At 40.7% G+C, this 140979-nt stretch overlaps 15 protein-coding genes and 1 pseudogene across 29 annotated transcripts; 9 read left to right on the forward strand and 7 right to left on the reverse strand.

Moving 5' to 3' along the window:
• Positions 1-493: 493 nt before the first annotated feature.
• LOC115687778 (protein arginine N-methyltransferase 7) lies at positions 494-9220 on the reverse strand. The gene is made up of 14 exons (XM_056318595.1): positions 8688-9220; positions 7594-7828; positions 7129-7254; positions 6017-6181; positions 5811-5929; positions 5654-5724; positions 5197-5468; positions 3482-3718; positions 3082-3155; positions 2227-2320; positions 1993-2136; positions 1821-1895; positions 1083-1179; positions 494-894 (listed from the first exon to the last, which is right to left on the reverse strand). Exons 1-14 carry the CDS (start codon positions 9203-9205, stop codon positions 734-736), a joined length of 2388 nt encoding a protein of 795 aa, XP_056174570.1. The 5' UTR covers positions 9206-9220; the 3' UTR covers positions 494-733.
• Positions 9221-14530: 5310 nt separating this feature from the next.
• Positions 14531-16508, forward strand: LOC115687779 (probable aspartyl protease At4g16563). Its single transcript, XM_030613437.2, has one exon. The coding sequence runs from the start codon at positions 14764-14766 to the stop codon at positions 16204-16206; it is 1443 nt and encodes a 480-aa protein (XP_030469297.1). The 5' UTR covers positions 14531-14763; the 3' UTR covers positions 16207-16508.
• Positions 16509-20373: 3865 nt separating this feature from the next.
• Positions 20374-21773, forward strand: LOC115687783 (small heat shock protein, chloroplastic-like). Its single transcript, XM_030613446.2, has 2 exons — positions 20374-20668; positions 21102-21773. Exons 1-2 carry the CDS (start codon positions 20419-20421, stop codon positions 21521-21523), a joined length of 672 nt encoding a protein of 223 aa, XP_030469306.1. The 5' UTR covers positions 20374-20418; the 3' UTR covers positions 21524-21773.
• A 332-nt stretch (positions 21774-22105) lies between these two features.
• On the reverse strand, positions 22106-23976 carry LOC115687784 (uncharacterized). 2 transcript variants are annotated; one of them, XM_030613449.2, is made up of 3 exons: positions 23144-23976; positions 22776-22857; positions 22106-22384 (listed from the first exon to the last, which is right to left on the reverse strand). In XM_030613449.2, the coding sequence occupies exons 1-3, from the start codon at positions 23393-23395 to the stop codon at positions 22221-22223; spliced, it is 498 nt and encodes a 165-aa protein (XP_030469309.1). In that variant the 5' UTR covers positions 23396-23976; the 3' UTR covers positions 22106-22220. The 2 variants fall into 2 exon arrangements, with proteins under 2 accessions (XP_030469309.1, XP_056174337.1); XM_056318362.1 differs by having other exon boundaries at positions 22776-22847; positions 23140-23976.
• Positions 23977-24116: 140 nt separating this feature from the next.
• On the reverse strand, positions 24117-26465 carry LOC115687782 (uncharacterized). Its single transcript, XM_056318361.1, has 2 exons — positions 26213-26465; positions 24117-25241 (listed from the first exon to the last, which is right to left on the reverse strand). Exon 2 carries the CDS (start codon positions 25226-25228, stop codon positions 24530-24532), a length of 699 nt encoding a protein of 232 aa, XP_056174336.1. The 5' UTR covers positions 25229-25241; positions 26213-26465; the 3' UTR covers positions 24117-24529.
• A 1089-nt stretch (positions 26466-27554) lies between these two features.
• On the reverse strand, positions 27555-32493 carry LOC115687780 (uncharacterized). Of its 2 annotated transcripts, none has more exons than XM_030613439.2 (15): positions 32201-32493; positions 31792-31978; positions 31652-31703; positions 31533-31572; positions 31230-31280; positions 30832-30965; positions 30676-30741; positions 30438-30580; positions 30123-30165; positions 29957-30018; positions 29642-29746; positions 28988-29063; positions 28486-28598; positions 28178-28237; positions 27555-28092 (listed from the first exon to the last, which is right to left on the reverse strand). In XM_030613439.2, the coding sequence occupies exons 1-15, from the start codon at positions 32286-32288 to the stop codon at positions 27987-27989; spliced, it is 1326 nt and encodes a 441-aa protein (XP_030469299.1). In that variant the 5' UTR covers positions 32289-32493; the 3' UTR covers positions 27555-27986. The 2 variants fall into 2 exon arrangements, with proteins under 2 accessions (XP_030469299.1, XP_056174487.1); XM_056318512.1 differs by having other exon boundaries at positions 31786-31978.
• A 1654-nt stretch (positions 32494-34147) lies between these two features.
• On the forward strand, positions 34148-36862 carry LOC115687841 (uncharacterized). Its single transcript, XM_030613524.2, has one exon. It carries the CDS (start codon positions 34357-34359, stop codon positions 36634-36636), a length of 2280 nt encoding a protein of 759 aa, XP_030469384.2. The 5' UTR covers positions 34148-34356; the 3' UTR covers positions 36637-36862.
• A 1623-nt stretch (positions 36863-38485) lies between these two features.
• Positions 38486-41570, forward strand: LOC115687799 (autophagy-related protein 8f). Of its 5 annotated transcripts, none has more exons than XM_030613467.2 (6): positions 38486-38641; positions 39141-39188; positions 39308-39363; positions 40476-40528; positions 41057-41175; positions 41293-41570. In XM_030613467.2, the coding sequence occupies exons 2-6, from the start codon at positions 39152-39154 to the stop codon at positions 41388-41390; spliced, it is 363 nt and encodes a 120-aa protein (XP_030469327.2). In that variant the 5' UTR covers positions 38486-38641; positions 39141-39151; the 3' UTR covers positions 41391-41570. The 5 variants fall into 5 exon arrangements, with proteins under 5 accessions (XP_030469327.2, XP_056174341.1, XP_030469326.2 ...); XM_056318366.1 differs by having other exon boundaries at positions 38497-38641; positions 39144-39188; XM_030613466.2 differs by having other exon boundaries at positions 38518-38641; positions 39147-39188.
• Positions 41571-47798: 6228 nt separating this feature from the next.
• On the forward strand, positions 47799-49693 carry LOC115687796 (L-lactate dehydrogenase A-like). Its single transcript, XM_030613462.2, has 2 exons — positions 47799-48538; positions 48830-49693. Exons 1-2 carry the CDS (start codon positions 47927-47929, stop codon positions 49271-49273), a joined length of 1056 nt encoding a protein of 351 aa, XP_030469322.2. The 5' UTR covers positions 47799-47926; the 3' UTR covers positions 49274-49693.
• Positions 49694-51779: 2086 nt separating this feature from the next.
• Positions 51780-52781, forward strand: LOC115687797 (14 kDa proline-rich protein DC2.15-like). Its single transcript, XM_030613463.2, has one exon. It carries the CDS (start codon positions 52244-52246, stop codon positions 52637-52639), a length of 396 nt encoding a protein of 131 aa, XP_030469323.1. The 5' UTR covers positions 51780-52243; the 3' UTR covers positions 52640-52781.
• A 6466-nt stretch (positions 52782-59247) lies between these two features.
• LOC115687798 (14 kDa proline-rich protein DC2.15-like) lies at positions 59248-60132 on the forward strand. The gene has a single exon (XM_030613464.2). It carries the CDS (start codon positions 59485-59487, stop codon positions 59869-59871), a length of 387 nt encoding a protein of 128 aa, XP_030469324.1. The 5' UTR covers positions 59248-59484; the 3' UTR covers positions 59872-60132.
• An 8761-nt stretch (positions 60133-68893) lies between these two features.
• LOC115687828 (14 kDa proline-rich protein DC2.15-like) lies at positions 68894-69601 on the reverse strand. The gene has a single exon (XM_030613511.2). The coding sequence runs from the start codon at positions 69518-69520 to the stop codon at positions 69155-69157; it is 366 nt and encodes a 121-aa protein (XP_030469371.2). The 5' UTR covers positions 69521-69601; the 3' UTR covers positions 68894-69154.
• A 4585-nt stretch (positions 69602-74186) lies between these two features.
• LOC115687843 (14 kDa proline-rich protein DC2.15-like) lies at positions 74187-74776 on the forward strand (annotated as a pseudogene).
• Positions 74777-92143: 17367 nt separating this feature from the next.
• On the forward strand, positions 92144-96524 carry LOC115687824 (protein NRT1/ PTR FAMILY 6.3). The gene is made up of 5 exons (XM_030613505.2): positions 92144-92392; positions 92493-92670; positions 92757-92796; positions 92959-93536; positions 95409-96524. The coding sequence occupies exons 1-5, from the start codon at positions 92281-92283 to the stop codon at positions 96280-96282; spliced, it is 1782 nt and encodes a 593-aa protein (XP_030469365.1). The 5' UTR covers positions 92144-92280; the 3' UTR covers positions 96283-96524.
• Positions 96525-105666: 9142 nt separating this feature from the next.
• LOC115687814 (oxysterol-binding protein-related protein 2A) lies at positions 105667-115397 on the reverse strand. The gene is given in 12 exon segments (XM_056318364.1): positions 105667-106189; positions 106733-106920; positions 107997-108116; positions 108223-108444; positions 108667-108807; positions 108943-109110; positions 109840-109995; positions 110364-110809; positions 111903-111999; positions 112326-112685; positions 114714-115096; positions 115099-115397. Coding segments are annotated over 11 exon segments (2304 nt in total). The 5' UTR covers positions 115133-115397; the 3' UTR covers positions 105667-106189; positions 106733-106743.
• A 19734-nt stretch (positions 115398-135131) lies between these two features.
• Positions 135132-139877, reverse strand: LOC115687860 (probable lipid phosphate phosphatase beta). Of its 9 annotated transcripts, none has more exons than XR_008818067.1 (3): positions 139166-139877; positions 138641-138714; positions 137436-138297 (listed from the first exon to the last, which is right to left on the reverse strand). XR_008818067.1 is itself a non-coding variant. In XM_030613561.2 (2 exons), the coding sequence occupies exon 1, from the start codon at positions 139820-139822 to the stop codon at positions 139175-139177; it is 648 nt and encodes a 215-aa protein (XP_030469421.1). In that variant the 5' UTR covers positions 139823-139877; the 3' UTR covers positions 135132-135475; positions 139166-139174. The 9 variants fall into 9 exon arrangements, 3 of the variants coding, with proteins under 3 accessions (XP_030469421.1, XP_056174364.1, XP_030469417.1); XR_008818065.1 differs by having other exon boundaries at positions 137436-138569; XR_008818066.1 differs by adding an exon at positions 138462-138569 and having other exon boundaries at positions 138641-139877.
• Between the last annotated feature and the right edge of the window lie 1102 nt (positions 139878-140979).

Genomic DNA, 140979 nt, shown 5'->3' on the forward strand with positions numbered 1-140979 from the left:
CTAAAAAAAATAAAGAACAAATAAAAAAAGTTTGGAAATATTTAAACAATTCAAATAAAATAAAATATTATTAAAAATGTCAATGCCAACGCTGGTCGTGCCATATAAGATGACCGATGTCCGCGTTAAGGATTTCCGATCAAATTTCACTAAATTGATTCAATTGACAAAACGTAAAATGATTTAGACCTTAATTGACACGGTTAAAAGGTTTAAAACTGAATTGACACAAATGCAATAAATTTATGACTTTTTGCTAATTCAGCCGGATATCTCCCCGTGACACACCTTTGCCAGAGGAAAAATGCCGATTGCCCTTCATGGAAGACGCGGACCACAAAGCGGTGGAGGGTCTTCTGAAGTTCCGAGTTCATCGTGTGAAGTTATAGAACATGCGCTAATGGGATGCCACTAACCGATCGAGTGTTATCGTATCGCACATTGAATGACAACAGACCTTTAGTGTCCTGAAGGCTGAAACAAGAGCACCCGATTGGCTGGGGACCATATTAGTTGTCAGAATGGCTCGCTGTGGAAGCATTATATACACTCGAGCCACGGGATAAACAACCGAACAGAGCAAGGGCGCTCTGAAAAATCGCAGGACCAAAAGCCAAATCATTACCAGTTCGGCCGAAACGGGACCATAGATAGCGGAAAGACAAGAAAGTTCATCGTCGTCTGACGGTTGTCCATGTGCTGCTGAAAATTCTGGCGGCTAAAGATGAAGATGTTAGGAGGGAATATGATTGATTACAAGTTCGCCATTAGATGGGTTGAACGAGGTTCGGACAATCAAACAAGAAGTTTCGCCAGTATTGGTCGTCGCTCCATGGATCCCAGCTGCCACTGGCGTGGGAAGAAGCTTCACCCCTTGCTTCCAATATCTCTGGTCTGAAAATAGAAATGTTTACTTAGAAACCACTTCTAAACTTGTTTTTTTATACCATATTGGAGACCTTCGTCTCTACCTTAGTTTTAAAGCTTTGAGCCACCTAAGTTGTGGACGATAATATGTATGATGGGTAAATCATAAATGATACAGCTTCAAGCAAATTTACTGATATGTCAACAATCAATACCTGGGCCAGTGGAGACCACGATGGAGTTTTCAGCATCCATCACCCAGTCAATCCACAGCACCAATCCATGGCAAATTCCTCTCTCACTAAACTTGACCTGCAGGGAAAAAAATATCTCAGGTAATCAGATCCCTAGTACTGAAAATGAACTCATTTGCTAGGAGTGCGTGCAAACGTGTGGTCAGCATCTACAGCTAAGTCAACTGCTTTAATGGCTAAACAGCTTTCATGTATACAATGACTAGCTTCCAAGTACTACAATAGGCAGAGTCCACCCTTCAAAAGTTTGCATTCTCATTGTATTCGCACCAGTAGTCAAGCTTTATTCAAGTTCTACGTTTAAAGAGCCAGGCTCTTCCAAAAATCGGTTTGTGAGTTGAATTAACCGGTACATAAGACAATGCTTGTTGCCATTGCTATAAAGATGATAAAATATTATACTTGATGCATGAGTTCGGGAGATAGTTCATGGCCGCAGGGTTCATCTACATAGGTGGGCTTCTTGTCATGGAAAAAAGGCAATTTTTTTAATATGTAAAGCGGTTGTTGATACCTCAAGCAGACATGGGTGGTTGAGGAGCAAGTTGTTGACACCTAAATTTAGGTTTGGGGAGGTCGCGACACAAGTCATAAATGCAAATTCACAGGTAGAATGGAAGGAAGAAAAACTAGTTTATTACACAAGAAAACACCACCGAGTTCAGTTGGAGCAAAATAATTTCCCTATAGAACACAAACCTTGGCTTTTCCTTGACATGGACTTATAGGTCTTGAGAAATCAAATTCCATCACAGTAACTATCTGGCTGAGTTCCTGAATCAGAGTAGATGAATGATCAGCAATTAATAGACATTTGACTTTGAGCAAAGTATCCTTCTTCCCTAACCAAAAAACATCGACACTAGTTTACCTTAACCTCCCCACACTGCCAGACGAAAAAGGGAAGACAAGGACCTCCATCGACTGCATCACCACATGCTCCTAAAGTAGCATTTACCAGCGAATGATCAAAACCTTCGATCTTATCTAAAGAGCGACGGCTGTTCCATAAGTCCTACATAAAATGTCAAAAGGATCATCGCTATACAAGCCAATATAAAGACTCTAGCTATGTTTCGGAGATGTTCAAATATAAGCCACTTACCGGGAGAGACATAGCACAAACTTTCAACAGTCCTTTACAAGGCATTATAGAGGCGTCTTTGGAGAGTAGAGAGTCAAGTGCAGTCCGTTCATTCCTGAAAACCATTCAGAACTTAGAAACAAAGGCAAATTTGATATACACATACATTTTCTTCGTAACATAGGGCTTTATTGGAACATCGGACTAAGGATGACATTGCTTGTAGTTGGGGTTTCTAATGGTGGAAGAAAATGCTTTGCGCTTAAACAGTACAGAACAGATATTAAGACGACAGATAATACAAATGCTCACCAGAGGAATTCTTAGTATAGTGAACCTGAAGCAAATATTACAAATATGAGAGCTTCTCGCGAAAGGAAGAGCTGGGACAGATTGAAGGGCAAGGGAGAAAATGAAAAGGTTCATTGGTTGACCTGATTGACAAGAAAGCCGAATGCCAAAAGTTGCAAGTCTTGCTCGGGAAACATTCTTAAAAGTTTTTCACCATAAAAATCTCCAGAAAAGGGTGGTGAATCCTAATGAAAATTGTGCAACAATAAGGCAAATCCATGGTCATCTGATACTGCATTCAAATGGCTTGGGACATTACATGAGCAGTATAAAACAGTGTATCCCTGGTGACTGCAGGAACAGTCAAAAAATTGTTGTATACTGTTAATATAGAGAAAACAAATTCTGTGTAACTTCCATAATTTCTGGATTATCTACAGAGAGGAAGAAGCATGGCTCTTGACAATGTGATATCATGCCTTTGGAAGGTGAATGGGCTTAACATCTGAATTATTCAAGCAGGGGATAGTTCATGTTAATATAGAGAAGAAGATTCTACTTACGCAATGTGGTTTGAAAACTTACCAGAAGCGAAGGTTCTGCCAAGGAAGCATGCCATCACTTCCATAATAGAAAGGCTCTGCAATCAGCAGGTCCACCTGCAAACCATATAAGCCAAAAACACCAATTATTGTAGTTCAAGGCCAGCACCTAAAGGGAATTTGACCAAGTAAAACATAAATGAACGTAAAAGAAATGTCTCAATTGTCAGCCAAAGGACAAAGGAAACCATTGTTAAGCTTAGTGAGGCAACGCATTCATGCTCGAATAAAACATCACTACAAGTGTCTGGTTTCCCAGAAAAAGAACTAAAAGAAGAAAACACTACCTAAATGAGGTGCTATAGTGCACAGTCCATTCCATTATGGCAAAGCTTGAATTATCACGTTATAAAGTGGCATAAGATCTGAATAGAGGAAATTACCGCTTTCTTATGAGTATCATGCCCAGTCCAGTTTGCTGTTTTCTTTCTGACAAATTCTACATGATCCATTGAGAAACCATTAGCATCAGCAACAGCTTCTAAATAATGGATACCCTTATCTTGCAAGCCAGGAAACAAGGCCATTATGTGTGATGCTTTTGAAAGGCGAGCAACCAGAAGCGCTAGAAAGATGCTGTCATCAGCAATGACGCATAATGAGGGAGCTCTTCTCTGCAGCTGCAGGAAATCACGTACTTATAGTTATTACATGTACCAAGATTCTTGTTCATCATTAAAGCAATTACATATCTCAAGAATAAATCTAATTAAACAGCAAAGATATATTAGGTAATAGAGAGTGCTTGCGAACAGAATAGTCTACATATCATAAAGCAAAGTGGGAGTAAGTCAACTTATGAGAAAGAGGACTTCATAAGAGCGGTTGGGGAAAGGTTGGGCTTTTTCACCTCCAGCAACCAACTTCTGCCTCTAGCTTCGACCTTTTTATCCAACATACATGTCATAAGCGAGCAGCAGAAGCCAGAAGCAAGAGTTGCTCTCTCCCCACTCCCACTTCCTCTCCAAAGCTTAGGCTTGTACTTTTTTCCAGAGTGAAAATGAATGTACAGCGACTTTGACACTATAATTCCAAATATTACATGTATAAATTTCACAACTAGAGCTAAGAAACCCACAATAAAAAGTGTAAGTCACCCCAAACAAGGCTTAAAGAAAAAATAATGATTTCTCTAAGGCTGCGCATGGCAACCATTCTATGTCCGGGAACAGATTCTACTCAGAAATGATTCTTTTTTATTCTGTGCCTGGAAATAATTTCTAACCATTTGAAGGCGTTTGGTAACTGCCCAAAATTTTTATTCTTAGAATAGAAAAAGAACAGAAATGCGTTTGGTAACTACACAAAATTTCTTTTTATTAAATATATTTTGAATTTTTTAATATTTCTTTCTTTTTTTTTCTTTTTTTTTTCTTTCTTTCCCTTCTTTTCCTTGGCCTAGGCCGGTCGCCGGCGCCGGTGACCGGCTACAGGCTAGGGCTGGCAAGGGCGTCGCAGCCCTCGCCACCAGCCTCGCCGGTTGCGATGGCGAGGTCGGCCTCGCCTTGGCTAGGCGAGGTTCGACCTCGCCGTCGCCAACCCAGGTGACGATCTGAGCAAGGTCGAGCCTCGCCATCGCGGCCGCGAGCCGCCCTCGCCGGCCCTGGCCTGCGGCTGGTCGCTGGCGGCTTGTGGCCGGTCGCCGACGCCGTCGCCACCCAAGTCCGTCACCTGGGCGGCGATGGCAAGGTCAGCCTCGCCTTGGCTGGGCGAGGCCTCGCCGGCCTTGGCCTGCGGCCGGTCGCCGGCGGCTGGTGGCCAGCAGGTGGTGGGCGGTAGGCGGTAGGCCGAAGAACAACAACAAACCAAAAAAAAGAAGAAAATGAAGAAGAATCAAAAATGGAAAAATTGTTCCAGAATCAAGAAGCTTTTTTTTTTTGCTTCTTGACTCTGTTCCAAAATTGATTCTGGGAACAATTTTTTGCAAAATTGTGCCTGGGCACAAAAAATTTAACAAACGGATTTTTATTCCCAAGCGGATTCTGGAAACAAAAAAACAGAAATTTTTACTATTTGGTAAGTTGCCAAACAGGCCCTAAGCCCTGAAAGGAAGACCTGATCAAACAAAATACAAAAGAGCTCACAGCAGAAAACGTACAACAGTTTTAATGGCATTTAGCACAGAAAGTCGCCATTCAGCATCTCCATAAATTGCAATTCTTTCTGGGGATAGGGCGAGACAAAAATCTCCACCCTTAATGTTATGATCCCCTTCTGTGGATTTTGGCTGATGAGGTTCAAGTTGATAGGAAATGCTAGTTTCACCATGAGATGCACGTAAAGAAATCTCTTCATCTTTGGCTAATGGCACCCCCTTCCCTGGAATGAACCAAACACACTGTTTCCAATGGTCACACCAATTCCCAGCACCTAGCAAAGCATTGGGACCAGTTTTATTAGTTTAATGAGGACAAGGAAGAGAATTTAAATGAGAAGTCGGCCAATATTCTATGTCAACTTTTTTACAGGTAGCCCACATCACTCTCTTAGAGTAACATATTTTCTCGAAATCAACCTACCAGCAAGAGACCAAAATTCCGACCCACCCATATTACCTGACAAAGTAATCCATTTCGGAGCAGTGGAATAATGTATAGACCCTTTGTCATCTAGCTGAAGCATCCACCTTACATAAGCACCAAGAAATGTTACAGCAACGACCAGAGAAACATTATGAACCACAAGAAAAATTATCGTGATATTTGTAGTTACCAGGAAATCACAGCATTTACTTGACCACTACCGGTTGCTTTTACACGAACTGCAGTTTCACCATGACTCTCTGGCCGTTTCCCAAAGTTGAATTCAAAAATTCTGAAGGGTTCTGACAACTGGATGAATTTAGTGTTGAGTAGAAGTAAAATGACTCCATTTTCCAGAGGAAACGCAGGAAAGGACCAAGTTGCATGACCACTTACCAGTTTTATTTCTCGTTTTAGTGCATCACAGTGCATAGGATGTTGTTGAAGTTTAACACCTATTATCCTCTCCAACCCAGCAGGAACTAGATGAATGCCATCAGATATTTCTGCCTCTTTATTATACAGATCATGCAGCTTCCACAAATATGTACTTTCAACTAGCTGTTGATTGAAGACCCAAGAAGAAAATTATGATTACCAGTCTGACTTTTGCATTAACCATCAATCTTCTATAAATTTCTCAAAATCCAATTTTTGATAGCGTAACAACAGCAAAAAAGTGCAACATTGAAACACACAATATGCGACAGAAGACAGACAGCAAATTTAATTTGCATCATTAATCTCCAGGGACCATGTGTGGATTGTTCAGGGTGAATCTCCCCCGCTAATGCTCTTATTGTCACATGAATTAGTCGGAATACAAACAGTCTAGTTGTCTAGTTTAGTTTTCAATTCTGAGTCACCATTGCTGTAGCGACGTAATCACTCATCTGAAGATTTATTGAATAGGCACTGGTTGAACTAGCATATGTTCTATATCTTGAAAAGTAAGAATGGATAAGGAAATCCCTACAAAATGCTAAATATTCTATCAAATTATAGTCTTTAAAGTATAATGAAACATGATAAAAAGACAGACCAAGCACCTGGCCATACACGATTGTTCAGGATGAATCTTCCCACTAATGCTCTAACTGTCAAATGAATTAGCCGGAATACAAACAAACTTATTGTCTATTTTTTCTCTCTGTCCTACTCTAACTCTCCTCTCTCTCACACTGTTATTCTGCCTCTTTGCAGACCGTGGGAATCAAACCCCACACCTGAAATTAAACGTCCCCACCACCACCCAATTCCCTTACCACTGGGCCGCGTGCCCTATGGGTAACTAGTTGTCTAGTTTAGTTTTCAATTCTTAGTCACCACTGTTGTAGCGACATAATCACTCATCTGAAAATTAATTGAATAAGCACTGGTTGAACTGGCATATGTCCTATATCTTGAGGATTAAGAATGGGCAAGGAAATACCTACAAATGCTAAATATTCTATCAAATTATAGTCTATATAGTATAATGAAACATGATATAAAGACAGAGCAAGCACCTGGCCATACACGATTGCCTTGTATGGAACTGTTACTGGATTTTCCACTAAAAGCATGTCATGCGCATGCTGTAAGGTTGGTATTAACCCTTCACCCAGTAACTCTGAGTCAAGTATCTCACTAACCTGCATTTACAACATAATCATCCTTGATGAAAGGAAGAAACCACAACATAGGTGCATTTGGTTGCAATGACAAAGTCACAAGGAACTTGAAACTAATACTGCGCAAGATACACTAGTGTGACAGTCTTCATCTTTGTTGATGAGATGAGACCAAACTCGATTTTGAATGTGCTCCAGCATTTAGAATAGTGTATGTTTCTCCCATTCTTAATTACGTGCTCTGACGTCCATTTTTATATTCCCAACATGCAATATTTAACTTTGGCACAGGGTGAGGACGAACTTCATAAGTAAAATAGTTCACTGAAGCAAGCACAAGAGGGATGTTGTAAATCTCACCAGAACATCAGCACGTGATTCAATATCTACCCCAACTCTGATTTCATCAGAACGTTTGTAGAGGACAGTTATACCCCTTGCCATATCATTAGCATGCAAAACCTTCCGCATCAATTTCACCATGGGAAGGTAAGACTCACAAGCTGTTGCTAATCCATTATTACTATGGCATGTTGGTGAATCCCTCAAGCCCATAGCCCGAGCAGCCATCATTGATAACAAGCCAGTTCCTGCACTAGATACCGTGCCTCGCAAGTTTAGCAAACATTAAATACTGGCCTTATCCACCAAAAGAAAAGTGAAAAACTCACAACTCCCACAAGGTTCAATGCATCTTCATGAGAAAATTTGATATGTGCAGGAGGTGTAGGAAAGTTTAGTCCCATCTTTTGAGTTAGACTCACTTAAGTAAGAGAATGTAATTTTCACGGGCAAGCTATACCATCTCTCTCTCTCTCTCTCTCAACACCTAGGGAGATTCCCTATGTTTATGTTTAGCCCAAAAAAGAAAAGGGATTCTTCATTTTTCTTCTATGAGCCAGACACGAACTAATTCTTCTCTCTCTCTCTCTCTCTCTCTCTCTCTCTCTCTCATGCCTGGTTTTCACCACCTCCTTTTTGTCAACTCCATTACAAACCAAACTTCCTATCATTGATCTATCGTCCATCCCAATCCAATAGCTCTCACAAACACACCGCCGAAATGCCGTTGTCTCTAGAAAATGTTCCCTTGACCCGCAAATTAACAAGAAAGGGATTCCTTCTGTGCTATCTAGCTAATACGAGCATTGTAATTCTTCAGCCAAGTAGAGCCAATGGAGTAAACTCAAACTCCGTTATTTCATTTCTAAGATCAAAACGAGTCATTGAGCAATGAAATGATCCAAGCAACAATGCGTAGTCGACTAACAAAGCAACATTATTAAAAGAACACCACCACTCAACTCTAAAGACACAAATTACACATCTTCACATCGACCATTCAATCAACCGATAAAAAAACTCAGCTTGGACATTCCACTGACGGAAAGTTAACTGCTCTGACTAAACCAGACTCGACAGAGCAACAAAGCTCATCGTCACGCGAAAGTTACCCAATGTCGAGCACGCGGCAAGGCCCGGCGATGGCCTTGTCAATGGCTTCGCGGAAGGCCCTGTTCCGGCGAGAGTCGTTGAGCATGTCCAGGTACGACGTCCTGGCCAGGAGGCCCTCGTGGAGGCTCTCGGGAGCCGCCCCCCCCGCGTCCTCCTCGATGACGACCCACTCCGAGTCGCCGGTGAGCGGGTCGAGCCTCAGCTGGAAGACGCGCTGGGCCGAGCCGGAGCTCATGGCTCGAGCGAGCGCGAATCCTAAGCGAGGGAGGACCAAGCGAGCCGATGGGATCAGCCGGCGATCGGGGGTCGGGGACACCATTGCAGCGGGGACATCGTCGTCGGCGCTGCGAATTGTGCCGGCGGGCGATGGTTTTGCTGCTGCGAGGAAAATTCTCGGGAGACGAAAATGGCGGAAGGGTCTGAACGTCGGGCCGGGCTGCACCGGGCCCGTTGTCACCCGAGAAAGATGAGGGCCCGTCTCGTGGAAGTTCGCTTGCCAGGGCACTTGTACATACATAACCGGATTTCAGGATCGGCTCGGCTCGGTCCGGTTCGGTTCGGTTTCCGACGATATGATATCGGGCAAATCTAGCTACATAACGTCCCTAACTCAAACCGAACTGATATCTTTCTGGCCGCCCAACATTGGCACCACCATGCACGAGGCCACCGCAAGCATCTCTCTCTCTCCCTCCTTTGCGCTCCTCGTGACTGCTTGACGAGGAGCTTGCCCGACTTTCAGCTCTATTCATGGCCCAAAGCCGTGACTTTGTCAGTCGATCGGATGGAGCTCGCGCGATGTTGAGCTCTATCACAGGGAGCAGCTTGATGCCACTTCGAGATTCGCCGGTGATGGGGAGAGAGAGAGACGGTTGGAGATCGAAGGATAGGAGATGGGTCTTATTGTGTGGGTTAAAATCGTCTATGTGAGTCGAAGCGTGTGAATGACCTACCGTTTCACCGATATTGATAATGAAATGCCTTTTAGATTATGGATGGATAGATATAAAGGCTATGAGGAGTCATTTGTTCATTTTGGACATGGATGTAGACGGCAAGAAATTAAAGGTACAAACACTAGGAACAATTATTGCCACATGTAAATTGCAAAATAGAAAAAATTTGCATAAGAACGTTAAGTTCTGTTAATTGATTGGGGGCGCATACAAAGGGCAAATACTTCTGGCTATTTCGACGGTTACACAACTAGTTATTGAATTTAAATCCAAAAGTAGCTCCCTAATCCTATGTGTGGTTACGTAGATTTCAAACGACAGACACGATCTCCTATTGTTTAGTCATTTGGCATTTTTGTGCTCATGTCGATCCATTATTCTCGTCTTCAATCGATATGTTGGCAGTCGTTTGCTCATTAATTGCACTATCTCGACACTTTCAGACTCGGAACTGATGTGCACATTCAAATTCCAACCCGACCGGTAGCTTATCACCGCACAACTATGTTACCGGCGCTTATCAAAGCCCATTACAAGCCCGTCCGTATAGCCCATCGTCCCCATGAGGCCCAACCAGCTGGTGGACTCGGGTTGTTAAGGCCCATTGGAAGAAAGCCCATCGTTCAAATTGGCCTGTCTAAGCCCCCGCAAACCTTTGGAGATATCCTCTGTTCAAATGTGAAAACGCTTTGTTCCGATTGATGGTTGTGACTCGCTATTTTCGAACAAAACAAGACAAAAAACAACACTTAGCCAAAATCAGGGATGGTTCGTCGTCCATGGCTTTGTTGATAAACTTCTCTTAAGTCTTGATGAAGGCTCCCGTCGATAACTACTCATGGCGGGTGTTGTCGATGACTTCATTGGCAAGTTGTCGATTGCTAAGTTCGGCTTCGACCAAACTCTGCGGTCATTGACTCATTTCGCTAGGAGGTTATTTTTTTTTTTGGTGTTGACACCCACTAATTAAGAGTCGCGTAGCAACCAAATAAACTTGGATGTAAAAAATAATTTATTTATGACCGACAATTTCATTTTGAATAGAAAAAGAGCAGGGTAAACATGAGATGTGAGTGATCTCATCCCAATATTGGGCGTCGCCGAAATAATCTTTTCATCTTTTGAGAGCAAACAAAACGATTATTCCCCATTGATCTCTACCATGCTTTTGGATACAACAATTTTTTTATAAGAGGCACATCGGTTTGAGGTGTCACATTTTATGTACAAGAGTTTGGTGGTACCTATTTTCAATAATTGAATTGGGTGGCAAAATCATGAATGCTAATTGAAAGCATCCAAAGTCAAGTGGAACTACAACTTCAGACATGGTCCACATAAATCATCGACTCCCCTTGGACTCTTCTATTCTTGCCTTGATCTCCCCGAAATATGACTGATTTGTTCGAGCAAGGTTTTTCTCTCGGAAAACGAAATAGAGAGCGGAAAAAACAAACGTGAGAATGGAAAGCAATAGTGCTACCAAATCTATGTAATTTAATCAATTACGCAAAAAATAAGAAATACCGTAGTTAAAATAACGAAGAACGAAGATAAAAGCGGATACAAAACTCAGCACATCAAAAATAAAATTTTAGACGGGCTCTCAATAATGAGAACCGATCTTCTCCCGTGCATGCTCAATATGGGACATCAATTCGAACCCGTCTCCCAACTAATAAATTGCACACGTCAATTTATTCATGAAGTACCTTATTGTCACATCACCATAGACTCGATGTTGGACCAACCTTCCAACTAATAAGTCGCATAGGTTAAAATAATTCAGCTAAGCGTAGGTCACAACAATGCTGCTTAATTGGCTATATATATGTAGGTACTAGAGCTTAATTATATTATATCTTTCTTAGAAAGCAATAAGCAAGATCCTGGTCTAGAAAAAAAGGAAACAGACTGTACCCCACAGAATTAGGTAATATCACCTAAAAATAAAATGCAAACGAATTTGGTGGCAAAATTAATGACGTCCGAGCTAACATTAAAGTCCAGAAAGGGTTTGGTGTTCGGTTGACCAGAAAATAGTTCCTTGGACGAAAATGCAAAGACAAAATCCTCCTACTGGAAAAAGAGAAAATTATATGAATTATAATACTTAGCATTTGACATTTGGTGGAATTGGGTCGGTGGATATACCTTAAAAGAAAAATATATCTTATTGTAAAGTTGTTGATAAATATATATACACACACATTTATTTTTCTTGTTAATTATTGTCGTATCATTTCATTAAGCACGGGAGGGAGAGAGAGAGAGGGAGTCTCTTTCAACTTTCAAAGCATGCAATCATATGTGGTTGTAGGAAACGAATTTCGCAAACTTCTTTTAATTAATTAATCAAGTGAAGTAATCACGTATTTAAAGTAGAGGTTACGTATCTCGTCTCGTGATGCTTGAGTTGCTGTCGAGCTATTAAAATCAGCTTTTGACTTTTGATGTCTTGACAACTATCTCCAGAAGGAGAAGATAGTTTCCTCCGTAAGCTTTTTCTTTGAACTTTTATTTTGCCTTATGTTTGTATTCGCTTTTCTTGGTTTCTTAATCGCTGATAATGTCCATTAGGAAGGTCTTGTTTGTTTCACGAAAAATATGAGATTTCTGAAAAATATTTTTCGAGAAGTCATTTAATGGGAAAACGAACATATTATCCGGTGTTTGGGTAAAACCTGAAAAATATTTACCATTGTTTGATAAGGAAAATCTTCATTTTTCTATATAGACATACACTATTTGGTTGTTAATGGCTTGCATATGAGCAGCCAAAGAACCTAGCACTGGTACCAGGGTCTCAAATCATGATCCCCGACTCTCGGGCACGAGCATGGGCACTGATCTTAGATCCACCGAAATCGAGCCCTAGAACTCGGTGGCCATGCTCAATTCCTTGGCACCTCGGCCCCGGTCTATAGAGGCTGGGCCCAAGTCCCCAGCGCCCGTGCTTGGTCAATCGAGGTCGGACTCGGGACTCTGGGATCGATGCTCGCACCCTAGCCTATTGAGGTCGGACCTCAAACCTTGCGCTCAGACCCTGATCTCGATGGATCCGAGCTCAAAAGTCGAGGATCCGGGCATGGGTTTTGGGGTCTAGGGCCCAGCTTCGATGGACCTGAGCACGGGCATCGAGCACCCGGGCCTAACCTCAATGGGCCTAGGCATGGCGGCTAGGGTCTTGGGCGCAACCTAGATGGACTTAGGCCAAGGTGCCGGGATCTTGGGCCTAGGAGCCACGGTCCCGACTCTACTGCTATGGGCCTGGGAACTAGTATTAAGGTTTATGTGTCTAAGCGTCGATACCTAATTATATTTTGGAAAATGATTTCTGATTTTTTAAAGAGGAAATCATTTTCTTGAATTTAAGCTTTGATAGATAAATATTTTTCATTGACTAGGAAAACCTTTTTGGTTGACTCATTTTCCTAAGCGATGATCCAAACGCCAGGAAATGAGGAAAATATTTTCCGTGAAACAAACGGAGCTTTATCATGATTAATTGAGTTCATTTTTCCCCACTTGCCTCTTAATTTTACAGTGCAAAAGTGTTCCCCTTGGGCCATCATCTCGTGGTGATCATAATAGTCACGGTTGAAAGGGGAGGATATGCGATACAGGGTAAGGGTGAAAATCGAGTCACGCTACTGACGGGTAGCTCGGTTCCAGTTCGATGATCAATCGAAATCATCTCGTCTAATTTCGAGATCGAACTACTCGAGTATCTTTTTGAGTCAAGCTCGAACTTGCTAGTTCTCAGCTCAATAGGTTTGTGAGCTACGTGAGTCTGATATAGAATCTATTAGTATTTTGAAAATATCTAGTAGTTAAATTAGACATACTTGGGCTCCGATTGATCATTTCCTTTTAGAAACTGTAATTAGAAAACATTCTTTTAATTTTCGGTCTCTTCCCTTCCATTTAACATATTGCACGGCGATGGTCGATTGCTTCAACTTCTAAGGGCTCAATTTCCCAAAGTCATGTCTTGTTCAATGCACCCACATAATCAGATTACGTTCAAAGTCTCACTGGCTCTCCACAAAAAGATTATTATAAAAAAGCCGTTCATGTTCATGTTTATCTCGGAATGGATATGGATAAAAAGTGTTGTCGCTTTTGCTCGGTGTCTAAATCTTAAAAGATTAATAACAATAATAATAATAGTTTTAAAGTTTGCAGTTTCGCTCCCCCGAATGAAGCCTGAAATGAGAGGGTTCGAGTCGAACGGCTGTCCTGCCTCTGGGGGGAAAGTCAACGGTCCAGCTGTTGACCCCTGGAGGTTGCCGGGTCACACTTGGCGGTCTTCCCCTGTTTGACTTGGGGTGCCAGCTCAGTGCCAGTGGACCCCCCTATCCTATTCTATACAGAAAGCAACCCAAAAAACAAAACAAAAAAAACAAGAAAAACGAAAGTATCGAAAACATATCTCAATTCGCTCCGATAACAACTTGCGTCTCTTTTTCTGCGCATACCGTCCGCGCACATCTAAACAGAAACCCGGTTTGACAAGATCAAATTGTTTATCCCCCGAGTTCTTGGATAATTTTAGTTTTTAGTTGATTTTAAGTGTTTTCGGTGAGTTTGAGGATTTGATACGTGAATTGAGTAAAAAAGGGTAATTGATCCGAAAGTGCCGGTAAACTCGACTGATAACTTGGAATATGGGAGAACCGGGCCTCAAGCAATTAATCAGCTCCGTTTGATTTTAGCTCCTTACCTAAAGAGGGCCCCCCCCGGAGTTTATACCTAGAGACCTGTCTCGTCCTTGCCCATTAATCGTATATACCAAAACCATGCAAATATCAAAAGAATTTCTTGGCTCCTAAGCATCAGCATGCAACTTTTCTTCAATTCGTAAATTTGCGCTTTTCAATTTTGCAAACTTCCCTTCCTCAAATAAACCTTCTCCTTTTCCAAATACACCCGTCAATATCAAATCCGCCATAACCAGAAGCTTCCTCTCCTCCTCCCTTCCACTCCTTTTTCCCTTTCTTCCACTCCACTCTGTCTCTCCCACCATCTGCAACTATATATTCATCTGTCTTCCTCTCTCTCTCTCTACAATTCAATTCAAACCGGAGCGCTTGTCATTCAATTCCAAAGCTCATTCATGGCTTCGTCCCTGCTGGTTAGCGTAATCGCCTTCCTCTGCTTCGTCTCTGTTTCTCTGTCAGAGACCCTTTTACTGCCCTTAACCCACTCTCTCTCCCACGCCGGCTCTCAGTTCAACTCCACCCACCACCTCCTCCGCGCCACCTCCGCCCGCTCCGCCGCGCGCTTCCGCCGCCACCGCCGCCTCCCCCAGCAAGCCTCCCTCCCGCTCTCTCCGGGCAGCGACTACACCCTCTCCCTCACCGTCCATTCGCAGCCCGTCTCTCTCTACATGGACACCGGCAGCGACCTCGTCTGGGTCCCCTGCTCGCCCTTCACCTGCATCCTCTGCGACGGCAAGCCCAAGCCCACCCCCGTCGCCGTCAACTCCTCCTCCACCTCCGACGTCCCCTGCAAAGCCTCCGCATGCAGGGCCGTCCACTCTCCTCTCTCCTCCTCCTCCGACCTCTGCGCGATGGCTCGTTGTCCCCTCGAAGACATCGAAATCTCCGACTGCGCCGCCTTCTCCTGCCCACAGTTCTACTACGCCTACGGCGACGGCAGCCTCGTTGGCCGCCTAAAGAAAGGCGTCGTCACCATACCCACCTCGTCGCCGCCTCTCGTCCTCCAGAACTTCACCTTCGGCTGTGCCCACACCGCCCTTGCCGAGCCCGTCGGCGTCGCCGGCTTCGGCCGCGGCCCACTCTCGCTTCCGGCCCAGCTCGCCGCGTCGTCACCCCAGCTCGGCGCTCAGTTCTCGTATTGCCTCGTCTCGCACTCCTTCGACGCCGACCGAGTCCGCCGCCCGAGCCCGCTCATCCTCGGTCGCTACGATGTGAAGGAGAAGAGCTCGGAGGGAAAAGGCGGGAGCGACTTCGCGTACACGCCGATGCTGGACAGCCCGAACAGCCCGTACTTCTACTCCGTCGGGCTGGAGGGAATCTCCGTCGGGAAGAGGTTCATCCCGGCGCCGGAAAATCTGAGGAGGATCGACGGGAAGGGCGACGGAGGGGTGGTGGTGGACTCGGGGACGACGTTCACGATACTGCCGTCGGGGCTGTTCAGCTCGGTGGCGGCCGAATTCGACCGCCAGCTCGGGCGAGTCAACTCGCGGCGAGCGAGGGAGGTCGAGGACAGGACCGGGCTGAGCCTGTGTTACTACGTGGACGCCGGGGTCAGGGTGGCCGACGTGGCGTTCCGCTTCGGGGGCGGATCCGGTGTGGCGATGCCCAGGGGGAACTACTTCTACGAGTTCGTGGACGGCGGGGATAAGGGGAGGCGGGTGGGGTGCCTGATGATGATGGACGGCGGGGACGCGACGGAGATGGGGGGCGGGCCCGGGGCGACGCTGGGGAACTACCAGCAGCAGGGGTTTGAGGTGGTTTATGACCTGGAGGGGAGGCGCGTGGGGTTCGCCCGGAGACAGTGCGCGTCGATGTGGGACAGCCTCCGGCAGGGCTGACGTGCGCTTGGGGTTGAGTTGACTTCGTCCGTCTCGGCTCGAAGATCTTGGATCTTTTCTTCTTTCGAGCGTGAAGTGGACCCACGTGTGGTCCACGGTGGCAAATGGGTCAGAGAAGCGTGGTGGATGGTCAAACGTTTGAAAATGAGAGATGGGCTATTTTCTAAGCTCTTTCTATGTAAGTAAGTGTTGAAGCTGTGGTGGAGGAAATTTGTAAATTTTTGCAGATACAGTCAGAACGGGGATGACATTCTTTTCTGTAAGATATGCTAAAAATTCTATTCAAATCTCATTTCTTCGGACGAAATTCCTTAACTTTCACGAGGTAAAAAGAATCCAAGACAATGTTTGAGAAACCCAGAGAAGAGAGGTTCCCGCAGCATGGAAGGAAAGAATCATGGTAGAGTCATTTATACATTAGCATGCATGCATGGATTCACAAACACAAACATCAGGGGGTACATTTTCCTCCTCTCACTCTTCTCCGAAAGTCTCTGCCGAAGGAATTCAATTCAGTTACAGACCCCAAATCAGCATTGAATAATTAGGTCTCAGATTGGTGTCTGTAACAGCTAAATCTTTTCCTGGACCTCTTAAGGTTTTTGGTCTCTGATGACTTGCTCTGCTTTGATGACTGAAACTTGCCATTAAAGTGTATTCCCGGTGCATTTTAAGTACTGGGAGTGGATGAATGAAACTGAAATGGAAACTGAAAGCTAAAACAAGCCAGAGACAAAATGTTGGAGAAACCCAGAGAAGAGAAGAGAAGCGGGGAGGAGAGAAGAGGAGAGAGAGACGTTCCCTCAGCATTCAACAAAAGAATCATGGCACTGTCTTACCATGCATGATTCACACACTAAAAACATCACGGGGATCATTTTCCTCCTCTCTTTCTTCAGGGGGAAGGTTGGAGAACATAAAGTGCTAAACTGCTCTTGAACTTGTTACCTACCCAAAGGAATTCAATTCAGTTTCAGACCCCAAATCAGCAATGATTAGGTCTCAGATGGGTAGTCCTGGACTTCTAAGGTTTAGGTCTGATGAGCTGGGGGTATTGACAACAATCATCATAGAAAAACCACATAGCAATTACCAGATGGCGACAGACAAAAATACCCAGAAATCAACCCACCTCAATAAGGTACAAGGAGGAACTTAAGAGGAAACACGCAGAAGAAACACAGAGTTGACACGGAAGGAGGCAGAGTACGTGGAAGGAGGGGAATAAAATAGGGAACACTCGGGGTGGTGACTAGGACTTTCGGTCTTTGTCCAAAGTCTCTACGACCTTCTCAGTTTCTCCGGGGATGGACTTTTGAAGGATTACCAGCCATTCCACACGTTGGTGTAACCTCCACCAGGTACTGACAGATGGTCTTCTTCCCACGTTAAGAGAACGCTAGGCAGCGAATGATAATCATTATATTTTTATTTAGAATTAATTTTCTATTTTCGAAAATAGATTTAAAATAGAAATCTGTTTGGTAACGCAATTTCATTTTTCCACTTCTAGACCAAAAATCAGAAAAAAAAGAGAGTAAGTTTCTATTTCTAGACGAAAAATGAAAATCATTTCTAAAAGAACCTGTCTTCTCTCTTCAAAATACATCTCTTCCTAAATTTGGCTCCGGTTTGACCTGGTCTGACCGATCCGAACCAATTCGGTCCAGCTCATTCCCGGCGAGAAAATCAAAAAAATTATAAAAAAAATTAGAAAAAATAAAAAAATTCATAAAAAAATTAGAAAATCCGGAAAATTCCTAAAAATCTCAAATTTTTTTTTCTTCAGAAAATCCATAAAAATTGAAAAATTCCAGAAAGATTCATAAAAATTTTCAGAAAATCGAGCGGCATGAAACCGACGAGGACATTTCGGGTCGGGTATCAGGAAAGCCCGACCCGACCCGACCCGACCCATTGACACCCCTACCACCAGGTACTGACAGATGGTCTTCTTCCCACGCTAAGAGAACGCTAAAGGCGTGAATAATAACCATTATATTTTTGTCCAGAACTAATTTTCTGTTCCCGAAAATAGGTTTGGAACAGAAACCCGTTTGATAACGCAATTCCATTTTTCTATTTCTGGACCAAAAATCAGAAAAAAAGAGAGTAGGTTTTCTGTTTCTAGACGAGAAATGAAAATCATTTTTAAAAGAACCTGTCTTCTCTCTTCAAAACACATCTCTTCCTAAATTTGGGATCGGTCTGACCTGGTCAGACCGATCCGAACCGATTCGTTCCGGTTCATTCCCGGAGAGAAAATAAAAAAAATCTAAAAAAAATTAGAAAAAATCAAAAAATTCATAAAAAATTTAGAAAATCCGGAAAATTCCTAAAAATCTCAATTTTTTTTTTCAGAAAATCCATAAAAATTGAAAAATTCCAAAAAGATTCATAAAAAATTCCAAAAAATAAAAAAAAGTTAGATTTTGAAAATAGGAAATTTGGTGAATTTTTTCAAAAAAAATCAAAAAATCAAAAATTTCAAAACTTCACAGAATAGCTTAGAATACCTATGACCACCCACTTTGAATGAAATTTAAATTTTTTGAGGTGCCCAAATGATATTTTTGAAGACTCCTTAATTTAGGGATTTAAAAGGGTTTTAACCCCTAAAAAACCCCAAAAGGAGTCTTTACCCCTAAAAAACCCTAAAAAACAGCACAATCGTTTGAATAAATAAGCCTTTAAGGTTTTACTAGGATTTGGGTGTTTTGATTGATTTTTATTTTAGAGACCATTTCTAAAAAAATGGATTTCTGTTCTGGGAAATAGAAATTTGTATTGTTATTAAATGGGTTTCTGTTCCAAAAAATAGAAATTTTACACTATTATCAAACGGGTTTCTATTCCAGAAATAGAAATTTTTGGTTGTTATCAAATGGGTTTCTTTCCTCAGAAACTCATCCTGGGAACAGAAATAGAAAAACTTATTTATGTTCCAGGAATTGTTTCTGAAACAGAATGGTTATCATTCGCATCCTAAGAAGTGCCTTCGGCCTCCAAAGCCTGTGAGAAAAATTCTAGGCGTTTGACAAACACTTATGGGATCTCTTTGACCAAATACTAGCATTGGCATGGCTAAAAACTTCTAGCACGTCTAAAAGTAGAGAGAGAGAAAGCTACAAAGCTGTTAGGGGTATGCAAAAGAATCGAAAATCGCCTGGAACTAACTAGATCCGATTCCAATTTTTGGGAACCGGTGGGTACCAGTCCAGTTTCTGGTTCTAGGTATGGAATCGCCCGCCCACCCACTCGGACCGGATCGATAATATAATAATAAATATAATATAATATAATATATTTATTTAATTTTTAATTTTTTTTAAAAAATAAAAAAATCCCTAAATTAAACCAAAATCACTTGACGTTCACAGTCTCACGTTGAGCCGAGAAACACTTCTTTCGCTTTTGCTTCGCGCTCACTCTCACTCTCTTACTCTTTTCGATCGATGTTTACCTTATTGTCTCTGACTCTCCGTCTCCGTCTTCGGCGGTCCAGTTCCGGGGTGGATTCATGAAATCAACATGCGGTTCTCGGTTCTAATTTTTTGGAACCGGTCCTTAGTGGACGGTTTCCGGTTCTAGGGTCGGAACCGCTCGCCCGGATCATGCTCACCCCTAATAGCTAGCTGTGGCCTCGTGTGCGTATCGGGCCAATGAGTGGGCTGGTTTGGTTGTGTCATGTGTCCTATATCGCGCACCCTATAATGTTTAATAAATCGATGTGCACATTCGAGTAACTTTCACATGTTACTGTTTTAACGACTTTTACATAGAGCAGCAAATTCTTTAACGATACAGGTAAAATTCCAACTTTGGCTGACAGAAATCGAGTTACATTTTCATCTTTTGTCGCTCACTCGATATTGTTCAAATTGCCCCCCGATTTTTAATAGAATCGTTCGAATCTCCAAAAGAACTCGAACCCTGAAGAAGTTGCTAAAAAGCATATATTACCGCCAACGATATTCTCTATCTCCAGAAGCTTCTCTCACTTCGACTCCCTTCCCGAACCTTCTCCACTTTTCTTCTTCTTCTTCTCTCTATCTGTCTTTCCCCCTTCCCCAAGCATCGCCATCCCCTCTGCTATTTAAACCCCCCTCACCAACGCCTTCTGACGGAATCACGGCTGAAACCGTCGCGAATTCTCTCCGTCCCTGCGCCTCGGCCGACGTGCGAAAGAGCTCCCCGAGCTATCGTCGGAAAATGGCGTCCTCGCTCGCTCTCCGGAGGGCCGCCGCCGCCGCCGCCGCCGCCTCGAGCGTCTTCCCCAGGCTGGCCTACCCGCTCCGCGCGGCCTCCGTCGCCCCTGGCGTGGCTCGGTCCTTCAACACCAGCTCTCAGATGAGGCGCTACGACGACGACAACGACGTCGACGCGAGCGATAGCGGCGACGACCTCTCCCGCCGCTCCGATCGTTCCGTCTTCTGCCGCCACCAGCCTGGTCTGTTTTCAGGTAGTGTGTCGTCTCTTTCGTTTCGCTGATGTTTGCGATAGCTGCGTGTCGCGATGATGATGAGGTCGTCAGCTGGTTGATTGTGACTCTGTTTCCTTTGTTATGGTCCTATGGATGAGTGGACGTCGGTTCTGAACCTGAATATGACGGTTCCATTTCGGTTGATTAGGGGTTTTGGCTATGATATAGGTCCATCTCACTGCAAATGACGTTTCTGCGCTATCCTAGTAGCGTTTACGTACGCAATGATCAACATTTCAGGACAGCTTGTTTACAATCGATCCTCGCTGCTTCTCTTAGATATATAATCCTGGTTAATTAGTGCGTCGGACCTGATCGAGCATGGATAATTTTATGAGGTAGCTTTCTGTTCGATGTACTTCTGCCTAGTGAAGCGTCCTCATGTCTATGGTATTGCCGAGTTGTTCAACAGATGTATTCGATCCGTTCTCGACGACTCGGAGCCTGAGCCAGGTGCTGAACCTGATGGACCAGTTCGTGGAGAACCCGTTCCTCGCCGCATCGCGTGGCGTGGGAGCGGCCGGATCGAGGAGGGGCTGGGACGTGAAGGAGGATGAGGACGCCCTCTACCTCCGGATGGACATGCCCGGCCTCAGCAGGGAGGATGTGAAGGTCTCCGTGGAGCAGAACACCCTGACAATCAAGGGCGAGGGCGAGAAGGAGTCCGTGGAGGAGGAGAGCGGGAGGCGGTACTCGAGCAGGCTGGATCTGCCGCCGAACCTGTACAAGCTCGGGGAGATCAAGGCGGAGATGAAGAACGGTGTGTTGAAGGTGGCAGTCCCCAAGGTGAAGGAAGAAGAGAGGAAGGATGTTTTCCAGGTCAAGATTGAGTGAAATGCTGAGAAATTCAAACACAGGGGATTCCTCTTGGGGGTGAAGGTGCCATTTTTCCTTTTTTTCTCTAGCAGTGAAGTTGTGTCTGGTGTTTCGAGTGAAGACTCTTTAGAAAATAATAGATAAGAGAAGCAAGATGATGCGTGTTCTTCCGCTTGCTTGGGTTCTTGATGAGTTTGGAGTCCTGTCTTTTTGTAAAGCCTTGACAGATGATATGTTTCTTCAATGAAAATCGGAGGAATTTGACTAACCGAGTAAGTCGCCGTTTACGTGTTTTCCATGCCGAGTTGGTCCTATATAACTGATGGTCGTTTGCAATGGATCTTGGAATTTTGCTCTGGAAAGAGCAAAGATGGTACTTCCAGTCAAGCAGGGAGATTTAGAGCGGATCAACTGTGGCATTTTATCTGCTTTTCTCTTTGCGGAGTCGTAATTTTGAGCGAATTGTAGGCGGGTCCTGGTTCGAGCTGGAAATGCTTTGCATTGCGAATTAGAAAGGACTGATCTTGAATTGGAAATTTCCACGCAGAAATTGCGGTGATCTTTGTCATTTGCAACCTAGAATGTGCATGTGCATGTGCATGTGCAATTGCTCTGTTTTGAGGGAAGCGTCAATTTATACTGTGTTTCACTGGATATACAAACTGTGACGGCGAGTAAATTCGATTTGCTACCACACAATGTGCACGAATGAAAATTACGTTCGATGGCCAAGGTGCTTGCTTAAGCAACTGATTCTGAAGTATCTTAAGAGACGGAGTTGATGACCATCTTTCTCGATTTGCGCCGTCCTTTCGACCTTGAAATCCCCCTTTACAGTCACTTGTTCATTTCGAATGTCTACTGTATAATCATGCACTCCTGCAAATCACAACGCGAGCTCCTTAAAAAACTTCCACTCTCAACATCTGACGCAGCTATATACTATGACTACTCAATGGGCGTGGGCATCGCTCATTCATCTCGACGGAATTGTAAAATGCAAATCTGTTGAGCTCAATCTTTTCTGTACTTTTCCTCATCAGAGGCACCTATCCGCGAGCATTCATGCGATGAGTCGATGCAAATCTGTTGAGCTCAATCTTTTCTATACTTTTCCTCACCAGAGGCACCTATTCGCGAGCATTCATGCGATGAGTCCATTCGTACGAACGCCTGTGTTAAGAGGAGTTTTCTCATTCATGATTATCTTTCAATGATTGTTCGCTTCTACGGTAAAATGAAGCGATGAAACTGAGTACAGCCATCTCACCGTCCATCTTTGAAATGACTTGCGAGACTCTGTCCTGACAACGAGCGCATCCGATGTTGGCTGTCATCACTACTACCTGAAACTAAGCAAAGGAACTAGCTGAAATCAATCCTTCAATCTGATTATAAAAGTTTACTTCATGCAATGCTATTGCGGGCACAGAGAAATCAGATTATCAAGCCAAGATGAATTAATGGGTACTAGGAAATCCCATGGATTCCATAGTACTTAACAAACCTGAAAAGTAAAAACAAGAAAATTGAAAAAGGGATCGTCAATGACGAACAAAATCAAAACCGCAAAGAACAAAAGGTAAAAGAACATGTTAACAACCAAATAAACGGCCTGATCTTCCGACGGTCACCTACCGGAGGAAGCGTCAAGTTCTCGTAATTCAGTAGACATTGCCGCGGGAGTTTCTTCATTCGACTCTTAAACGGCAATCCCATGCTCTGCTTCACCCGTTCCCTGCCCTGTTTCTTCAACTCTTCATCCCTTCTATGGAAGAAACAACTCTTTTTCTCGGTCGCATACCATTTGTACTCAGCAATGTTGTCGTTCCAGCCTAGAACACGCAAATGACCCATTTCATTTCTGCCCACTATTATCCTCGACTCCATTTAAACAATAAGAAACCCATGTCTGACTCGAAGAGAAGGGATTAATTTATTCAGATTAGGCCTAGTCAGCTATCAAGAGATCGTCATGGCATGGTTCATCTCTTGTTAAATATTCGTTAAACAGTGAGTTGTTGCAGACTCGGTCTTCTTCACTTTAACAACCTCTTGCGTGAGCTAAGCCTGCCATAGAAAAGAGAGCGATGGCTCCTTTTGCGCCAATTGGGGATCGCCGCAGCCACCAAGAACGACGCCCACGTCCCTCGCATGCTGTTTACGACTCTAGAGATTCATGTTTTCTTCGGATCTTATCTGAAACAGCTTCCTTCGTCCCTTTCTTATTAAGACATAACTACAAGAATTATTATATTAGCTTTTGCATCATAAAAGTGCAAACCAAAACTTATAGTTTCCAAGGAGTTTCAGAAGCTGTTGGGACCATTAACCAAGCAAATCTCAGCCAAGACTTGTCAAGACCAGTGGATCAGTTTCTTAAGACCCAATTCAGTCGAGAATTCTGGGATTTACATGATGAAATAGACTGAATCGGATCTCTGCAACGTTATTGACAAATCTATTTGTGAAATGTGTTTAGTAAGATGATGATGAAGTTGAGAATTAGCATTAAACCAGCAAAAAAGTATTCAAGGGCCGGTGACAGCTCAACAACCCTTTTCCCCACTTGCACCCAGGAATTCACAAGTCGATATGAAGTCATAGACAGTGACAAAAACCGAATAACTTGCATAAGGATCAAAGTGATATCATTCCAACATAATGCCATAATGAACAAGAAAGCCAAACTGAAAGGAATAGACATTCACAAGCTTTGATGCTGACAGTGACAGCAGATTATCCAATGATCATCTCCAGGATTGAAAAGCAAAGGCGAACCACAGCCCATTCTTTCTTGAAGAGGATTCGAAGTGAAGCATTCACGTGTCTACAGGAGCTATGTCGCAAGGCATATGTAGATTGGCGAACTGCACAAGGGGAGCGGGAACCTCTCAAAACAGGACTTGGAATCCAAATCTTGCCAAACCAATAGCAGTCCAGGCTCTCCCAATCAGCCATAAAGCAAGGTCTCCACAACATATAAGTACGAACAAAAGTCTGAACTGACCAAAATTTGCAGCGTCACCTCCTCCGAAAACCCTTGGCTTTCGACAGAGCTCCATCCTTTCGGTTCTTCTCTAGTATCAATTTCCTTACCCTTTCTTTCTCCTGCTTCTCTCTCTTTAACCGTTCCTCCCTCAACTCCTCCAACGTCTTCTTCCCACTTTTCTTTCTCTGCTCCTTTGCATCCCTTGGCGACTCTTCATCCCCAAATTTCTCTCCGTCATCTTGATCACCCCGCTTCTCAAGATACCATGGCAATTTAACTCCTTTTCCAGCAAGCCCATATCCCAACCTATATTTCTCATCCTCTGCGGTTACCACCTTCGGCGCCTCCTCTTTCTTCATCTTCTTCCTCTTGAATCCATCCCTTTCATCTCCTGCCCCAGTTTTTGGTGCATCTACCGGGTCGAAAATCTTAATTCCCTCAAAGAGATTGATATGGCCAGACTTCTTCTCAGTCTCAGCTGCCTCCACAGGCTGAATAGCAGGAGCCTCCGCAGGCTGACTAGCAGGAGGTTGACTGGCAGAAGCCAAGCCACGGGCAGCACGAAGCCGCTCGAGACGAAACTCAGCATCACGCTTCCTCACTTGCTCTTGCTTAAGCTGCTCCTCTTTCGCAGCAGCCTCTTCATCTTGCCGGACCTTCTCTCTGTTTTCATAATTGTACACATTCCAACGTTTCTGGGGAAGGATGTTCAAACCACCATGACCGCCCATGTTGCCGTGCTACCTTGAGATTATCATGCACGATAGAATTTAGTGCATTTCAAAGACCACATCCAAAAAACCATCTTACGGTTAGGCAAAATTTACGAAGCATCACACAAGCAGCCCCATAACAAGTTAACTTCCATTGGAGCCACGGCCATCAATGAACGAGAATGTACTTAAATCTCGCTAATAAATGCACAAGCATAATTCAAAAACCTAAAAACGTCACAAACCCGGGCTTTTTCAACAGGAAGGAATGGAATGCACGAGCAGAAGACAATCCTAAATATGAAGAAAAGCAGGCAAATATTCTTGCTGTCGGGCAAATCCACAAACAGCTAAGCGCGGGGAAAATAAAAAGCATCTCCTGGTGAGGACGCGCAAATAACAAAACCGAGTGGCGTGAGGAATCAGTACATTCCAATAGCGAACTCCTGGCAACTTCGCGGGCAATAGAATCTAGCACCAATTGCATGCCAACGCATGCTAGTTTAACCAAGGATCAAGCAATCAGACGGAGAGGCCATAGGATTAGGCACATCTAAAGTCGGAAGCAATAGGCTTTCCTTTCTGATGAAATCCAATTCTGGGCTGGCGAAGCACCACGTTAACAGGTAACAACAATTCGAAAGACAGAAAGAAAAACCCTCCTCAGCTATTCATCAGCCCCACCCACATCCCCATTAGACAAGAAGAGCCCGAAACACACACTAAATCAGCCGATTATTCCGACGAAAAAGCAGAGAATCAACAGAAACGACGCGCTACCGAGAGGTGGAAAGAGCCACGTTAACAGGTAAACAAACGATTCGAAAGATAAGGAAACAAAAGAAAACCCAACCCTCCTCAGCTATTCATCAGCCATACCCACATCCCCAATGGACAAGAAGAGCCCAAAACACACACTAATTCAGCCGATTACTCCGACGACAAAGCAGAGAACCAACTGAAACGACCGCGCTGCCGAGAGAGGTGGGAAAGCGCGATTACCTCGTCGCTCCGCGAGCCGAGAGATGCGGAAGAGAGGCGCGAGATCGGAGAGAGAAGAGAGGCGGGAGAAGACTTCTTCGTTTCAGGGCTTCTTCCACCGAGGATGGAGGTCGATGGGATCGAGCCTTCCTCGACCAAGGCGGAGTCTTTTTGATCTCTCTCTTTGCGCTGCACAGAAAGGAAAGGAAAGGAAAGGAAAGGAAGCGATTTCGGTTGTATTCAGACGCCGACGTAGCGATCCGAAAGAACAAACCGATCCCAAGGCCGACTTTTTATTTATGGGAAAATGATGCAAAGAGTCCTTGAACTTTAACTCAATATTCAATTTGATCCACGAACTTTTAATTTATTCAATATAATCCCTAAACTTATTTCAAATATTCAATGTGGTCCCTGAATTTTTAATTTGTTCAATATGATCTTTGGACTTTTGGTACATGTTCAATTTAGTCCATGAACTAGATGAAAATGTTCAATGTGATCCATCAACTTGAATTAATGAAAAGATTTCATTGAATATTTTTATATAGTTCAGGAATTAAATGGAACATGTATCAAAAGTTCTGGGATCACATTGAACAAATTCAAAATTCAGGGACCAAATTGAATATTAGACTAAAGTTTAGGGACTAAATTGAACAAATTAAAAGTTTAGGGACCAAATTACACATTAGGTCAAAGTTCATGGACTGTTTGTGTCATTATCCATTTATTTATTTATTTTCATTTTTTTTTTGTATTTCATTTCTCCTGTTTTTCTTTTGGGGAAAAAATTTATGTTCCTTATTTTTTACTTGGAAACTAAATTATGTTGATGTAATGTTAATTCATGTAATCCATTAGTGTTGGGTTTTGTGCAGTTGGGCCGCATTTCCCCCCTCAAAAGAAGGGAAGGAGTGCCAGCACGTACGAAGATTGGATAATGCCAGCACGTACTAAATTGCCGCATTTCCCCCCCCCCCTCAGTTAAGTTCCTTAAACCAATTTATTGATGAACTCGGTTCCTTTAATTTACTTTGATCTTTAAGTTACTTGCCTACCACTTTTTCAATTTGCCCTTTTGAACAAGGCAAAATCTTATCGCCGACGCCAACGTATTAATGTGGCATGACATGCATCGACATACGAAAAGGAAGAAAATAAAATTGCACGAGAGAGAGAGAGAGGAGGGAGAAGGGAAGGAGTGCCAGAACGTACGAAGACTGGTGACCCTCATCGGACGTCAAGTGAGGATTGACAACTCCTGCTGTGCTCCGACGAGCTTAGTAGATTTTTCATTATTCGGTATAATAACGGAATTAATTGCCAATGAAAGATGTGGAAAGAATTGCACAGATAAGCAGATTAGAAAACCTTGAGGCGTTGCCGAAAACAACTTCACAGAGATGAATACAGTGATCAATGTAAAACAGTCACTATAACCATGAGCCATGGAATTCACAGCAAGTTGTTTTCTCTTTTAGGTGTTGCACACTACATCAACATTCAGAAGAAGAAGAAGAATGCTGATGGATTTAATCAACTGGGAAACATGAAGCCCCCCTACATGCCGTAGCTAGCGTCCTCCACAAACCAATAGGGATCGATGAACAACTATACAAGTCGGAGATTCTGATTCTAGCTGATCAATGGTCAGATCATTCTTCCATCGACAACGCCTCTTCCGGACTTGCAAACCCAGGACGTTGAAGTCGCACCGGCAGCTCTCTCTCCATAAATAGCTGTACCAGGACCGGGCAATCAAACAATACCAGGTTTCTTCCCCCGCCAAGGATCAGAAAATGAATTCGCTGATCTGAACATGCTTTCCCCTTTGAGGATGCCTACTGACAATATATGCACTATCTTCTGCACCAGCATTTGGACAATTCATTCTGTGCCTGGTTTTGTTGACAGGTCCTAAATTAATCAATCGGGTTTTACATAAACTTTCCAGGAAGAAAAATCGAGCGCTACTGGTCTCACCATGAAAAATGATCTTCGCAGCTAATAGACCCTTGTATAATTGCAAGTCCTGCTCCTTTCCTGGATTGGACGGAGCATTAATTGGACATTCAATATCTTTGATCAGAAGGCATGCTAAATGGACCCGGCTACTGAAGAACTTCTTGCGTAATATAGAATACCCTAGTGGGAAATTATCACCTGTTACTGTATAAACCCCCCAACCAATCCCAACTTGGCCGACCCATCTCGTAGAATTTCCCCAGCAATTTATATTAGTTAAAGTAATTATCTGACGCAAAAAATTAAAAAAAACACAGGCCACGTACCAACTTGCAGTACACATGTCATAAAATTTGTCGAATGCTTTGTCAAAACAGTAATGGCAAGCCAAAAGATCAGATATATCTGTCACTTTGCATGTTGCTTTACTGCATTTCACCTGCACAAAGGAAAAGAAGTAATCTGAGAGACTGGAGATGCACACTAAAATCCCAAAGCTTCCTCATGGATTTGTGCAATGCAGAGAAATATGGCGGCTTATGTCAAGACTACCTGTTTAATGAAGCAGCACATTCTTTTAATCATTTTCGTGCAGTGTGAAGGATTATAATCTGAAGGTGACTTATCTCAGACTACTTGTCAATGAAGCAGGCACATTGTTGACATCATTAATTTATTTATAAGCTGGGAGCCACTCTTTGGGGAAAATCTAGGATATCTTCCAAATAGTTAACTTATAAATATAACTACAGCATGTGTAAATCACTAAACTGACTGATTGAGAAATCGTTGCAACTAGACTAGATGAAGGAGCAAGTAAATCCTAACCAGACGCTTGAGCTTGTGAGAATAATACTGCCGGTGAGAGGAATTCATTCTAATGTGCTCATCCAAATGACCTGCACTGAGAAATACGCCATGTGAGCGCATAAAATACTTGAGAAAAAAACTGAATGTCAATACACTCTATGGGGCTTCAGAATGAATCAATCCCCTAAATTACTGTGAGTTCTGTTACGTCAGTCACCACTTTCAACAATATTTTATTTGAAACGAAGTGCACTAACATAACATGACCATTGTCCCTATGAGCATCCTTATCCTGCCATATGCTACCCAAGCTACAAACTTCCCCTTATAGAAATCAACAGAAGTTGTTGATGATATTACTGCCCATAGGTTCAGTACCAACCAGATCCCCGTCAAATGTCCCAAAGCAGAGTAATAATAAGTGAAAATGGAATTAATAGCTCCCCAACCCCTAAAACACCGTTTTAAAGTAATATCAACAGCAAAAACAATAAAGGAAATGTAACATTAAGGAGACAAAACATATCCCCTAAAGAGAAACAAATAATGTACCAGCCAGAAACTCTTGTCCCTAATGCCTCTCAAGTGGTCATTGAACAAGCAAACTGATGACTCGAGCAACTAAGGCAACCTACGATGCTACTGTAATTTAACCAAAAAACATGCACTTACCCGTCACATATTAGTCTACTACAATCAAGGCAAGTCGCCAAACCAAACGAGGTTTGACATTCATTGCACCTTGCTGCGGATGAGCTTTTCCCTATTTGCTGGCATCTGGAATGAACACAAAGCAAAAGAAAAAGAAGAGAGGAATTGAGTGTTTCAACAGCAGTTGACATATAATTTGGCCAATCTTCAAGAAAAGTGTCTCGACTACTAGTAGAAACAAATTTGCGTGATCCTTAATATACACTGAGGGCGGGAAGAACAGAAGAACTACAATAACAGGAAAACAGGACGAGACAGATTCAGAATTCTCAAAACCTTCTATAAAGTCCCAGAAGATCTTTGGGTATGTTAGTTGATTTGTTTTGTCCAGCTGCAACCTGCATGACAAGGACTTTTTCACGTTGTGCTAGTGCACACAAGGAATAAAGAAGTTGAAAAACAGATTATCAAACCAAGAAAGGCAAGGTTATACGGCACTCACCAAGCAATCTTCCGCAAGGTGCCCAGGTCTCTGACAGGTAGTACTGCAATCAACAAAGATTTAGAGAGCAACATAGCACAGATAGGAATATAACGTGGCCATGTCATGAAAAAGAAGATCCAGGAAATCTTTACTCCCTCTGCTTATTGAAAACCACAAGGAGTACACGGGTCCAAAAAGAAAATAAGTACCAGAAAAGATAATGAGTTAAACAAGATGCATCCATTCTCATAGCATGGAACATTTAAAATGCATTCTTCTTTATCCAGGATTAGACTGAGAAGAACAATGACAAGTAGGTCTAGCAAACTTTACCAGAGATAAGTGGAGAGACCGGATTTCCTATCGGACCACCGGTGACGATCATAATCCCAAGCATCCTTTTCTTCTTCAGGCACAGCTGATCCAGAAACAAACTCAGCTGAAGCTGTGACTGGACTTTGGTTGCTCAAGGGATCCTGGAATTCAACATTACAAAAATCAATATGTCAAAATTTCGAACCATAGACCCCTTCTTGAACATCATTTATAAAAAAGGCAACAGCAAAGTGACCTCTTTAAATTTAAGAGTTCGTAAAAGCACCGCTTTACACTCCAAGCTGCAGATATCATCATCAGTCTATCAACACAAACAAACACCATCTTAATGTCATCTAGCCAGATGTCAATGATAAGAAACTTCTCAGAACTCCAGTTTACAAAATTTCACCTCATCGCAAATATATTCTCCGTATTTGCCACACACCAGGCAAACCGGTTCTCCAGGCAGGGGAAATCTTTGCTCACTTCTAATCTTAACTAGATTGCTTTCCGTGTTGGTTTGGTCACCTTCAACAATATTAACTACAAAATGCACATCAGGTGAACGTTCGGAAGAGATACCAAGTCAAAAGTGTATTGCATATTGCCTGAACCCGTAGATGACACAGCTAATGAAACCACTAAATCAATTACGGAACGGACCTAACAGTAAACAGGTCTCAAGTCATTTCAATCACCCAAAAGCAAGAAAAACCCTTTGAGAAACTTCAGATTTATGTGCCAAATTCCATTTTCTTGGCAAGCCACCAGAGTGTAGGAGAAAGAAGAACAGAGTTTGAGACAAACCACAAATTTCAGTCTCCTTCTCTTCATCTTTTTCAGAAGTGCTTCCATCACCTGCAAGAATGGCAATAATACAAGATTAACATTCACGACGAGACACCGTGATCAATATCTGTGTTGGGATAATATTAATACTGAAACGTAATTCTTAGAACACCAAAGACAAACTGAATCATATCATATTCCCATGCGCAACCTTGCATGGGCGTATAGAAAGAGGCATAAAGTTCTTCCATGAGCAACGACATATAAATGCTTCGGAAACATGTTTATCCCTATCAACCGCAAATCCCAAGCAGGACTTACTTCCATAGTCAACTAATTTCAAACCCGAACTCGAAGCCCCCTACAAAAGGAAAGCAACCCAAATAGTCAGTAATTAAGAAAAACCATCTCGGTGCCAAACTGTAAGGGGAGCAAATTACCAGAACATCAGGAGTCAATTCCTGATAAACCTGAGCCGCACCCGTTTCTCTCCTGCTCAATCAATTCGACACGGTAAGAACAGAGATGCTATAAAGTTCGCGTCTTGAATAAGCAGCGCGGAAGAAAATCCAACAATTGCCTCCTCTTTTCCACGTATTCGTCGTGGGACATGGGCCGATCGTCCTCCACGGCGGCGCCGCGGCTGCGGCTCCTCCCACCGCACGGGGCTTCAGAGCCTCGGCGGCGACGCTTACGTCGTTCGGCTTTCTCGTCGCTCGAAGGTTCTCCGTCGGTCAAGGAGGCGCTTCCGGTGACGATGTTGTAAGCTATACCCGGTTCAGAATCAAACAGACCGAGCGAACCCAGCACACACGCGCGCAACGAACGCAATGAGAAGAATCGAAAAAAAAAACACGATGCGGCGACGTGATCAGCTCGCGTACGCAGCCGAGGTAAAGTAAAAAAGTTTCGATCGATTCCGCAGAAGCAATGCAAAAAGAGTAGCTCATCATATCGAGCGGCGAAAGCGAAGAGAGGAAGGGTTTTACCTTTGAGGTTTCGAAGAGCGGAGGAGAGATCGAAGTCTCTGTTGTAAGCGGATGAAGGGTTCTTGTAGAAATTGGTCCTCGTCCCCATTCTCTCTCTACCTAGTCTCTCTCTAGCGGCTGCTCAGGATGCCCGCCGGCGAGCAGAACCAGATTCCGGCCACCGGAGCAGAGTTTTCCTTGGTTTTTTCTGGTTGGCAGAGGCGGAGGACGAAGAAGAAGAAGAAGAAGAAGAAGAAGGGAGAATAGCAATCGGATCAAGCGGGAACCCGAATCCAGGAGGAATCTCGGCCCGGACCGGCCCGGCCCGGCCCGGACTAAGTTGCTACTTTGTCACTTCTTTTTTTCTTTTTCAAAAAAGTATCCTATATTGTAAGAAAAATATTTCCTTTTCTTTTTTTTGCTAAAAAAATAAAATAAAATTTCCTTTTCGTTTCTATACTTTTGCGTTTTTCTTTTCCTAATTAAGTCTATGTACTTTTAATATTTCCGATAAATATTTCCACTTTCACAAATTTTGTGATCAGGTCCTTCCGATACTAAATCCTCCAAAATCCATCTGACGTGCTTATCGAGCAAACGCCATAGTGCGACGTGGATACTATTTTTCCAATAAGTACATTCATGTGGGTTTCGTTGTCTACATTGGCTACACTTTTCCCGCCATGTCCATGTGGGCATCTGTATAATCCTATCCGCATCGTACTTTGGTGTCTTCTAACGGCCACGTCGGCTGAATTTAGTAGGATTTGGTGTCGGAGGAACTCCATTAGAAAGTTCGTGAAAGTAGAAGTATTCGATCGGACAATCGATGGTTAATACCATTAAAAATCCAAAACTGATACCGCATGGCACGTTTACTATGAACCAATTTTCATCTCGCCCGAACAATCCCCAACCGGTACCTCGTGATACGTTCAATCTCAAACCGATTCATTGTCTCATGAAAAATCGCGAGTCGGTATCCACGACACATCTACGCCGAACAGCATCCCTTAATTCAAGTCTACCATCGTTGCAAAATCCAAACCAGCATCCCTTGATTCAAGTCTACCATCGTGCATATGTGTTGACTTTAGCGAGTTTTTGCACGTCAAATAATGACAAAGAATAACGACAAAGTTTTAATTCAGTTCCCCTTTAAAAAATCCAAACGCGATTGCCTTTGCGTTGTTTACTTTTGTGGTTTTAGCCGATCGACCGCAGCAAGTCTTAAGACAAGAGAGTTGGACCGCGGTGCTGGTTTTCGCTCAGCGTAGCAAGTATAACGTCCTTGTCCCAAACTTTCACACGACTAAGATTGCGTTTTTCTTTTCCCATTATAATCTTTGACCATTTCTCTCTCAGTCTCCACCCACCCTCCTAATTTATTTGGGAAAAAGAAGATGAAGATATGCTCACTAAGCTTATGGATGTCGGGTGGGATATCACAGTCCCCGCCACTTTCTGCAATATCAGAAACTTCTCCAAGAAATATCGACTCCGACACAAATGATTTATAAACTTTGGCTCAATATGCAACGTGGCCCCCGGACTTTTAATTTATTCAATGTGGACCCTGAACTTTTACCCTGATATGCAACGTGATCTCTGAACTTTCGGTGCATATTCATTTCAGTCCCTGAATTACATGAAAATACTCAATATAGTTCTTCCATTATATAAAGTTCCGGGATAATATAAAGTGCCGAGATTGAATTGAATAGATACCAAAAGTTTAGGGGCCACATTGCACATTAGGATAAAGTTCATGAATCACATTTTATATCGAGCCAAAATTCATGAACCATTTACGTCGTTATCCTCCTATTTAACTATAGAGCCAATGAACAAAAACCACGCGATGGCCAAATAAATGGTAATGTCCCCACAACCCCACGAAATTCAAGGAAGAAGCAGTCTCTTTTGAAATGGTATTTAATTGTTATCGGGCTTGCTGGAACTTGGAAGAGGTCCAGTTCGTGGACCTGGGAAGTTGAACTTGCTGACCATCCTCAGGAGTCTCTCTTATCAAGAACCTCAGGAGTCTCTCTTATCAAGAACTTCCCCCCCAGCTAAACACAAAGGCACAGTCCCAGAGCTTCGGACGGCCAAGAAAGCAGCATAACGGATTCGAAGGAAACAGAGGAATCGACACCAAGAAACAAGAGGGCATCATCATGTTTGGTTGCGGCATCAATGGAAGCGTCGACGACGCCGAGTTCAGCAAGCCCATGCCCTGGATCGGCATCTACATCGCAGCAGCTTCCTTAGCCTGCGCGGTCGCGATGGCCGCGGATGCCGCGGTCGGATTCCGCTACCGGAGGCCCTGGTTCCCGAGCCGCTACTTCGCCCTCAACGCCACGTCGCTGAGCGTCATCGCGGTCGCCGTCAAGCTGTCCGTCGACCTCAACACGCCGATGCCGCGTCGGCAGGACCAGCTCGCCAAGCTCAGCAGCTCGGTCCTGATCTGCACCGTGATGGCCAATTCGATGCCTTCTCTTGGGGCGATGGAGAACAAGGAGCTCTTGTCCAACATGATTGCTCTCGCAATTCTTGTTATCACATCAATTGTGAACATATGTATGCAATTGGGCACTGGGGTGATCTACACGTACAGGAGGGAACATGCCTTCGTGATGTTCCTTATGGTGCTCTTGCTGGTGATGCTGAGCTTGTCGGCCGCGATTGTCCCGACGACGAAGCGCTACTTGGAGAAGAAGTATCGCAAGAAGTACGAACTGGCCATGAAGGAGAGCTTGAGCCGTAGTTGCGAGACAGTCTTCGATAAGCTCAAGGAGGACCTGATGAAGTATGGGATGATGGCTCATACCTGCAACCCCCAATTCGTCGTTGGGCGGTCCGTGACGTGCACTGCTTCCGGGGCGCTCTGCCTCCTGAGCGCAGTGACTCTGGCGCAGGCGATGCTCCGGTCTTACCTGATGCCCGGGAGGTTCAAGTTCTGCGACGGCGAGTCGGACTATAAGTGGTCAAGCATGGTGATTCTCATAGCGCAGAATATTGCGGTTGGGCTCGGCACGATCGCCCCAGCGGTCCGATGGTTCCTCGCGATCAAATTCAAGTGCCCGAAGCGGGGGAACAAGAGCTACAAGGATGAATTCAAGCTCGAAAGGCATTGGATAGAGTGTTTCATAGAGATCAAGAAGCGTCCGTTGAGTTTACATATACGGAGCCGGCAGTGTCGGAAGCTCCTCCACGACGCAAAGAGGGTGGTTTTGGAGATGGTTACTGGAACACAAGTGGGGATCGTGATGGGAAGCAAGGTCGTGAGGATGATCTCAGTTCTCTTCATGAGCCGGATCCTCTTGTTCTGCGATTTGTGCTGCGAGTTGAGGAACAAGTTCAAATTGAACACCAGCGTTTCAACCAAGGACTCGGACTGCGGTTTGCGCCTAGAAGGCTCGGTCTTCAAGCCAGACCTCAGCCGTTATGTTTTGCATCTTGAGGGCGAGGAAGAATTAGTCCATATCATGGTGCGGGACAACTGCAGCGCCACCGAGTCTTGGATTAAGATGGGGAAGAAAAATCAGCCCAAACATCTCATACAACTCCTGGAAGAGATGCCGTCTCGCTCGTTTGAAGGGGTCATGAGTTTTGACAGCGATGCAGTTCCTCCACTGGATTCTGCAGAACCTCCGAACAATTGGGCACTGCCGATCGTGACCTTAACAAGCCTCGGGCTCGCTATTCCAAACATCGACCCATCTGCCAGAAAACGATTGCTGCGCGGCGTTCACGAGGGCCTGAGGTATGTCAACTTAGTAGAAGAAAAGCTGTGTGCAAAACAAGAATTGATGAACATGCGAAAGGCGGCGAGCATTGTGTTCCTGGAAGTCGATCTCTACCACAAATGGCTCGATGTAGATCTCCGCCAAATTTCCCTCCAGGGAAACACCACAAAGGATGTGCTTGAAGCGCTTGCACGCGCCGCGAAGAACGTTTTTGTCAAATTCAAAGCCACACCAACCCACGGATGTTTAAGGGAAACCCCTTCAGCGTGGCCCGGCAAAGTACAGGCCGCGTATTCCATGTACCGAATAAGCGAGACCCTACTGCTCGATTGCAAGAGTAGCGACTGTGATATAAGCAACAGAATCTTTGAGAAGCTATCGAGGATGATCTCCGATATTATTGCGGCCTGCCTCACCAACTTAGAACAAGTCATATGTGCCGAGTGTTCTCGCAGTGGCATTGAGGAACGGAAAGAGTGCGTGCGGTCCGCCGCTCTTCTTCTCGGAAAAACGGCGAAAGTGACGAAAATCATAAATCAAAGAGAGCTTCCATGTTTGGACCCCAACCAATTGGCGAGCATTGATGAGTGGCGCGCCTCGGGCGACCTGAGGAAGGCCTTATTGGTAAAGTCATTCACAGATGAGAGCGAGACGTCTTCTCTCAGTCCTGGAGATCGGTACTTGTCTATTCAGTATTCACAAGTCTAGGAGGGAAGCTCGAACTGGCCTAGGAGTTTTTACATGTTTCTATTTTCGTCCTGGCAATGATATTAACAACGGTCGAGAAACGCTTACTACTTGTAACTATGAACCTAGCTTGCGAAAAGAGTTATCGAATGTACTCGAGACATATCTCTTGCTGATGTATAGTATTGACATTACTGAGAGAGGAATATCATGACCTCTCGAATACGATGTTGCGATTAATATCAAATGGCAGATCTCTTTTGCACCCAAAATAACAGAAGGCATTAGCATTACCCTATCTTCAGTATCAGGATCAGAAGCTGACATCCATTCTGCAACCTACATGCTGAACCAGCCAATGAAACAGCGAAACCACGAGGGTGGTCTCTTCAGAAGAACCTTTATGTTTTGCAAAGGATTCGGAATTGCTCATCGTGATGGAGATCTCAGGCCGACAGAAACCACACTTTTAAACCCTGCTTCAAAGTTTGTCTCATAAAATGTTGATGATCCTAAGTTCCTGATCTGGCCATATGTTTGTCCCTATTGCCTTGCCATGAGAACTGAGGGCTGCAAAACTGTGGTGCAAAACAGATCTCTCTCCCAACCACAAACGAGAGCTAAACTCTAGCTCAATTCATTAGCTAATTTCCAGGCGATCGGACCTCAATCTGCAACTTCCAAAGAGCTAACAAAAATCAAGACTGAAGATCAAACAGAGCACAACTTTCATACTTCGTCACTGAAGCACCATAAGAGTATATATCAAGTCCGTGTTGACTATGGGCATGTAACCAGTTCCCAGCTATATTATGCCGACTCAACTTGATCTTTTTTTTAAGCCAAATGAGACCATCTTGGCCACTGGAGAGTAGTTTTGCATCATTTCCTCACTGACAAAATAATGAAGAGTGGTGGGCCTTCTCTGTCTCCAACAGGGTCTTGAGAATATAAGGATATTCTTATTTTTGACCCAGCATTTCGCAGTTTTACCAGTTTAATATAGTCTTGTTGTGCATAAAGACTTTAAGTAATCATGTCAATCTACACCATTGCCAAGCTTGGTTTAGACCATTAGAACCATGACCAGCTCCTTACATTCCAAGGATGAGGAACATGATTCTGTCTCAAATGCTCGAGTGACTGTATAATGGCGCAAATGATGGATGGTCCAAGTCTCAGTTTCCCTGGTTCAAAGATGTTACACTATTGTTTTTCTTATGGCATGCATAGGCGTCAAGACCGATGAGGCCAATCAGAATTCGAAATTTATTATTTTTTTTCTCATTTTAGTTCTTTATTTTGTTGGGTCAGATTTTCTCATTTTAGTTCGACCAGCAACTTTTTGCTTGGCATAAAATGGTGGGAATTTTCATTCGTTGGCCAGATTGGTCACTTGACTTGACTATGACATATTTTCGTACCCATTTATTCTTCTTTTTGACGATCAAATGTTGTTTTCCTAATTTTCTCGTGGCGTGAGATGGGATAAGTATTGGTTGATGTTTTAATGTGCTGGAAAATGTGTCATATGTTCAATACCCTTCGAGTGAAATCTTGCTAAAAATTTGGTAGGCCACGAAAAATGCGATACCGATTTGATTCGAATAGGGGAAAGCTTGTTTCGTAATCTTCTTCAAGGCTTAAATAGAAAACAATTCGAAATAAGATGGAGCTTTCTTATACTTCATCAACCTTCTCAGAAAAAGCAACAAGATTTGACTACTGTGGAGGAGCGAATTAATTCTCACCATCACTTATTTTTTTCCTTATTTTTTCTTTTCAATTTTATGCATCAATTTAAAAAAAAAAGGGGTTTAACATTAAAGATGAGCATTGACAAATGGAGTAGTTGAAAATCACTTGAAACACACAGCCCGAAAAAGCTGCCCCCCCGGTATCCGCGTTATCTTCTCTAGCTGATTCCACGGGTTTCACAAGATTTCTCTCCCCAAAAGAAGCTGCTATCTTTCTCTCTTTCTCTCTCGCTCGCGACCAACCCTTTTTCCCGTCATCACCCAACAAGGTACGATCATCAGCTCCGAGCTTGCCTCTCGATTGGGTCATCCGCTTGCGAACTCGTGCTTCTTTTCACGGTTCGATTAGCCAAAAAATAGGTCGGAGGTCGTTAAATTTCGAGTATTTTGTTTGGGAATCAGTCGCTGTTCATCTGGGTGCTTGGCTTTGACAGTGCTCGTGCTTGAATTTGCAAAATCCTGGGTTGCTTTTCCCTTTTTTTTTTTTTTTTAAGTTCTTTATATGTCTGATCGTCGGTCAATACTAAATTCTGTGCTCAGTGATGTGAGTAGGAGATAAAGTTTTGATCTTTTCTATTTTTTTCTCTTCCTTTTGGCTTAGGAAACTGGCTTCACCTTCCTAAATTTGACTGTGCTGCTAAATTGAACTACCTTTTAGATGTGGGTTTGAGGGAGTGGGTGATGAATTGAAGGGCTGTGTTGCTGTTACTATTATCTCTTTTTGTTATGTTCGATTGTACCGGTTGGCTTATGTTTTTGGGGCTACAGTAGCAGGTGGAATGGCTAAGAGTTACTTCAAGCAAGAGCATGATCTTGGTGCGTGTTTCTCTTCCTTGAGTAGTAATTTGCTTTCGTGGTTATTTTGGTGATAAAGCTTCAATTGTGAAACTGTCAATAAATAAACCTGTCCTGCATTTTTTTTTTTTGAAACCCAGAGAAGAGGCGCGCGGAGGCTGCCAGGATAAGGGATAAGTACCCAGATAGAATTCCGGTGAGAATGAAAGTTGGATGAAACTTGTAATGATTCGTGCTGATGAACTTATCTTTGTTTCGACCAAAAAAAAATGTTATCTTTGGAAAATGTAGCCTTAAGTTTGTTTCTTTGGGAACTTAGGTATCTAGTTATACTTGGGTTACTTATTGGGATACTTGATTGTTCGTGTGCTTCATCTCTTATGCCCTCTAGGACTTGCGGAGTGGAAAGTCAAGTTCAAAGCATTACTTTATTCAGCATTTTAGAAGTTTAGTCTAACAATATGGGAAATTAAGTGGTTTATGGGGCCCTTTTATACTTTTGAATTGAGAACGGGTATCGCCTGCTTGAGCTCTCTTACTCATTGACCGGGCCTTTTATTTTCTTCCAGTCTTTTAAGATTTAAGATATTGTCGCACATAATTACAGCGCCCCTCTTTTTGCCTATGCAAATGTGTTCGGGCCAGTATTTCTTAGTTTTCTGTCATCGCTTCTGCTTTTTGTCCCCAAAACAGGTCAATTTTACATTATGTTGATTGATCTTTTCACATGCAAAGAAATTTTGATGGATAGACTGAATATCGACTCAGCAGAGTATCGTCTATATTAAAGATTGTTACAAGCATTTTGCATATGATGTACAAGGTTTCGTATGGACCGCAGTGGTTTTTTGATCTGTTTGGTGGAAGTCATTCATATCAATGTCCAGATCCTTTGGGTGCTGGATATGTGAAAAATAACCTGTAATGTCAATTCTTTCCTCTAATTTTTGTACTTTATCTTTAGGGTGACATTACAAGGTCATGGAGAAGGAAAAGGTGTGCCTTTTCTTTTAAAAGGTAGCAAATATTGAGATAATTTGAGTTGAAACGTGCTACTACTGGTCTGGAAAAGCTCAGTTGTTATGGTAGTGAGAACTTAGACTTCAACGATTTAGGCTATAAAGGTCCATATGTATTACGGACTGGCTGGGTGTGGTGGTCCACCATTACCACGATTCAAGAGCTTTTGTTGGTTCAATTTCCTTCCCCTCTTGATCTTACTAGTATTTTCTTTAAAGACAAATCCATGTGCATTTCATCATATTGGGTTAATAAGCTGACATGTCTTGATCTTTGTCTTTGCTTAAGGTGATTGTGGAGAAGGCTGAGAGAAGTGATATCCCAAACATTGACAAGAAGAAGTAAGAATTGAGCTTTTGTCGATCACCTGCTTTCTGTTTGTTTAAAATTAGAATCCCAGCTAAACAGAAAGGAGTTGGGGGAGATTATCTGGTTATTGATGGAAAGACTGCTCAATGGTTGCCTATGTTGTGTGTCTGAACCTTTATTCATTATTTGTGGCCCTCAACTTGTGTGACGTCTCTTATAATTTATTCAGCTTGTTCAATTGATCAGTTGAATGGGCGACAAATCATTTTTTCATCTTGACTTTTCTTCCCTTATCCATGATATGTTCTTCAAAAACGGATGGGAAAACCGAGAGCCCATTTTGTCCTTCAATAGGTCATGTGTCCACATGATATATAGTATTTGGACTCATAGTTGCTTTACTCGTCATGCAACTACTTTTGCACGCCCTCTTCTCGTGGCTATTGTGCATACGGGGTTATATAGATTGTCTTTTGGTGTTGAAAGTATCACTCTGCGCAGATATGAGAAGTAATCATCTGTCTTGACCGATTAATTCTTGATCTTGATGTGCATGCTAGGTATCTTGTTCCTGCCGACCTAACAGTTGGACAATTCGTATACGTCATTCGCAAAAGGATTAAGTTGAGTGCAGAGAAGGCAATCTTCATCTTTGTGGACAATATTCTCCCACCAACAGGTGATTCTTGCTCTTCGTTCAGGAAGTTTTTCAGTTTCGTCTACTTATATATGCTTCTTGCACTGTAACTCGGAATGGACTTAAAGAAAGACGTTCCTTTCTAATTTATTCTTGCAGGGGCAATCATGTCTGCTATATATGAAGAGAAGAAGGACGAAGATGGGTTTCTCTATGTCACTTACAGCGGAGAAAACACATTCGGGCTTGGGTGGTAGATTTCGATAGCTATCTTAGCAGGTGGCCTATTTCCACTCGTTGTCTGGTGCTATTTACTTGGACATTTCACTGCATGGTTTATGAAGAATTTCATTTGCAAATCGTATTATGTACAGCTCGTATATAAGCTCCAACTATCAGTTTAATGAGAAAAGTTCCCGCTCCGGTGCTTTCGATGCTGGCGTATCTTTATAGATGGAGTTCGATATCTTGTGATTTTATGAGCTTTGGAAAGAGCTGAACAAGCACTACTATGCAAATGCTGATTAGAATAGTGCTTCACATTCTTGGAAGGACCGTCTGGAGAGTGGTTTGTTGTGCCTGAGGGATTTTTCCAACAGAGGTGCTGAAGAAGAATGTAATGTATGATAAGTGAATGTGATGCTCGTGTCCAATGGAAGAAAAAACTCAAAACAATCTAATTTCTCGAACAGTCCTTGCGATTGTAGCCGAAAAGCTGATCGATGTGTAGGGGAAAAGAGCGTCCTCCCGCAAGGGTAACGCTTGATGGATTTTCAATTTTTCGCCAAATTGACTCTATTCATGTTTTATCACCCTTCACGACATCTCCTTGGGCATGGCCATTTGATAACTGAATGGTATCTGTACTGTCTGGAGAATAGTGCTTACTTTAAATTCGGGTCTACCTAATTGTAATCCTTTTGAGATTGGGCTCGCAGCACAATCTCGGTATGGATGATTTGCATGAACTTGTCCAGATCGAAAAGCGAGACTAAATATTTATGCCCTCGCATAATGTTCCGTTTTGCTTTATGGAGATGTAGATCACTCAACTATTGTCAGCTTCTCGGGGTTTTGGCAGTGCTTTAAATTGGGATAATGACACAAATAGTCCATGAATTTTGGCTCAATGTGCAATTTAGTTCATGAACTTTTAATTTGTTCAATGTAATCCCTGAACTTTAGGTTAATGTTTAATATGGTTTATGAACTTTTAATTTGTTCAATGTCATCTTTGAACTTTTGGTACATGTTCAATTCAGTCCCTAAATTTTTAATTTGTTCAATATCATCCCTGAACTTTTGGTATATGTTCAATTCAGTTCCCGAACTATATGAAAATGTGAAGCCTAAAGTTCCGGGACTACATTGAACGAATTAAAAGTTAACGGATCAAATTGCACATTGAGCCAAAATTCAGAAACTATTTGTGTCATTTTCCCTTTTAAATTTGAATCATGCTTGTCTATCCCATTTTTCCTGGCTAGGATGTACCTCATCCATTGATCGGACACATTTTGCAGGTTGATTTATAATGACCCTGATGATATAACATCATCAGAAATGATAATATGATAAGAAGGGTCAAGGATGGCCCTTATATGATAGCTTTTCTTTCTGCTGAAAACTGATGAGAGAAGAAAGAAAAAAATTGGAGGGTGGCTCTAAAAGGTTGAATTGAACGAACCACCACCACTCATATTGACTTGAGAACTTGGATATATCAGAAGCCTGTGGGCTATGGCAATGACTGTTTCAGGAGAACAAATCTCTCTTGGGATGTCCAATGGGAGACAAGGTTTCAACAATACTATTTTCTCGAAGACATCCTCTTGATTGAAGCCCAAAATCCGATCGAGGTGGTTGGGGAAAAGAGCGTCCTCCCACTGACGGATTTCAATTTTTCACCAAAATTGACTCATATCTATGTTCGTATCACCCATCGCACAATATCTACTTGGATACGACTATTTGATAAATATGGTATCAAGAACTCCGTATTGAACTTGTGCCGAAGCGGCATTTCAAGAAGAGTGCGTGCATTAAATCTTGGGGAAAATTTACCAAAAAAATCATCAACCTCTTACACCTGTGCCAATTCAGTTATGAACTTTTCAATTGTGTCAATTTAGTTATAAACCTTTTTACGTTTTACCAATTGATTTCATCCGGCCAATTTTTGCCAGAAATCATTGAAGTAAATGCTAGTCGTCTTAGGTGGCGCGACCAGTGCTGACATTGACATTTTTAATAATATTTTTTAGTTTTTTTCTCTACTTTTTTTTTGGACCGAGGGTCGGCAAGGGTTGCCAGCCAACCCTCGCCGGCTGTAGGCAAGGGCGTCTCGCCAAAATTGACTCGTATTTATGTTGTATCACCCTTCACAACATCGCCTTGGGCATGGCCATTTGATAAATGAATGATATTGGAACTGTCTCAAGAGGAGTGCTTACTTTAAATTCAGGTATGGGCTCCCAGCGCTATCTTGGTATGGATAGTTTGCATAAACCGTCCGGATCGAATAGTGAGACTAAATGTTGATGCCCTCGCAAAATGTTCCATTTTGCCGTATAGAGATGCTGATCACTCACAATTGTCAGCGTCTCGAGTTTCAGCAGTGTTTTAACTTTGAATCGTGCATACCTATCCCATTTTTCCTGGCCAGTATGTCCCTCATCCATTGATCGGAAACATTTTGCAGGTTGATTTATAATGACCCTGATGATATAACATCATCAGAAATGATAATATGATAGGGTCTACAATGCACTTATATGATAGCTTTTCTTTCTGCCGAAAACTGATGAGAGAAGAAAGAAAAATTTGAAGGGTGGCTCTAAAAGGTTGAATTGAACGAACCAACACCACTCGTATTGACTTGAGAACTTGGATTCATTTGAAGCCTGTGGGCTATGGCAATGACTGTTTTAGGAGAACAAATCTCTCTTGGGATGTCCAATGGGAGACAAAGTTTCAACAATACTATTTTCTCGAAGACATCCTCTTGATTGAAGCCCAAAATCCGATCGAGGTGGTTGGGGAAAAGAGCGTCCTCCCACTGACGGGTTTCAATTTTTCACCAGAATTGACTCATATCTATGTCGTATCACTCACCAGGGCCACCACAATATCTGCTTGGACATGACTATTTGATAAATATGGTATCAAGAACTCCGTATCGCACTTGTGCCGAAGCGGGTTGGCTGCGTTTCAAGAAGAGTGCGTGCACTAAATCTCGGGAAAAACTACCAAAAAAGTCCTCAACCTCTTATATTTGTGTCAATTCAGTTATAAACCTTTTAATTGTGTCAATTTAGTCATTAACATTTTTACGTTTTGCCAATTGATTTCATCCTGCCAATTTTGGCAAAAAATCACTAGGTGGATGCGACTAGCGTTGACGTTGACATTTTTAATGATATTTTGAATTTTTTATAATTTTTTTTGGTTTTTTTCTTTACTTATTTTTTTGGACCTAGAGTCAGCAAGGGTCGCCGGTCATAGGCGAGGGCGTCGCGGCCCTTCCCTCGTTTGGGCGTCGCGGCCTCGTTAGCTCAAGGCGAGGGGCCGTGCACCCTCGCTTTGGCCGGCGAGGGCATCTTCTGCGAGGGCCGCTATGCCCTCGTCGAGTGCTGGCGAGGGTCAGCCGGCAGCTCTTAGTCCAAAAAGAAAAGAAAAAAAAAGGAAAAAAAATCAAAAATATTATTAAAAAATATCAATGTCTGCGGTGGCCGTGCCACATACGACAGCTGACCTCCACATCAACAATTTCCCGTCAAAATTGATCGGATAAACTCAATTGGCAAAATATGAAAATGTTTAGGACTAAATTGGCACAATTGAAAGATTAGAACTGAATTGGCACAAATAGAATAGGTTTGGTAATTGTCCCAAATTCAAGTCAAATTAAATGCAATCCTTTTGAGAACATACTCGCAACACGATCCGGATGGTTTGCATGAACTTGTCCAGATTAGAAAAGGGACACTCAATATTTATGCCCTCGCAAAACGTTCGTTTTTTGCCGTATAGAGATGCCGACCACTCGACCATGGTCGGCGGCATCTCGAGTAACAGCAACGGTTCAAATCGAATTACGCACATGTATCCATTTTCTCCTGGTCAGGATGTACCTCATCCACAGGAACATCTTGCGCAAATAAACCTGTTGGCGAGCGATCGAGGAGTCTCGAAAGCTCGCTCCGAACCACTTTAGGCCGGTCCCAATCATCCCTAAACCATAGTAGTAAAAAAGGTGTCTAACCTAACCCCCCTTATACGATAGCCTTTCCTCTTTGAAAAGTTGATAAGAGGAGAAAAACGCCCCACCACATGCTTGGAAAAACTTGCATGGTGGCTCCAATTGGTGGGAACAATCGAAACACCCGCTCGAATTTGACTTTGAATTAGCACTTGGATTTTATCGGAAGACAGCGGGCTGTGGCGCTGGCGAACGGCTGTTTCAGGAGACAAAAGGTGAGGGAATTGGTGGAAGCGAGAGGTGTGGAGGGAATGATGGGAGACATCTGCGCTTTCTCCATTGCACACTTTTTCTTTTTCTTGAAAGTCGAAACTCAGTCGTCGTGCTGCTGCTGCTGTTCAACTCACGCCATGCTTCCCCCTTGGAAGGGGGTCGGTGTGAGCTGTTTTAGAGGCTCAAATCCGTGGGCTGCTCTTCCACGGTTTCTTCTCCGCGGAGTCAAATCGATCAGTCTTTTTTTCTCGACCAAAGGATTTGTCAAAGGTGGGAGCTTTCGTGGAAGCCGCTAGGTCTCGTTCCTTTCGAGTTCAGGGCGTGATGACAACGCTATTACGCTAACAGGTGGAGCAACATCTGTACGTGCGTGTTAAATACAAAACAAAGAATTTAGATGGACGATTGATGGGAACTTGTCAGCATATGTATTTACTCTTTAGCGCGTCGGGAAAGACGTTACATATATTAAAGCATCCCGCATTATTCGTCTATTGGATTCACACGTTTTTTATAGGCATGCGATCTCCCTTCACCTATGAATCTAAGTTTTTGGATTGGACTTTGAGCATGATATTGGAGTCGGGCTTCTGCCCTAATTTATAACGCGTGTACGGCTTGGACATTCTAACACGGTAGTTGGCGTGAAAGCGTCATATAGTATCTCTCTATCTATAGACTTTTAAGGTTTTGGACTGGACGTTCCGACAACAAATGACAAAGTTGGGGAGCAAATGAAACGAGTAAATACTTCGAGGAGAGGTTTTCGTCGAAATGGGGTCCGGATCTACGCAGCCGACAGGTATATTCCACGTTTTTTTTTTTTGGTCAGAATATTCCTCGTATACGTGTTCAAAAATAGCAAATGTCAAATCGTCACTTGCGAAAGACAATTTTCCCATTTTGCATTGATAATTGAATCCGACGTCTCTAGCTCTCGTTATCAATCGGGTTTGATTCGTCCAACGACGAATTTGATTGTCTGCACGTTATTTCTGCTGCCGGGCCTCCTGAGAAGACTTCGAAATTGAGGTTTTTTCCAGTCAATTCGGGGGAAAAGAAGAGCACTTATTATATAAGAAGCTTCTCCATTTCAGCCCACGGAATTGGATTGTCCACCAAGTAAAAAACATGAATCGTACGGCTCTTGCTGCCGTCCATGAAACTTGGCTTTGGAGTGCCCTCCAAGCACTTTGAACTTTGAACGCCCACCCCCACCCCCTTCCCCCTTTTTTCTCCCTTTAGCTTTTCACAAATTAAACTGGAACCTGTTTCATAACATTTCATGTTGGTGTTCGGGATCGAAGCGGAGAAGATACCGCTCGATCTAATTCTACGATCGGGTATTGGGATCGCATGGCGTCGCGAACACGTGCGAAACATGTTTTCTTAGGCTAGATGGGATGTGCATGAATTGTACTGTTTTTTTTAGAATGGGGTTGATTTGTGCTTTCACTTATTACGTTGGGTTGCGATCGCACCATAATAAACAGTGTGCGTAATAGAAAATCCGTTGCATCTTTTGGTTTTTCTTTTTCAAAGTTGACCAGATTGACATAATGATCTAGAAAGTCCAATCCCCCCCATCTAAAGAGGGCTAGAGCTGTTAAAGAAGGTTGAATGCAAGTGCTTGGTGCTTAGGCGCCAGCAAGCAGCAGGCAAACATGGAAAAAAAAATCTCCATGTATTTGTTTAATTGGGAAACACTCTCCATGAAAGCTATACATTCGATTTAACTTTCATGATGACAAAATTTTGGGCGCTTTCGCAACAGAACATCGTGCCTACACGAATCAATTACCTAGCCGAGAAGTTCTATACTCACATCGACAATGGCCATGATAACCATTCAGAAAACTTATAACGTATCATATTAAATTATTCTCGTGTATAAATAAGAAAGATACATGAGATTTTATGCATTTCTTAAGTGATATTGAAATAGATAGCGTCACTGAATTGATACGTTAAATGACGTGGTAAGTTATAATGTGCCGTTAAATGAACCGTTAGTATTAAAGCTCCTATAAAACTTATCTGTGTTACTTCGTATATTGGGTCGGTATATTGATCTTTATCGTATCGGAAATAATGTTTTTCTGTCACTTAGACGTATTATTATATAGGAAGACTTCTTCTCCAAAGAACTTTCGTTCCTCTTTCCCCTCTCGATCTCCTATAAAACTCCACAAAACCCCTAACTATTTATCTCCATACCGGAAACCAAACAACCACCACCAACCACCACCATACCAAAACCTCTACTCTTAAACCCGCCGTTGCTACCGCCGCTGCCGCCGCCATCCCACTATAAACACCATGCACAAGACATACTCAGCCTCATCCCTCGGCCCGGGCGGCCTCGACCTATCGCAGGCCTTCTTCAGGCCCATCCACAACACTGCCCCGCCATCCCCGACCAACCGCCACACCAAGATCACCGTCGTTGGGGCTGGCAATGTCGGCATGGCCATCGCGCAGACTGTCCTCACCCAGGACCTTGTTGATGAGATCGCCCTTGTCGATGCCATGCCTGACAAGCTCCGAGGCGAGATGCTTGACCTCCAGCATGCCGCCGCCTTCCTCCCCCGCACCACCATCCTCGCCTCCTCCTCTGACTACACTGTCACCTCCGGGTCGGACCTCATTGTTGTCACTGCCGGCGCCCGGCAGATTCCTGGCGAGTCGAGGCTGAACCTACTGCAGAGGAACGTGACCCTCTTCAGGAGCATCATTCCGGAGGTTGCCAAGCACTCTCCCGACGCCATCCTCATGGTCGTCTCGAACCCAGTCGACATATTGACGTACGTGGCGTGGAAGTTGTCCGGGTTCCCGTCGAACCGGGTCATTGGGTCGGGCACGAACTTGGACTCGTCCAGGTTTCGGTTCTTGCTCGCGGATCATCTTCAAGTCAACGCTCAGGACGTGCAGGTACAAGAATGAACATTAGATAACGTGGAATCTCACTTGTAGAAATGGTAGATCACACCAAATCTAACTGTAGATATACATTTTAGCACATATACGAGACTCGCCAAATACTTTCTCGTCATTGACATGGGATTTTAACAATTCCAGAAGTGATGTAGAGAATTTTATTTTGGATTGATTTAACGATTGGTTTATGAAAGGTAAAACCTCTGGAAAATGCAGCTTCCTTATTTTTTTAAGAAGATAACGTGATGTAACTTACGTGTGTATCAAATGACTGCGATCATACAGGCCTACGTGGTCGGAGAGCACGGCGACAGCTCGGTCGCGCTGTGGTCGAGCATAAGTGTCGGGGGAGTCCCGATCCTGAGCTTCCTGGAGCGGCAACAGATCCCGTACGAGGAGGAGATGCTGGAGAACATCCGCAAGGCCGTGGTCGACGGCGCCTATGAAGTCATAAGCCTCAAAGGCTACACGTCCTGGGCGATCGGCTACTCCGTAGCCAACCTGGCCCGGACCATCCTCCGTGACCAGCGCAGGATCCACCCTGTCTCGGTCCTCGCGAAGGGGTTCTACGGCATCGACGGCGGGGACGTGTTCCTGAGCCTGCCGGCGCAGCTCAGCCGCGGCGGCGTCGTGGGCGTGACCAATGTGCACATGACGGATGTGGAGGTACAGAGGCTGAAAGCCTCCGGTGAGACCCTACTGGAGCTTCAAGGTCAACTGGGTATTTGAAGGACGAATCGACCACATAGTTTAACAACTATAACACATGCTGCTTTGTTTGTTTGTTTGTTTGTTTGTTTTTTCCTGATTAATGTTCCTCTTTTTAGTTTCCTCACATCTATATGTCCTTATATGAGATCGATTACCATACGTAATGGAAGCCTCGATTTTTATTGTTTTGTATTTTCTTGGAGAATGTATAATAACAGACAAAATCTGTGCATTTTTATGCACTGGATATGTGACTAAGATCTTGCATGTTTTTTTCCTGATTATTGTTCCTCTGTTTAGTTTCCTCACATCTATTTGTCCTCATATGAGATTACCATACGTAATGGAAGCCTCGATTTTTATTGTTTTGTATTTTCTTGGAGAATGTATAATAACAGACAAAATCTGTGCATTTTTATGTACTGGATATGTGTCTAAGATCTTTAATTATCGAGTATCCTAGAAAAAAAATTGCTTTATTTTTATGTCCTCTCTTCCTTAGCAGTTGTTGTTATGTCAAAGGGAGTCATGGTGAATGGGGATGGATGCTTACATTTTGATGGTTGGTCCCTAGGGGGACCATCATGATGGAGGCAAAAGTCGTGGCTAATCTCCTAATTACAAAATTACTACGGTGTCACGTTACATTAGAAGAAAAAACAATTAATTAATTAAGTTCATGTAAGGAAAAGTATAATATAGTACTAGAATTTTGTACAACCCAAAGTCCATATTTCTTTTGTGTGGTTTCCGTGCCGTGGTCCAACCGGAGGCAATCGAGCTGAGAACCCAAACTCGAGAGGATGGTCCATACCCAAATTAAGGTTTGGGTTGGCTCGGTTCAATCTGGTTTACTTCGATTGACCTGATTTGTTCTTCGATTCTCCCATACTCCGAAGCACCCCAAACGACACGTCCCACGCCATGCCATTGGGCTGATACTAGGGGTGTTAGAAGCAAACTAGAAAATCGAACTGAAATTTCATGCATTTTCGGTTCAGATAATGAGAAAGATAATCGTCTTTATTCTAGTTCGGATAGTTTTGGTTTGGTTTGGCTAACCAAACCGAATTGAAAATCATCCATCTTCTTAATATTATAATTTACACGATCTTTCTCATTTTTCGCTAAACCTCTTTGTAATATTACAAAGAAGAAAACCAAAAAATCGAACCAAATCGAACCGGGTTTTCGGTGCGGGTTATATTCGGTTTGAGTCGCGGTTCGGTTCAAAGCTAATGCACACCCAAGCGGTTTGATTCGGTTCAATCCGGTCTGGAACCCCAACCCGATTCAAACCGTTAACACCCCTACCCGATGAGGAAATATTTAGTGATTGCAAAGCATTGACGTGCTGTGCGCATTTTTTGCTCACATCCAATAATATGTTGACACGTGTCAGTTGGATTAAAAAAAAATAACGATTTTTTTTTTCTCTTCTTCTTCCTCCGCCCTCGTTTCTCTCCTAGTTTTCTTCCATGGCCATTGGCACCGCCTTCAAGCTTCGTCTTGGTCGGCTCATCAAATCTGGCCGTCCATGGCCGCTGCCATTGAGCAAGCCGTCATCGGTCGGTGGCGACAGCAAGCAGCACGGCTTCGATAATAAGAAGTAGTTTGAGTCAGTGGTGCAACCTTCGCCCCTCGACTGGAAGCAGCAGAAGTAGAAGGGGCTGGAGGCTGCTGCGAGGCCCGACCGTCACACCCCTAACCAAGTGCAATCTCCGGGTGCTAAAGTGGGAGAGGATTAAGGACTACCCGCTCATGGAGGAGTTCGTGAGAAACGAAAATTGGGTCAAGCCATGGCCACGAGTGACGATGGCTCGGCACCTTCGGCGCCGGTGGCAATGGACGGTCAGATCTGAAGAGTGGCCAAGAAGACGCTTGAACGCGGACCGATGGCCATGGAAGACCCAAATTTGGAGAGAAACGTGGGTGAAGGAGCTGCCCATGACGAAGGCTCGTTTGGCGCCATGACCGCGAGTGACGATGGCTTGCTCTGTGACGGTGGCCATGGACAGCAGGATTTGAAGAGCCGGCCAAGACAAAGCTTGAAGGCGGTGCCAATGGCCATGGAAGACGGCCAGGAGAGAAACGAGGGTGAAACCGTGAAGGAGGAAGAAGAGGGAAAAAAAACGATTTTTTTTTTAATTTCAACTCAGCGGACATATGTCAACATATCATTGGACATGATTTTTTTATTCCACGTCAATTGTTGACGTGCCTCTTTCCGACCACCGAATATTTTCTCTTAGTCGATACCATCTCCGCAAGCTAGCCCACGCTGTCGGCTAACTAGGCCCAGTAAGGTTGCTTAATCACCCTGCCCGATCGGCCCATAACAAGGTTCTGGGCCACTCTCGCGGGCCTTTGGTCCATCGGCCTGTGACACACTTTCTCTCTTGTTCCTGCCAAGGGCGACGGGGGAGAGATAGATTCATGATGACAAGCACTTATCTGAAGCACCTGCTCAAAAATTAGACGACTCGCTGTTAATGAAGTGTTCATTATTCAAGACCAGTCAAGACTATTTTGCTCACCCCAAGAGAGAGAAAAAAAAGAAAAAAACCAAAGTACAGGAGAGGGCCATAGTTCCTTGCTCGAGTGATAGGGAGATAGATCGACAGATTTGATCAAACTCACTAAACTCCGAGCCTCATGATCCTCTCAATCTTGTCTCCTCTAGTTGCATTGCCAGGTTGTGTCGCACATTTCGCTCCAATCAACATGATGCCCACTTGATCCCCAAACTCTCGACATTTCGCTCCAAACACTTTTTCATTTTTCGGGTGTTTCGTTGTACTACGATCTCTCGAAAAACTCGTTTCTCGAAACCAGATAGCTATCAAATTACATATTAATCGATCTTAGCAGGACAGGTCACCACAGGGAAATCCCAACCCTATATAAACCCTTCCTCTTCTTCACCATTTTCATCACGTCCGCCTTGGTCATTCTGTATACTCATACCTTTCTCTTCGAGATACAGCAATGGCTTCAAAGGCTCTTGCACCAACTGCATTCTTTTTGATCCTCAACCTCCTTTTCTTCACATTAGTCAGCTCCACTGCTGTGCCATGCCCACCTTCACCATCAAACCCGCACCCGCACTCGCAGCCAGCGAAGCCCTCTTGCCCCAGGGATGCCCTGAAACTGGGCGTGTGCGCCAACTTGTTGAATGACTTGGTCCACGTCGTCGTGGGCACACCTCCGAAGACCCCGTGCTGTAGCCTCCTCGCGGGCCTTGCCGACCTCGAGGCTGCCGTCTGCCTCTGCACTGCCATCAAAGCGAGCATCCTCGGGATCAACCTCAATGTCCCGGTCTCGCTGAGCTTGCTGCTGAATTACTGTGGGAAGAGTGTGCCTTATGGCTTCCAATGTGCATGAGGGCTCTTTCATTTTGCGTGATGTTGTAATTCACTTCTGGCTACATTGCTTTCCTCTTTGCTTTTTCCGGTTTTAAGTTGAATTACTGCGGTTGGTTGCTGTTATTCCTTCATTCAACAATAAAACGTACTCTTTTCTTGCATGATCAAATACTTCTCATTCTAGTTGGAGTGCACAACAGCTGAGTTATCCTCGCTAATCTATATCCCTCAGCAACACATCAAATGACTCGCTCATTCTATATTTCGGAACTTTCTGATGTCGCGTTCGCAAAGTTTTCCTGTTATTTCGTGACATCATAACTAAAAGAGATACCATATGCTGGCCCTTTGCGTTTAGGGTTGTTCCTGGTTGGGCAAGCCTAAGTCTCAGATCACTTCTGATTTATGAACACATGAGAAAGGCTAACCATGTAGCTAACTCGAGAATATTACGTTCTAAGCGCATTGACCACTCATAAATCCTATTCCTTCATGAATTCAACAAGGGTATACTCGCGTTAATGTCGCACTTAACGGTGCTTAACAGAAGTTTTTTTAGGACAAGCTTTGAAGAGATGAGTAGTTGGAGCTGAGCTTTGAATGTCACCTGCTGGTTCAACAAATTAACCCTTTCAAGCTTTGCTGCCAGAAAACAGAAAAGAAATGTTGTGTTTTGGCTTATAATTGACAGCAGACATGAGAGCAGTTGATCAGCTACACAATCGCATTGGATTCTATTTAGTCCGACGTGGGTTTACCACCAGCTGGATGCATGTTTAATTAACCTAATCTCCGCCGCGATTATCTTCCTAATCGCTCTTCAAGAAAGATTGGAGTGCTAAATAGCTTTGAACAGTTTTTTTTGTCAACACATTGATTGATCAGAAATAAAAATTACGGAAATACTCGAGGGATATGGAGCTCTTCCCAGCCCCATGTATCATGTCGATGCATTTTAAAGTAGAAAATTTTTTGGAATCACATAAATACTCCCTCAAAATGAAATTGAATGGTTATTCCCGATTAAAAAATAAACTTCGGTATATCACAGGAATGAGAAAGGAAGAAGGAAAATTCAAAGTTTCCTTGATATGCATGATCAATTGCCAAAAAGAGGATTCAAGAAAATTTCACTAAGTAATCGAAGGATGATAAAATAGTAATTCGAGACAATAACACATGGCCTTCCTCTGGGCGTTACAAGAGACTGCTTTTTTTTTGTCTCTCAAGTATAAGAAGTATTCCGATTCACAAAATTCATAAAGTGGCAAGTGAAGAGTATACTTGCGGGACCAACTCATCGTATCGAATTACCAGTGTAATTCTAAGCTTCTAATGACATTAGACTTTGAGGAAGAGGGAAAGGTGTTAAGAAAGCCATATTGGGATTTTTTCAAACTCTGATCTTATTCAACTTCTTGCCGAAGTAATCCTTACATAGGCAGCGCCAAGGATAATATAGAAATAGTACAAGCACACCTAGTATCTTGAAGATGCATGCGCCTTCAGCACAACCGTACAAACAATGTATGGGACCATCGGACACGAAGGACTACATATGTACCTTGTAAGATACTTTTTCATACGGAAAGACAAAAATGAAAGGGGTCAAAAGCGATGGCGGGTCTTGCGTAAAAAGAGGATGTGTTTACGAGATTTACGTGAGCTTAATGCACCACGGCCATTAGACCGGGTGAGTTCCTTGTAGAATCTGACACTAAATCAGTGACCATGTTGTATTTTTTATCCTCAGTGAAGAATAGAATCCAGCGTTTAAAAGTAGTTGATTGAGTTACTGATGAAGCGGTTCAAGGCTAGATCAAGAGCGATTCTTAAAACTTCGAAAGTCCAATCGAACTGTATTAGGCCCCGATGGCTACGGTTCATTGCTCCTTTTTGTCCTCCTCCAAATCATTTTATAGCCATTCATTTCGACCCAAGATCTAACTGCAAGTTCATGGAGGCTCCGAAACGGCCCAATTATAGCTGGCTCGTATATATGTGTGCCATATTTATGCATACCTGCTAAGTTAGGTACTGCCTATTTTACTCAATCGCGTCAAAGAACTCATCTAAATTCTAATCCTAGCTAGTTTCGCCGCGAAATTTCTCCATGCATCGTCTTGTTAATAAATATTCTATGGTCCAAAACCCACATGCTCCTCTTTAATTTTACTTTCTTCTTCGGGTACAGTACTCTTGTGCTCTGCAATCTGCATTAATCTCATCAATAATGTTCTCCTTAGGTATATTCCTGCTCTATCTGTCTGGTTCTGATCATGATTTGCGCCCAGGAAGCTGCTATTATGTTATGGTCGAGTCAATATTGAGGGGCCGTACAGGGATTATCTGTAGATCTGCAAGACCAGTAGATTTAGGGCATAAGATATCGCATGAACCCACATCATTACTGTGCAAAACTTTAGTCTACAAATTATTATTATTGATGGTGGAGTATAGTCTTTTGCTGAGTAAAAGACCACTTGGGTATAGATCAGGACTGATTCCATGTGCATTTCTGTCTCAATGCGACAGCAATTAATGTATTTTATTCGTTCCAATTCCGTGAATAATCATCGATCATCACACAGTTTAGCAGTTCAGTCTCCCGCTAAGTGACAAAAATTCACAACCAGAAAGTCACATGTCCATATCGTACGTTTGTCTACAGAAGTTTTTTAATTGATTTGATTCAATTCATGTGAGCGCATGTTGAGAATCCCACGTTCAGATGATAGTATAGTACCTTATGAAAGTAGTAGTTAAAATATTAGGTAATAAAAAGGACTAGGTTATAAATGTTTTCGAAACCAATATTGGATATTTCGAAAAAGCTTAATTACTTGTTACGTGCCGCATTAAGTTTTAATCGGACATTGAAATAAGTGGTACCGATGCATTGAAATATCCAATGAGAAATTGCGATATCATTCCGTAAAAATCTATTAATAAGATTTCTTAATACACATAGCATTGCTCAAAATTTAGGGGGTTAATTGCATCGTTATCAAGGTACACCAATTACGGTTTTTATTTTCAGACTTGATTAGTGGCTAGTTGATTGTATTGAGCATTTATAAAATCAAAAAGTTCGTACTCAGAGTGTTGATAATTGTACTTCGTTTGGTGCTCTCGCTTGCCCATTTTATTCCCTAATTTGCTTAACTATAAGTTTCCCTTGGATCCTTAATGTTTGGTTAATGAATAACCTCACCAAAGAAAAGGAGTTTTCGCTTCTATGATGGTTTCTACAAACTGTCCGTATCCTATGGGGCAGGCTCATATGGATGTGTTCCTTATTTTAACGTGCCGGTGCCCGCACGCCTCGTTTACCCACAATTCTCCCTGTATCTTTATCTTCCTTAAAGAGAGGGAATACCCTCTAGAAGTTTTACATATTAATGATCCCGAATCCGGAAGAGAACAGAAATGAATCCTTTTAAGGACATGAGTAGGTCCAAAAAATAAAAGAGGTATTCATTGAAGCAATTTGTGAAAGAAAAGTGCACGAGGCCACCCTTCATAGCCCGAGCTGAAAGAGCAGTAATTTCTGAACTTTATTCGACATGATGCCAATTTTTTTCTCAAAAGAAGAAGAAAAGGAAAAGAGAGACAGAGATTGATGGATGTCTCAATTAGTAATCACATGCATGCTACTACAACTTTACACCTAAAACTTAGGTAATAAATCCACACGTTTGCTAATTATCAGAAAGATTTGTTCCGAAATGTCAATTCTTTTTTCCATTTAATTTTCATGCTTCGTTACGTCAGCAACACAGACTTTTCCTATGCAAATTCTATCGAATCAAGCTAATCGCACCTTCGTAACTAGCTAGTATCATCCAAACTCCCATCGATCAAAAAACATATTTTCCAAATACATTTTCTAAAAATTCCGTGATTCATTTTGATTACTATTAATGGATTAGTTGATGAGCCCATCTATTTTAACCTATTTTTTTAAGGGAAAATACCACAAAAAACCCCAAACTATGTCACTTGTAACAAATTTACCCTGAACTTTTTTTTGTGACACGAAAACCCCAAACTATGCCACTTGTGACACATTTACCCCACAATACTTTGGGCCATGAGTATTTTCATCTTTTTCCTTTTTCTGTTTTTTTTCCTTCTCTCTTCCCTCTGTCGGCCATGGCGGAGGGAAGTTGGCGAGGGCCCTTGCCAGCGCTGGGCGAGGGCTGCCCTCGCCGGCGTCGGGCGAGAGTCGCCCTCGCCGACGTCGGGCGAGAGTCGCCCTTGCCTGGGCGGGTGAGGGCAGCCCTTGCCTGACACTGGCGAGGGTCGCCCTCGCCAGATCCAGCGAGGGCAGCCCTTGCCAGATCCAGCGAGGGCAGCCCTTGCCTGAGGTGCCCGACTCCGACTCAGGCGAGGGCTGCCCTCGTCGGCGTCGGGCGAGGGTGGCCCTCACCTTGTGCCGGCAAGGGCAGCTCTCGCCCAGCGCCGGCGAGGGCCCTCGCCCAGTGCCGGCGAGGGCCCTCGCCGGCTTCCCTCAGCCATGGCCGACGGAGGGAAGAGAGAAGAAAAAAAAATGAAAAAAAAAACAGAGAAGGAAAAAGACGAAAATGCCCATGGGCCAAAGTATTATGGGGTAAATATGTCACAAGTAGCATAATTTGGGATTTTTCGTGTTACCAAAAAAAGTTCAGGGTAAATTTATCACAAATGGCATAGTTTAGAATTTTTCGTGTCACAAAAAAAAGTTCAGAGTAAATTTATCACAAGTGACATAGTTTTGAGTTTTTGGTGGTATTTTCCCTTTTTTTAATTTCTTTTTGGGATAAATCTTCCAGAAGTTCTAAAACTCGTCACAAAAGTGCAATGAAGTCCTAAAACTTGCAAAAAGTGCAATCGAGTGCTAAAACTTATCAAGCTGGTGTGATCAAGTCCTTTCATTAACTTTGTCCAACACGGCAAACGGAAAATGGTAATAAGTTTTAAAACTTGATTGCACTAAGTTGACAAGTTTTAGGATCGGATTGTAATTTTTGAAAATTTAGGATTCAATCGTACTTTTATAATAAGTTTTAGGACTTTTAGTGTACTCAACTCTTTCTTTCTCGTGACGTGACTCCGTTACCAAGATCATGTCGGCCATAAGTCTTTGTATGGAGGGTCGATTCAACAGGCGCGTGAACGGATTTTGTGGACGGAGAGCGAGGAATTCTGGAGACCGTGAGCCCTCTCAAAATCAAAGATCAAAAAGTCGCCCAAATTGCGGATACTACGCAAAGCAATATTCTCTTGCAGCCGCAACAAGACAGAATGACCCCTCCAATGCTCGAAGAGCAACCGGATTTGGACAACTAAACATTACACAAACCTGCAAAAATCCAAGACCCAGAGAAAGGCCTGTCGTCTTCCTTTATCAGCCCCAATAGCACCACCGCGTTGTGCTGGAATTTGAGCCCACATGTGCGCGCGTCACTGTCAAATGTTCTTCTGAGGACGTGTGATTCTAATTTCGAAGGATTTTAAAAAACGGGTCAAGTTGGAACTGATTTATTGGGGTTTATATGCTCGTGTCGTGATCTGGCATTTATATCCAATTTAACTCCATTATCATAGGTATTTTTTTTGTCGAAAGTAAATATTTCGTTCATATCTCAAGACCATTTAAAACAAAGCAAATCTCAAATAGTAAAGTAGAACAACAAAATACAAATTGCTGTGATAAGTACACTCTCATCCTACAAAAACATATCTGTGTCGATATCAAAGCAAAACGAACAACGGTCAATCATTGACTCGCATCATCTCAAGTGATATGATCTCCTTCTCTAATAACTACGATTTGCCCAATGTTCTCAATGCCATCACCGTACGGAGATACAACAAACAGGTTGAATAGGCTCTCAAACCTATATCTAGATTGAACGAGGATAAAAATGCCTCGAAGGAACTCAAAGATCAAAATGCAGATCGTGAGAGAAGAGCTCCAAGATCTAAATCTAGATCTAGATTGGGAGATAAGAGCTTTTAAACTCGGAGAAGTCGTATAATCGCTTCCAAGGCAGTATAAATTCACTATATTCCTCCTCAATCTTGTTGGACTTCTTGATTTGGAGGATCTGAAGTGGAGGGTTGATTCTTAACGATGGAAGCAAAATATACACCCAGTGAGCGGAGAAAAGCATCAGCGTCGAGCAAAGAAAAAATTAGATATAAACAATAAAATACTCCCAAATCAGATTGGGAGAGAAAATCTAATTTGAAGACCATAATTTAATTATAAACCCAAAGTGTGAAGCGTTAAAGATGGAGTTTCATTTGATCAGATTCATGAAATAATAAACCACGTGAAATGTCATCTCACTCACAATGAGGTACGGTCATGGATTTAATCTTTTTATGCCGACACAAATAAAGCCAATGGTGTTTATTTTTATCTGTGGTCTTTTTTAGAGATCATCTCTCACCTGTCAAATCGAGAATATCTAATTTAGGGATAATCTTTTATAAAAAAAATTAAAGTAAAATTTAAGATGTAACTTCAAAAGAATCCATCTTTCGAGTTGTCTGCTAACAACTTACGCTTTTGATGTAAACAATTGCGCACTCATATTTAAATATCTCAGTTGCCATATAATCACTTCTTTCTCTTTGGAATGACATGAATAAGAGAAATTTTAGGCGGTGATCCCCTTTGCATCCACCCTTCTCCTGACTTATTGAATCTATTAAAATTATCTTCCCCACCCAAATCTCCACTATAAATACCTCGACCCACTTCATCACCATTCGCACATCCCTCTCTCTCCCTCCAACAACACTACAAATCTATTCTCTTGCTCTTTTTTGAGTGTCTTCGTTGAGAGAGAGAGAGAGAGAGAGTGACCGAAAATGGCATCAAGGACTCTAGCCACCACCGCCCTCCTCCTCTCCCTCAACCTCCTTTTCTTCACCATGGTGAGCTCCACCTACTGCCCGCCGCCGCCGCACAAGCACCACCCCCAGCCGCCGGCAAAGGCCACGTGCCCCAAGGACACCCTCAAGCTTGGGGTGTGTGCCAACGTATTGAAGAGCCTGCTGCACCTCGTGGTGGGGACCCCACCAAAGACCCCATGCTGCAGCCTCGTCAGTGGCTTGGTCGATCTCGAAGCCGCGGCCTGCCTCTGCACCGCCATCAAGGCCAACGTGTTGGGCATCAACTTGAACGTCCCGGTCTCGCTCAGCTTGCTCTTGAACTACTGTGGCAAGAAGGTGCCTTCTGGGTTCCAATGTGTCTAAGCTAGGTCACATGCATGAGGGATGTGCTCTACATCTCTCTATGGGTTCTTGATCAGATGAAGATGGTTTGTATTTGTTGTTGGAATTTGGGGTTTGTGAGTGTTTACATTATTCATGAGGTGTTGGTTTTGTTGTTCCAAGAAATGTACTAAATTACGTGTATGTCACAGGGTGGAGAGATCAAGAAACAGAATAAGCATGCAACTTATGTTGATGTCTTTCTTATAAGTCATAAAATAAAAGGAAACTCATCTTCCTATATTCAATGTCCTCATTAACTTCTTTATCATATAGCCTCATTTGTTTTAAGGAGATTTCATGCGGTTTTATATATGATACACGGTCTGCAACTCCGCGCGAAAGAGAAAAGAGTTCATACATGCTATGTTAGATGCACAAAACGTGTCTTTTTGGATTTTATAGAGCGATTTAAGATGCTACATGTTACCAATCCGAGACAGATTGCGCGAATTGGTTTTTATAAAGGCTGTGTATCAAATAAAACTTCATCGTAGACTAGGATTGTTATTCAATATGGAGACGAGCTTCAAGGTAAATAGTCATCCAATCGAATTATCGAGAAATTTAGCATCTTAAAGGATTATGGAAAATAAATTTGGCAAAATAAGCAGCATATACATTGCGCACTTGGAAAAGAAAATCAGTGTTTTCCAATAATATTTGAGTTACCTTTTTCTATATTATGATATCAATATGGATTGCATCTTATATATAATTCGACATTTACAAGTTTACATCATCTGCTTTGATATGTAAATCGAACTAATAACTTTGCTTCACTACCTTGGCAAATGATTAGTAAATTTCTAATCCCACTCACTCTTGGATTTATTAATTAACCATTTACAGCTCCACAAATTAAGCCCAAAGCTTACTATTGACCATATCTGCTCTTTGGCTAACTAGTGTGGGACCAGGATGGAACTCAATGGACAACCTTAATTCATTACTAAATCACATTATACTATCATAACTTCTATGCTGTGGGCTGCACATTATGTTTCTAGCTGCAGCTTCGTTCAGACTTCAGATTGGGGGAAATTTCTCATTATTAAGGAAAAAGAACAGTTCACTAATAGTTTGATCTTATCATCCAAACCTTTTTATTATTATTAAATCTTTCACAACATCATCGCTACATATTTAAGCACTTTTAAAATTGACAAGAAAGACTTGAATCAAAACCGTACAATTGCTTTTTCCAAGGTTTGTCGGTAGGTCAATTTTAGACACATGGAATACCATGCCTATGCCATGGATGAAAGCTGAAAGGAGAACGAACAACGTGTTCAAGAAAAGAAAAGAAAAGTGGCGATGAGAAAGAAAGTTTTGGTACTCTAGCTAGTCTGGGAGGCCATGACCAACATACGACATAACAATTTCGACTTTCATCAAATTGATTGGTTTGAATGTTGTAAGAAGCTCAAATAACTACTCTATCATCAAATTCCAAACAAATAACAATTTACAAAACCCTTTTGTAAGCACCACTGGAAGAACCTTTTTATTATGTTATTTTTATCTTCCATGTATGGAACGTTAATAGGATATGAACACTTCTTTCCTTAGTACATAGTAAGTAGCTACACATTGAATCCTAATTATTTTCCTCGCATAAAATATTGAGATACTACATTCTACCGCCTTAAAAATAAGTTTTGTCCTCGAAATTTTGCTCGGTATCATTTTCCAAAATCAGCAATGTATTGATCCTTAAAAATTGCCGATAAAGAATCAATCCTAAAAAAATAAGTTACGTTTATCTCAAAATTTGTTTATGAACTTCAAAAATACGAAAACTAACTTTCCAAGTCACAACTAAATTGGGCGAAACTCCTACTTCTTGTGTTCCATCTTTGAAAAGATCGTTCGCCAATTGTCAGCCCAAAGCCCACGACCATACCGGGCAAGTAAGATTCTAGAAGTCACCGCTCATAAGTTCAAGAGGTGGCTCCCATGATATAACACTTTGCCTCTCCCGTGATATAACACTGCCCCAAATGTGTTCTAAGAGGTTGCTGTCACCTTGTAGCAGTTTGTCCAAAATGAGTTTAACAGGTGGCTTCCGCTGTATCCCTAATGGATTCAAGATGTGGCTTCCAGTTCCAAGGTGTAGAAATCTGTCTTGCGCAGCACTTACACTTCCGGCCGGCGTGTTGCTCCGATACTATTTGTAACGCTCTGAATAGAGCACATTAGATAGCCTCGAATAATCACTAAATAACGATAAATAAGGTACGTGGTCCCAAAATCGTTAAAAACTACATCATTATTAATTAGCAATAACAAAATAAATGAAGTGACTATGCAGTCATTGCGCTTCGATGCTTTGAGCCCACAATTATACTATCGAAATCTGCAAAAACTACGAGTGGATAGGCCTAACTGCCGAGTAAACAGATCTGTCGCGACCGAACTCCCGAGCCCTTTTTTATCAAACATGCAAAAAAAGGGGGGCTCGCCTGGTACGTGCTAAGTCTAAGTTCGGGACTTAACTCGGACTCTCCCAAGCCCATACCATATCGCGATTTAGGGTTTAAGTTTTTAACATGCAAGTGGTTTATATCGAGGAGTCGCCACTAATCGATTTGGGGTGGGTCGATTAGAAACCCAAATAGGGTGATGGGAGAATCACCCTATTCCTACGAACCAGAAATTAACTGAGTTCGGGGACTTGGTTACACTAGTTGGATAACTAATGCCCTTTCGGTACCATTTTACCTTGTTCATTTTTTAAAACATTTATCAGGCAGTTTGGATTGATTCTAGGACCTTTCTCCTAACATGTGAGGTGATCAAGCGAGTGCATAATCAAAAACGATTAGCAGTCAAAAACACAATAATTCATGCAGCCGAAGGTTCCAACTTTAACTAAGTCAGATGATATTCAAAACACAACAGTTCATGCAATTATATTAAAAACATGCATAATAACACAACGGTAATAAAATTAACATGCAAAATACTACCGCGCAATCCTAGGCTTATCTAATTTAAACATGGTAAATTATGCAATTATAACAGCATGCATAATAATACAACCATAAATTAAAACACTTAGATAAACCCCAAAATTTTTTTTTTTCGGGAAAAAGAAAAAAAAGTACAAAAAAAAAATTTTAAAAATTTTATTAAAATTTTTTTTTTCGGAAGAAAAATACAGAAGAAAGAAATTTTTTTTAATTTTTTTTTAAAACTAATTAATTTTTTTAAAATTTTTTTAATTATTATTTTTTTAAAAAAAAATAATTAAAATAATAATGACCGGGTCGGGTCGGTCAGGTTTGACCCGGGTCAACGGATCCGACCTGGGCATTGACCCAGGTCGAATCTACTGATTCGGGTCGAATCCGACCCGAACTCACAGACCCGCGGGGAGAGGGGCGTCGGCGAAGCCAGAATTGGCCGATCGCCGGCCGACCCAGGCCAGCGCCGCCCCCAAATCGCCCGACTAGGACCGCCTCTGAGCTGTGCCACTCACCTGAACCGCCGTCGGACCACCGTTCGCCGGCCGGCGATGGAACAAAAACCAGCCTGGTTGAGGCATTTCGTCGAACGCCTGGCGGGCGCATGGAAAAACGGAGGATTCCGACCTCCTCCGGCGATCCAGTCGACTCCAGCGGCTTGGGTTCGCTTCAGACGGTGAGCAGGGACCGGGACCGACGTCGGTATGGGTCGGGATTCGCGCGAAACGGCCGACGCAAGTCCCGGCCCAACCACGCCGGAAAACAGGGGAAAACAGAGGCGGTTCTCGGCCGGGGGCTCACTGGTTGGCGACGCTTCTGAGGGGCTTACGGCTAGTCTGGGGACGTCGACGACCACTGCTGGTTCTCCTTTGGCTCCGGCGTGACCTCTGTTTGCGCGCTCTCTCTCTCTCTCTCTCTCTCTCTCTCTCTCTCTATTCTCTCTCTTCTCTCTCTCGGTTTTTCTCTCAAAATGGCCGACCGACTCCTCTCCTCTCTTTCTCTGGTCTTTTATGGTCGCGGTACGAGCACGATGGTTGCCGGAAGAGCTCTCAGTCTCTCAGTCTCGCTCAATCTCTCTCTTTCTCTCCCGGCTTCTCTCTGCTCTGTTTCTTTCGTAAAACGGCGGACCGACTCCTCTCCGGCTCTTTGTGTCGCTGCCGTCGGCTCGGCGGTGGGGATGGATGGCTGAAGCTGAGGCGCGGTGACTGCCGGAAGCTCCCTTTCTCTCTCGACTCACACTCTCGCGCTCTCTGTGTTTTTTCTTTAAAATGGCCGACCCTCTCTTTCTCTCTCTTTCTGTCTTTCATAGCCGACGACGACGAGTCTGGCCCGGCCGCGTCGGCGTGACGATGGCCTGCACCGGCCTACGCCACCCCACGACTTTCGTGGCTATGGTAGGCCGGTGCAGAGCAGGGGGGCCGTTCAATGTGCAGAGACAGAGAGGAGAAGGAGCGAGAGAGAGAGAAAGAGAGAGACCGGGAAACGGGGGGAGAAGGGACTGGCCTTAATGGCCAGTCCCTGTGGCGTGCTGCCCCGATCCTGCTCTGGCCGGATGGGGACGGGGCGGCCGTGCTCAGCCGCTCGTTGCCTCTGCGTCAGCGACAGAGGAGAACAGGGGGAAGGAGAACGACGGCTTGGCGAGGGGGAAGAAGGAAGGGAGCTGGGCCGGGCCGGGCCCAGCTCGCGCGGGAAGAAAAAGAAAAAGAAAAGTGGGCCGAGCCTACGCCGGGGGAAAGGAAGAAAAAAGAAAAGGGCCGGGTCGGCCCAGCCCCGACTCGGCCCGACTCGTTTTTTTTTTTTTTTTTTAAATTTTACTCTAACAAACCCTATTAATATAAATGTGCCTAAATTCTATATGCAATGAATTTAAATAGAAATATTTTTTGTTTTAGGAATTAAAGAAAATTAACTTCTAATTTTGTGCAATTAATTTTGGGCAAATTAAAAATAGGTGTCAACAGCTGCCCCTCTTTGAAGGTGAGCTCGCAGAGATTGAGCTCGCAGAGGTTACGTTCAAAGATAAAATGACACCTCAATTTGGCCCATGCATGCTCAATGAATGTTATTTTTGGCGAGACCGGAGTCCCATTTTTATGATGCGATATAAGATGATGCATGCTAAAGCAAATAAAAACATACCTGGGGCTACTTACCTTGCCGAAGGGTAGAGTAATTTCAGATGGTTGATATTGTGTGTCGAGGACCCGACCCATTTTTCCAGATGGAAAAATTCCAGATGGTTAGTATTCACAGATGTCTAATTTGGAGACCCATCTTACCAAAGATAAGGGAAAAATTATCAAAAAAGTCATAAACCTATTGCATTTGTGCCAATTTAGTCATAAATCTTTCAATTGTGCTGATTGAGTCCTAAACCTTTTTATGTTTTGCCAATTGAGTCAATTTGGCCAATTTTTGTTGGAAGTCGTTGACGTAGACACTGGTAGTACGACGTAAGACAGCCGGTGCTGATATGGACAATCCTTTATATTTTTTTTTTAAAATTTAATTTTTTACAATTTCTTTTTATTTCTTTCTTTTCCTTTTTTTTTTCTACCAAGTTTGGCGAGGATCGCCAGCCGACCCTTCCTTACCCCAGGCGAGGGCTGGTGAACGTCATCGGCCCCTGGGCAAGGGCCGCGAAGCCCTCACCTAGTGGCTGGCAAGGGTCGGCTGGCCCTCGCTTGTGACCGGTGAGGGTTGGCTAGCAAACCTTGCCGACCTTGGAAGAAAAAAGGAAAAGAAAGAAAGAAAAAAGAAAAGAAAACAAAAAATTATAAAAAAAATTTACCCATGTCAGCGTCAACCGTACCATGTAGGATGACAGATGTCTACGTTAGCTGATTCCGACTAAATTGGTCGAATGGACTAAATTGATACAATTAAAAAATTTAGGACTGAATTGGCACAAGTGCAATAGGTTAAGGATTTTTTTGGTTATTTTCCCCAAAGATTAGAGATTGCAAAAGATCCCATGCTACATGCTCAATACCTCGGAAATAAGAGTGAATCCTTACTCTGAATTAGTATATGCGAACTCATCCGTCTGCCACTGTCAAAGCGACATTTTACTTAGTCGATAAAGATTGGTTAAGGTAAAAGGAACCGTGTGTCCTCGAGGGCCAAAAGAAGAGCAGCGATTGGCATGAGACGGAAAGTGAAGGATAGACGTAAGTTTCTGTTGGTAGATTTATTAATGACATGAGACGAGTCGAAGTTCTGCAACTCTTCATTGAATTTGGACGAACTTCCTCGCCTGTAAGTTGGGATTCAATCTGCAAAGACGAAGAAGATAGAGCAGTAAGATCAAACATTGGCAAACGGAGCACTGGAGAAACAATTAAGATAAGAGAGTTTGCACAGAGTCTGGGAAATAGAAGATCACAGCACAGTTTCTGAGATTAATTAGGGCATTGTGCATGAGCTTTGGAGGAGGTTTTGTGTTTATGAAATCTCGTGACAAAGCTCTAGCATTTGCATTTAGGATTTTTGCGAAAACATGTGGAGGAATGTTGATGTTATCTGTGGCGAAATAAAATAAATTAACGTGCGACGTACTGCATACTTTTTTCTTACAATATGTACATAATAAGGTAATGAGATGTTTATATTCCATACGCAGAAATAAGGACTTACAAACGAAACTACAATTATTCAATGACAGCACATACCTGTCGAGGACAACCTGACCGGGGTCCCGGGGCAAAACATTACTCCTTTCGTACATATTGAAAAATACTATTATATCTTGCACTTTGATTGTTTCCTATATATAGGAGCGCAATTATTATAGATTTATATCATTTGAGAATCGTATATGCTCGCTAATAGGAAGTTGGAATGCGCCAAAAAATGGTTCATGGGAAGCAAAAATGGTGGTTAGATGGGACTGAATTCAGCATATTCGAGATGCGGAGAACGAAGAGGAGCAGGTATTATTCACAACCGGTATTACTAGTACCTAGTGCATCTGACATGCACCGTTGGATCAGATGGGTCATATATGAGTCCTAACCCATCCAACGATTCATTTAAGTCGGTGCGGTTGCGATTTCTAAAATAAAAGGATACAACAACTACAATATCAAAATTTCTTACCGTGCATTGGTCATCTATAAAAATGTATCAACCATTAGCATGGCTTTATGCCATCACGAGTTCACAAGTACTACTAGAGCCACTATGACTCGTGTACTAAATAAGTTTTTCAAATAAAGTGGCAAATGATAAGTGGTTATTTAAGTTAGTTGGCCGATTTAAACACCCAATAAAAATCTGTCGAATTATTTAGTTGATCCATTTAATAAATGAATCTTCTGATCTCCTACATTATTTATAAGTTGATTGTGAATTGAAGTGCAATGTCAATTGTCAACCCATAAGTAAACGGAACCATAAGATAAGATGACATTGCACTCGAAAGTTTAGTCGCTCAACCCAATTCTTTCCTATGTCACATAGGCAATATATTTAGGGAATGTGGACCCAGCACAAGAGAAAATAAAGAAAAATATAGAAATTTCTACCAGTATTTATCACTTTGCCTACTCTATTTCTAAAGTCACGAGTTTGCAATCTAACTTTAAATTTTTACAGACGAAATTGCACCTACAAGTTAATACTCAAGATTTATTTACAAATCATCCTTATTCTGTCCAAAGTATCCTTACAATAATCTAAGTTCGACAATCATCCAAAAGACCCCAACAGAAAACCTTAACCCTAACCATCCTATCTAACCTGTCTTTGGCCGCCACGGTCTTGTGTTGCCGCCGCCATCGCAGCTGCAAAATCGTCAAGTCGCTGTGGCCTTCGTGCAGCTCGCCACTGATTATGTTCTGCCTCCGACATTCCCGAAGTCCCCGTTACGTCTCTCTCCTTCTCTCCCACCCTCCCTTCAACATGGCTACCTTGAATTGAGGTCACCATGGTCGTTAGCAATCTCAAACGAAGGTTGCCACAGTGTCAGTCATCGACGACCTTATGAGAGAGAGAGAGAGAGAGAGAGAGAGAGAGAGAGAGAGAGAGAGAGAGAGAGAGGGCACTGTAAAAGAGCTTTAATGCAGAGGAGACAGAGATTAAAGCAAGTTGACCTACAGATTGATAGGGGCAAGGAATCGAGGGCAACGACCCTGGAAACGGTGGCCATAGTGGCAGCTAGTAGAGTCGAAAGATAATATCGGCTCATTATCCTCATAAGCTTATTTCTCAAATATTTCATGTATGAGGTCTGATTTTTGTCTACGCACTCTAGCATACAGACCGTATTAGAAGAGGAATGAGACAGAAAGCCACACAAACCCATTTTTGATGGATTTGAGGTCCGATTTAGAATCAAAACATCTCTTAAGCGTATGATCACGAGTGTCCTTGAATGAACATTTGTGATGGAGTGCATGCGAGCCTCTCCACATCGAGTCATCGACAAATTGCCTCCACCGACATCGTGCGTGCATAATATTCGCCTATTTCTAGACTGCGAAGTTATGGTGGTTGCCGGTGATATGAAGGAACCCGAGATGACAATGGTGGCGTTCGGAGGTAAGTCTGCAAATTGCAGAAGCTATAGATAGATTGAAATTCTTCACTGAAAACTCAAAAACTGCCAATCTCGTGAAGTTCGTCAGCCACCACCAACGTAATCGGATCTTTGGATGAGGAAGGGGCCCGTGAATGAATTCATTATGTTGTTCTCTGCAAGAAAATTTAATAAATACATGCATATATAATTATTGGTAATCGGCATGCAGAAAGATTAAACAAATTTGGATCAAATATTCATCCACCAACTTTAAAGTTTTATATTAACGAGGTAAGCATGTATTGCATATGCCAGCTTAACACCAATTACCAGTTTGTCTTATATGACAAATTTTGTTGGTGACGTCGTTTAATTATGATTCTGATTCTATTTGGAAACTTTGTAGACACACCTGAGATCGGTAGTTTAGAGACCAACGAGGTTTTTATCCCCGCCCACCAAAATGCATGGTATCTCAACTCTGGAAAGGGGAAAAGAAGTGTGGTCTTTAAGAGAAGGTGTTTATTTCGATTGAAATAGCACAACTTTGACAACTTTCTTTTTTACTTTGCATGGAGTTACATAACTTAATAAGCATCGTCCCATAAACATAAACTCGACAAGCACTTTAGGCACTTAGCCCTTTAACGTACACCACCCAAAACACTCGTAACAATAAAAAAAAAACCACACTTTGACAACACCATCTGATGATCGCACCTCACTCGCGTAATCCAAAGGACTTCAAACTCACATTAATTGAGACCTCTCACGCTTAAGCGCATTGGAAGCCAGGAGGGACATTCTTGCCACAAACATTGAGGAGTAAGCTGAGAGAGACCGGAACGTCAAGGTGAATGCCCAAAACGTCAGCTTTGATGGCCGTGCAAAGGCAAACGGCGGCTTCTAGGTCGACAAGGCCCGAGATGAGAGTGCAGCACGGCTCCTTCGGAGGCTTACCGACGGTGACATTGAGCAAGCTACCCAATACGTCGGCGCAGACGCCTAATTTGAGGGCGTCTTTAGGGCAAGAAACCGTGGGGGTCGGGGTCGGCTTTGGTGGCCATGCAGTGACCAAGGAGGCGAAGATGATGTTGAGAGAGAGAACTAGAGCAAGTGTTGCATAGCTCTTGGAAGCCATAGTATGAAAACTTCTCGAAGCCCTAGCTAGTTTGTTGTTGAGAGTGGGGAATTGGAATTAGCTAGTGAAATATGAGTGTTTTGGGATGGAGAAAGAGTTTAGGGGAAGTGGTCTTTTATAGGGTTTCAAGGAGGGGCATGGGTTTGAGTCGATGGAAACAGAAAATATTTATTTTAGAAGAAAATATTTTTGCCCTAGCGGTGACCTAAAATATTGCGTGCGTATAGTACGTCCACATGGGTGGCTTTAGGGATTTTAGCTGGCGGAACAAGCAACTCCTCGTGACATTTTTGGATGGTTCTAATCTTGTGGGAAAAATTGCCAATTTTTTTCCTTTCTCTCTCTAGTATTTGATTGATTTATTGGTTTCTTGATCTGTTTTTGACTTGGTTTGAGACCTTGATCTGACTGATGAAATACATCGAAGGATATGATATTAGCTGTGTTTTTCCTATTCCATGCACGATATGGTGAGACAAGGTGTACATATATAGGGTCCATTTTTATATTTCCCAACACTAATCAATGTAATGTAATCAACCAATGCAACCAGTCAAAAAATTCAATACATTAATCCGTTGGGATAATGCTTGTCGCAAATTATTCTACTGTTCAATGAAATGGACGTTGATTTGTAAGCTCGGATATTACTCCGGGAATTTCTCATGTCCCCAAAAGACGAATCGAACTCGCATCGTAACTAAATTTCGGTGATGAAACGAAATTGATAGCGAATTTGGCTCTCCATGATTAAGTACAATGAAACATGCCTAGGATAAGTAATTTCGTAAGTGTTTATAGCCTAATTATGCCTCAATGCGCGCAAAAGGCTCCAAACTTGTCCTTTCTTTATCTGGTCCGCAAAAAGTATGGCACCGTTCGTTGTACATAGAACACAGAATAAACTGCAAAATGCGCTTAACAGTTTGGCGGAAATTTGTCCCTTGCAGCTAGCAGCAACCGTTTAATAATGTCGTTCTATGTTGGCTTGTTCTTGGTGGAAGCAAGTGTCACGAGTGCTCAAAGAACTGATTAACCTCCATTGTTAATCCTAATGAAGCTTCATAATCCGATCCGCGTCATGCCGAAGATTAGGTCATGTCGAAGAGATTTGTCCCAACCACCTTAACTTTCCTGCGATTCCCCCCGTGTGGAGCCATCTTTCGTTTTGCAACATTGGAAGCGAGAGGCATCGGTGTGCGATTAAGTCAACAAGTTTGATGTTGATTTGGTGATGGGGATTAATTAAATTTTAATGCTAGTGATTAAAGAAGTTCCTTTGGTTGATCCGAGCTGGTTGGTCTTACGACTCGCTCGGTACATTTTCCATTTTTGCATTTGTCTTAGCGTGTAGGGGATAGGGGGCTAGCCGAATTTGAAGGCCTCCATGACGGAGATTAATGCGTGTTTCCATTAATAACGCATGCGAGATTTTATTTCCAACCTTGATTGACGCGGCATGAAACGGAAGGTTATCATTTTCTATGCTAAGATCCTATACATCAAATTTTTCTTGGGGAAAATTTATAAAACATCTTAAAGGAATTGACAGAAGATGAAGGGAAAAAAGGGAAATTAAATAGAAAAAGACAGCTTTCGGTATGTTTGATGTCGTATGTCCTACGAATATCCACTCCCGTGTTAGTGTCATAACTTTTAATGAGTTGGTGTGCACTAAAAAAATATACGGTCCAAGGATTATTATTATTTTTTGTCAAAGTAACATTTCATTCATTTCCACAAAAATACAAGGGAAAAGCAACGCAATCCAACTATAAACCAAGACAGATTCCAAACAACTTCAAAACAAAACAAGCTCCAGATAGATGAATAATCATAACAAGGTCAGGAGTCACCCGCTCAAAGAGCAAATCTATGACTTTTTCAAACCAAAATCAACAGCCAATGACCAAATCGGTCTTTAGTAATAAGTACAAACCGAGATCTTCATCTGTTGCTACGGCTTTGCCTTTTGGCGATGCGCGCCTAGGTTTGACGTCCCTAACACCGTTGCCGTTCAGAGTAATAAGGTTAAACAAGCACAAATCTAACACCTATAAGAGTTAAATCTTCACAAAACTCATCTGATCTACTTTAAAACTGGACATATACAGCAACGAAACTCGAGAGAAGGGAACCCCAAGATCATATATGCTAAAATCTCCAAATTTAGACTAGATCGGGATGGAAACCTCTTTGAAATAGGGGAGAGAAGTTTCCAGATCTAGACTAGATAGTAAGAGAAACGCTCTGCAAAACGGGAGGAAAGCAAGAAAAGGAGAACATATAACCAAATCAGCTAAAAAAAAAATGTGAGGGGAGGGTGAGATCTAGCTTAAACCATCCCCTCCATGGAAGTTGAAGAAGAAAGTTGTGTGGTGAGAGGGAGAGGAGAAAACCCTAGAGAGGAAAGAGGAAAAGCGGTCCAAGGATTATTTAACTTCGCACAAAATTGGTGAACCATCCTCAATTTCATTTGATCTATTCTCAGCACCTATTGTTTCTTTTAGAATCCTTTGAAGAACTAGCTCCCTTTCACCCAAATGTATCGACGAAATAGAAGGTTAATATGTCAAAGACTCACACTTGCCGTATACACGCATTTGCAGAAGCTGCATCAATCAATAGAAACTCCCTGTTTTATGGACAAGAAATAGGTTTTGCCCTTAAAGACATCGTCTATCATCAGAAAATGTTTTATAAACTTCTCGTGCATAATCCCTGAGAGATTTGGATGAGTACATTTAAGCATTTGACAGAAAAAGAGTATACTAGAAGTATCAAAATTTTCACATGAAGAACCAACTTAACAATAACTGATCCTAGATGCGTGCTCGCCAGAAAATTGATCCCTTAAAAATACAACCCAACGGGGTCGTTTACATTAGATGTTTGTCCCAAATTAGTTTGTATTACTGTTCTCACAAAACCCTAGCCTCTTTCAACAAACTTCAGCCCTAATTTCATTTTCAATCACACATTTTGAAAGTAATTCCCAATTCAGGTCATCCTATGAGCTCTCTTATACTCCCTCATGGCGCCGCCGCCCTAAGTCTTCCTCTCGCTTGCACTCTCGGCCTATACTTTGGTCGTGGTGGGCCTCGACAGGGGGGGCTCTTGGGGTTCCTCTTCTACTTCCTAATAAGCTTCGCCTCCTTCTGGGCTAGCAGCTTTTTCATGACCTTCCTGTTTGCAGTCGTCCCTCGCGTGATCCTTCATGAGGGGGTCCAAGACCCGGTTGAGTGCTTCGTAAGGGAGGTCCGGGCCTTCGACGACACGCAGCTCAGCGCGATCCCAAAGCCGATAATGGTGAGGCTGTTGCAGACAATTAGTAACATGCCGGGGATGAAGATCACGAGCTCATGGTGTCATCTTGACCAAAGTCGTTTCACAAGCTCATTGGACGACCATAGTCATTTTTGCCTGACCACATGGTGCCGTTTTGGTGAGGTTTCCACACAAAATTGCCATGTTGTTGTTAATTATTTAACAAAAGCCACGTAAGAGTGTATTTATTATCAACAAGTGCCTCATGGACACTAGTTGAATACCTTAATAAATGAAAATTTGTCATTTTCGGCACATTATTTTTCCCTTGTTTTGTGTAATCAATGTATTGGAATAAAAATAATTATGGTTAACCAGTGTCTCGGAGGCACTCGTTAACAAGACTCATATAAGTGATCGTTCTTTTATTCAGATCACAATGTCTCCTGTTTAGGGTGACTTTTGGGTCATACACTTTGCCTTGCGAGTGAATTCTTACATCCCATAGAGAAAAGAGTTTAGCTGACAACAAATCTCTATAAACGGGATGGTACGCATGCATATGAGAGGATGAGTTGAGCCGAAATATTCAAATACTACCGGTTGTTAAAAAGATTATTGTGTATAATATTGTAGATTGGACTAACGGGCGGTACAATGCATGTAACAAATCTCTTCAATCATCATTGTTTAACTTAACATGTTAAATCAGCAAGCAAACATAGGTATTACTTAGACATATCGATCGCCTGTCATCTTTGCATTAGCCAAAGAGTTATAAACAGGTAATCACCCATCTATCTTATCCATAACCGAGAGAGAGAGAGAGAGAGAGAGAGAGAGAGAGAGAGAGAGAGAGAGAGAGAGAGAGAGAGAGAGAGAGAGAGAGAGAGAGAGAGCTCTGTTTCAATAATACTCCCTGAAGACTACATGTTCAGCAAGAGAAGGACAAGTGAAAGATGGAATAATTGGAGAAAATAAGAAATGTGGAAAAACCGGAATTGCCAGCTATGCTAACTCATGCATCTTCCACGTACGCATGCAACGGAATGATCTGAACTTCGCGCCTTCTGGAGAAAAACTCACGGGAGTGTCTGAACTTGGTGATTGGCCACTCTTGTGATCGATATACAGAACGAATATGACAATATGATAAAAGTAGAATATATGACAAAATTTCCCCAAATCAATGCACGGTGAAGGTTCTCTTCCTCTCTTTGCCAGCAAAAGAATTCCTGACCACCCACACGAGATCCATAGATCTTATGCCTCATCTCATCCTCAATCTCAAGAGACTCTCCATGCAAAATCATTCTTATATATAGCAACCATTTTCATCCTTTTTTTCATCAACCCTAACCCTAATACAGGCCATTGTGCATGTTCAGTGAGAAAAAAGATGGCTCAATCCAAGAACACTTCACCATCTTTTGCCCTGTTCCTCTCCATCAACCTCCTGTTTTTTGCTCTAGCGAGTGGGTAACAGTTGTGGTTATCCAAAGCCGACCCCGTCTCCGACAGGAAGCCGCCCAAGAGACGCACTCAAATTGGGTGTTTGCGCGAACTTGCTCAACGGGCCAGTCAATGCAGTGATTGGGTCACCTCCGGACACTCCATGCTGTTCAGTGCTCGAAGGCCTTCTTAATCTCGAAGCAGCAGCCGTCTGCCTTTGCACTGCCATTAAAGCCAACGTCCTCGGGATCAATTTGAACATCCCCATTTCACTGAGCCTCCTCGTAAACACTTGTGGCAAGAAGCTCCCATCTGACTTCCAATGTGCCTGACCAGAAAAAAGGAGCACTTATGTCTTTTCTTAACTTGTGTTTTACGCATCAAATTTCATAGTTCAGTTCTGGGTTTTGGGTGGTGTCGTCGCTTTGATTAGTGTTGGGAATAATTCTTCTGCTTAGGATATGGATTACTGCAGTGATTTCATTTGTGTAATATTCTTGGTGGAAGAAAATGCATCTGTATCATCTCTCATATTCAGCTTTGGTGGATAAAAAGGACACCATCGTACAATCATACTACATTATGCCTTGCCAACTCGATAAATAGATCATGACAATTAATAACTTCAATATACCAAGTTGTAAGTTAAAGTTTTGCATTCATCAGAACACTGTTGCGCTAAGGACTCAAAAGTAATTAAAGGGTTATCGTTATCGTGCCTTCGAAAGGAATATTTAGATGTGTAACTAATACGACGCCACGCAGAAATCTTTTCCTTTTTTTTATTAGTCTGCAGAAACATAAGTTCACCTTTAAAATCATAGACAACCCCACCTCCATGGATTCATTCTACCCCGAGAAAACCTATTTAAATGGGACTTCTTGAGCAACATATGTTTGATGTTACCGTCTATAACTACCAATAATTTCAATGGTTTTGAATCGTACCTTTAAAATAGTTATGATCTGGATCTCGTGAACTCGATCTCTGCCAAATGATTTGGTTTTTGTGGTGTCCATTGCAACACGTAATGTGAATATACTTTGTTTTTGGCGGTAAGTTATTATCATATGATATAGGTTCTAGGCTTGAGCTCTATTCTGATTCACAAAATATGCGTTCTGCGCTTGGCGCCAGCAATCCGTGGATCGCAAGTTGCATGAAATTGGTATTTGACAAAGTATAGAACAGTGAAGACGACAAAAACCTCAGAAGTTGCAGATATATTGACAGATTTTAATAATCGGAAACTATTGTGAATGCATGAATATTTGGTGGGTCCAAAAGATTTCTGTGATGAAACTCTTGAGGTCCACGAGCCACTAGCTCTGTGAAGAGAATTCTTCTTTTTATTTTTTTGAATTTTTTAAATCAGCACAGTGTGAACTGAATGATTAAGTCAATCACATGTGTTTATTTTGGATTATAAACCAAGAATATGGTTTAATCCTAAAAAGTTTACTCAAAGATTTCATGAAAAAACCCACATATATTACTAAGTGAATCATAATTGCACAATATTAAACGAAGGGAGAAACTATGATTCAAAAACATTTAAAACATAATTTCTCAAATATCTGACGTTTTTTAAATTTCAATTTCAATCTTTCGTATCCTTTTTGATAAGGTATATCCTTGTTATATATTATAAAACTTAAGTTCATTTCCTAAGTAGACGAAATCTTCAAGCATTTATTTTATAGTACATTAGTGTTCTTATATTTTATTTTTATTTACACGCAAAGGCTTTGCTCTTTTCTAGTCAAGAAGTTATGAATTTGAACTTTTGGTATACAGACATCATCCATGCATAGATTGATAATGACTGGTCACTATTTATCTTATCGTGATTCGTTTTGTGTATCATAAATAGTAAATTCCTATTTTCTTTTTCATGGTAGATGAATTTGAGCCAAATATATGGATTTTAGAGATAATATTTCTAGTTAACTATGGTTCAATGATCCTGGCCAAAAAGTCAAATGGACCTTAAATCATGTACTTTGGGTGTGCCCATCACCTAAAATATTGAGAAGCAATTGTAAATTGTGTTAAAAAAATTCCACCTCACATAATTGGTATGGTGTGAGGTAATTAACATATGTTAGTTAATCCATAACTCATTGGGTTATAATGTTGAGTGAAAATGGGTCCAACAAAATATGTTAACAAGCTCCCTCTTGACGATCTCTTCACTAATATCGAATTTATGATGTGTACTACCAAATAAAATATGATAAATTTGTGGATCGTGCCATTTTAATGTAATTTTTAACGTACTTAGCTGCATTTGGTTCGGCTTTGGGAATATGCAAAGGCCTTTAGCCTAGAGGGTTTTGGAAAATGCAAATTGCGTTTGGTAAAACCTCCTTTGTAAAGCAACTTGGGTCAAATAGTGATCGGCAAACTTCTATATTTTGTGCAAGGGCCTTTAGCTCAAAGGACTTTGGTTGTAGTTTTTCTATTTTTTTTTAAAAAATGGTTAATACCACGAAAAACCCTAAATTGATACATCTGTAACAAATTTACTCAAAACTAATTTTTTTACCACGAAAAATCCCAAAACTAGTACACCCGTGACAAATTTACCCAAAACTAATTTTTTGACCCTAAAAAACTCTAAATTGGTACATTTGTGACAAATTTACCCTCCGTTAAATTGGATTATTACCACAAAAAATCACAAATTGGTATACTTATGATAAAGAGGATAAAACCCCAAACTAATACACCCATCAACTACCACGTGTCATCAAATTCGGAAATTTGACGGTAAAATTAAACGGAGAGTAAAATTATCACAAATATACCAATTTGGGATTTTTAGTGATAAAAAAATTAGTTTTTGATAAATTTGTCACTTGTATACCAGTTTAGGGTTTTTCGTGGTATTAACCCTTAAAAAGAACTGAAACCCTTCACCAGAGTCGAGGAAGGGCTCAGGTCGCCGGCAACCTTGGTGTCGGCAGCTGCCGTATGAGGTCACATGACCTTGGGGGGCCCCTAGCAACCCTTGGCAAGGGCCGCCTGGGGTTAGGTGACCCCTGGCAAGGGTCGCATGACCTAGGCGAGGGCCACCTGAGGCCACATTGCCCTCGCCAAGGTCGTGTGACCTAAGTGAGGGGTCGCGTGACCCCTGGTGGCCCCTCACCGAGGTCGCGCCACCCTAGGCAGGGTCATGCGACCTCAGCGAGGGCCGCCTAAGGTCGTATGACCCCAGGCGATCGTCGCCAGGGTCACTCGACCTTGCTGGCTGCCGTCGTGCAAAGAAAATGAATAGTAACAACGAGGGCAAAACTGAAAAACGGAAGAATTGGTGAGAGTAATATTGGAAGAAAAAAAATTATTTAACCCTAGAAATAGCCTTCCGCAAATTCTGAAAGCTCAAGGCAAGTTGCTGGAAGCCAATGCAGGTGAGGAACTGCCTTAGGCTTTCAACTTTGCCAAGGCCAACATTTAGCCAAGGAGGTCCCAAAAAAGCTTGTCAAACATTTCATCATTTTCCCAATGGGCTTTGACCTTTAAATCTTCTTGGGACAACTGAACCAAATGCTATCTTAATATGTTTTTGTCCATCGAAGACAAATGCCATCTAAAAACTAGTTCAATTGTTTCTAAAGAAAATAACACAATTTTTTTACAAAACGTGTGTACAGACCAAATGCTCATTTTTTTTTTCTGAAACTCTGTGGTGATTGATTTGGGTATATCGGACTAAGGCCAGGCCCCATAGACAAATCAAACTTTTGTACAGGTTATAGGCCCATAGAGGTCCTCTTCTGTTGGGTTCAAAACTGCACTGAGCCTCAAATAGTTAAATGAGGCCTTCAAGAATTAGGAAATGGTTTATCCACGAACACAATGCTTATACACTAGCATCTAAACCTTTGCGTGACTTGCTGGACTTTTGGAATTTGAAGAAAACAAAACACATCAAACAGAAGTTCTAATAATAATGAAGAGAAAAAGAAGTGAAGCAAAAAGCAGACAAGATTGAAGAGATAGTTCTTATCCTGTCTTTCAAGTAAAATAGGATAAGAATTTTGAAGCCAACATCGCCCGCACTGTTGTAACCTTGAACAAGACATCGAGAAAATCTCTATCTTACCCTCACCATCGCGCCCCGACACGAAGAATTGCATGTCACTTCCGTGATATCATCAAATAAATGACATGGTCATAACCGTTCACATTATGTATCATTGGGTGATTGATCCTTGAAGTTACTAAAGGCGAACATACCAGTTCAAACCAAATCAGTTACGACTTTTTGTTTGCAAACCATAATATACTTGGTTAATGTTTGTCATGCCGAATCATTTATACTGGAAAAGGAGGCAATTTGTAATGGTTAGTCCCCAAGTTTTTGTGACGCTAACCTAATAGCTTCTCCCAACCTATAAGCCGGGGCACATAATTAACGTCCTCTAAGAGATCGATCTAATTCATCAATTATTGGACGAGTTTCTAAAAGTGGTTCCTTTTCCTTCTTTTTTCCCCTTGCTTCACATGAAAAGGAGACTTAGTGGAGAGATATGCTCTCCACTTTATGGAACAAATCATAGAATAAAGGGTAGAAGATATCAAAGATGTATTTCCTCCTAGTTGACCGTGCTTCTCCCAAGTATTTGGACTGCGTATGTGGAAAATAGGAATGGCATGCACCAATTATTATAGTGTAGCTTCCCCAGTCGCAGCCTTCCGCAGGAAGGAACATAATTCAGATTTTGAAGACAGAAAAGAGACAGCACGAATCTCCAACTCTCATCGATTCCCAGTTTAAGTGGTGGGCACTTCATCATGAAACATTGGACCAGCACCACCAGAAATCAAAGGAACAAGAGAATGACGGAAGACTTTATATGTCTAGCTGGAGACATAGACACATGCATATGTGTGCATACCGCCCCCGGAATTGGATCATGTCCGCATGCGTCGTTAACCCTCTTTCTGGGTTGGAATAGATAAAAGAAATAAACATTTAAAAAAGATTGAAGGGCCAATCAATCAATTGGTGACGACGTACCAAAGCGAAGGAGGCCTTCGTTGTCACGTGAGCTAATCTCGAGATTATCCTACGAGACCATGACTAGTCGAAATACTTGTAAGAGTTAAAAGAATAATAAAACGGAAGAGTGAATTTTGGAATTTTCTGTATATGAGCCTATTTATAAGTTTTGTTGGATAACTATTTAAAGTGATAAAACAAACATAATACCAACTATAATCATCAAGGATATGCATATCAGAGGAAATATATAAATAATCTTAAGAGATATATAGAATAAAGTAAATATCTTAATATCGCTAACATCCCTCAAACATAAGGTGCGTTGAAACAAATCAACTTGAGTTTGAAAAATAATCCGAACAATACCACAAAATCTTCGATTGTCGTGAGATAACTGAGCTGGAAAATGAGCTCAATGGATCTGAGGCGGGTTGGTGCGTGTGATGGCTCCAAGCTTCTATTGACAATGAGATTTCATATGTTGCTCGTCTGATGACGGTGAGTTTAGTGGTGGTTTCAACTTCTCGAAACAAGAAGTGAAAGGTCGAGAATCGGAGGCCAACATCATGTGTCCTTTGCGATCGATTTTGCTGTTGGAGCCGAACAGCATGAGTCTTTTGTGGTCGACTTTGCTGTCGGAACAGTAACTGAACAAATATGGCTGATACGACTAGCGTGGGGCTACAACAAACAGAATAATCCAAGCTTTGTTGAGCAAAAGTTATAGTGCGAAGACCATCTTCACGGCGTCGAAAAATACCTCCGTGAAAAAGAAGAGTTCGAGTCAGCGACAAGCTCGACTTGGTGACACGTCGCCAACGTTGTAACACAACTGTCGCGGCGCTTGGTTGGGTAAACACTATCGAGCTGCGGGATGGATTTATTTTGCATCGGAGTGCACCCGGTGCACTGGGGTGTCCTCAAGGAAGGGGCTCTGATATAATATTTTGTGCAACCATTACTAACTATTCTAAAATCTTAAGCTTTTAGATGAAGGCGCGGTTTAATATTAATTATTTTGTCACTCCCCATCACACTTAGCTTGATCATTTTGCCTAGTACTAAGCATGGAAATATGTAATTGGGGAGACAAATAAGAGCATGGAAATATTTGAACTCGCGGCCTCCTACTTTGATACCATGTCAAATTTTGTGAGACCAGTTGTTCTAAAAGCTTAAGCTATTAGGTGGAGGGAGATCACATGAATATAAAAAGCAGATTGAACTTGTCAAGCAATGTGAGACAATATTTTAACATCTTTGTCGTGTGCAACCATGCCCGTTGGATTGAGAGCGGCATATGGAATTGGACCATGGCACGTGGAATTTTAACTGATAGTGGGTGGACGCACATACGCAAAAAGAATAACGCTAGCTCTAATACTAAGTTAAGACTAAGAATGCGGAAGAGAGGAATATGAATGTATATATTTTAATGTAAATCATGATGAATAGTACATATGCATATTTATAGGTTTTATAAGATGATTGTTTTATGTAACATATATCAATCAAGATATATATAATCAAAGGGAGATATGCACGCAATCTTGAGAAATATGGAATACCAACAAAAATATCCTAATTATCTCTAATATAGGAAAATATCCTAGAGAATTGTCTTAATTAGCTCTAACATTTAAGGATTTGGCTTGTCTGTGGGTAGCAAGTCTGATGGTGGTGTCGGTTCTCAAATATGAGCAAAGGAAGGTCGTGAATCAAAGGAAAAAATAGCAAATGACCGATATGGCTGACTTTACTGAATAAAATAGTAACCGGAGGAATGCACCCGATGCAGTTGGCATCATAATAGCAAGTGGTCGATGCAGTTGGCTTTGCTTTCAAAACAGTTATTGAACGATGCGACTTGTGCAATTGGCATCGTAATAACCTAGTTGAGAATAGAAGGGAAACAACAGTAGTTAGCTTTGTTAATGAAACGATAACTTGATGGTGCTTCATTAGATGATAGGCTCTGTAGACCATACAACAACGGTAAAGTCCGACATTGGCTATTGGACGATCATTGACCGGAGGATATTAGGACTAAATGGGAAAAAAATAACAAGAAGAAAGATTATCTCTGAATGCGCACTTGGGTGTGCACCGGTGCGGGTGCACCGGATGCATTTCATGATTGACTAGCTCTGATACCAAGTTAACATGAGCCTATTTATTTGCTTTATTGGATAACTATTTAAGGTAATAAAATAAACATAAAACCAGATATAATCAATTGAGGATATATAATATCAAATGAGATATAAACAAAATCTCGAGAGATATGCAAAATCAAGTAAATATTTTAATATCGCTAACAATAAGCATGCCCGTCAAAGACAACACATTGCATGAGTTTCGTATACGATCAAGCCACTACGAGTTTGGTTAGTGTGATCAAAATCTATACAAAAACCGTCCTATCAATTCGATAGGACGGTTTTTGTATCATATGTAACCAATGCTTTCGACAACCCGTTGTGGGTTACGTTCCGTAATAGAACATCTTCACTCATTGCCATTATGATGAGATGAGCCAAGGCCTTATTACGATAGATAGATACATTCAATTATAACGTAAGAATAACCAGAGAGAAGTTTTGACCTTTGGCCTCTTCACGTTTAACTTGATAAGCTAAAACGCATCGATCTAATCATATGATTTCTTTAATTAATCTATAACCATTTTAATATCACGAAGTTAATGTCACTTGTTACATTTAATCCACCACGTCATAGTCGACTCACTCTCCACGAGAGCTACTTGACACGTGGCCTACTTTGGGACCATAAGCTCATTTGGCTTGCCGGATCTTAAATTATATACACCAATAGCATTTCGTCTACTATTTCCCCGAGACTTTGGCTCCGTTTATTTACAGAAAAATAAATAATTTAAAAATATTTTTTTAAAAATAATTATTTATATTGTTTGAAATAATTAATCAATAAAAATATATTTATTATCTATTTTTTAAATATTTTCATGAATGATAAAAATATTTTTTTTGTTCATTTATTTTTGTAAGCGATAGAGCGATCATTTACAGAAAAATATTTTTCAAATCATTCGTTCTCCTCAAAATACAAACGGAGTCTCTTCATTTCCACCTATCTTCTAAATTGATTAGTTGACATGCTTCATGGTCTGAAAGCCCTAAGATGACTTTTGTGCCGTCCAGGGATGAGGAATCTATGATCACGGGGTCATCCAAATAATACACTTTTGTTGAACTCAAGTTGATATTCCAACTTAAAATAAAACGCTCTCTCTTAATATTACAAGTGCACTCAAATACACACTCATACAATAGGCATATCTTTATGCCTAACACTCAGTGGACTCTCTACACTAATGCCACACACTACAACAATCTATGAAGACCCCGCTCACGTATAATCCTCAGTTCCTCACCGCACAACACCGCACAACTCTCTACACCTCTACAGAAAGACTCTTACACGCATCACCTTATGGAGCAGTAGCTCCTATATATAGGCTGTAAAAGTCAGTGGACTCCTGCAAGCATTCAATGCTTGCCAATCTTGCTCTGGCAAATTTTCCTCCAGAGATTTCTAGATGTGGCGGGCAAGTTGACAGTTACTTGACTTGTTGCCTGATATTTCTCCGGAAATATCCAGAGGTGAAGGCTTCAAGAATAATCTAGAGAAGGAGAGAGAGAGAGGAGGCGGTGCTCTCTCCAACAACTTTTATATAATTATCATCATATCAAGTGGATAAAACAGGCAAACCACCTCTACAGAAATGGTTGCATTATGCTTGTGCTGGCTATCATCAAGTCAGCTCGCCCACTCAGCTTATCAATCGTTGACTATAAGCTTTTCTCTCTCTCTCTCTCTCTCTCTCTCTCTCTCTCTCCCGTTATGGACATTCTTTAGAAGGATAAGTTTAATGTATCTTTCGAAAATGGTTCGTTGGGGCTGAATTATTCATCGAATTGTCATGCCTTGTCTGGTGGATCTGTCCTTGCATCTGAAAGAATACCCAACCAGGAATAATTTATTATGATTCTATTTGGTACCATGCATCACTCCTGAATAACCAAGCTCAATTATTTGGTTGACCAACACAATCAGAAAGAGCCACCCCTCCCACTTTTATATATGGCAATAATTTTACCCGAGTGGAAAGGATCAGGAAATTTCGGGCGTCATGTATCTCCATAATGTGGATAATGCGCCCCTCAGACGCTTAACCCCACTTTCTATATTTAAGTAGAAGAACAATAAGATATGGAAACCCTGGATGGACGCAAGGGAGACAGGAGTTAGAAGTGATCATTGGACGGACTGTTGATAAGCCCCGCCCGAAGGATCGGACCTGCTTATTGTCCCGACCCGCCCACCGCCATTAAAAGGAAATAGGTGATCATCGGGCTATGCTTATGAACTTCAATGTTTTGTGGGGCAGTCGGGCGCATGACGATCGGGCCTAGTCGGCGGCGGTGTCGCCTTCGACCAATAGATGGTCTGTGTAGTTTTTGCTGATTATTATCTTCCATAATCCTTTAAGTTTCTCCTTATTCGGCCACTTGCGTTAATGTTTGAATTTTCATCACTGCTCTTAAACAAAGGTTTTGCGTTCGAGAAGACCAATAATTATCATGTCGCTATAGTGTCATTTCATTGATGAGGCATTGGATTAGACAGACAACTACTCTAACCACATAGAAGGAAGTGAACCACGATCTCTAAATCCACACCTATTATGCATAAATTTACTTCTTGAACTCATTGCTGCTGGAAAGGAAGACGACTGGAGTATTGCTAACTCAAGAACAACAATATTTGTTCCAAACTCGAGCAACTAAGTTTTCGTTTCGTAATATATATGTAATATTTTCTGGACCCTTGCCGTGTTATAGCATCTCTCTCTTTCTCGAGAGCAATATGCAGATCGAGAAACTCTTCTAAATAACAACTCAAACGTTTAGGAGTAATTCCAGACATTTTTAAGAGAACAAGAGCAATAATTCTTAGGAGTCCAATTTGCTTTGTTGCAGGGTTTCGTTCTTTTCTCTCTCAATCGGCAAACCCTTTCACCTCCAAAAAACTCTTCCTTCTATTGAAGCTCTCCTATAGGCTCTCATCGTCAAAAACTAAAGCTGAGAGCTTGAAGCTGAGAGCCTACTTAGTCTTTAGTTTGTTTTCCCTACTTTGATTGTCTTTTTTTTTTTCTCTCCTGATCTATTTTGAGAGTTCGTGTGTGAATAATTTTCTACGGCTAGTCTTGGGTAAACTTGGAAACCAGTTCGGTCATTCATCTGGTCGACAGCCACAGAGAAGGATATTCATGACATCGCTCCAGAACCTCTCCGAGATTAGGTTACTCTCTTCTCCCGAATTAGATTTAGATTTAGATATCGTGGTTTTACTCTCTCGAACTAGATCTAAATATAGATCTGGGAGTTCATTACACGTATTTGATATGTGCTTTTTCAAAATATTGATGCTTGTGTTTCTTCACAGCGATGGTGATGAAGACGTTGAACCTAGACATGTACTACTGGAGTGAGAGATCTTGGCATGTGCCCACAGCCTAGTGATCCGCCACCAAACATTTACGGTAGCATATCTATTCTTAAGGGATAAAAGTGTGCTTCTAGCTACAAACTGTACTATGTTATTTGCATTCCGACATTTGCTTTGTTCCATAGTTATTTAGAATTTGCTAGGTTTAAAAGTTTTTTAAGTACCTCTCGAATATTATTCTGAAAAATAAATTCAATTTTACTTTCGACAAAAAAAAATTTGCTTTGTTGTGATCCCACTATACTATTCAAGCGTGTCCCTGCAGGGAATAAGACTGCTGCAATTATTTATCACATCATAACGAGATGGGACACAAGAAATTATAAATTAACCCCCGTATAATGCATCGCAGAATCTTTCTCGAGTCATGGGGCAGTCACGTCTTGAAGATGGCGGATTCTTGCAGTATTGTTTATGTACATAAGAAACGGTCCAGACGATATAGCTGATTCAACGAGATTTGTATAACCCCATTTGAAGAACAACTCTCTTTCGTCTTCCTCTTTTTCTTTTTTTGATAATGACATGCCACAGCACTTGCGTGGAAACAGACGAACGAAACGGATCTTAGAGTTCAAACGGGTTTATCCACTTATCGTGGATCTTGTGGTGTCTGGTCAGGATCGTCCTCCTTTTCCCACTTTGCTTACTCTTTTGGATATGTTAAACTATTTATATGCATATCCTACGAAATTAATAAAACTTATGTACATTTGGTCCAGCTAGGCTAGCCGTACGGTTACACTGAATTTGAAACGGTGTTATATTGCTATTGAAAAAACTTAAATTCTGTCTGACTAACTAATTTTGTTCTTCGATAAAAAAAAAACTAATTTTGTTCACTCTATTTTGGGAAAAATTATCAAAAAAGTTATAAATTTATTGTTATTGTACTAATTTAGTCATAAACATTTTTTTTGTCAATTGAGTCCTAAACATTTTGTATTTGTGTCAATTTAGTCCATCCGGCCAATTTTGATCCGAAATTGAGCGAGGCTCACCCTCGCCAAATCTGGTCACTGGTAAGGCCGAACCTCACCCGCCCTGGCAACAGCGAGGCCAAGCCTTGATAGTGGCCGGCAAGGTCACCCTCACCAGTCGACCACTCGGCAACTGGCTAGAGGAAGAAGGGAAGAAAAAAAAGAGAATGAAAAGAAAAAAAGGAAAAAGAAAAGAATAAATAAATAATTCAAAAAAAATAAATATTATTTAAAAATATCCACGTTAGTGCTGGTTGCGCCACATAGGACGGTCAGCGTCCATTTCAGCGATTTTCGATCAAAATTGATATTAATACAAAATGTTTATAACTCAATTGGCAAAAAAAAGTTTATGACTGAATTAACGCCGTAAAACTGTAACTTTTCTTCTGATTGAACTAGTGAAATCCTGGCCAAAAGAAAGAGAAGAAAATACGACGGTGGGGCTTTCGAAATTAAACTTGACATTGACAAGATGAAATAATTATATAAAAGAAAAAACAAGAAAAAGGGATGTCGGCCTCTACAGGATTGGAGTTATGAGTACATAATTGCACCAAGCGGCATTAAAGAAGCCCCTGGAATTAGCATCATCAAACCCCAAAATCATTTGTATAAAAGGGAAAATTATTGGACCTTGGCATGTCTTTAAGAAGGCTACAATCCAATACTCTAGATTAAAAATATAATAAGGGATATTTCCTCTCTCCAAAGAAGAAAACGATTTGAAGAAAATTGGGAGTGCAGGCATTAGTCATTAAATGAAGAAAATTGGGAGTGCAGGCATTAGTCATTAAAATAAGAAATGCATATGTGAAAGTCACCTGACAAGATCGGAACAGGCCTCAAAGGTCCTTGTTGAAGCTTAGGCTCCCTTTCTTTGGTGAGTTGGTGCGCATGGCAACGATTCTGTGCCCGAGAACTGATTCTGCTAAGAAATGATTCTTTTTTATTCTGTGCCCAGGAACTGATTTTGAGCATTTGAAGGCGTTTGGTAACGGTTCAAAATTTCCATTCCTGGAATAGAAAAAGAACTAAAATGCGTTTGGTAACGGTATAAAATTTCTTTTTATTAATAATATTTTAATGTTTCTTTCTTTCTTTTTTTCTTTTCTTTTTTTCTTCTCCTCCTTCTCTGCCATGGCCGGCGACTGGCCACAGGCGAGGGCGTCGCAGCCCTCGTTGGCGAGGGCGAGGGCCGCCCTCGTCGGCCTTTTCCAGCCCTCACCCGAGCTGGCGAGGGCCACCCTCGAGGCTCGCAGCCTGGGCGAGGGCTGGATTTTCGTCGCCGCCCTCGCCCAGGCCGTGAGCCTCGAGAGCGGCCCTCGCCGGCTCGGGTGAGGGCTGGAAAAGGCCAGCGAGGGTCGCGACGCCCTCGCCAGCCCTTGCCGGTGGCCGATGGCCGGAGAATGAAGAAGAAGAAGAACAGAAAGAACGGGAAAGAAGAAGAAGAAAAAAAAATTTTCTTTTCCAATTTTGATTCTTGTTCTCAGAATCAAAAATCTATTTTTTTTTTGCTTCTTGATTCTGTTCCAAAACTGATTCTAGGAATAATTTTTTGCAAATTTGTGCCCGGACACAAAAATTTTAACAAACGGATTTCTGTTCTCAAACTGATTCTGGGAACAAAAAAATAGAAATTTTCACTATTTGGCAACTTGCCAAACGGGCCCTTAATCTCTTAATCGAACACTAAAGATCCAAGGAAAGTCGGCCTCTGCGTGCTTGTATTCATGAGTATATAATTGCACCATGTGACATTAAAAAGGCCCATGGTATTAGGATCACCAAACCCCAAAATCATTTGTATAAAAAATGGGAAATTATCACTGATTATGGCTCTTTGATTGCTAAAAATTAAAATAAAATGTAGAATATGGGGCCCTCAAAGCCAACCCTTCTTTTTTTCTTTTTCTCCGATCCTTTTCCATTTCGTCTTTGCTGAAAGCCTCCCGGCAGCATAAATTTGACTGGCTTCCTACGCTATCCACGTTTTATTTTCCTTATGGTTCAGTCAACATTAAGATGCCAATGACAAAATCTGCTGTGCAGATTCAATACGAAGATCCGTGACAGAAGCGTCTAAGGTGAATCGCGTGTCTTTGCAAACAACTCATTTCCCTTACAAAACTTAGGTTTTCTCTCTGAAGATTGGCACGTTTTAGTAGTGTCAAACTTCAAATTTTTTTAGTCTCTGGTGGCACGTACAACCACTTCAGAAGGGGAGAGGAAAGGGGAGGACCTCATCTAATCTCGTGAGGAATCGGTATAAATTGAATATGTACCAAAAGTTCATGGATCGCATTAAACAAGTTTAAGAACGGTATTGCACATTGGGCGAAAGTTCAAGGATAATATTTAATAGACTTAAAGTTCAGGAGACCACATTACACATTGAGCTAAAGTTCAGCAATCATTTGTGTCATTATTCATTATAAACTTGTTTATCACAAGTAAATAGAAGTGGTTCGACTTACCTCCATAGAAGAGATTTATTACTTTGATTTTGTGCAAATAAAGGTACTAATTGTTGGAGTGTTTGTGCATGCGTGCGCTCGTGCATTTGTGTATATCCATATATATATATAGAGAGAGAGAGAGGTCAAACGTTTTTCCATGCGTAAATTCAAAGAGGTGTTATTATTTTGTCACGTAAGAAGAGACATTAGCATATCAAAGTTCCATGCGTAAATTCAAAGAGGTGTTATTATTTCGTCACGTAAGAAGAGACATTAGCATACCCTTTGATTAGATCATCATACATGATCTATTTTAAATATAAAGTAAAGAGAACCCCATACTTTTAGAAGATCGTGATCCTTTTTTCTTTCCCAAAATTTCCTCATAGAGTCATTTTCTAAGTATTCTAGTAATGGACAGAAATGTAAATTAAGAATCCTCTTCTATAAATCATGTATTTCAATCTTAAAATTTGATTCTTTCTATCTTATATGAGTGACCTTACCAAAAAGAATTTTAAATATTGAAATATTTTTGTCTTTCCATATGTATGTGTACAATCATTTCATGCTATTATCAATAATTTCTTCAAGTGTAACAAGTTCTTGTTACTACTAAATCTTTTGACCCATTTGTAAATGAATAAATGCTTGAAATGGCTTTACATGAAAACTTCTATAAAATGCTTAAGAATAAGAACGACAGCATATATTAAAATTAAATCATACAATAGAATTTCGACCAAAAAAATTCCATAGAATAGAATACTGTCAGAACTAACTAATATTTGTCTTTTTTATATCAAAAGTCAAATCTGTCAGGGTACAAGACCCAAAAAATGAAAATTATGTACTTCTTGCTTACTTGACTATCTGGACAGAATTCGATGTGCTAAGAATGAGAAATTCTTGATTGACTTGGGAGAATCAAAGAGCATCATTGGAGGCATAATTTCCATTGGGTCATTTGTTTCGATATACTTTCTATGATAAGGTTCCACTTTTTCCTTTTCAAAGGCAACAAAAACTTATCATCAAATTACTATGTCGAGTCACAGAAGTCTTATTAATCTCATTTAGAAATTTTTGGGCCTCACCCGCAGGATCAAGCTAATCGTGTGCGTGCTTGAAAACATCGCTACAAATAACCAATGAAGACAAGGCAATCATCACAATAATGTCAAACTTTCTCTAATTCTTTAGAATAACAGGGCTTAATAGGAGAAAAGAAAACACATCTATCCCTCCTTTAATCATGTGATGACCTGGCTAATGTGTCTCTTTTCGATCAATCAGCAACGTACGGGCCCCCTTGATGAAGAAGAAAGTTGATGCAACTCGGGTTAAATCAAAAAGGGTGAAACGGGATGAGGAATTGATAAGCATCTCACTCCTTTTTTCAGACTTTGATATAAAGATCAACTGTTTGAGGCGGCGTGTACTGCGTTATTTCGCCATATAATTAGCGAAAGAGACTGTCATTTAAGGGTCGCATTACACGCATCTTGCGGTGTTGCGCATAAGAGGAGTTGTCTTCATCGACATTGACATGATGGTTTGGTAGGGTTAGCAATGGCGCATGACCTTTACAATCCCATGGTCGCGAAGCAACAATGGAATCATCGGCAAAGGATTTTGATCACGATTCTTCCTTCATTCTAACCGCATATGTTTTCATTCATTACGTGGGGTCGATAAACTCATGACCTTAAATTTCGACCTAAAAAAAAAAACTCATGACCTTCAATAAGATGGTCCTCACGTTTAGGCCTGTCGGATCATAAAACGTGAAACAGATCATGTTCGTTTGTCAATTTTACTCTAGGGGCCTGGAACGAAGGAATTTTAACTTCTCCTCTGATATAAGATTGGCACGCCATGTTGGATTCATAGGATGTACTAGCTTGTTTGTGACAAGTTTATGATGAAATTCCTTGGATTCATGACATATACAAGTTGGGCGTTAAGGTTTGCTTGTTTTAGGGTATGGAAAAATAAATGTCTTTTATACGGTAATATTGTCAAAAAAGTCATAAACCTATTACACTTTGATCAATCATGTCCTAAACATTTTAATTGTATCAATTGAGCCCTAGACATTTTCACGTTTTGCCAATTGAGTCCATCCAGACAATTTTAATCGGAAATCGCTGGCGTAAACATCGCTAGTGCCACGTAAGATAGCCGACACTGAAGTGAACAATATTTTTATAATTTTTTTTGAAAAAATTGGTTTTTTATTTTTTTTTTCTTTTTTCTTTTTTCTTTCTTTCTTTTCCTTTTTTTTTCTACCAAGTCCGGAGAGTGTCACCAGTCTACCCTCGTCGACCATAGGCGAGGGCCGGCCAACCCTCGGCGGCCCACGACCCTCGCCCGAGGTCGGCAAGGGTCGGCTGGCCCTTTCCTATGACCGACGAGGGTTGGCTGGCAACCCTTGCTAGGCTTGGAACGAAAAAAGAAAAAGAAGAAAAAATATATAATTGTTCATGTCAGCGCTGGCCATGCTACCTAGGACGGCCGGCTTCCATGTCAGTGAATTCAAGCTAAAATTGGTCGGATGAACTCAATTGGCAAAACATGAAAATGTTTAGGACTCAATTAGCAAAACTAAAAGTGTTAGCAATGAATTGGCCAAACTGCAATAAGTTTAGGACTTTTTGGACAATTTTCCTTTTTTATTCCCCTAGTCATTTTCAGCTATCAATAAAGATGTCTTCCGTTTCACCATGATGAATGATGCTTCTGAGCATTTAAATATTGAACAAACCAACCATCTAATAAAGTCTTAGGTTAATATCTTTCGCTCTCATATAAATCCTTTTCTCGAATCATTTTTCTCTAAAGTTGCTCGTGATCGCATATACCATCTCTATTGTATTGAAAGTAAATCCAACCTAAGTTTTAATCTCAATTTTTTTTTTCTAAAATAGAAAGTACCGTTAACACCCATGTCAGTCCTCAACTTGAGTAGCAATTATACAACGAATTCCAATGACAAGAAGTGATTTTATAAGATAAAAGATTCAGAAAATCTGTCTATATCTATAAAAGAGGCTCTTTCATTTATGATAATTAGAGTTCAAGTTTCTGGATTTTGTTTTATTAAAATAAGCAAAAAAATTGTTTATTTCTTCTTCTTGTTTTTTCCATACACAAAGTGCACTCTTTTCTTTAGTATGACTTAAAAGATGGCGAATCCCACGAGTTTCATGAAACCGTGCTGTCCTATTGCTGTTCTGACAATAACACTTCATGTCCCAATGGTTAAAAGGAAGACATAGACCACAGATGTATGTTTGTGGTGTTATGGCACTATCTCCACCTCACATGGCGCATGTTGCTGATTTTTGAACTGTAGATGCATGTGAAGTTGAAAATGAGATCCCAGATGAACTGGAAATACCCATCGAGATCATGCATTATTGTACTTCTTTACTCCCCTTTCTTGGACATGCTTTCTCATATCTGCACGGCTGATCCACCAAAAGGAAAGAAAAGAATCAACAAGTTGTTCAACTTCTCCTCCTCATCAATGTCATTAAGTATTGTTAAACAAGAGAGATTTGGAAGGGAAACCCCCTCCCCCAAATCAAACCGCGAGTCCAACAAGATAGTATCTTCTTAAACTATCAGAGACAATAAATGCCAATCAATCGAATTTTGGTATCCACAAACAAAACCCTAGAACGGATCTGATATTGTATTATAAAGATTTCCTCAATCCTTAAATGAAAAAGAAAAGAGAAACATTAATAGAGGGAACGAGAATTAGCGTTTGTCATGTAGTACCTTCAAGATATAAATGAAAAACGGCAGCTTGCTCGATTATTGTGAAGACATGGGCCTCGGGAGCTCCGACTATAAATTCCCCACCGTTTAATGAGACTAGCGATCTCGCGTTCTCTCGTATATCACTATGCTCTCCTTTCTCTCTCTCTCTGCTTATATCGACCACAAAAATACACACAAAGACTCCTCCCCACAACACACACACATAGTCTGAACTTTTTAGCAGCTCCGCTTTCGTTGACGACGGCATGTCTCTCCCTGAAACGCAAGGCAAGACCCTCCCTGATGCCTGGGACTACAAGGGCCGCACGGCCGATCGGTCCCGCACCGGCGGCTGGACCAGTGCCGCCATGATCTTAGGTCTTGAAGACAACGCCCTGCCCTCCTGTTATTTGTTTTCATAGATTATTCTTCGATTATTTTTTGAGTGGTTTTCTTTCTCCTTTTTTTCTCACTATAGGAGGAGAGGCCTGTGAGAGGCTAACCACACTTGGAGTAGCAGTGAATCTGGTGACGTACTTGACCGGGACGATGCACTTGGGCAATGCCACTTCCGCTAACACCGTCACCAACTTCCTCGGCACCTCCTTCATGCTCTGCCTCCTCGGCGGCTTTGTCGCCGACACCTTCCTCGGCAGGTACGCTTGCTGCGACACGGTCCTCCGTGGATCTATTTGAGTCAGTCTCTAACACTAATTTGGGCTCTTCTTCTTGGCTGGGACAGGTACCTCACCATTGCGATATTCGCAACAATTCAAGCAACAGTAGGACCTTCTTCTCGATTACCACGGTTTATCTTTTAACGTTACATGTACCCTCAAATAAAATGCTTCGAATATTCAGAAAAATAAATAAATAAACTTTATCAGTATGATTGGAAACAAGTTGTCACTAATTTCTATGTTTTTTTTTTGTCTTTTTATTAGGGTGTGACAATCTTGACGATATCAACCATAATCCCGAGCTTGAAGCCCCCAAAGTGCAATCTGAACACTGACAAGCTGTGCACGCCGGCGACTACCACACAGCTGACGGTTCTCTATGTGGCGCTCTACACGCTGGCCCTCGGGACCGGCGGCCTCAAGTCGAGCGTGTCCGGGTTTGGGTCGGACCAGTTCGACGAGTCGGATCCGAAGGAGCAATCCCAGATGGTCAACTTCTTCAACTGGTTCTTCTTCTTCATCAGCATCGGCTCGCTCGCTGCCGTCACCGTCCTTGTCTACATACAGGACAACCTGGGACGACAGTGGGGCTACGGGATCTGCGCCTGCGCCATCGTCATCGGGCTGGTCGTATTCTTGTCCGGGACGAGGAGGTACAGGTTCAAGACGCTCGTTGGGAGTCCGTTGACGCAGATCGCCGCCGTGTTTATCACAGCTTGGAGGAAGAGGCAGTTGGAGTTGCCGTCGGACACTTCGCTGCTCTTCAATGTGGATGATCTGCCATGTGATGGGAATGTGATGAAGAAGAAGAAGCAGAAGCTGCCTCACAGCAAGCAGTTCAGGTTAGTAACGATGATCCTCTTTGACTGAGTCTCCTAACTGTATGTTTAACTGTCAAAAGGTCCCGTTTCATCTTCATTTTTTAAGTATGTCCACAATCATATTTACTTTTTTAAATTTTTTATTTAATCTAGATCTAATCACTCACATATTTTAAAATTATTAATACGTGAAATCGTTCGACTCTTTCTTTAAATTATTAATATTTCCTCGGAACAAATTTAAAAGAGACATAGTTTTGCTAGACCATTAAGGCAGTTTCCTCACGCTTTGTACAAGTGATGTGTGGAATCATAAGTTAGATCCTTAGCCAAGTGAGATCAAAATACAAAGATAGATTAGCTTGCAAGCATTTTATCAAATTAAGCCTACTAACTTTCAACAAAAGTTGGTTTATTGACAGACTAATATGGAGAAGAGGACGTCTTTGAAATGAAGATCTGAAGTCGTAGTCAAAAAAGTACATTATTGATTGGGGGTCTTACGTCAGTCAGCGTTTTAGTGTTTATCTAATGACCCTTTTGATTGGTGGGATAGGCTCACTGATGCGTGACAATAATTTTCTCTGACTTTATCCACAGCTCTCAATTACCCAAGGAAAGGGAAAGTAGCTCCCCACCTTGGACAAAAGGACAAAAGAGCATCGGTATTCGGCCCATAAATGATTAACATATGAAAACGAATTGGGGAAGACACGTTCAATGAATCACTTTGAATGTTCACACGTTCTTGCTCCACTTTCGTGCCAGCTGCAAAAGTTTCAGAGAAAATCGACAGCCAACATCATAGTATATGCATATAGAACAGCTGTTCATTTATGTGCTGGAGTTTGCTAATTTATATGGTCAATCTTGATTGGATACGTGTATCTTTCCTCGTGAATACTTCGTGTAGTGGTCCAACTTACTAGGTTGAGCTAACATAAAGAATCCTGGAGAAACCCTGCATATTGGATTACTATGCGAAGCTTTTGCTATGTCAAAAAGAGACAGCGGGTTTTATATTATTTAATTTTTATATCATCTGTAGTATATGTTTCTGCAGAATCACACTCCCACAGCAGGTAAAAACAACGAGAAGTCAATTAAATAACATTAATGATTGCTTAATTTAGAAAGAGGAATCACGAGCTACCGATTCAGTCTGTCCCCGAATTGATTTTGATCCTCATGCTTCGTGTCCTCGCTCTCGACCTTCCCCAGCTAACTCGCGGACCTCTTGGCGTTTTTTGGCTTAATTTTCAAGTCTTGCTCCTTTTTTCTTGTGTTCATATTTCTGCCTTAAGTCTGTTTTCTTGCACGTCATCATCATCTAGAAGTTAAACTTACTTGGAAACTTTGAAGTTCTTAGTCTTATTTGTGACACAAGGTTTTCGGAATTATAGCCATAGGATAGAGACACGTAGATTCTCAAAATATCCAATTTTCCATCACAATAATATTTATTCGGGAGACTTAAAACCTTTTCAATAAGTCTTATGACTTTCACCCTAAAAGTAGATATTTCGTTAAATATAATGACAGAAATATGAATCGCCCGCTCTACGTTATTTATGTATTTTTAGGTATTTGACATGGCCAATACCAGTGGAAATTAGATTTCAAATGTTGAAAAGAAGAGTTAGAGGCTGAATCAACTGTCAAAGAAAGAATTACAGATGGATTCACCTCAAACAGCCTCCAAATCTTATGCAAGCTTTTCACATGACTAGGTCTAAGCTGCCTATCGAATCGGACGAATTGGTTGCCTCATCATGATGTCTTTTCCCAAAAGAATGCATGTTGCATTGGCCCATTGTTCCAATAATTGCGAATTGCCGAAATCATGTACGGTTGATAATTGAATTTCTTTTCGTGGATATTTTGTCCCCGCAGATTCTTGGACAAGGCAGCAATCAAACCCTCAGAAATGCCTGATGGCGTCGGTGAGGTGAATAAGTGGAACTTGTCAACCCTAACTGATGTGGAAGAAGTGAAGTTAGTCCTCAGAATGTTGCCCATTTGGGCCACCAACATTATGTTTTGGACCGTTTATGCCCAGATGACCACCTTCTCGGTCTCCCAAGCGACCACCATGGACCGCCACATCGGCAAGTCATTCCAAATCCCCGCCGCCTCCTTGACCGTCTTCTTCGTCGGTAGCATCCTCCTGACCGTGCCCGTCTATGATAAGGTCGTCGTCCCGTTGACCCGAAAATTGCTCAAGAATCCACAGGGACTTACCCCACTGCAGAGGATTGGGGTCGGCCTGGTGCTCTCGTTATTAGCGATGGTGTCCGCCGCGTTGACGGAAATCAAGCGACTGCGAGCTGCCAGATCGCACGGCCTGACGGATGACCCGAACACCGTGATCCCGCTAAGCGTGTTTTGGCTGGTCCCCCAGTTCTTCTTCGTGGGGTCCGGCGAGGCGTTCACGTACATCGGGCAATTGGACTTCTTCCTAAGGGAGTGTCCTAAAGGAATGAAGACCATGAGCACAGGGCTGTTCTTGAGCACCCTGTCATTAGGGTTCTTCTTCAGCTCACTTCTGGTCACTATAGTCCACAAGGTGACCGGAAGCAAGAAGCCGTGGCTAGCTGATAATCTCAACCAAGGGAAGCTGTACGACTTCTATTGGCTCTTAGCGATTCTGAGCGCACTCAACTTCTTGATATTTTTGGTGTGCGCCAAATGGTATGTGTACAGGGACAAGAGGCTGGGTGATGAAGGGATTGAGCTTGAAGAGGCAGAACCAACTTGTCATGCATGAGTGGTTTCACCCCCTTTTTTTTTTTGGCTTTTTATAGTTTTTGCACTCGTCATAAAGTCATTTTCAGTGTATTATATTCGTGTAACTTTACTAGGCAAGAAATGATGGAGAAGGCACAAGACCTATGTGGTCAAGAATATGGTGACAAAAGGGAGTATCTTTTCTGGTGCTCCATTGGTGTGCTTTCAGGAGTCTTTGAACTTTTCTCAAAGTCTTCAATCATGTGATCTCGCATTTGACTACTTCACGTCCGTTGAAGTAAATTAGTCCGAAAGTCCCAATAATATATTGCTCTATGGATGAATAAAACCAAACATTATATAATAAAAAGAATTTCTTTTGAGTGAGGCCCGTCGCGAATTGCGCGGAAGATAGCACTAATTCTTGATGTATGTGATCGAAACAATCTTTTAGATTTGATTTAGAATGCATCTATGAGCAATAATGCTCGGTTAGACAGAAGGTCATCATCAACTCCATTTACTCGAAGTGCTTGAAAGAGCAAAAGGTCACTGGAAATTAGATCACTGGGAATGATCAAATTTTGCTTTGACACATTGGGTTCTATTAGTGGCAATTGAAAGGGTAAGTTTGCTCTGGATTTCTATTGGTACCCGCTGTTTGGTGCAGATCCTATGATGAATTGCAGTGCAACGATTCATAAAAAGTGATGCTGTGGTTAGGTAGGGTAAAAGACAACAAGGTCATCAAAGACAAGATTTCATGGGACCAGCTACCTCGGTGGAACCACGTGAAGACCTCCTTAAAATCACCTTAGCCTTGTCGGTCTCCAAAATGGGACTGTCTCACGCTTCAGCGTTCTGGGGCTACATCCCACATTTCCTCGCACCCTTGCTTTTAAGGTTGGCAATGGGGGGCAGAGCGGGCCGTCCTGCCATTATTCGAGTATCGACCGAGTCTCCCCTATATCGAATGAAGATCCTCTGCTTTTATATGGTGCTCTCATTGATGTACGAATTTGTTTTTTAACCTATGATGCATGTGAATAAGGAATGCATCCGGGATTGAGATAGGTTGAGACAAACTGCGTGAGCACCGTGCGATGTGCCCTATTTGGCCCACCTCACGTTAAACTTCAACTTCAAAATTTTCTGACAATCAGACATAATAATTGATAGAAGATATGCAGATGTAAAGAATAACTTACCCGGGAAACCAGTTAAAAAGTTGGTGCATTGAAGAATCGAGTATGATAGTTTACTTTAAAAGGTCTTTATTACTTAATTAAGAATAAAATAGGGAAATACAAGATATATCAAAAGGGTTAATACCACAAAAACCTCCAAATTATGCTCACTTTGACACAAATACTCTGAACTTTTTTTTGTGTTACTAAAATCCCTAAACTTGCCCATTATGACACTAATGCCCCAAATCTGTTTTTTGTGTTATTAAAAGCCCCGAATTTTAAACCATTGTGATAAAAATATCTTTGATGGAACTGAAATAGAGGATATATGTGTATGTCTTTTTTTTCCTCAAAATAGAGGGTATATATGTAACACATGTTTAAGTTTGGGTTTTTTGGTGACACAAAAAAAGTTTGGGGTAAAGTTTAGAGTTTTTGGTGACACAAAAAAAAGCTTTGGGGTATTTGTGTCACAGTTGACATAGTTTAGAATTTTTTTAAGGTATATGCCCTGTATCAAATGTTGCAAAAATTTTAAGGTTAAGGAACTTAGAACGAAAGAATATAATAGCCGCATTCATCCTTGCCCCACCTCGCATATGATAATGGTGGGTTTTCGTTGCGCGAGAACTCAAGAGCAGTAAGCGAGGTGAGCAGTGTAGAGGCAAAAACGGCTATACCCGTCACACCCCGAATCCATCAAGAATTGGGAGAATGATATAGCTGTCCTTCCTCCCAAAGGACGCAGCCTCAAACATAACCAGCAACATGTTATCAAAATGTATATCTCAATTCATATATATATATATATATATATATATATATATATATATATATATATATATATATATATATATATGATAAACCAACACGTTGGATACAACATCAATAATCCATCAAAAAGAATATGTACATCTCTATCTGACAACTAAACTTACAAGTTCATCTCAAATATAAACAACTCACACCTAAAAATCCCATATTCAAAATGTCTTATTGACAACATAAATGCTCTCATCTTATTTGCAACTAGTTGAAGAACCTGAAAATCAAGTAAGATAAATGGAATGAGCAACCACAGCTTAATGAGAAGTACATCTCTTCTAAGGGTCTGTTTAGTAATGTTTTTGTTCCCAGAAATAATTTATGTTCAGAAATAGTTTTTCTATTTTTATTCCCTGGACGAGTTTTTGAGCGAAAAAACGCGTTTAAGGCGCGTTTGGTAATGTTTCTATTTCTGGGAATAATTTCCTTTCAGAAATAGTTTTTTCTATTTCTATTTCCAGGATGGGTTTATGAGCAAAAGAATGTGTTTGGTAACTGTACAAAATTTCTATTCCTGGAATAGAAAAAGAACAGAAATACTTTTGGTACAACCAAAATAATTTCTATTCCCAATTTTTTTTTCATTTAATTATAAAAATGTCAGTGAAGACTTAACAATTCATGTTTGGATAAAAGTATACTAGAAATATAATCAAAATATATTATGATATAGAATTAGATGACATTAATACAATCATAAAGAAGATTACTCCTTGTAGACAAAACAAATACCAAGTGGTGGTCAAGGAAATTGGAGTTTGGGGTTTAGCATTTATGGTTTAGGTTTTTAGGGTTTTGTGTTTAAGGTTTTAGGGTATGGGGTTTTGGGTTTGGTTTAGGATTTAGGGTTTAGGGTTTTGAGGTTTTGGGTTTTGGGGTTCGAGGTTTGGGGTTTGGATTTCGGGGTTTCGAGTATTGGGTTTTAGGGTTTTGTGTTTAGGATTTCGGGTTTTAGGGTTTGGGGTTTCTAGATTTAGAGTTTTAGGATTTGGGGTTTCGGTTTTCGGTTTTGGGATAGGGTTTTAGGGTTTTGGGGTTTGGGATTGGAATTTAGGGTTTTGAGATTTTGGGTTTGGGTTTGGATTTTGGGGTTTCGGGTATTAGGTTTTAGGGTTTACGGTTTTAGGGTTTGGGTTTTAGGATTTCGGGTTTTAGGGTTTGGGGTTTAGAGTTTTAAGATTTAAGGTTTCGGTTTTTGGGTTTAGGGATTTAGGGTTTGGGTTTTGGGGTTTTGGGGTTTTGGGGATTAGGGGTTGTGGGTTAGGGTTTTGGGTTTGGAGTTTTGGGTTTAGGGTTTTAGGGTTTGGGGTTTTGGGATTTAATGGTTTATGAAATTGTTTCTCTAAAATGACATTGTTTCTTTTTTTGTTCCTAGGAACAGAAAAGTAGATTTTTTTTACTTCTTATTTATGTTTCAAATCTATTTCCTAGCCACTTTTCTATTCCGGGGAATAGAAAAATTAACTGACGTACACAAACGGATTTCTGTTCTTTTTCTGTTCTAGGGAACAAAAGAACAGAAAAACAGAGAAATAGAAACGTTACCAAACGCGTCCTTAGTAACTGCATAAAATTTCTATTCCCGGAGTAGAAAAAGAACAAAAATGCGTTTGGTAGGACACTAAAAATTTCTACTCCTAATTTTTTTCATTTAATTTTGTCGGTAGAGACTTAACGATTCATGTTTGGATAAATTGGACTACAAATAGAATAAGAATACAATATGATATAAAATTGGATGACCTTAATACAATCATAAAGAAAATTACTCTTTATAGACAAAGCAAATACCGGTGGTGGTCGAGGAAATTGCAGTTTAGGAGACTTAACAATTCATGTTTGGATAAAATTAGACTAGAAATAGAATAATAATATATTATGATATAGAATTGGATGACCTTAATACAATCATAAAGAAAATTACTCCTTATAGACAAAGCAAATACCAGGTGGTGGTCGAGGAAATTGCAATTTAGGGTGTAGGATTTTAGGATTTGGGGTTAGGGGTTAGGGTTTTAGGATTTTGGTTTTGAGGTTTAGAGTTTTGGGTTTTGGGTTTTGGATTTTAAGGTATAGGGTTTGGGGTTTATGGTTTAGAGTTTGGGGTTTTGCGATTTTGCATTTTAGGGTTTAGGTTTTAAGGTTTCGGGTTTTGAGTTTTGGGGTTTAGGGTTTTGGATTTGGGATTTTAGGGTTTAGGATTTGAGGTTTATAAGGTTTAGGGATTTGGGTTTTAGGGTTTCGGATTTTTGATTTTAGTGTTATGGGTTTTAGGGTTTGGGTATTGAGGTTTAAGGTTTTGAGTTTTGGGTTTAAGGGTTAAGGTTTAAGGTTTTAGGGTTTAAGATTTGGGGTTTAGAGTTTAGTACAAGAATATCTTGTGAAAGAAAAAGAGAGTTGATCTTGTTTTTCTATTGTTTCTCTTTTTGTTCCAGAAACAGAAAAGTAAGTTTTTTTTTACTTCTTATTTCTGTTCCAAATCTATTCCCTGACCACTTTTCTGTTTCGAGAAACAAAAAAACTAACTGACGTTACTAAACATATTTCTTTTTTTTTCTGTTCCGAGGAACAAAAGAACAGAAAAACAAAGAAACATAAACGTTACTAAACAGACGCTAAGCAGATCGAGCATCCACGATGCATTTTTACAAAACAATATCAGTACTCACTTATCTCAAAATTTTGATATAATACACATACAAATCAGAATGAGTTACATCACTTTAATATAATCATATACATATCAGAAACATTCCTTAAATCCATAATATCATAACAAACATCAATGGTTCAGTCCATTGATCAATCTCATATCAAATCCAATATCAATGGTCCATTCTATCGATTAATCTATTTCTCAATATCAAATCATGGTTATGACACAACACCCGATGACAAGGCGATCAAGATTCCTCTCTTTGCAAGGTCTCTGTGACATCCGGAAATTTCGTAATAATATGTTTGTGACGTTAGAAATTTTCTATGTTTGAAAATGATACTTAGATATAACGCTAAGTATTATTTAAATTAGTATTCATGCGAACGCGTAGAAATTTTTGTTGGATCGTATTTCGCAAAGCGCGGATTCGAAAACGTAATCGTACCGAGTTCGACGTGTTTAATATTTAGACATTGTCGTGTACGTTAATCGTAGTGCGGTATTAATTAAATTACCGTTGTCTTGGTAACTAATGGGTATTATTATTATTGATTAATCTTGGTTAAGTAATGTTAGCTATTTTATTTTATTTTATTTTAAATTGCCGTTAAGGGAAAGGGGAAAGATATCCTCTCAAAATATCCCTCTGGACTCTTCTTCTCTCACGTGACTATTGAAGGAAAAGTTGACCGAATGCCATTTGTCCCCTTGAGCTAGACACCTAAGCCTCGGGTAATCATTTTCCTTGGCCAATACTCCTACGATTAAGCCACTGATTTCTTCCACCTGGCCATGATGAAGAGATAAGGTGCCACATGTGAATACAATGAATTTACCCACCCCTTCGTATACTTCTCAGTTTTCATCTTCGTCTGGCTAATTACCGAAGATAATTTCACCCAAACCGACACTCTCTCCTTCATTTTCTACTCTCACCACCACCGATCCAAAAATCTGTGGAAGAGTTTTAACCTTTGGGGTGTTCAGATTCTGCACAAGGTAAGTGAAAACTCTAGGTTTAAGCTAAGTAAATCTACTTGACACTTTTAACTTGGTTGCTTGAGAAAGGTTATTTTGATGTGCAATAGTGAGGTTGTGATGATGGTGGAATCTGTTTTGCTAGTTCTGTGCATGTTCAAATGGATGTGATTTGTTTCTTTAAAATTATAGTGAAAATCTACAAGTGGAATGTTTAAACTTGAACGTGTAAGTGTTATCCTTGAGGTAATTGTTGAACTCTTTTTATTGGTTTATGTATATTTAAACAGAATAGAAAATCGTTTTACTCAAAATGATGATTATGTTTATTTTTGAAACTGGGCAGATTTTAATCTCAAAATTCTAGTTCTGAATACCTTTGGAAAATATTCAGGCTTTACTTTTAAAATTGATTCAGACTTTACTATTCATACCTTATTTTCTGAATCTGAACTTCTTTTTGAGTCTGAACTTGCTTCTTACGACTCGAATTTTCTTCTGATGACCGAACCAATTTTGCTTCTGATGATCCAAACTTATCTCTGATGATCGAATTTGCTTCTGAACCTGAATTTGCTTATGAGCTGAGTTTGCTTCTGAGTTTGAAATGTATTGCTTCATATTTAATTGCTCGGATGATGCATTTCATGATTTTTAAAGAACAAAACCGTGATGGCTCGGTGTGGGACGGGCCAAAGCGGACTTTTGCATGTAAATACTTGGTTGTCATGACTTGCATGAGAATAATAATAATCCCGTCGCCCATTTAGTGGTGTGTGACGATGCCCTGCGTGCCGGGATGCCCCGTAGGTCGGGATGCCCCAGGGAGTGTTTCGGGATGCCTCGGGAGTCGAGATGCCCCGTTGGTCGGGATGCCCCGGGATGCCTCGGAGTTGAGATGCCCCATTGATCAGGATGCCCCGGAAGTGTTCGGGAGGATGAAGTAATGAACCTAATCGTACGAGCATAAATGTTTTACATCGTGCTGGCGTTTAAGTGAAAATATTATGATATGTTGCATTACTCAAATTTTGCGGCACATCCAAACGGAAAAGTTAAAACTTGCATGCAAGTTCTATGCATATCGTTTGCTATGCATGCGTGTGTGTTTATGCCAGGTGAAGTGATAAGCTGATTTTCCTAACTTAAAACTAGAGATTTCATTTATTGGGCTTCGGTTCATTCCATTATTTTTTCAGACTTGTAGGATGGATGTTCTACAGCCCCTACGTTTTGGAGTTCCCGTTTATCATGATATTGTTTATGAGGATGTGTTTGTGCCGGAGTCTAACGCCGTATATACTAAGTGTAGCTCTATGATATGGGTTGATGTGGGGCTTCCGGAATGGGTTCCTTATCTTTTTGTTGCTTGGTATTTCAACTTGGAGGGCGAGTTGATTGGCCCGTTGAGGGGCTTCGACCTAGACGATGATGGTTCCGCAGCGGAGGGTGAAGTGATCGACCCGTGACAGCTTCGGACTTTAGGCAGACTTTTGGGTGTAGGATCTAGTTGGAGATAGGAAACCCAGACTTACCCAGATTTTATTTTTTTGTACTTGTATAATGCTTTGTTTGGGTTGTAAATCTGACAAGAATTTGTTAATGAGAAGAAAAAGTATTTTGACTAAATTTGTGTGATATTCATGTTTAGTCTTTGTCTTCTGCTGGCCATATTAAAGTTAATGCTAAGGGATTTGTGTCGCGTGTGACGTTCTGGGGCATCACAATCTCTACCTATTATCAGCCGGTGGCTGAACTCAGAATGATATCCTAAAACTAGTATGCATACCCAAAAATCCCTAATAGAGTTCATAGCGATATTGAGCACCAAATCATCATCCTCCGATATAATCAATCAAATCTAGAATCAATCTCATAAACCAAATTGCATTTCACAAACCAAACAAATAATGTTTCACAACACAACTCATTCGCCAGAAATATTTTTTATAAAGCAATACATATATATATATATATATATATATATATATATATATATATATATATCCTTCCACTATTCCTTTCCTAAAATCATTCTCAAACCATTCACAAATATTAAAAGGTAGTAAATGATTGATCCAGACTTTTATGCAACAAAAATGCTATCAATAATGCTTTCAAAATATGAGTTTATAAACTCGAAGAAAAGATATCACTACTCACCTAGAAAAGCCCACAACCAAACAACAAAGGTTTCTCACACTATCGAACTCACAATCCTATACAATAAGTAAGAAACAACGTCAAAATATATAGTAAAACGCAATTACAACTACAAATCGGCTAAACTAAGCTTAATCGCTGACTCTTAAACGCTAAGAAAACTTTCGTCCAAAGTGAATATTCAAAGCTATCCATAATGCGAAGCTTGAGTGCGAAACTTTAGAATTTCGCTCTGATTAATCCGTTACTCCAAATCGACTTTTGTCAAACCCTATAGCTTCACAACGCTTTAATCTATCATATCCATGAAATTTCAAAGCTCAACAACTTAAAAATCAGTTTCGCGGTTTAAATTTCACATAACTTCAAAATTGTGCTCTAACACAAAAAATTACTATGATTAGATGAATAAAGGGTTTAAATTCTTATCGGGAGTTGCGAAACGAAGTAAATTCGACTTGGCCAGGCCCGTAGCATGTACCCCTTCCCTTTTTCCTTTCCCCTTTTCTCGTTTCCCTCTATTTCTTTTCTTCTTCTTTCTTTCTGTTCGTGCGTGCACTTGGCCCTTTTATTTGAGTTGAAGGCATCCACTTTTCTCCATCTTTGTTGAACGGGTCAACTTTTTTCTTTTTGGCTTTTGCCTTTTGACTTGTTGACCACCAGCTTACTATTACAATACCCATTCCCGCTCCCACCTAGCATCAAAGACAACAAACTCTGCCACATTCTCATCACAAAACTCTGGAATTGTGAGGTTTTAGTTCCCACTAGAATCCGAGATGAACAGGCAAGGAGGGTATTGCAAGTTAGGGATGGGCACGGGGTGAATTTGATCACCAGACAGACAGCCCGCCGGCCCGCCCGGGCCTGCCCATGAAATGGACGGGCTCGGTTGAATAAATTTAGACTCGTTAGGTAGGTCCTCGCTCGATCGGTGGGTGGGCCAGGCTTGGGCAAGGGCCCCGTGGCCTCGTGACCGCCTGACCATGTATTTATCAAAAGACATAGTAAAATATGCCTAACTAATTATTTTACTATGATATTTAGTATTTATAAACACTAATGCGATAAAATAAGCCCAAGTTTTCTAATATAGTAGGGAATAATAGTATCATATCACTAGGTCAAGTAATAGAGTAAAATAGCACACTGTCTTGGAATTACTTGGCATCCGTTTTCCATTTCTATTTACTATTATTGCTGAAAAAGTTTTAAAAATAGAAACAGAAAGGTGGCCCGATGGGCGGGCGTGGGCACTTGCCCAAGTCTGGGATTTTGGGCCTTGGCGGGCCTTGGCATGACCTTTGGAGGTCCGGGCCTAGGCAAGCCCGGCCCACCCAATGAGCGTGTCTAGGCCCCCGGGTGCGGGGAATTGGTCGTGTAGAACACCCCGCGGGGCTTTACCGTAATACCCCACCCAGCCCCGAGAATCCTTTTTTTGTATCATAGGTGCTGGATTCAACTCTCACGCTCTGAAAAAAGACGGAGCAAAAGTCTGAAATAGAGAAGAGAGTTAAAAGATATGACATATCAATAAAAAAATGTCCATTCCAATGTTGCTAACAAAACATAATATCGCATGCATGCGTCGTTCACACACACACAGCTCTCACAAAATATATATATATATATAATAATAGTAATAATAATAAAAACAATTCTCCCCCACATTCACCGAGATCGTCTTCAAATTTGTTTCATCGGTAATTTGAGTGAATGAACGAGTTACAAAGCAGTAAATATGTAACTTCCTGATGATCATGACAGACACTACCAGCAGTATAATCTAGCGCAGTAAAATGGACGGCGCATTTCCATCTTTCCCCCTTCTTATTACTAAACAAAAGAAATTTCTACTGAATGAGCGGGAGCCAAAGGCTAAGTCTTTTCTTTGTAGAAATTACAGAAGAAGACAGGGCACGGACGAAACCGCGTCGCGTAAATGCCCCCACCAGAAAAGAATAATTATCAAAGTCCAATTTGACGATTGGACTTGAATCTAAGAGATTAGTTCTCCACGTTTGAAGTCATATAGGGCTAAGAACCAATCTCGAATGTGACCACCTTGAACTGAAATCTCATGAAATGAGCTCTGTCTGCACCAGCCTGATGGCAACTCTTCACGATTTTTCCTGCATCACCGGCAGATTAACACAGTCAGCAATATTGAGAACAACCAACTATAAAGAGAGAAATCTTGCAGAGGTCAAATCCATTCTTGCACACATTCTATCTAAGACCCGATAAAACAGGGATGAGAGACATGATTTGCACAGGAAGTAGAATGTCTTATAGAATTGGTCAGGCTTGCCATACGTTTGCATCGTGCACCTGCCCTACTGCTACAGTGTTTTTCAAGTGCCATATTCGCAGGTCGAAACTCCTGTCTATGACATATGCTCATAGTAAATTAGAGGCAGGGCGATTCATCCATCTTCCAGTTGAAAAGTACATTTAAAAGCATTGAGGATACAATTCCCTGTTTAATATATGCACTCCTATTAAAATTTCACTATTCAACAATGATGGTGACCTCTGCATAAAACTATAATCTCCAGTGAATATGATTTTTTTTTCTTTTTTTAGAACTAAGCTACTGAATTTGATTTGGTAGAAGCAGCAAATAGGATAGATCATGGAACATAGAAGGAAGATGCAAGAATGTAAACATCCACCTGACTTGAAATTAAAAGTTACAGGTGGATTCCCCGGTATCACAAAACTCTCCAAAGACATCCAAACATCCTTCCCATTTGCACTGTTGGCGTGCTTCCCAATAACCACCAACATAGCGAAAAGGTCCATTTTCACCGTGTCTCTGGAACCATCTGGGCTTCCACCCATTTTCTTGCAATTGCCTTGACTGCATGAAATAGTGTGTAATAGATGGTTAGTGTAATTAACCAATAATTTGAATCCTAGCTAATTCAGAACTGCTTAATGAATTGAGGGGAAAGAACATACAAAAAACCGACACGATGCAAGAGAATTAAATTCATTTTCAACCATAATACCAAAAAACACAACATCCATCTGAAACAAATTCATTTGTTCAGTGACAAGTGCCTGGAGCGAGGTAAAGTAAAAAGAAAGGGATGTTCTATTCTATTGCTAGATGCACCCAACTTGTGGTGAATATAAATGTGTATGGGTTTTCTATAGGTCTACTTCAGGGGTTCTCTCATACCTTTTAATTTCAATCGAATGTATCTCCTTGATCTAGGAATAGCGACAAGCACTAGACTAGATAGGTTGTAAATTAGATTTCACCAATTTGAATCTCTCCAAAGATTTAGCATCCATCCATAAAAGAGGACCAAAAGCTCTTCAACATAACCTTCATATTTCATCGCTGAAATAATGCGAAACAACTCCCTAAGTCAACGAGACGCAATGCCCACCTTCATCTTTCAGAGAGGTCATTTATAACTACAGGAACTCAACTTTAATTTCTGGTTACATCAGCCATTCCAGTTGAGCTGGTCACACGGGCACAGATTCAGATTGCTTCGCCACCGAAACCAATTAATAACACGTATAAACTTTTAAATGATCATACTGACAGTCGAATATTACCGAAAGCAGGACTGCTCATAACCAATGTGAAAATTCTTGAGCAAACAAAAACAACGTGACAAAATGCTGATTATTAATCCTGGTGATCACCGGACAGGTTGCACTAAGCCTGAAGATCAAGCCTAATTTGTTGCACAGGCCTTAACATCATAAAAAAGATGTATAATATTTTCAGATCTGGCGGGTCCACATAACTATTAACTAAGCACCTTTGCCCAATTCCACCCGAATTGATTGTAGCCTATCGGGCTTGGACAGGTCCAGCGGGACGTCCAGCCCATGAACAAGTTTAAGTATTGCACGTGTACATAAACTGATGCAACATTTCAAACTAAGAAAGTATATCGCAGTGAAATGTCATACCATTCTCTGCCTCTTCTCCAAACGCTGTTTCTCGGCATTTGCCTTTTCGTACTCTCCATTCTCCAAATGACGCTGGTCAGGCCTGAGTCTGGAATCCGTAGGTGGAAGCTTCTCCTTAATCCGTGATCAAACACCCCGAATCAGACTAAACTATAAAGAGCGATTAGAAGGGCATAAGGGAAATGCAGTTTCATATGAACTAATGGATAGAGCACATCCTCTCTACCTGCAATCCCGGAGTTAACTCGTTTAGCGTAATTGCAAACGACGACATGTTGTATCTAGTGAGAGTAGAAGGTGGCTTGTTACACTTCCACAGTAAAGATGCATCACTATAATTCTTTAGCTTCCTAGTCCCCTCCCCATCTACATAGTATATGGCCTCGTCCCATTTCCCAACTATCGTGGCAACCTTTTTCCCGGTGACATCTTCAACAATTCCATGGACCTAACAAATTGCAGATGCTCATCATTAAACACATGATAGAATACTCTAGGTCGTGATTTATCAAAATCAGCTTAGAAAACGCAGAAAGCATGCAAACAAAAAAAAGGCGTTGGAAAATCAATAAAATTAAGAAAACAGAAACAATATTAATGTTAAAAATTTCCATTAAATTTTCAAAGATAAACACTCAAGTTCCAGTCCACATTCAATGCCACTTCTAACCTGGTGAGGAGTTCGGTCAAGAATAGATGGCTCTTTGAACTTCAATTTGCATGAATGTTGGCGGTTACCATGTATATTCATGACGCCATGATGATCACAGTAAACTTTTCCAAAGATAAGATTGTTGATGCTAGTCGTTACCTAAGAACAGAGGAAAAAATCCCAGCTGTATCAGATAAGCAAAAGATTTAGCTAGACAGCTACAAAACCAAAACACCAATTAATAACAATAGAGAAATTCAATCTCTGCAACCGGATGTCAAAAGGCGTGCACACCTTATTCCACTGAAAAATCTCGCCATCATCAAACTCAAGGGTAAGTACTCCCACGGGATCAAGCTGAATAGACTGTCCCCAAAATTTTGTCCTTAAATTGCTGTCACCCCAGAATTTCCAACCTCTTCCTTCACAATGGCAAGCAATGAGAGTTGGGTGGTGACTAACCTGGAGCAATATAAGGCATAAGCACCAAAAAACCAGGTTTAAAACAAAAAATACTTAAGGAAACAAGAGAGGCCATAGTTTTTGTATCTTGTCCATCTGCATCAAACTTCAAGGTTAAACAACATTCCAACAAAAAGTGCAAATCATGCATTGGCACTACATATTGACAATTTAGGAAGCCCCATTACTGGGAGTATAAGTGGCATTTGAAATGCCTTCTCCACTTGCTTCTTTACTACTGCTCTTAATTCAAGTTTCGAGAAGTTGCACCACTGGGTGCTACATCATAAGGACATTGGGAACGTAGATAATTGCAACCATGTACATATAAAAACTTCTTTCCGTTGGCTCCACGTTCCTATCCCGAAATAATAAACACTTCCTCTCCGGCTCCCCAGCTGATTCTAGCATAGAAGCCAACGATAGACAAGAACTCCCCCCTTAAAAAATCTAATCTCGAAACTCTTGAAACACAAAATTGCCAAATGAATAACCATGAAAGGGGTTGGCAATCTCTGACACCAACTGCACGTTTAAACATGATTATACGGCAAACCCAAATGTGACAGGCATTAACAGGAATTTAATAGATATGTAGGTTTTACAGAATAATAGACCAAAGCATAGTGGCTATCAAAGACATGACTTGACACGAATATAGAATGACACGTGAACACGAACTGCCAATGGTCCATTTCTTTTTCCTATGAGTCTCCCTTGGCTACTAACCTTCTCAGAAAAGAACCGAACTCCTTTCTCAGGATAGTCAGCTTCATAAGTTTCCCCCAGTAAAGGGTTGAATGGTTTGCAATGCCGCCCTTTAGATGAAGCATACCCAGAAACGGCAAAAGCTGCAACATTCAGAATCCTTAGGAGACTGTTGTCCTGCTAACATAATATGAGCCCAAAAACGAAGTGTCAGAAAATTAAATTAGCATGTATCACATGATCCTCACAAATCATGCATCAATAGAGCAACAAAGAGACAAATATTTGGGAGGAGCCAGACAAGCATGGAACCAATTCGAACTTAAAAGTACATAATGGGTGGTTAATCTACCACACAACAATTAATCGTTCTTCAAAAAGATGTTCCAATGGAACTGTCCCAAAGGTCCGATCAGGAAAAGAAAACCGTCAAATGGAAACCAGAATGAGTGTCTGCCACTGTAGTGTTAGCAGTAAGTACTCCTAATTGTTCATTGTCAAGGTGAAAAGAGATATGGCTGAAATCAAGTCATCTTCACTCTTACCGCTTTTCCATGCTCGTATGCTTGATCTAAAAGATATGAATACTCGAAGTCCTCAAAGCATTTCTGTAGGGATGAAATAGGCTCATTGAAATAAACAGGTAGACAAACTCGGGTGAGGTCTTTCCCTACATTGTCTTTGATCAGTGACCATAGACTGACTCCTTTCTCTTTCTCTACCGGATCAGGCAGCTTCTTCCGTCTACCAGAAGAAGATATTTCAGCATCACAAACTTCTTCCTCCGTGTGCATTTCCTTCACATTGCTATGCTGACTTTCAAGGTCCTTGCATCCATTACCTGCATGTGTAGTTTTCCTTACCACCCCACAGGTAACAGACGGTTCAATAAAATACTCTTCTGTATCAAAATAAGATGTGTCATCTTCATCTGAAACCTCCTCAGCTTCTTGTTTCTCAATGTCATCAGATGATGCAGTAGTGCTGCATTCTGGAAGGAAGATTAATGAAGACAAGAAACTATGTCAATTGCATGATATAAGTTTCATATGGTACATTCAATCAATTCATACTTACAGAAAACTCCAACTACAACATGTGCAATCTATAAGTTAGCATTCCAAGCAATCCAAAACACAAAGGCATGAATACCGAATATTTCTCTTCAGAATGAATATATCAAAGATGGATCACAAAAGCAGTCCAGCTAAAATTCAAGCGGCAACCATGGAATATTAGTGACAAAACAAGACAAACTTGTAAAGTCCCTCGAAAAAAGGGACAAGTACCTAATTGACGTGGCATCATTTTCTGCTCGCATGTACAGTAGCACCTCGCATTATCTAAAATATGTCAGCTGTTTATTATGCTCAAAGGTTTTATAAAGTGCAAGAGGTTCTTGTAACGTGGAACATAAATTACCATATGCTCCAGAAGAAAGATCTCCCACAATAAGAAAAAGAAAATAAGAAGATAAGACAGATCAGACTTTCTAAATAAAGCTCAAAGTTTTGTTCTTATCAACCAAGAACCTAGTGATATTGTTGGACCTTATGAAACCATGCGTCAGCCATCTTTCTACATTTTCAGTAAGGATTTTGTAGAACATTGATCCGACTCAATTATTTTCGTCAATCAGCAATATCTTTCACCAGTAATTTACAACGCCTCTCTCTCTCTCTCTCTCTCTTACATGCATGCTCTCTCTAACTTGCACCATGAGATTACCCTTCGGAAACAGGATGCCACTACGACGACAACATCACAACAACCACCACCACCACGACCAAGAAGGCGAGCAATCTGATGTGGACTCTCTCTCTCTCTCTCTCTCTCTCTCTCTCTCTCTCTCTCTCTCTCTCTCTCTCTCTCTCTCATGCATGCTCTCTCTAACTTGTGCATGTGCACTCGTGCATGTTGGAGCAGACAGTATCATGAGATTACCCTTCGGAAATGAGACGCCAGTACGAAGACAACCTCACAACAACCACCACCACAAATAAGAATACAAGCAATCTGATGTGGAGAATACATAATAGAAAAAATCAATATCCTAATTAAGAAGGTTTATGGATGACACGCACCACAATACTTTCCACGGCCTATACTGGAAAACTCGTGTTTTGGCAACACATAATCAGCATCATTAATCCCAGGGGCTTCAGCTTCTAAATTAGCTGCCTGCGCATCGGAAAAAGGTCATTATACATGGTCTCAGCTTCTAGTCTAGACCAGGACAAACAATGGCCTATTTTCAAATCAAACTAGGATACAACAGAAGGAACGAAAAGGACAAAAGGAAGAATATGAGAATGAAGACCATTTACATTTGGAAACTATTAATATGCTCTACTTCCCCATTTACTTAACTAGACAGAGCAAGGATGTTGACGGCAGCACAGAGTTAGATGTAACACAACCACCAAGATACAACAATCTATGTTATGAAGACAAATAATGGATGAAGACCAAAAAGGATACAACGAAATGCAATGAAGTTAACTCACCTCAAGTTGTCTAAGTGTGTCAAGCAAATTTGATCGTTCTTCACAAAGAAATTGAAGTTGTCCTTGTACTTCAGAAAACTCAGATAGCATGATCTGTTCGCAATCCGTCACAGCATTTTCGCAGAGCCCCTCTTGAGTTAAGCGCTTTCTAAGTTTATCAGTTGATATAGACAGATCATTTGGTACCAGAGAGTAGTCATCTTTAAGGGATCTGGACGGAAACAGGCTTCGGGTCGAGATCAAGGCTTGTATCCAAGCCACCCGGTCTCTCTTAGAATCAGTTCTTAAATGAAGGGTTTTTGTTGCTGTAAATATGTAGAAACGCCGGTCATCGGACTTGCTTTCTCTAAATGACGAGATCTACAGAAGAAAGTGAATGACGAGATTGCTTAATGCTTGTCCAACAGGAGACACTCGAATTTCCATTGGTCAATGGGAAGTAACGAACTCACATGCCAAGTAAAAAATCACAGGATCTTCCATTATAACAAATGAGAAGGAACTCACATGCGAAAGTTCAGCAGTAGTGGGCAACATTATCAGAATAAAAGGTAGTCGAAACATGTTACGTTGCATTTGAGTGCAAAAGAATTGCTTTTCAACAATAAAAGAGGAGTTCGAATCACCTGCGCAGCTCCAGACCGTAAGCAAATCGAGACTCGAGGGTAAGGCTTAACTTTATTTCTTTGTAACAAACTCCGGCGGATCAAGGCTTATAACCTAGTTCGACAGAGAGACGTTCGACGGAGAGAACTTAATTCCTCACTCGAGGATATTCAAGGCCAAAAAAACATAAAATTCGCAGCTTTCCAGGTTCTCACAGTTTGGAATAACAAGAATTGGTCGGTCGCTACTTGAGCAAGCGTAAGGATTTATTGCGGTGGTGGCACGGTGGGGAAAAGAATACTCCGGCGGAGCTCCAAAGAAAAGAAACAATCTTTGTTTGATTCAACCAAAGCGGTAGCTTAAAATCGAAATCTAGAAGATGGACATAAAGGCCAACTACTGGTCGCCGATCCTGGATCGAGCCCCCAGGCCGACGTTATCCTTTTTACAGAGAATTTTGGCAGGGAAAATGAACCGAAGTTTCTCAGAAAAGAAAATTTACTTAGTCAAAGAAAGACAAACGCCTCGACGAAGACACCACATGGAGAGATCCCCCTTCAAACGATAGTAAAAGACGAGGTGAACCTTTAGATAATTGCAATACCCAGTGTTTTTCCTACCAGAAAGAGATGGGGTTCTTTCGTTTTTTCAAACAAATACAAGAAGACCTTGACCTTGGCTAAAAATAATATATATGACTTTGAGAAGAACCTGATAAAAAAACACGAAAATAATAGTCCCATTAACACATTCATCTTTTCCACAACTATGTTTAAGGAGACATCACACGAAAGAAGCGGAACCTGTAGCCTTACTCGGCAAATGGACGCTGAACTTGGCGACTCACGCAGGCTTTCGCCAACGAAACAAAAAGGAAAATCCTGATGCTGGGCGAGTTGAAAAGGGGGGAGTGATGGAACAAGAGAACAATTCACCGAATGCGTGAAAAGAGGAACAAGATCCCCAGGGATTGAAAGATCATGAGATAATTGTGGAAGTTTCAAAAGTTAAATTCCACTCCCCTCGTCTTTTTTTCTCTTCCGCGAGTGATGTGACCACGGGTTAATACCTCGACCTACAAAAAAAACCTGAGCTGCCCCTATCGACAACACCTGCTGATGTGACCCACTAGGAATTAACACCCAGTTAAACTGTGAAAAAAAGGAAAACGAGCTTAAAATGGTACGTTCGAAGAGAAAATAAAGCTGAAACGAAATCAGCGCACGGATGGGAAAAATGGGAAAAGATTAGCGTCCACCGGTTAATAGGATGCTCTGTCCCAGATATCGAAGCAGCTTGTATCCAGACAATGGGTGGAGAAATCGTTCCGCAGAGCGAACAAATTTGGAAAAAAATCGGGTGAATTTCGGGAATCAAAGATGTTTCCCATATAAGGCAATTCGATCGTTGGCCGCTCGAGAAGAAAAGGCAAATTCTTTGTGATGTCGAGCCAGATGTTTATAAAAAGGGGTCAAAGACCGCACAAAAACATCAGAACAGAACAAAGGAACGACACTGACTGGAATTTTAGCACGGTGGCGATCAACGAATCGCAGGTGGGATTTGCATTTCGTTGGACGATTGATTCGGTGAATGATGCACGTTCGATATTTTCAGGATGATGATGGGGGGAAAAAATTGCTTTTTTGAACTGTGCATTGACAAAAAACGAGCAGAAATTGAAAAGAGGTGGGACGAAGACTAGCGAAAATTTGCAAACTCAATCATACGCACGCGAGCACCGACGAAAAATGCCGTGGAAACGCGCATTACCAATCGTACCTTAAGCTGTACAATGCCGACGGTCTTCTGGTGCTTCCGCGTGCAACTCCCGCCGTCGATCCTCGAGACCTTATCGGCCGGGATGCCCCCGATCAACCTGACGTCGTCCGCCGCCGGCGGCAGATTCAGGCAGTCCGCCCGCCGGATTTTCGAGTACGACAGCGTGCCGTTCCGCAGCAGGAACCACCGCGATCTCCACCCCTTGCCGTAATTCGTCCACTTGTACAGGACCCCGGCGACGATCGGCTCAGATCCCGGCGCGGGGCGGCCGGCGGCGCCGTCGGATCCGCCGGGGGGGAGGGCCAGGGCGCCGGCCGGCAGGCTCCGCGCTCGGGCCAGGGGGACGTCCGGCGAGGCGCCACCGACGCCGGCGCTCTCGAGGAGACGCAGCAGAGCGGGTGCAGTTCCTTGACTCGCATTGCCGATCCCCGCGCGCGATTGGAAGTGGGAGGGGGCGGGGGGCGGGGCGACGCGCGGCTATCTCATTGACCGGGAACCGCCGCGACGGCCGCACGCGGCGGGCGGAGGCGGCGGCGGCGGCCGGGGGAGCTGAATCGGCGGCGGTGCGTGCGGGGGGAGCAGAGAGAACTGAGAAGAAGAAGAGCTGTGGGACTGGCGATGGCGTCTGTTGGTGGTGTTGTTGCTTGCTGATGCTGCGAGAGAGAGAGAGAGAGAGTGAGAGAGAGAGAGAGAGAGAGAAGGGGAGGCGTTTCGAGTAAAATAAATAGTGGGGGGGTGTTTTTGCTTGGTTTGTCAGTAAAGTGGTGTGTTAAATGCTATTTCATATATATATATATATATATATATATATATATATACATACATACACATATATACTCTTGAAATTACTTGGCTAATTAATCATCTTACCCAAAAAAAATCCACATGAATTTTTATAATTTCCAATGCACTTTTCTGATTTTCTTGAATCGTGCTTAATTATTTATATTTTGAATATTGGGGCATAAAAATTATTATTGATTATATACTTGATGAGTATTATGAGGACATTGATTAACGGATTTAGGATTGAATTTTTGGATTTTCTTGTGGGGCAAGAATTTGTGTGCGTCTGGTTTGTTTTTTACACGATGTCTTGTTAAACTTTTTGCTTCCGTTTGTTTCGCGGGAAATGAATGATTCGGAAAACACTTTCCTAAAACCGATCTACTGCTTGAAATAATTAGCCGGTGAAAGATGTTTTCATTATCGACAGCAATTTATGGTCAAATATTGTCGTGGACGGTGAAAATTTCCATTTGTTCGTTTGATTTTATAAGCCGTACAAATAATTATTTTTAGGAAAATGTTTTACAAATCATTCATGAAATATTATTCCTTAGTTTTGTAACTATTGTTATCCATGTTAAGTTCAATAACCTTTGATCGAATTTTGGATTTTCGATCTTCAATTGTCTTTTTAATTACATAAACGTTACGTTTGTTCTTTTCAAGTTATAGTCACGGAAAACTTTCTTAGTAAAAGAAAGTCCACTGTGGGAATGATTGATGACCAGTTATATTGACAAATTTGACTTTAAGTCAAAAGTGAATGGATAAAATTCGAATTGCAAAATCCAAACTACTAGAATAACGCGCACATAATAGATTGGAAATAAATAAAGAAATTGCATGAAACTTTAAATGAATCAAAATATATGATTTACATTCTTGGATGTTATGCTTGCTCGATGACAGATGTTGAACATAAAATTGCTAATGGAGATGCTTGAAATGAGTAGAAAAAGGTAAAAAGCTTACAAAATATGAATCGAAAACTTTAATTATTAAAGGCAAATATTGGAATCAAGAAACTTGATCTAATTCCAATTTCGAATTTGAACTTTAGATAAAATCTAATCTAAGTTGATCCGTTTTAAATTATCCACCTATCCTCAAAACTTGACGTGCTTATCATGATTTCTTGATCGCTCGTGTATTTGTTGATTAGTTGGTCATTGAACATGCGTTGTTTACTGTATATCTTCACTTTGGTTACTTCTATATCGCTAATGAGCCATTCCATCAAGTGTCGTGAATTTTGCCTAAAAATCTTTAACCGCCTTGACTTGAGCGCTACTTTCAAGGCCGACTGCTCTCGATTCGTCGGCTACAAATTTCCCTAGTCGATGGATTCTTCTTGACTCAATCTTCAACTTCTAAGGACACTTCGAGTCAATCGATCCCAACAATGTGTCTTGCACATCATTGAAACTTTGCCTATTGGAAGCTCCTGATGGAAGAGCTCATCAGGCATTCCATCAATAGGTCTCGTGAGTCAATTGTAGTGTCATGACCATCATAATCGATGAGCTTAATGACTCCTTTATCTGGTGTCGATATTAGTATAACATCAAATAAATATAATATGGATCGAGCTTTTGCTTCGACTCCAGTTGTTTTGTTTGAACCACTCAATTCAAATCTTAATGGCAAGCTCGTTTGCCGATTTTGTTTGGAAATCAGATTGACTAACCTACCCATTTGGACACCTAGTTCTGAGTTGTAGCATTGAACTAGTTATTTTGATCTCTTTTTTTTCCCATAATTTAAACACAATATTCCATTCTGACCAGAAAAAAAAAATCTCCAATGTCACGAGGTACTTTGTCAACATTACGACATAGTCCATGCGTATATTGCCAATATCATAGGATAAATGCAAAAGTTTCACTTAAAAATAAATAAAAGAATACTTGATAACTTTGCCGCAAAATCACATAATTCAATCAAATTTCTGAAAATCATGAAAAAATTATGCGTGAATCTACGTGTCGCTATTTTCTAGTAGTAAAAGTTTCGCGAATTTTGAATCGAAAAAAATTATCAAAATGCATGAGTTGCAAAATTTGAGTTAAATAAAATGTAAAATGTAAAATTCGATTGGAAAAAACAGGTCAGGTCAAATTATTTGGTTGGCATTTTGCCTACCCACGCCAATTTAAATTACGAAAAGAACTGCTTTCATGATCAGACATTCGAAACTAAAATAGCACTTGTGATATAAAATTAAAAATAATAAACAAAATTTGGATGGAGTTAGAGAAATTCAGAGGGCCTCTACTAACAAGGATTTCGACGTAAAAGTAAGATTATGTTATCAGATTCTAACAACTAAACAACGTAATTATCTCCCAAAGAATTCTCTTACATTTCAAATTTAAATTGAAAATTCTCTATCTTACAACCATTCGAATTCTTTTGCTTAAAAGGTTTCAAATGTTGAAACATTTTGTGTTTATTTAGAATTCAATTTAATTGTTGTTGCATGCACATACTATATTATCAGTTTCATTTGCACATTTTTAGAAATTTTTTTTATTCTTTCGCTCGCATTCAATGTGTGCACTTTGCGAGAGAGCGAGAGAGATAATATCGTAAGGTACCATTTGGCAAAATAATGCCTTGGTTTACCAAGAAAATCATATCAATTGGACAACAAAAGAGGATAAATCACCTACCAAAAGAGAGAAAATATAAACGAAAATTATTTCAACGTAGCTAAAAGTTGGGTTACGAAAGTGCTTCTCTATGAACAATTTTTCAAAGCTTTGCATAGTCAAAAGAAGGTTTTAGCTGAAACGTATGGATCAAGCTCTTGTCGTGCAATAAAAGAGAACTTAGAGAAGGGCATGTCAATAGAAAAGTTATTAATTTGATAGCGTGGCCTTAACTAACCCATTCTTTTGAATTGTGTTCTTTTAATGCAACCAATTTAATCTCCTTTGTTTCCATTTTCTTTTTTAAGAAAGTCCGATAATCTTGTCGATGTTGAAGAAATCAGATAATTTGCCTAGAGAATGGCAAATCCATATATAGTCTTCTAATTTACTTACTTTTGTCGAAAGAAAGCATACATAAGTCAATCGAACAAAAGTTGTGCTCGTAATCGTTGCAATCTCGATAATTTTAGTATACCAAGTTAATGATAATTCACGCCATGCTTCATCATTTACGTTGTGCTTAAATTATCGTTCATGAAACCCCTCTTATCGGTAGTGTTAGGGCGCAAAAGGACCCGCCATTAATCATATTGTTACATCGCGTTGCTTCTAACGTACACAAAGGTAGATTCTGAATGTTAAGGGAGTGATATTTTAGCATAATATAACCTGGATGATCATAAATTATGAACAAATCGACAGTAAAGTTCATCATCAAATATCGTAAGACTAAACTTAGGTTCGGCAATCAAGATATCGGTAATAAGATAGAGAAAATTGTTTTATTTTTATTGCGCGTAACGCAAAGATAGTTTTTTTAATAGTTATTTAACTATTAAAAAACAATTAAAGAACTCAAATCATGAAAATGCGGCTGGCCTTCCATGACATTAATCTTTTACCTTGCTAATTATGTTGTTAAAAAATCACTATCGGAAAAAATAATATCACCCATTGCATACGTTATGACTTGAAATGAAAAGATAAAAAAGAAATGTTTAACCCATGATTCTAAAAGTCACACCACCATGTAATATTCAAATTCTGCCATGAAAAAAATTATATCATAATTTCTCAACTTTCAAATTGGAAAAAAAAAAATCAACCAATGATTCTAATAGGGCCACATCAACACAAATGCAATTCATACTCACCATCTCATTTAATTAAAAATATTTTGTTGGAATTTGTCAAAATGGAAACTTTTGGTTAGAAATGGTAATAGTGTGAATACATTAATTAAAAAGCGCAACTAGGGAAATAGTCAAAACTTCATAGGCAGGATAGCCTTTTTACTATTCAAACCCACTTCATATATTATAATATTATAGGAATTATGTAAAAAAAAATAGGAATAAAGTAAATGAGTGCCTCATTCACAATTACACGTAAACCTATATATTTTAGGTGTTCACCATTAAATGAAAACAAAAATTAAGTGGGCCCTAATATAAACAGTAGAAATTCAATAATTAAAAAAAAAAAAAAGCCAATTCATATAGATCGGCCCCCCCTAAATGAGGCTGCTTCAATTAGCTTGGCTTTTGGGTGAGGTCCCCTCCTCTAGCATACTTGGTTAATAATCCTTGTAAGTGTGTCCATGACTCCAAGCCATAGGCCTATTGACTTCTGCTTAGGATTTGCGTTGCTTTTATCTTAGGCCCCGCACCAAGTCTCGGGCAATTTCATTTTCGAAGAAATAAAACCTCCATGCCATCTCGCTTGTTTATGAGATTTTAATAGATGACATTCTAATATAGTATCGGAGCTAGGTTTCGTCTCAAATTTCAGTCAAGTGTGAGGCTCCCCGTTCGTCAACTCACATGTCGTATTCAGTTCGCTTTGCATCCATGTCGTCAGTCTAAGTTCACACGCGAGGGTGCATTTCATAACCATTAAGCCAATTTCATATGTTTCCTTACATAATTGTAATGTTTTGCGTGTGTGATAACAAAGAAATATTCTTGTCAATTTTCTGGTCACGGCCTTAATGAAATTGGTTCCTTTTTATCAGTGAAAAAAGGATGGGAAGGGGTTGACCAATGTTGGCGACCCTCTTGGACAGTGCTAGCGAAAATAGAGGCGGAGTTTATCTTGCACCATGGCATAATTGAACCGGTTTTGTAGACGAACCAAGACTTCTTGAGACCGGAGAGCGGTTAGGGGATTCGAACCTATAACCGAGTTGTCTCAAACCATTTGGGAGTAAGCTCTGTGCTACTAAGCTAATCGTCACGGTGGTTAATTAATAAATTAGGGCGGATAAAAGTAAATGTAGAAATGAATGCGGGAAAAGAAGTCACAATAGGAAACAACTGAAATCAATTTCCATTTTGTTTTTATTTGATATTACCTTATGTCCGTAAAGAGAGGGCCTTTAATAGATTTATTTTGATTCTTTTTACTTAAGAAAAGCCTTTTTTTTTGCCCAAACTATTGGACCCATTACTCGTATTGATGTAGGTAAATAACGCTAAGAATACTAAAAATTTATCGGAAACTAATTTATAAAAAAATGCATATTTCTTATATGGATATTTAAATATTTAAATCCTATTTAAATTCAACAATTAACTTTTGTATCTGTAAAAATGAGAAGGGCAGTAGCGTGACAATTTGAAGAAAACTGGGGACGATAAACTAGGAAGACGAAAATGCAGGTGCTGCCGAAATGCTCAGATATGCTGTTGGAACTGCAACTGTTCCCAATGGAAATGCATGGTGCAATAAAAATAGAAATGCATAGAAAACTATGCTTTAAAAGGTAGAAGTTACCCAAACTATTATATAAATAATATATGTAAAACCTTGAGAAAATATTTGAAATATCAATATTTGTATATTGAAATAGGTTTTAGATATATAGCGTTAAGAAAAAATATGAGTGTCCCAATTTTTATTTCAAAAAAATCCAAAGCTAAAAAGTAGAAGTTACCCCGACAAACTTAGGTAGCGAATGATAACCATTCTGTTCCGGAATGAGTTCCTGAACCAGAAATAGATTTTTCTATTTCTGATTCCTGGATAAGTTTCTGAGAAAAAAAACCCGTTTGATAATGACAAAAAATTTCTATTTCTAGAACAGAAACCCGTTTGATAACAGCACAAAATTTCTATTTCCTGAAATAAAAACCCGTTTGATAAACAACAGAAAATTCTATTTTCAGGAACAAAAATCCATTTTTTTAGAAATGGAATAAAAATAATAAAAAATCCGAAAAATTCATAAAAATCTTTAAAAAAATTCAAAAAATCCCAAAAAATTGAAAAATTCCAGAAAAAATATCAAAATGTCGAGAAAATAAAAAAATTTAGATTTCGGGAAAATAGGAAATTTGTTGAATTTTTTCAAAAAAAATCAAGAAATCAAAAATTTCAAAACTTCACAGAATTGCTTAAAATACTTTTGGCCACCCACTTTTAGTGAAATTTAAATTTTTTTAGGTGCCCAAAAAAAATCAAAAAATCAAAAATTTCAAAACTTCACATAATAGTTCAGAATACATGTGACCACCCACTTTGAGTGAAATTTAAATTTTTTAAGGTGCCTAAAAAAATGCAAAAACTCAAAAATTTCAAAACTTTACAGAATGGCTTAGAATACCTGTGGCCACCCACTTTGAGTGAAATTTTAATTTTTGGAGGTGAAAAAAAAGCAAAAAATCAAAAATTTCAAAACTTCACAGAATGACTTAGAATACATGTGGCCATCCACTTTGAGTGAAATTTAAATTTTTTTAGGTGAAAAAAAACATAAAAAATCAAAAATTTCAAAACTTCACAAAATGACTTACAATACCTCTAGCCACCCACTTTGAGTAAAATTTAATTTTTTTTAGGTGTCCAAATGGTTTTTTTTATTTTTTTTTATTTTTTTTGGTTCCTAAAGAAAATTAAATTTCACTCAAAGTGGATGGCCACATGTATTCTAAGCCACTCTCTGAAGTTTTGAAAATTTTCTTTTTTGCTTATTTTTATTTTTTTTTCGACACCTAAAAAAATTAAATTTCACTCAAAGTGGGTGGCCACAGGTATTTTAAGCAATTATGTGAAGTTTTTTATTTTTTATTTTTTTATTTTTTTCGGCACCTAAAAAAATTTAAATTTCGCTTAAAGTGGATGGCCACATGTATTCTAAGCCATTTTGTGAAGTTTTGAAATTTTTTCTTTTTTTCTTTTTATTTTTTTATTTTTTTCGGCACCTAAAAAAATAAAATTTCGCTCAAAGTGAGTGGCCACAGGTATTTTAAGCCATTCTGTAAAGTTTTGAAATTTTTACTTTTTTTCTTATTTTTATTTTCTTTGGCATATAAAAAAATTTAAATTTCACTCAAAGTGGGTGGCCACAGGTATTTTAAGCTATTCTGTTAAGTTTTGAAATTTTTTATTTTTTTTATTTTTTTCGGCACCTAAAAAAATTTAAATTTCACTCAAAGTGGATGGCCACAAGTATTCTAAGCCATTCTGTGAAGTTTTGAATTTTTTGATTTTTTGCTTTTTTTTATTTTTTTCGACACCTAAAAAAATAAAATTTCGCTCAAATTGGGTGGCCACATGTATTTTAAGATATTCTGTGAAGTTTTTAAATTTTAGAATTTTTTATTTTTTTTGGCAACTAAAAAAATTAAATTTTGCTCAAAGTGGGTGGCCATAGGTTTTCTAAGCCATTTTGTGAAATTTTGAAATTTTTTATTTTTATTTATTTTTTTCGGTACCTAAAAAAATTTAAATTTCACTGAAAGTGGGTAGCTACAGATTCTAAACCATTCTGTTAAGTTTTGAAATTTTTGATTTTTTGCTTTTTTTTCTCACCTCAAAGATCGTGACTTCTATATGAATATGTGTGTTGAAGAAAATGAATTCCTCATAAATGGTTCTCACTTTTGTTCCAGAAATGAAAAACCAAATTTTTTTTGGTTCTCATTTCTGGTTTCAGAATCAGTTTTGGAAACAAACTTGTCCCGGAAATAGAAAAATGAAATTGCGTTACCAAACGGGTTTCTGGTCCAAAACTGATTCTGGGAACAAAAAATCAATTCTGGACAGAACCAGAATGGTTTTCATGCGGCACCTTAAAACAAGACTGGAACTTTCACGGATATTTGGCAGGAAAGTTATCCTGTTGATGACAGAACGCCCTATAGTTTATACATTAAATATGATTTATTCCCAGTGGGGGCTTCTCATATGTAATTCATGGCACAAACGAGGGTTCCTCTCTCGATCGACACCAAACGTCACATGCACGTGAGCAAGTAATCAAACGTAGATTTCAAGGGAAGAAAAGGCCTAGAGAGCATGCCATGGATGTCAGAGAAGCAGAGCGCGACGATCAACGCGGGTTCAAAGTGATACTAGATGGTCGCTAATTAATGTTTATATCACGTGACATGTCGATGCAATATCACTCGTCTAGACACCCGCCACTAATCTCGATGAGCATTTGAAAGTAGCAACGGAAGAGAGGCGAACCCTTGATCGGAGCGGTCCATCAACACGTGGCTGAGACTCATTGGAAACAGAATGGGGATATTGCAAGTGGCCAAAGCTGATCTCACCCCACTTGCGAGACATGTGTTAGGCTCGCGGTTCCATCGTACACGCTTTGCCATTCTTCCCTCATTCGCTCTTTTCTATGAAAAGTTTCCCTTCTCTTTACGAGGTCGCACCATTCTCTTCTCTCTTCTCTCATCATCTTTCACATGTCCGACTACATCTGTCAAGGATTCCATATATACTGTTTATTGATATTTGCACTTTGATTTAACTCTACAAATAACTCTCTACATTCATACCCAAACTTTACCCTAATTGAATTGCTGTTATTCTTTCTCCGACATAATTGCATTCAAGTAATTCGTGGATATAAATGTTGTATTTATGGTGGGTTAATGGATCAACGAATGTGAGCAAAACGAGATACGTTGTTTCTATTCACGTATCTCATGTATTCATGTATTTCTTGGATTCGTGTATCTACTTAATTCTTTATTAATGTATTTCTTGGATTTTTGTATCTATTTAATTCATGTATCTACTAGATTCTTGAATCTATTTATTTCGTGATTCATGTACGTTTATATACATGAATTCAAAAATTCTATAAATAGAATTCAAAATCTTCATTCCGAGAAGAAGGATTCCGACAAGAAGCAAAAATCACCAATATTTCCTCTCTTCAAGTTTTCTCTAAGTGTGTCGGTTTCAAGAAGTGTTCGACAGAGTCTTGTTTGTATAGTGCAATACCAACAGGTTCGAGGTGTTGTATCTTGGGAGGCGAAGTTCGTGAAGCTGCTTAGCACCGTTGGCAGGAACTTATCGTCTTAAGGAGATTCGACTAGCCGTACCTCACCTCCAATTCTTGTTTATTTTGTTGTCGCATTCTCGATAAATTTTCAGATTACAACAAACAGTGTTACGTATTTTTCCCCAATACGTGTATTCTTCTCCTCCTCTTATTCTTCTTCTTCTTCTTCTTCTTTTCCAACAATAAATTCCAACCATTTCCTATCGAAATAATTTAGCTCATCTATGCGATAACTAAAGCAAACCCTTAGTAGCAAGGCTATAAATGTTGATAGATTGTTTGTAAAACAAACAAAGAGATGTCATCTCCCACAACAAAAAGATATGTGTGTGGACCAATATAAAAGCGAAAAGCTTCTAAGATTGAAGACAATGGAATAAGTGGACTAGACTCGCAAGTGCACGATTATTAGGCTCACTTAGCGCTTGGCAAGCTTGCACGCTCGAAGACCGGAATGGGCACTATCAACAGTTATTTTTTAAAATTTTGAATTTATAATTTTTTAAAACATGAAAATTTGTAACTTTTTGAAACAGTATATCTGTTCACAATATACTTTCAAAAGGGTGTAACATTTCAGCAGGATACAACCTTTGAAAGGTTATATCTATTCAAACATAATTTTTCATTGGTTCAATAACTTTCACTTTTTCAATTTTCTTTCTTTCTTAAAAAAAAGCAGCATTTATTCTCCAATTGTTTCATTTGAGAGCCCTTAGAGAAATACCATAATTGCTATATGGTATTCTCATTTTAAGACTTTGTTTTATCCTGAATAATTTTTGCTAATAACCATTAGCAACCTTGTAGAGTAAACAATTCCTTAAAGACAGTGTATTCACGCTTCAAAATCTGATTCCATTCTTCTCAATTATTTTTTCTAACAATTTTAAGGAGTTGTATCTGCACCAATGGAATTAGAGTCAATTAAAGTGATGAATCAAGACATGGTGAAATTGAATCGTTTTGATGGCAACAATTTTTCTCATTAGAGAGACAAGATGATGCTTCTTCTCACTGCCTTGGAGATTCATTACATTCTGGATCCCAATTTGATGAAGGATCCAAAGCCTGCTTGAAGGAGGACAGCCAAGTGTAGAAGCCATTGAAAGGGTCAACAAGGAGAAGAAAAAAAGTGAAAAGGATGAATTGCTTTGTCGTGGGCATATTTTAAACACATTGTTTAATCATTTATATTATTTATTCACTGAAATGAAATCTACCAGAGACATATGGGATGCACTTGAATTCAAATACAAGGCAAAGTAAAAGGTACCAATAAATATTTGATTGCAAAATATTTTGATTTTAAATTTATTGATACAAAACCTTTGCTGGTGCAAGTCTATGTCAACAAAATTCATGCCCTTAATATTAACATTCCAGAATCTTTTCGAGTTGGGCAATTTTGTTTTACAAACAAAGTGAGGGATTGTTTTTTTGTTTTTTGGTAAGGAACAAAGTGGGGGATTGTTGATGGCTAGTTTGTAAAACAAACAAATAGGTGTCTTGTCCCACAACGAAAAGATATGAGTGTGTGGACTATTATATAAGTGGAATGCTTCTAGCCTTACGATTGAAGACCATGGGTTAAGTGAACTACACTCTACAATACCCGCATGGGAGTATGCAATTATTAGGCACACTTAACACTTGGCACGCCTGCACGCTCGAGGACCAGAATCAGCGATAATTAACATTTATTTCTTTTTAAAATTTGAATTAATAGTTTTTTAAAACACGAAAAATTGTGTCCTTTTGAAATAATATGTCTTTTTACAATATATTTTCAAAAGGATACAACGTTTCAGCGGGATCTGATCAAACTTTGAAAGGTTGTATCAGTTTAAACATAATATTTCACGATAATAAATTCAACGTTTCTGATTCAATAATTTTCACTTTTTCAATTTTCATTCTTTCTTAAAAAAATAACATTTATTCTCCGATCGTTTCTTCTTGAGAATCCTTGGAAAAATACCAAAATTGCTATCTAGTATTTTCATTTTGAAACTTTGTTGTATCTTGAAGGATTTTTGCTAGTAATCATTAGCAACCCTGCGGGACAGATAATTCCTTAAGAACAATATATTGACGCCTCAAAATCTGATTATATTCTTCCCAATTATTTTTCCCAACGACATATATGTATGGATATGTGGGGTTTCTGTGTAGTTTCATGCAAATTATTGTACTTCGAGTAGAATGAAAGAGGTGTGGAGAGTCATAAATTATTGCTTTACCTTCCATCCAACATCGAGAGAAAGTAATTAGAAAATGAGAGAGCTCGTACTGGTGAAGCGAGTCACGGTGACCCTCACGGTACCTAGGAAACTTTTATCCGACATTCACCCCATTGCAAAAGTTGATATAGCAGGGACACCAAGTGGGGATTGGAGGGGAAAACACTTCAAAAAAGGAAAAAAAGAAAGGGGCAAAAATTAGGGTTATACAAACATTAAAACTGCATTTCAAGATAAAAATGAGAAGTAAATAAAGAGTGCTTTTGTTTCGCAGAAAATGAACGACTTGAAAAATATTTTCTAAAAATGACGGTTGTATTACTAACAAAAAAAGAATTAACTAAAAATATTTTCATCGGCCACGAAAATATTTAGACATAAATTGTTGTCAAATATGAAAACATTTTTCAAGTCATTACTTCTAACGATACATGCGATATATTTTTAGGAAAATATATTTCGAATCGTCTATTTCTCGCGAAACAAATGGAAAGAGAGTTATCACCAAATAAGGAAGGTCCAAGTCTCAGAGGACAGCAAAAGGAGAGTCTTAACAAATGCCCTAAAAAGCACCCAACAATGTTTAATGCTCTTGCAAATGAGGCATTATCATCCCAAACCTTCTGACCAAAGTTGGGGGGTTTACAGAGGCAATTCACAATATAGTTTTGGAAGGAAAAAAGGAATAACAATATGAAGAAGGTACTTGGGTCTAACGAAATCAAATCGAAATCGCTAAGTCCAAAAGATAATCATGTCAGGCCTTTGCGAGACAGGAATTATCTGCGTTATCTCTTCCCCATGTGGTGGTACAACATTAAGATTTGTGTTTTAAATCCCCTCCCCCATTCCATCTCGACCCCACCCAATGCATGGCACTGTCCATATCACGAGCCTCTCTTCTCTTCCGGGCTACATTCTCTAAAAGGGAACAAGAAGAAGAGAGAGTAGCACCTTGCTTTTGGGGCACATTATCTTTGCTCCCCCTTTATGTTTCATTATTTTTTATACCCACTTCCCAATCTTTCTTTTGATTAAGATAAATAAAATATATGTGAATCATTATTTTAACGTGCCAGTGCCCGCACGCCTCGTACTCTCAATTTTTTATGTATTTTTTGTTTTTCCTGAAAAGAAGATATACCCTATGGAAGTTTTACATTCCCGTGATTTCGAGCTCCGGACGAGAACCGAGATGAAGCATTTTAAGGACTTGCTTAGTCCAATCTTTCTTTTAACTAAGTTAAATAAAAGATATATATGTATGTATGTATGTATGTATGTATGTATTGTTTTCATTCTTTTTTAAAAGATCCACCACAAATGGAAGTATTGCTAAAACGGATCCTTTAAGGGCTGTGATGGTGGGTATCCACGTGATCATGTAGAGGGGGACAAAAGGATGCCTTGAGCAAGGGCTTTTCTTTTTTTTATGTCTAAAATTTGAGAAATGGGTGCTGCAAATTTTTAAGCATTGACAGTTTTTGTGCTGAAAATGCCAATAAAAAGTGATTTGCTAGTGATTAATCAAACTTAATTGTCTTTTTCGGCGAAACGTAATTTTCATATACCCTAAATACTATGTCTTAAATCTCACGTACAAAGGAATAAATTAAACCTCGCACTAGTTATCGTCGCATCATTCGGTAAACAAGATCTATCATTATCCGTGTAAAATTAACGTAACTTTTTTCTTTCTTTTTTGGAATGGATGTCAAGTCAAGGTACTTCTTGCTAAAGCGGTCTTTTGCACTCAGATCCTGATAATGCTACCATATGAACAGTATTTAATAAAACGCATATGCAATCTATATATTTAATGCGGGTCCAATTGGAGTGGAAAATTTTAAAAAAGTAAGAGTGTACTTTTACATGTGCATTCAGCATGGACATCGCCGCTAATGAATGCTGATTGCTTAAGCAAAGCATGCACGATAAACTTTAGTTTAGTCTAGTGGATTGCTTTCCTCGAAATCTCTCTCATCTTTACTATTTTTTTGCACAAGGGATCTAGTTATATCTTCCATTCTTTTAGGGCATACGTACAAAAGGATCAAGGATGTTTCATTGTGCTGCTTTTTTATCTGATATCGAGCGCCTCGAATTGGAAAAAAATAGAATAGTAATAGCTGGAGATCATGGATATTAAGTTCATCTAAATTCGTGCAATAATTTTCTTTTCCTGATTCTTAAAGTTAAAATTTTCTTCCGGTCTATTGGAAAAGATTAGTTAGTAACTTTTTTCTTCTCAAAAAGTCAATACAAACGGACCCAAAATTTCGATAAGAAAAGATTCCTTTAATCTCACAAAAGTGACATATTTTCTACCCTTTTGACTAATATTTCCCTCCCCTCCCCCCCCCCATTCATTGACTTTGAAAGAGTCTAGCCTTTCCCTCGGATGCGAAATAATTACGTTAATGTGAAAGTACATAGAGAAAACTACAGCTCGTAAAAAAGCATAGAAAGAGGAAAAGGAGATCACATATTTAGGGATCGTTTGAGCCGCTCGATCGTTAAGTAAATTGATCTGGCAATACATGGCGAGTACGCGAGTTCCACTTCAATCGCCCTTATATCTCACTCAACTATTCATTTTTCTATTGCGTACTTTGTTCCTCTCTCTGAGTCTCTTGCATGCACGTACGAGATTTTCCGACGAAAATTCTCTAACCCTTACGGTGCTCCCATCGATGCGAATTGGCACCAGCCTTGAGCAGATGTTTTCATGTGTTTGCCTAGCCAAACCTAGATTTCCTCAAGTTGGTCCTGCTCTCCATCTCTTCAAGTTCTTGGAAATGCATAGTGGAGGACAGATTCAGAGAGCATCGTGTCACATTTTCACCAATAAACTTCACATATATATTATTATATATTTGGGGTCCTTTGCAGCAGAAAAGTGGGGACAAAATTCAGACTAATAAATAAATGTACTTGAATGGCTATTGATAGCTGATCCCTTTCCAACACCTTTGAGAGTGTGCCGTATATATTAATTGAGTGAGCTCCTCCCAACGGCAAACAAGTAGACTCTCTCTAGAGATTGATCCAAGGAGTTGCTCCAGTGTAAACATATTCTTACTCCGCACTTTGAGATTTGAATTTGAATCGCCACGTTTGCGCATTCTCACGAAATCACCCTCGAGAGCACAAACCTATGCGTTTCGGGTAATTATCCGACGTGAATAGAATGAAAATGCCATCAAACTCGATGGAGATCAGTCGAGTACTTAAAGAGTCATGAACACCCTGTTAATATATATGAAAATGTACACTCCCTACAGTCTTTTGAAGTTTCTTTGTCTATGAAATTTGTGGTGGCGTGGTGCCTCTACAATCTGTCCTACTTTAGACTTTGACTATGCGGGCTATACCGACCGGATGGATGAGACGAAATTAAAAATTCAACTAGTTTTGCACCAAATTAGACTTGGATAAGGAATCTAAATAATTCCAACTACATTGTATGTGTGCTCCCACATATATAGCAAACAACTGCCTGTCTTAAATTATGTCTGCTTTTATTTGTTTGCTTCTACTTTTGCCTTTTTTAAACGCGACATTTGATTACTATTCAATCATGAAAACATCGGATATTGATTAATATACAGAAGTCCAAATCCAAAGTTTTGGAAGTAATGAAAAGTCTGTAATAACTATTAAATATCTAAAAAAAGCTTTATTATTTCCAAGCGGGAAATTACTTAAAATGAAATTCTCGTTGTCTTGTCCTTTAATTAATTATTTCGAACCCTTCACTTTTTGTGGTAATCTCAAATTTCGAAATTAGATGCTGGCCAAAGAAAAAATATCAGAATCGGATGAATTTGGCCACCCCAAGATCTTCTGACTTCTGGGTCCGAGAAAGTAGCTTCCCATGCAGCGGAAAATATAGAAATTTAAGGCACAATAAACAGGAATATGACCAGCAGAGGGAAAATGTGTCAAGCTGGGTATGATATCATTGTCAGAAGATGCCCCGACATATGCTGTGATGATCATGGTTGGCATCGATCTAGAAGGAGCTGTAAAATGTGCTTCTAACGGAGTTACACATATAACATATATATCATGCTAGAAAAAGAAATGAAGAACTATAGATATTTTTCTGTGGTTGATTTATCAAATGGGTCATCTATGTCTCAGTTTTTTTCTATTTTTCTTTTTTAATTTTTGGTCGAATCATCTATGTCTGAGTTTGGACTCTCGTATATATGAGACTTATATAAAAAAGAAGAAGAAGCCTCGGGAAATCGTATTGTGAAAGACATAATCACAAGAAAAAGGATACCGGCTATTGAACGCATTTAAAATGACAAAATATAACGACAAAAATGATGTTCATATCTACAATGGAAATGATCCAATGGGTTTTGTTTTCCGACCGAAAAAAGGGTTTTGTTCTCTTTTCATCCCCTGTTGGAAGAAAATTTTTTTGATTAGACTTCTACTCGATCAATTACAAATATCGACATTATTCTAGATGAAAACTTAACTAAAAAAGTAATTGTACGACGATTTTATACGCGCACAAAAGTCCCTTTCTCCTTGCCTTTTGACCTAATAAAGGGGGTCATCATAATAATAATTGCTCAGGCTCGAGACAATTTTTAGCCTTTTGAATCACTTGAAATTTCGAATTCGAAAGAGGACGAAAGAGAACATCGAAACAGGAAAAACCCCCCATTGGGGGCTAAGTTGACGGTCGGAAAACGAGCAATCAAATCCATGTTTCCACAAGTACTAAACAACAATAATTGAAACGGAAACACCAATGATATTTATGAGAGGAAGACTAACAATCGCAATCTCATCGATTTCGAAGGAGAGGGGATTACAGCAACAATTTTTCCAGTTGGGAAACAGCTCAATTTTGCACTAGCAAAAGGGTCCCCATGGCTACGCGAATGTCCGGACCAAAGCTCTCATCAAGGTGTCGATGTTATATTTTACATCAAATCAAATCACACAATTATGTGTCTCCCCAGCACTACATGTGCCTCCCCATTCCCCCTTCCTCTCTCCATGTTTGGGATCATCCCATCATCAGTGAAGCTCTCATGTACGATAGAAAGTTAGGGTTTAGGGTCCATTTGTTTGAACGAAAATTTGTTTTCGGAAAATTGTTTTCTAACTTTTCGATCTTTAGATGACGAAATATTAATCAATTTACAGGAAATGTTTTTCATAAAGTCAAAACAATAGGCTTAAATTGGGGGAAAATAACTTTATTTTCTGACAAAGGAAATCGCATTCCCTAAACTACCAAATCAATAAAAATTAGCTATTTTTCTTGAAAATGAATTTCATGGAAAATATTTTCCTTTATCATGAAGAGTAGTTTTTTTTGGAAGAACATGAAGAGTAGTTTAAACGCACCCTTAATCTAACTTCTAAAATGAGGGTTCAATACATAAATCGTTGACGAATGCTCTCCTTGCGTTATTATTCACGATTATTGACCCGAGTAGTTTCGCCGAACCAAGGCCATGAAGTGGGAATCAATTAGGGGTTCGATCACCACGATATGCACACCTTGTTTGAAGGCAATTGGTCTAGTCTCGATTTCAAACTTTGTTATGCAAAGGCCCCATGATTGTACCATGGCATGAAAAAGTACATGGAAATGCGACGACGATCCATACCTAACCCATACTCACGATTGCCGATCTTTCATGCCGACGCCCTCGTTGCCCTCTCTTATGACTTAGCGAACACACGAGGTAGATAACCTAGATTGGCCCCATGTCACGTGGTATCGTTTGACATATTGAACCCTCTAAGGGTGGAAATGCACGGAGTGGTTGAGTCATTGCTTTTCCTCTGAACCAGCGTCAAGTCATTGTTTTAGGGTTCGGGCCAAAAGAAAAGAAAAGAAAGATAGTCTTGAAGAGATCATGGGAGAACCTTAGGTCAAAGACAGTGACAAGCTACTAAAGGATTGCCCGTGCAACTATGATGTTATTATTAGGGTGACTCGAGGTTCCTAATGACAATGACCAGCTGGCTTATCAAGACCATCGCTTGTATGAACATCAAGAACCTCGTGCAAAACAATTATTTATAGATATTCTTTCAGAAGAATATAGTAAACATCCATCGCAAAAGCACGTCACGTGAAGTTTGGGCTTCGCGGATAAAAATCCAGAACGCGTGCATTTTCTCCTTCACATCTCTTCAGTAATCGGGGCGGTACCGGGCACTGGACACTCCGGCGAAAGAAGGGAAGAATGAAGATCGTTCGTTTATATTGCCTGTGAAATGCATCCTGACTGCCCTCAAACATATAAGCCTATGCGAGGCGATTCGGCGACGGAACAAGTTGAATTCACTCCCAGATCGCAAATTGAGAGGATCTAGATGCGGCAAAGTGAGTACAAATTTACAGGATCGTGTTAAGGATTGTCACTGAGACAAAATAAGAGAAGCAGTTTGACGTAGACCCAAGAAGTGGGTCAACAATCTCCATTTCCTCATTCAACCAATAGCTGGTGCCAGAGGCCGGCCCCTACAATGGCAGAGAGAGAGCCACTTGGAAAAAAAATTAATTTAAAAATTAAAACATTAAAATTTCGGGTCCTACGGTGTTGACCCGACCCGGTCCCACGAGATATATTTCCGGAAAGAAAAATGGTGGAGCCAAAATAAGGCTTGAAGTTAGCGCTGTATATAGAGATTTTTTTTCATGACAGTGCAAGTTTTTCCATCTTACCATACTCTGCATTTGGTCGCGAGGACAAGGAATATTGCAATTCGCGATGCTTTACACTTGATTACGATGAAATGTAGATACAGTATCGTACTGTGATAAGAAATCTCGAGAATATGGTACATTTACTGTGTCGGTTTTGCTCTTTTCTGGTTATTTTCATTAATTTATTCCCCTTTGATTTTCCTCAGGAGACAGAACTCGCTTCCTAGTTTTTCAATGCAAGACAGCAAATGATTTCTATTCGTTTCCCGAGCCACAATAATGCTCGGGGAAAGAAAAGAAACAAAAAAAAAGAGAGAGGAAGAAGATGGACCAGAAGTTATCGTGGGGAGTTGGAGTACTACACTGAGAACAACAGCAGTTGAGCAAGGCCACAGCACATGCATGCATTACGTGCAGTAGCTGCGTTTTATGCAGACATCTCTCTCTCTACTGCCACTTCTGCTACTGCTGCTGCATAGATTAAGGTCTATAAAAATTGAGGATCATGCAGTAACATTGGTGAAAAACCAAAGTCAGCAGCCAGATGGGTGGAAGATGCTCAGGGTAGGTGCCAGCAGATGCTTGGATTTTGATTTTCAGAACATTGAAGCTGGTGGGGTTATGGAAAACAGCTGAGTCAGAGACACGGTTCATCTTTTCCAGACTCTACCAACATTTCTCTCTCACAAAAGCGAAAAAAGAAAAAAAGAAAGAAGGGGAAATGATCTTATTGTCAGTCCCTTTGTTTCTGAATCTAGCTGTCCAGGTTCCTCTGTTCTGTTGCAATCATATGGGGAATTGGTACACTAGCGTAAACTCAGAAAGTGAAAATTCATTCAATCCTTCAAAGGCTTTGTGGTCCTGAGCTGCTGAGCATGTGGCTTAGGCAGATCTCCTCAGCGTCTATCAATTCACCGCCACACGCTAACTCCCACAGTATCAGTTTGGACTCCAAACCCATTTAGCCTCACATGCTTGCATTGCATGATGGGATGATTCGTTTGGACTCCCACAGTATCCTACAAGCTAACTGAGAAAAAATTTATCGTGCTTAGATTCATCTACATGTGTCAGAATCTAAGCACAAAAGTTCCTCTGACTAGTGCCCTGACGAGAAAAGAGTTGACCGGTCAAGCTTCCAGGTAAATCAGGGTCGAAGTCTTCCAAACTCAAAAAAGTCCAACGCACCAGGTAGGGGACCATGACCAGAACTTAGATGTAGCAACTAAAAGTGGAGATGATACCATGCTGTAAATTGCATACGAGACAAGTAAAACGAGCAGTCACTTACTCCCAACCCTACTTACCCAAAAACAATGACCGTCCTTCCTATTTGTGATGAATTTCCAGAATATAGCTACGATCCACGATTTGTTCGGCACTGGTTCAAGTAAATGGCATAGCATAATTACTGAGCTAACTTGTTTACAGACCTCTAGAACAACGTGTACCCCAGGATACAATAATCCATGGCGTTCAGCATAATGTAAAGCATTTACTCTTAGCTCTGTGGATGGTGGACATCTATGGCCCAGTCAAACCACGAGATTACCAGCACATGAGCAAATAGAGTTTGTGCGAAACAGTGTAACATTCTCAAACTCCCTCTCTTTCTCCCAAGCTCCTTCACATGCGCTAAAGCGGGCCTTCTAGGATTCGAAAACTATGACCAACTCAAGCAAAGAAAAGCTGGCGTTTGCATATGCAGGCTGTCCCACCACTTTGACAAGCTTCCTCAGCCAAAAAATGAACCTACTCATTGTCCAAGAGCCACTTTTTATCAACAAAAGTTTGGGGACCATCCCTTAGAACATAGAGCGAATAAGAACCAATTTGTGTCCAGGACCCCCACGATAAGTGGATACCCCTAAGTAGCTAGATGATTGAATTTGACTAATGCTGGTCACAATCGTCAAAGAGAACCCTAAGCTTTTGTAAGGAAACATGTTCAAAGTTCAAAAACCTCTTATCTCCTTATGAGCATCATAGTTGGAACAATTCATGGGAAAGGTAATGATAAGATGGACGCCCGCGCTTTAGCTAGAAGATATTCCAGTCGCCTCCATCCACCGAACCTGAATAATGCCCGAATAATGATTAAGCCTAGCATTGTATGTACTGTTCTGGGCTTTAGGTGTTAGCTACCCAATAGGTCAATCTCACAAACAGAGGGACTAAAGTCCCTTTTCCTTGGTATGGCTCACATTTTTAATCATTCGTTTCTAGAATGGTTGCAGCAAACAAATAATTGCAAGCAACAATATAGCAAGTTTGTCATGTCCTTTTGACTCCAACAGCCAGCAATCAATCAATGAGCTCCAACTACAATTAATCTGATGAATCAAATCATTTGATTTGAAGACGTTAGGTAAGTTACCACGTTAACAGCTACATGATTAAAGACTCCGTTGCTCCAGAAGATGGACTTGACAAAGCTTCACTTTAACATCAAAGATACATTGAGTGCAGACGACAGCACGCTTAGTATTCAACTCTGCAGTTTCTTCCGACAACCAACAAAAGCAAAAAAACCAAATTCTCTGCAATTTATTCCATACATTGTCTTCCCTATAATAATGGGTTGATTCTGTGTTCAACTAAGCAGTTATTCCATAATCCTGAAATGATTTCATGAAATGAATAATCATCTGCAATTGGTGTAATAAAAAGAACCTTTCCAGATGAGTTCAAGCAGTGAATAGGTGTAGAATTTAGGTCAAGGGAGCGAGAAAAGTTGAGTGGAGCAAGTTGAAAAGTTTCTGTAGATCTCCTTCAAAATCTTGTACACAAAATAAATTCACAATATAGATTCTAGCGCAGGTCTAGCGACCATGAGAGCAGCGGCTGGTCCACCAATGACTACAAGTTTTCCGCTAGTATAGACAATTTACACATAATTTAGCATTCAAAGGTTGCAGATTATTTAACGAAAACAGTAATGTTTTAGCATGAGGATCAAAGGAGCTGTAGGTAACGAGGCTGCTGGCTAATAAATATTCTACCAGCCAAGAGTCAAAAGGCCACCGTCATAACATCACCTGCGTGCTCTGTTTTTAAACACGCTATTTGCCACTTACAAGATCCTATTCTTTTTTTTTTTTACTTTTTGACACTTAAATTCACAACCACAGTAAGGACGGAGGATCAATTCAGACCTCAAAGGCAAAAATTTCAAAAAGTCTTTTGAGTTTACGTTGTAGTTGTTTACTGTTAAGCAGCTGGAAGTTAGTCGTTTTATAACTGTCCTTACGGGGGCACTTTTACTAAAGAAATATGGGATAATGACACAAACAGTCCCTGAACTTTGTCTAATGTGCAATTTAGTCCCTAAACTTTTAATTTGTTCAATGTAATCCCTGAACTTTAGCATAATGTTCAATTTGATCCATAAACTTTTAATCTGTTCAATGTGGTCTTTAGACTTTTAGTACATGTTCAATTTAGTCCATGAACTATTTAAAAATGTTCAATGTAGCACCTGCACTTAAATTGATAGAATGACTATATTGAACATTTTCAAATAGTTCAAGGACTAAATTGAACATATACTAAAAATTCAGGAATCACATTGAATAAATTAAAAATTCATGGATCAAATTGAACATTAGGCTAAAGTTCAGGGATTACATTGAACAAATTAAAAACTTAGAGACTAAATTATATACTGTATCAAAATTCAAGGACTGTTTGTGCTATTTTGCCAAGAAATATCCGAAGGACAAACAAGAAACGTGCCATGATTCTGTACCTTTCCCTTTAAAGAACGCTTTTCATATTCGCCTCGCTCAAAAGCCAAAAGCTAAGGAAGAGCAGCTTTTCTTTTTCTCGAGTAGCTTTCGTCTACCTAGGATGTCAGCTAGTACTAGGTATTAAAGCCAGAGATGGAAGAGAAGAATCAAAAGGAGCCCTCCACTACATGGGCTCAAACACCAATGGGCCAAACTGAAATTCAGCCGAAAGCTCCAGAATAAGAGGAATCTAATTCATGCACAAATCGAAACCACTCGAATGCAGAGGATAACAACAGAGCAAGAGTAGCTACTGCGTCTAAATTATATAAATCGAATACAAAATGTACGACGACTGGATGCCTTTCATGATGTTGTCCAATATTTACAGACCCCACGGGTAGCGCAATTTACAAGAATATTAAGGGAAGACACTCCCTCTCAAAGTCATCTGACATCTTTGTGACACGTAAAGAAAATATGTCGAAGAACTCACATTCTGACTCGCGAAGAAGTAAATAAACTAAGGTCCAAAGATTCGTAAGACAAGTAAGATCAGCCTAAGCTCATGTTGGTACGCACCTCTCAGTATGTATTTGCATCCTGAGAGTAAATAAACTCTAGCAACTGATATAATGTTTCGCCACAATGACAGCTCAAGATGGCAATTTTTTCTTGCAAAAGAGCTGAAGATGGCACTCAAAGACTGTAAATATGATTCTACCCCTTAGCATGGACTGATAAATTTGCTTGTATATAAAACAGATGGAGACTCGTGCAGCTTGTGCAGGAATCCATTTGTAAAGAGCTAACATTGCCCTGCAAATCAACCCGGTTAACTGCAACTTGCCTGCTGCCAACTATCTGCTTGGCAGTACATCAATGTGTATTGTCATCCAAGACTCCGTCCAACCATTGACTACCTCTTCGCTCCACAGACTTGGATCAACATTTAACTAAGAGATGGGACTACCGAGAGTGCAGTAAGCGAGTCTAAGAGACCACAATCACCATCAACCTAGTTTATCCACCAGTGACTTATCTCATGATCACCTTTCACTGGAAATTCTAAATTCACCTTCAACCATTCTAGGTGAATGATTAAAAACTACAAGAGCTTCATGACTACTTCGCAACCACCATGAGGCCCACTCTTCACCAATCATCGCCTTCAATCAATGAATCCAAAACATGTATTGATAAAATGAGATGTTGATAGAGAGATTTCAAACAAAAATTAGGAAATCAGACATGACAGCTTCACATGCCAAGCTGTGAAACTTCACAACATGCTCCCATGCATGCAGGGATCAAAGGAACAAGGAAAAATTACTTCTAAGACCAAGATCTTTTGGAAGAGAACTTCAACCGGTAGGTGCAAAGACTGCCCTTCCAATTGTTGACAAACTGCCTTCAAGGGGCTTGCACAAAATTCAATTCACTGGAAGAACATAAGCAAAACTTATGCCGGGAGACCCATCGTTTCTCAAGTGTTGCAATTGGGCGACATACCAATAATCCAAAGATTGCCATGCTGCAGCCTGGTAAGCAGGAAATTCATGTCCTTAAAACTCAGCATAGCCAGCCTGTTAGCATGACGAATTCGTATAAGAGGGGCCAACCGATGCCAGTACTACATGGTCGGTAATGTGCGCCTCATCCCGCATAATCCTAAGTGACTACTAGATAAATCTATTTATCCATAGTTCAACATCCCACCTGTACTACTTTACAGTATTCCCTTAAAACTCAACTAAAAACCGGCTTACTATGGAACAAGCTCTCCGCAACACACCGACACACATAGCTCAAGTCCAATGTGAGGTTGTTGTTATCCACCAAATAAGTGCAACATTCTTGCGGTAGAACATCATTCATGGAAAATGACAGGCTCTAATGACATACAAATTTCGCAACTTTTCGCATTGGAGTGATCTTATCATCAGTAGATTACAGTAATTTCTCTCTCTCTCTCTCTCACTCACCTATCTATCAATCATAGTTAACAAAAGATCAGATGATATGAAAACTTCTTACCTCAAAACACTACAACCTCAGGTAACGATGCGCAAGCCAACCTTCGATCACACCCAAGCACGCTCCGGCCAACACGTCGCACACGTAATGCCGTCCGAGCAAGACTCTAGAATTCGCCGTCGCCGCCGCCCAAGCAGAAGCGACCAAAACCACGAGCTCCACAAACTTCCGCTCGCTGCCGTCGGCAATCCACCGATCCACGAATCCGCCGGACCTCGATTCGACGACGGCCCCTTCCATCGCGTCAGCCGAGAGGTAGACCAGCGCGGCGACGAAGAAAACCCTAGAGGCGTGTCCGCTGGGGAAGGAGTAGTGGTCGACGGAGACGGCGACGCTCATGTTCTTGTTGTAGACGGGGCGAGGGCGGCGGAAGAGGAGCTTGACGAGGCCGACGAGAGCCAGGTCGAGGAGGAGGCCGAGGATGAGCGGAGCGAGGAGAGGGCGGAGGGAGGGGATCGGGGAGAGGTAGAGGGAGAGGGAGACGGGGAAGAAGAGGCGGAAGTCGGCGGAGAGCTCGAGGAGGAGGAAGAGGGGGCGGGGGAGGAAGTTGTGGCGGTGGAGCAGCCGGGAGAGGGAGGCGTCGACGGCGGAGAGGCGGCGGAGGAGCGCCGGCGCCGGCGCCGCGGTGGTCGGGGTGGCGGGAGGAGGAGGGTCCATGGGGGGCGTCGGGCGACGGGTCGGGTTGGTAGTAGGATGTGGCAGCTTGTGATTGGATTCCGCAAATGCTGCTTTTCCGATCGAAACAGCATATATTGGGACGATTCTAATATTCGAATTTGGAAAAGAAAACAAAACGATTATAATATTGTTGATTTAAAAGAAGGGTTAATACACGAAAAATTCCAAACTTGTACACTTATGATAAATTTACCACAAATTAATTTTTTAATCACCAAAAATCCTAAACTGGTACACTTATGACAAATTTGCCAAAAACTAACTTTTTTATCACCAAAAACCCTAAACTGATACATTTGTGACAAATTTATCTTCCATTAAATAGGATTAATACCACGAAAATCACAAATTGGTAAATCTATGACAAACGGAAGGGTAAAACCCCAAACTGGTAAACCCGTCAACTGCCACGTGTCATTTAACTTAGCGATTTGAAGGTAAAATTTAACGGAAATTAAAGAAGGGTAAATCTGTCACAGGTGTACCGGTTTGAGATTTTTCGTGGTATTAACTCGTTAAAAAAATGAGTAGTTAATTATTGCTCAATTAACTTATCAGTAAATTAACCTATTTTTGTGAGAATTTATCAAATGTAAATTTGCTTTTCTGAAAATTACCCGCTCTCTAAAAAATTATCAATTTTTATTTATAGAACTTTATTGACATAAGAATTATTTACCGACTCTTACTAACTCTAAATGTTCGAAAATTACCAAATCTTACGTAAAGTTATTACGGTTCATTTGATTTTCTCGGAACGTGTGTTATATATCTCGAGAAAGAGTTGACAACCCGAAAAATAATTAGTAACTCACTTAAAATTAAGGTTAATAACGTGATATAATAGTCGGTAAGTTACGCCAACAGAAGTCAGCGAAGTTACATCGGCGAGCTATGCCAAAAGCTCAATCGTTTCGTCACATGTGTTAGGGGGGGCCCGTCCACAATCGAACGAAAATATTTAATAGAAAGGATGGTACCATCCGTAACGATGCGGTCCATTCGAAATTAGGTGATTTGTCACGATTCGTGTCCAACATTTTTATTGAGAAACGGGCCTAATCTCCAAAGTAATATAAAAGTTAAACCCTTCCAAATTTCATCTTATTATCAGTTGGGTTCGTGAAGGTTGGGCC

The sequence above is a fragment of the Syzygium oleosum genome, unplaced genomic scaffold (assembly GCF_021117445.2).
Source record: "Syzygium oleosum isolate NSW1041296 unplaced genomic scaffold, Sole_v2.1 Sole_v2.15, whole genome shotgun sequence".
NCBI lineage: Eukaryota > Viridiplantae > Streptophyta > Magnoliopsida > Myrtales > Myrtaceae > Syzygium > Syzygium oleosum.

What these genes read in the sequence shown, in the direction of transcription:
- LOC115687778 (XM_056318595.1), bottom strand. Translation starts at nt 9,205, where the DNA reads ATGTATGTACAAGTGCCCTGGCAAGCGAACTTCCACGAGACGGGCCCT. An exon ending in AGGCAATCGTGTATGGCCAG is followed by an intron (nt 6,182 to 7,128) that starts GTGCTTGCTCTG and finishes TTCAATCAACAG; the next exon opens with CTAGTTGAAAGTACATATTT. An exon ending in CGTGGTCTCCACTGGCCCAG is followed by an intron (nt 895 to 1,082) that starts GTATTGATTGTT and finishes TTCTATTTTCAG; the next exon opens with ACCAGAGATATTGGAAGCAA.
- LOC115687779 (XM_030613437.2), top strand. Translation starts at nt 14,764, where the DNA reads ATGGCTTCGTCCCTGCTGGTTAGCGTAATCGCCTTCCTCTGCTTCGTC.
- LOC115687783 (XM_030613446.2), top strand. Translation starts at nt 20,419, where the DNA reads ATGGCGTCCTCGCTCGCTCTCCGGAGGGCCGCCGCCGCCGCCGCCGCC. An exon ending in CCAGCCTGGTCTGTTTTCAG is followed by an intron (nt 20,669 to 21,101) that starts GTAGTGTGTCGT and finishes GTTGTTCAACAG; the next exon opens with ATGTATTCGATCCGTTCTCG.
- LOC115687784 (XM_030613449.2), bottom strand. Translation starts at nt 23,395, where the DNA reads ATGGAGTCGAGGATAATAGTGGGCAGAAATGAAATGGGTCATTTGCGT. An exon ending in AGAACTTGACGCTTCCTCCG is followed by an intron (nt 22,858 to 23,143) that starts GTAGGTGACCGT and finishes TCCTTTGCTTAG; the next exon opens with TTTCAGGTAGTAGTGATGAC. An exon ending in AGTCATTTCAAAGATGGACG is followed by an intron (nt 22,385 to 22,775) that starts GTGAGATGGCTG and finishes TGTGATTTGCAG; the next exon opens with GAGTGCATGATTATACAGTA.
- LOC115687782 (XM_056318361.1), bottom strand. Translation starts at nt 25,228, where the DNA reads ATGGGCGGTCATGGTGGTTTGAACATCCTTCCCCAGAAACGTTGGAAT.
- LOC115687780 (XM_056318512.1), bottom strand. Translation starts at nt 32,288, where the DNA reads ATGGGGACGAGGACCAATTTCTACAAGAACCCTTCATCCGCTTACAAC. An exon ending in GTGGAAAAGAGGAGGCAATT is followed by an intron (nt 31,704 to 31,785) that starts GTTGGATTTTCT and finishes TTGATTGAGCAG; the next exon opens with GAGAGAAACGGGTGCGGCTC. An exon ending in GACATGTGTACTGCAAGTTG is followed by an intron (nt 28,238 to 28,485) that starts GTACGTGGCCTG and finishes CGTCCAATCCAG; the next exon opens with GAAAGGAGCAGGACTTGCAA.
- LOC115687841 (XM_030613524.2), top strand. Translation starts at nt 34,357, where the DNA reads ATGTTTGGTTGCGGCATCAATGGAAGCGTCGACGACGCCGAGTTCAGC.
- LOC115687799 (XM_030613467.2), top strand. Translation starts at nt 39,152, where the DNA reads ATGGCTAAGAGTTACTTCAAGCAAGAGCATGATCTTG. An exon ending in CAAGCAAGAGCATGATCTTG is followed by an intron (nt 39,189 to 39,307) that starts GTGCGTGTTTCT and finishes TTTGAAACCCAG; the next exon opens with AGAAGAGGCGCGCGGAGGCT. An exon ending in CAATATTCTCCCACCAACAG is followed by an intron (nt 41,176 to 41,292) that starts GTGATTCTTGCT and finishes TTATTCTTGCAG; the next exon opens with GGGCAATCATGTCTGCTATA.
- LOC115687796 (XM_030613462.2), top strand. Translation starts at nt 47,927, where the DNA reads ATGCACAAGACATACTCAGCCTCATCCCTCGGCCCGGGCGGCCTCGAC. An exon ending in TCAACGCTCAGGACGTGCAG is followed by an intron (nt 48,539 to 48,829) that starts GTACAAGAATGA and finishes GCGATCATACAG; the next exon opens with GCCTACGTGGTCGGAGAGCA.
- LOC115687797 (XM_030613463.2), top strand. Translation starts at nt 52,244, where the DNA reads ATGGCTTCAAAGGCTCTTGCACCAACTGCATTCTTTTTGATCCTCAAC.
- LOC115687798 (XM_030613464.2), top strand. Translation starts at nt 59,485, where the DNA reads ATGGCATCAAGGACTCTAGCCACCACCGCCCTCCTCCTCTCCCTCAAC.
- LOC115687828 (XM_030613511.2), bottom strand. Translation starts at nt 69,520, where the DNA reads ATGGCTTCCAAGAGCTATGCAACACTTGCTCTAGTTCTCTCTCTCAAC.
- LOC115687824 (XM_030613505.2), top strand. Translation starts at nt 92,281, where the DNA reads ATGTCTCTCCCTGAAACGCAAGGCAAGACCCTCCCTGATGCCTGGGAC. An exon ending in GCCGACACCTTCCTCGGCAG is followed by an intron (nt 92,671 to 92,756) that starts GTACGCTTGCTG and finishes TGGCTGGGACAG; the next exon opens with GTACCTCACCATTGCGATAT. An exon ending in TCGCAACAATTCAAGCAACA is followed by an intron (nt 92,797 to 92,958) that starts GTAGGACCTTCT and finishes TCTTTTTATTAG; the next exon opens with GGTGTGACAATCTTGACGAT.
- LOC115687860 (XM_030613561.2), bottom strand. Translation starts at nt 139,822, where the DNA reads ATGGACCCTCCTCCTCCCGCCACCCCGACCACCGCGGCGCCGGCGCCG.